General features: G+C 46.9%; 4 protein-coding genes and 1 non-coding gene across 9 annotated transcripts in view; 3 read left to right on the forward strand and 2 right to left on the reverse strand.

Moving 5' to 3' along the window:
• Nucleotides 1-31,186, reverse strand: part of SUZ12 (SUZ12 polycomb repressive complex 2 subunit) — a 56,761-nt gene extending 25,575 nt beyond the window's left edge. The window contains exons 1-10 of one of the 4 annotated variants that reach the window (XM_058675268.1): nt 30,640-31,185; nt 28,418-28,464; nt 28,270-28,334; nt 23,295-23,363; nt 13,874-13,923; nt 10,934-11,019; nt 8,904-9,135; nt 7,770-7,863; nt 4,467-4,572; nt 418-595 (exon numbers count right to left, since the gene is read on the reverse strand). In XM_058675268.1, coding sequence (XP_058531251.1) covers nt 418-595; nt 4,467-4,572; nt 7,770-7,863; nt 8,904-9,135; nt 10,934-11,019; nt 13,874-13,923; nt 23,295-23,363; nt 28,270-28,334; nt 28,418-28,464; nt 30,640-30,925 — 1,213 coding nt within the window. In that variant the 5' untranslated portion in view covers nt 30,926-31,185. Of the gene's footprint in view, nt 1-417; nt 596-4,466; nt 4,573-7,769; nt 7,864-8,903; nt 9,136-10,933; nt 11,020-13,873; nt 13,924-23,294; nt 23,364-28,269; nt 28,335-28,417; nt 28,465-30,639 lie in introns of all 4 variants that reach the window. The other 3 variants (XM_004593888.4, XM_058675269.1, XM_004593889.2) reach the window with 3 other exon arrangements.
• Nucleotides 31,187-32,925: 1,739 nt separating this feature from the next.
• On the reverse strand, nt 32,926-33,552 carry LOC101533521 (peptidyl-prolyl cis-trans isomerase-like 1). The gene has a single exon (XM_036496162.2). It carries the CDS (start codon nt 33,544-33,546, stop codon nt 33,046-33,048), a length of 501 nt encoding a protein of 166 aa, XP_036352055.2. The 5' UTR covers nt 33,547-33,552; the 3' UTR covers nt 32,926-33,045.
• A 30,536-nt stretch (nt 33,553-64,088) lies between these two features.
• Nucleotides 64,089-99,814, forward strand: UTP6 (UTP6 small subunit processome component). The gene is made up of 19 exons (XM_004593890.4): nt 64,089-64,264; nt 66,648-66,732; nt 72,986-73,027; nt 73,252-73,344; nt 73,960-74,007; nt 75,668-75,731; nt 79,558-79,676; nt 81,224-81,304; nt 83,667-83,748; nt 84,426-84,507; nt 86,637-86,821; nt 89,505-89,584; nt 89,945-90,022; nt 93,009-93,188; nt 94,127-94,207; nt 94,395-94,504; nt 96,475-96,541; nt 97,352-97,424; nt 99,133-99,814. Exons 1-19 carry the CDS (start codon nt 64,173-64,175, stop codon nt 99,285-99,287), a joined length of 1,797 nt encoding a protein of 598 aa, XP_004593947.2. The 5' UTR covers nt 64,089-64,172; the 3' UTR covers nt 99,288-99,814.
• On the forward strand, nt 94,514-94,676 carry LOC118759741 (U1 spliceosomal RNA). Its single transcript, XR_004996394.2, has one exon. It is a non-coding gene; the product is annotated as a U1 spliceosomal RNA (small nuclear RNA).
• Nucleotides 99,815-103,389: 3,575 nt separating the features above from the next.
• COPRS (coordinator of PRMT5 and differentiation stimulator) lies at nt 103,390-109,154 on the forward strand. Of its 2 annotated transcripts, none has more exons than XM_058675644.1 (4): nt 103,390-103,539; nt 105,186-105,256; nt 107,740-107,954; nt 108,733-109,154. In XM_058675644.1, exons 1-4 carry the CDS (start codon nt 103,441-103,443, stop codon nt 108,900-108,902), a joined length of 555 nt encoding a protein of 184 aa, XP_058531627.1. In that variant the 5' UTR covers nt 103,390-103,440; the 3' UTR covers nt 108,903-109,154. The 2 variants fall into 2 exon arrangements, with proteins under 2 accessions (XP_058531627.1, XP_058531628.1); XM_058675645.1 differs by lacking the exon at nt 103,390-103,539 and adding an exon at nt 103,696-103,870.
• The last annotated feature ends 32,553 nt before the right edge of the window (nt 109,155-141,707 follow it).

Here is a 141,707-nt window from a genome sequence, read left to right on the forward strand (position 1 = left end):
GCCAGGATTAGAACCGGTGCCCATATGTGATCCTGGTGCATTCAAGGCGAGGACTTTAGCTGCTAGGCTATTTGCAAGGCATTATAATCTAAACTTTTCAAACATAATTTGAAAGGTAGAGAGAGAGGGGATGGAACAGTTGGAGAGTCTTCTACCTTGGGGGTCACTGCCCAAATGACTGCAATCCCAGGCTTATACCAGACATTGAATCCAGCTCTCCCATGTATGTGGCAGTGACCAAAGTACTTATGCTGCCACCGGCTACTATCAACGTTTGACATTAGCCAGGAAGCTGGAATCTGGAAAGACTTGGACTAGAATTCAGTCTTGTATCTGAGGTTTCCTTACCTGCACTGTGACTACCTATGTTGAACATTAGCCCCTGTGATTAATGTATCTCTACAGAGGTTCCCTTACCAATGGCTTGAGCAGTTTTAACTGAACCAGGCTTATTTTCTTGATGCAGACTCTCTGAATTTCTAGTAGCAAGAGGCTTGGCTATAGGCGCTGTAGACTTATCATTGGTCTCTCCTGTCCACCGAAGAGTAAACTGCAACGTAGGTCCCTGAGAAAATGTTTCAAATGGAGGCAGCCTCTAAAAAATAAAAATCATCAAAAGGTGACAAAATTGTAAGCATAAAAAAAACAAAACAAAACACATTCCCTTCACAAGTCAGTATGATCTAAATTAATAGATTTTCCTAAACAATCAGAGAGATGGACAATAAAACAAACGTATGTTGTAGACACTATTTAGCAGGAAAAGACATACAGACTAGCTCAGAGGAAACTGCTTAGCAGGAATAGCTGAACTGTTGCCATGAGGAAATATGGATCCAACCCAGCCAAATGTTCACATGTTTTTTCTTTTTAAAGATCTATTTTATTTTTCCTGGAAAGGCAGATATACAAAGAGGAGAGACAGAGAGGAAGCTCTTCCATTCGATGGTTCACTTCCCATGTGACCACAACGGCTGGTGCTGCTCCAATCTGAAGCCAGGAGCCAGGAACTTCTTTCCGGGTCTACCACAAATGTGCGGGGTCCCAAAGCTTTGGGCCGTCCTCAACTGTTTTCCCAGGCCACAAATAGGGAGCTGGATGGGAAATGGAGTTGCCGGAATTAGAAACGGGATCCTGCAGTGTTCAAGCCAAGGACTTTAGCCACTAGGCCACTGGCACTGGGCCCAAAATGTACACATTTCTTAAGTGAAATAAGAAATCCAAGGTTTCATAGGAAAGCTTCCATTTGTTATGTTGATAAACAATTCACAATATTCTTACAACACAGTTAACAAAACTGTGCTTTCCAAAGCCTTCCAAGTCCTTTTGGTAAACTGACAAGATCCTGCACTTAGTAGTTTTCCTTGATGTTCTGAAGTCTCATTAATACCCTTTTTGTTCCCAGCTAATCTTTAGACATGTACATCAATTTCTCACCCATCTTCAAGGATTTACCTATAAAGCTGATGACTCCAAATTGATCCTTCATCTTTTCCTTATACTTACACCCTAAACTCGAATCTCTACTTGCCCAGTCATCGCTCACCTGATAATAACATTGTCATCTTAAACTAAAATACCTTCAGAAGTAATGTCCCTATCTTTTGATTAAAATAAACTTTCCAGGGACAGAATTTGATGCAGCATTTAAAATAACACATTGGATGCCCATGTTAGAGATATAACTTCTGCTAGATGTTTTTGTTTCTGCCTTCCAAATAAATAAAAACCCAATAATTAAATAAGCTTTCCTTCTTAATACAATTATATTTACTTCTGGTATTACTCTATTAGTGACTCTAAACTTAAATTTTTGAAATTACAATTAATTCCTATAATTGCATTTCTCTTTATATAATCATCAAATCCTTTTTGAAATTTCTGTGATCTCTCCCTTTGAGGATAAGAAAAATGTTAGTAAAGAATCATACTTCCGGGCCTACACAGTGACCTAGCTACTAAAGTCCTAATAAAGTCCTCGCCCTGCACGTGCCAGGATCCCATATGGGTTCATGTCCTGGCTGCTCCACTTCAGATCTAGTTACCTACTAATGTACCTGGTAAGCAGTGGATGAGGCCCAAGTCCATGGGTCCTGTGACCAACATGGGAGCTCTATATGGAATTCTATGCTCCTAACTTAGGACCAGCCTGTGCCAATGTAGCAGCCATTTGTGGAGTGAATGCTCAGATGCAAAATAAATCTATATCCTAAGTACCTTTCAAGAAAATTTTAGGGTCCAGCACAGTGTGCCCTTGCTATGCATATGCCAGGGATCCCACATGGGCTCCCTCCTGCTACTGTCCTGGCTGCTCTACTTCCCATCCAGCTCTCTGCTTGTGGTCTGGGAAAGCAGTCATGGACGACCCAAAGCCTTGGGACCCTGCACCCGCGTGGGAGACCCAGAAAAAGCTCCTGTGTTTTGGTTTTGGACTGGCTCAGGTCTGGCCAGTGCAGCACGTTGGGTAGTGAACCAGGGAACGGAAGACCTTCCTCTCTCTCTTCTCTGTCAATCTGACCTTCCAATAAAAAAAAACCTAAAACAAAACACAAAACAAAAATGTAAATGTGCATGTGTGCAAACTTCCATAAATTTTGAATGAAGTAAAGCTGTAATCATATAACATGGTTTGACATAGCGAGTCTGTCTAGGAACTTATTTTACCAAAAGACTTCCAAAGCAATGTGTATTAACTTACAATAATTTTTGTAAAAACAAATAAATTAAGGGGCCAACACTGTGGCGCCAGCATCCCATCATAGCAGTGGTTCATGTCTCAGCTCCGTCCACTTCAGAACCAGCCTGCACATCTGGGAAGCAGCACAAAGATGGTCCAACTGTTTGGAGCTTGGTCCCCACATGGGAGACCCAGATGAAGGTTTCAGCCTCAGTCTGGCTGTCGCAGCCATTTGGGGAATGAAGCAGCAGGTGGAGGATCTGTCTCTTCCTATCTAACTGTGCCTTTGAAATAAATAAAATCCTAACAAAAATAATAAACGCAGAGATGGCCACAACATTTTAGATAACTGCTTGAGCCATCCTTTTCTAGACTGTTTATCCTGTTCTTACTTCCTTATAAACTCATAATATAATGAGTTCACTATATTAACATTTGGTTTTTTTTCAAATATACCATTTCTATTTTCTACCAGTCATTTTTAAATTTTTAAATTTTCTGATTTGTATCATCCTTACAAGGGCCTATTTTGGTCCAAGTCTATTGAAAGGAGTGCTATTTTTTATGTTTATGTTTACGAACCTTCTGGAACTTATTATGTATAAATTTATCTCCAGTGTTAAAATTTAAAACAAATAAATAAACAAACAAAATAAAACAAACAAAAAAAGCCAGAGTGCTACAATCTGTTCTAACTGTTAACGTCTCCCATACAAAATTAATCACAACCTTTATCATACACTAAATTTGAAAAATACACATTATTTCAGGACTATGCATCAAGAATCAAAGTATATCATTTGTGGTTTATTTTATGTTTACTGTGCGTGCAACCATATGTGGTAAATAAAGATTTTCAGAATACATTTCTAATAATATTCTTTTCAGTTTACGCTTATGATATACACTGAATTTAGAAATGACACTTGTACTTTGAGGCTGCCTATTCAAGAAACACAGGTATATTCATTTATCATGTAGAAAAAATTTTAAATAAGCTTTATTAAACTCTGTATATTTCTTGCAAGTTTATTCTGTCATCTGTCACCTGCTGTTGTATCAATGATTTAATACAGCAGTTAACATTTTTTTGAGCACTTATTGTATGTCAGGTACAGTGCTACCTAAGCTATAAATTTTATTAACTCCTCACTGCACCACTTTCTTTTTTTTTTTTTTTTTAAAGATTTATTCATTTTATTACAGCCAGATATACACAGAGGAGGACAGACAGAGAGCAAGAGCTTCCGTCCGATGATTCACTCCCCAAGTGAGCCGCAACGGGCCGGTGCGCGCCGATCCGAAGCCAGGAGCCAGAAACTTCTTCCGGGTCTCCCACGCGGGTGCAGTGTCCCAATGCATTGGGCCGTCCTCGACTGCTTTCCCAGGCCACAAGCAGGGAGCTGGATGGGAAGTGGAGCTGCCGGGATTAGAACCAGCGCCCATGTGGGATCCCGGGGCTTTCAAGGCGAGGACTTTAGCCGCTAGGCCACGCCGCCGGGCCCACTGCACCACTTTCATCCCTTACCTTGCAGATTAGAAAAACTGAGACACAGACAGGCACTTTGCCAAAGTCATTCAACTAAGACCAGAGATTTGAATCAGGCCATCTGGCTTGAAGAGCAATGCCTTTCCATTAAATACTATATATCATTTTACTTGTATTTTTCAAAGTTCCAAAAATGAAGGACTCTATTTCCAACATGAATTTGTATTTGGGAAGAAAACATGAGTTCAGAAATGGGAGTTCCTAACTACAAGATGCTCACAGTACTTATGCGGTCCATACCTTCCCATCAAGAATAGTCTCCCATGTTGCTCTTTTCTTGCTTATTGGACATTCTTCCATTTCCTGCATGGCTACTTCATATTCCCCATCTAAAAGCTGTAAGCGCCTGTTAGACAAACAGATACACCTTAGAGTAATCTGTGCATTACTGTTTAAGTACGCAATCTACAACTTAAGGTCTATACTAAAAAGCATTTATTAAACGTATACTCAATGAGATTTAAAATATATCTATAATCCAGTCCTGACAAAACCAATTCTAATAAGATACACTTGTAACTATCTAAATATACAATTATTTTATTACAGCAGCTATTCAGACATAATTTCTAAGATTGATTTATTTTTATTGCAGGGTCAGAAATACAGAGAAGAGAAAGAGGAAGATCTTCCATCTGTTGATTCACTCCCCAAGTGACCGCTATGGCCAGTGCTGCACCAATCCAGAGCCAGGAGCCAGGAGCTTCCTCCGGGTCCCCCACACAGGTGCAGGGTCCCAAGGCTTTGTGCTGTCCTTGACTGCTTTTCCAGGACACAGGCAGGGAGCTGGATGTGAAGCAGAGCTGCTGGGATTAGAACCAGTGCCCATATGGGATCCTGGTGTGTTGAAAGTGAGGACTTTAGCTGCTAGGCACTGTGCCAGGCTTGACATAACTTTTAAACAGTCAAGTATCACACACTTAAGGTTTGAAAGACCTCCCAAGTTTTAAATTTTATAAAGCAGGTAAGCAGGCTTTACACTTTGAAAGACAGGATAGCGACAAGTGTAATGCCTGCCTTAGGGAATCACTAAGATGTATACCTGCTATTTTTAATCAATATAAATATTTGAATTAGATTTTTGGTCACATTTGACCACTAAACTAACTGATCATTATAAAGATTTATCTGCTAAGAACAGGATCTTGGGTGCCCTTGGTACATACAGGTGATTGCTTGGGTCTGTGCAATGGGTGTGGAAGATGATGTGAAGGGAACTGTTTCATTGCAGGCAAGGGCCCAGAGGATGTCTCCGCAACCGCCTGAAAGCAGTTCCACCTCCCTTTGCATGGACACCCGACCACCCTGCTGAGAATTCTGTGATCTATTCAGGCATTATTTGCAGCTTCAGAGTTGGTTTTTACTATCAATGTGAGCTTGGAAGTTGAAGGTGATGATAACCTTTTACAATTCATGCTCTGTCTCTGCTAAGCCCTCCTTCGGTGATGCATTTCATCCCTTAACTGATTCAAGATTAAGTTGTAGAATGAGGATTGTAGTAGGAATCTATCACTGACTGATATGCACCATCTATTATGAATTTCTATTGAGAGCTTTAAGGCAAAACAAATTGCAGAATTATCCTTGGAAACACCCACTTGACCATGACATAAAAAGTCTGTGCCAGAAATTGTGACTGCTTCTGCATAAATAAAGGGGATAGCTTTATTGCACTGTCCATTATGATCATGAAATCACAGTGGTCCATTTCTTTCCTCTTTATGCCTACTCCATGCATCCTTCTCGAGTTCAGAACTCGGCTGGAGCTGGACTCTGGCAGGTGATCAATAAATGATTTAAATTATGACATACTACAGTATTGTTATAACATATATGAACAGCTTACGTGTGTGTATATGTAGTTTATGTTTTTCCCTACCTTTAAACTACTGCTATTCTAAACCCAATTTTCCTACCATGCCTCTAATAAACTACATATCAAGAGTTTGGCTTCTCTCTTCAGCCTTAAACAAAGTCTACTACATATTAACAGCTAACATCAGCTGAGTGCATACTATGTGCCAGGCACTATTCTCAAGATCTGACATGGCTTCTTTAATCTTCCTGACAACTAACTTAGGTGTGCATCAACATGGGGGACCCAGAATAAGTTGCGGACTTTGCACCAGCCCTGCTCCAGTTGCTGTGGCCATTTGGGGAGTGAACCAGTAAATGGAAGATATTTTCTCTAGCTCCCCTCCGTAAATCTGTCTTTCAAATATATGTACATTTTTAAAACCACACACACACAAATCACAATGATCAGCCAAATCTAGGAAGTGAATCTATTAGAGACATGAACCATCTATTAGTGAGACATGAACCTTAGCATCAAATAATTTTGAGACTTAAGAATTTTTTGCCTTTTCTGTATGTTGTACTACTTGAATTTAATTACCGGAACAGCCAGGTCTAATTTAAGATTAAAAAAAAAAAAATGCTAGGATGCATACACTGCACACTGAATGCCAAGGTTCAAACCCTGGCTCTGCTTTCAATTCAGGCCTCCTGCTAGGGCACAGCACGGGAAGCAGGAGGGAACACAGCCCAAGGCTGGATGATAGCACCCACACCCACTGCCTCCACCTAAGCCCCACCTTAGCCACTGAAGTCATTTAGAGAACAATCCTCAAAAAGGAAAAGCACTTCAGCATAGTTGCCAAACTATCTTTAAAAAACTTATTTGTTTGAACAAGAGGTTATGTACATTTATGTGGTAACATAATTTATTTTAGAGTTGTCTATTTGACAGCTACCATCAACAACATACTCCTGCGGCTAGTATTACAGCGCAGCAAGTAATGTAGCAAAACACAGCACCAGCCCCAGGCCTGACTGATACACTTCTGATCCAGCTCCCTGCTAGTGTACCTGGGAAAGGCAACCAGTGTAAAATGCCAAGTGCCTGGGCTCCTGCCACACACGGGCGACCGAGATGAAGCTCTTGGCTTCAGTTGGCTCTAGCATGGGCCACTGCAGCGATATCTAGAAACCCAGACAGTGGCTGGAGACTTTCCCTCTAAATTTCAAAAAAATTGAATACATCTTAAAAATATAGTCAATATACTCTATCCATGACACCTGAGGCCTTCCCGAGAGCTGACCACTTCCTCAGCAGTATTTTTTCACACTTGTCAGCCTGATTAGTGAAAAGGTAACATCTTAGTATATTTTATATTCAGACGTGTGATCCTCTTAGTAGTTTAAAAACTATATATACCCCTCCTTTTGGTGAGCTTGTTACTGTAGTCTTATTTTTTCATATTAATGGAATGAGACACTAAAAATCAATTTAAAACAATTTTATCATTTACATTTTTACTTTGGTCAGAGCCACTTTCTAAGATTTTATTATTCATTTTTATTCCAACTGAGTAACTAAATAATTTCTTATCTGTGTTGTTTTTCAGCAATAGAACAATTTTGTATTTGCAAATTTGTTTTGTCATTTGTATAAAAGATTCAAGGCAAGGAAACAGTATCACCATACTATATTCTACTTCAGAATGGAATTAACACAATATTATTGTAGTCTCAGATTACCTGTTTTTATCAAATACTGTCATTTGCGCAACAAACGTCTTTTCCCCATCTTCACGATTTCGTTTTCTTCTGGCTGGAGGTTCTTCATTAACATCTGAGTTTCAACATATCACATAAAACCCACATCATTTGACACATGGTCGCATAACATAAAACAGCTTGTTTATGTTTATCCCAAATGAGGTACACATTACACCAAAGGTACAACATAACATTTACAAGACAACTTTTTACAAGTTTGCATTATTACCATATGTGTACGTCCTTACTTCTGTTAGTCATTGACATCAACCTACAATCTCTGTAAATACTAATGTCTGTTGGGAGTCATCTTTAATGGCAAATTTCTCCTCACTCTCACTCATGCCTTCTTCTCAAGAACTTTAAAGAACTCAAAAGATTCAGTGTTCTTCCACTGAACTTCACATACACTTTTAGAATAATCCTTATCATCTTGCCGCAATTTCACCTCTTCCTCCCTACACCACTAAATGTTTTAATCATCTTTACACCCCAGCACATACATGCTGGTCAAATCATGACCTCAAGAGGAATCCAAAACTGTTGTGAGACCAGAGGGATGGGTAGAGGGAATGCTTATGCCAAGCATAATAAAATTCATGTGTAATTGAAGTGGTGAGAAGATAGGCATTCACTATAGCATTTTTTATTTGAAAAATTTCACTTCATAGTTTCCAGATTGATAACAGCAGCCATTCTAGCTTTGGAAAGGTTAAGATTTTAAAATAACTCAAATACTTTATACACAACTATAAGTATCATGAAAAATATCAAGAATCATTTTCACTGACTGCCTTACTAATGATAAAATCTAGTGAAGTAACTGGAAAAGAAATTTACCAGTTCTATAGCGGTGGTTTGGCCTAGAGGGGATGTTCATATCCTACTTCGGAGTGTGACTTCAAGTACACTACCTAGAATCCCAGGAAGCTTCCTGCTAACGTGCCCCCAGCAAATAGGAGGTGTTGGTTCAAACACTTGCATCCAGAGATCATGTGACAGGCCTGGATGCAGTCCCTGGCTCCACAGTGACAAACACTGAAGCTTTGTTTGTCTGTAACGCTATGTATTTCAAAAATAAATGAAAACAGTCAAAAAAATTTTTTTACTTACCAATATTTTCATTGGTCTCTCCATTTATCATTCCATTAAACTCTCTTCTTCCTGGACGAGTCACTCTAAACAGCAATGAGTAAGACTTCACCATATGGCTGTTACTAGGTTCAAATTCATTACTGGAAACTGCAAGGGACGGGAAATTTCCAGGTTTTGTTTGATTGAGGTCAGGATTCAAAGGCACCTGCTTTTTACCTGTAGGAACTTGCCTTATAGGACAACTCACATCCTGCAAAGGTAAATATTATATACATTCACTTAGAAAAAAGTAAAAGAATCACAATATAGTTTATAATCATACCAACAGGAAACAGGTATAGGTCATGATTATTAAATAACATGTTATACTTTTACTTATTCTGAAAATTGACAAAAAGAAAATACTGAATTATAATCTAATTATATAAATTGAGGATTTCTCCAACAAAATGAAAACAATGCCATAGTATCTCTCGTATTTAGCTGATGCAAATTTTAAAATAGAAGCATGTAACTAAAACCATGATTTACTCATCTGCCCTCATGATTTCCATTATATTACAATGCTGTTTTAACAGTAAGTGATGGAAACCATTAGAAATGAAGAAAGGGTAGCTGTAACAACTCCATGGTAGACATTAGGCAAGGATATATTCATTTAGTTAAGTGTCATTTTACAGAAGAGATATTCATCACTGTTGGTAATATCCTGTCATTGTGTAACAAGCTACATTGAAAAAGTACAGCGGGGGCCTAGCACCATGGTCTAGGGGCTAAAGTGCTCGCCTTGAACCCGCTGGGATCCCAAATGGATGCCAGTTCAACTCCCAGCAGCTCCACTTCCCATCCAGCTCCCTGCTTGTGGCCTGGGAAAGCAGTCAAGGATGGTCCAAACCTTTGGGACCCTGCACCCATGTGGGAGACCTGGAAGAAGTTCCAGGCTCCTGGCTTCGGACTGGCTTAGCTCTGGCTGTTGCAGACACTTGGGGCATCAATTGTCAGATGGAAGATCTTCCTCTCTTTCTCTCCTCCTCTCTATATATCTGACTTTCCAATAAAAATAAATAAATCTTTAAAAAAAAATTCAGAAAAAGCACAGTGGAAAAATTGAAACATGTAGGACACCTAACAAGCATTCTTAGAATACTAGTACTTCTGTAAAATCTGTAATAATGATTTCAAATCAATTTCTACACTGCAAATGTATAAACTGAAAAATTCATCTCATCTACCACTAAAATCCAAAAAACACACAAAAAAACAAAAACAACAAAAAAAAAACCACACTTTTGCCTTTTTTTAAAACACATAGAAAATAGTTAATTTGTACTTATGTTTGTATCTTTTCTAAGTAATTTATCCGGAAGAAGTTTCCTTTCATATCATTTCAAAAAGAATATGGCAGTCAGCTGGGAGGGAGGAATGGCATTTGCCAACATCACATACACTTTGTAATGTAAAGTTACACTGCTGCCTTCCACTGCTGTAGTCCAGCCCCTGTCAGTTATCGAGCAGTTTTCAAGGCTCTCATTACTTTCTTACAATCTTGGGAAAACATCAGCAACAAGAAATCTCTAGCCATCACGAAACCTGTTTCTATGGTGAAGAAATGTAATCATTAAAAAATGTGAGGTAATGTATTACTTATGCAATACTTATCAGCTACTGATTAATAATGCTGACAAGAGGAATTTACTGTCTGAAAGCATAACAAAACCCTAGAACACTTATCTAAAATATTTATCACCTTAAAATTAAGTTACTCAGTTAAGACACTAGCAAAGCAAATATCATCATCTAATGAGGCTAGAAAAATGTAACGAAGTCTGGCAGAACAGGTTAGTTTCCCAACTCACCCATATTATTTGAGACTTTGAAATTTAAAAGCTAGTTTTAAGGGCCAGCACTGTGGCAAACTAGACTAAGCCTTCGCCTGCAGCACCATCAACCCATACAGGCAGTAGCTTGAACCCTGGCTGCCCCACCTGAACATACATGTCCAATTAAGAAAACTAATCCATTTAACCCACCAATATTTTATACATTACCTTTCTTTTTTTGTGGCAAACTTTCACAAGAAGAACTTCCAGAGTAACAGAATTTTGTTCATTTTCTGAGTTCTGTGATGGTTTATCTAAATAGAAAATGAATACCTCATCATTTTACACAGAAATGTGGTCATTTCAAATGATAATCATGTATCATTTTAAGACTAATCAGAAGTTTATATGTTTTTCCCAAAGTTAGTATAAACCTGCAGCAATCTATTCAAAAGCCTTATAAGACAGTACTTAAAAAGGTAAAATGGAATTATTTTGGGACCAAGACAAATGTAATTATCTTCTTATGTACCATGATTTATTTTTTAAGTAAAAAGGCTCAATGAGTTTATACTCAAAAACATTTAATAATGACTTGTTTGAGAGTTTAGTAGGTATACTAAAAAACAAACTGCTATCATATCTGATTTTAGCGCCTGCTGCAATCCCAGCAGCCCCACTTCCCTTCCAGCTCCCTGCCTGTGCCTGAGAAAGCAGTCGAGGACGGCCCAAAGCTTTGGGACCCTGCATCTGCGTGGGAGAACCGGAAGAAGCTCCTGGCTTTGGACTGGCTCAGCTCCAGCCGTTGAGGCAGCTTCGGGAGTGAACCATTTGACAGAAGATCTTCCTCGCTGTCTCTCTTCCTCTCTGTATATCCACCTTTCCAATAAAAATAAATAAATCTTTAAAAAAAAAATCTGGTTTTTAAGGGTCCAGCCTTGGAGTGCAGCGTGCCAAGCCTTCCTGCTTGTGACACCAGGAGCACGTATGAGTGCTGATTGGTATCCCAGCTGCTCAATTTCCAATCCAGCTCCCTGTTAATATGCTGAGGAAAGCAGGAGAGAATGGCCACAGTGCTTGGGCCCCTGTACCCACGAGGGAAGACTCGGACAAAGATCAGGGTTTCTGGCTTCAGACCGGCCCAGCTCTGGTTGTTGGTTTAGTTCTAAAGGCAGTGAACCCACAGATCCAAAATTCTCTGTCTCCCGGGCTGCCTCTGTCACTCTACTCTCAAATAAATAAAAAATAAATCTAATAAAAGTGATTTTAACAAATACAGCTTAAGTTTCTTGGCTCGGGACTGATGCTGTGGTGGTATAGTGGGGAAAGTTACTGCCTCCAAAGCAGACATGCACATAGGTGCTGGGTTCATGTCTTGTCTACTCCACTTTTGATCTGCACTCTCTGCTAACAGAGAAAAGCACTGTAAGACAGCCCTGAAGCCTGGACTCCTGCTACCCAGGCAGGAGACTGGAACGAAGCACCTAGCGTTGGGCCTGGCACAGCGTGGCCTTGTAAACACCTCAGCAGTGAAACAGCAAATGAAACAACTATCTCTTATTTTCACTGTAGCCTTTTCTAAATCAATCAATCTAAAAAGAAAAATTCCAGGGCCCGGCAGCCTGGCCTAGCGGCTAAAGTCCTCGCCTTGAACGCCCCGGGATCCCATATGGGTGCCGGTTCGAATCCCAGTGACTCCACGCTCCACTTCCCGTCCAGCTCCCTGCTTGTGGCCTGGGAAAGCAGTCGAGGCAGGCCCAAAGCCTTGGGACCCTGCACCGGCGTGGGAGACCCAGAAGAAGTTTCTGGCTCCTGGCTTCGGATTGGCGCGCACCGGCCCGTTGCGGCTCACTTGGGGAGTGAATCATCGGACGGAAGATCTTCCTCTCTGTCTCTCCTCCTCTCTGTATATCTGACTTTGTAATGAAAAATAAATAAATCTTAAAAAAAAAAAGAAAAAAAGAAAAATTCCAGGCACAAATTACAAATGACAGCAAGTTCTAGAAAAAACCACGAAGTAATGATCTTTATCTTGCTTCTGCAAGAATCTATTAGAAAAATTAAAAGGGACATCCCAAATGAAATAGTTGCTACTACAAAAATTTAATTTTGGGCCTGGTGGCTAAATCCTCGCCTTTCATGCGTCAGATTCCGTATGGGCACCGGTTTCTGTCCCAGCTGTTCCACTTCCAAACCAGCTCTCTTGTTAATGTGCCTGGAAAAGCAGAAGATGGCCCAAGTACTTTTTGCCCCTGGATCTGGACCTATCCAGCTCCGACCATTGTAGTCATTTTGAGAGTCAACCAGCAGATGAAAGATCTGTCTCTCCCTATAACTGCCTTTCCAATGAATAAATAGATGTTGAAAAAAATAGATTAAAAAACAAACAAAAAACACACTTCACCAAGGGGCTGACCTTGTGATTGAACAGTTTAATTTCTGATTCAGCTTCTTGCATAAAGCACTAGAAAAGCAGTGAGAGATGGCCCCATCACCCATGTAGGAGACTAAGATGGAGTTCCAGACTCATGGCTTCAGCCTGGCCGGGAGGTGGTTTTTCTGGCCAATGCCGGGTACTACAGTAGGATCTCTTCTTTTTTTCCCTCCCCAGCCGATACTCTTGATAACTTGATGAGTTATCAAATTAATATAACCATTTTATTGTTTAAGTTCTTACTGTTACTTAACAACCCCCTAAAGACAACCTGGCATGCATCTAAAAAAAATTTTGGCTTCATTGCATTTTATAATTGATATATACCAAATATATGGACAAGTGGACAGGAATTTTATCTATTTTGAAAACGACCAACTTTTCCCAGTAGGCTTTCAATTTCTACTGAAATAAGGTAAACCATTATGTAATTTTCTTTAATACAAGCTGATCTATCTTGCTGACAACAGCTACGTCAGTTGATGTACTGTTTCTAAGATACGGTTGTGCTCAGCAGATTCCTCACCTATACCAGTTACAAGCCAATTAATCAAAATTTTCATCATTAGTCTTTATATGTTAATTTCAAAAATATTATACTTCCAAAATTTTATTAAAAAAACCCAACATTTTCATTAAGTAAAATCCTATAACTTATTCAGAATTTTTTTTTTAACATTCAGAATGGCACTTTCCTGTTGATGATGTAGAAATACATGCTTTTGAGTACATACCATTTTTGTGGAAGAAACCAGTAAATGTTAGCTGCAAATGAGCTGATAAGCTATATAAAACAAACAAGAAAGTACATTAGTTTAGTACTCTGCAATAAATAATCTAAACTTTAACTCTCACATCAAAGCTCAATTAAATTACAAAAATTTGGCTTACTCTTAACTGTTACACAAGTCTATAAAAATCTATAACTCCATGATTTCCCTGGCAGTATTACATCCCAAATGATTATACACTTAAAACTATAATGAAACTCCCACAACTCAAAAAAAACCCCACAAGAGTACTGAAGAAAAATACAGACCATACCAAATCACAGGCACATGCTTTAGTATGCCAACTATAAAGTAGGTTTCCTCTTCCCACATGCAAAATAAAATTTTGGGAACTGGCAAAATAGCCTAGCACTAAAGTCCTCGCCTTGCAAGCACCAGGATCCGACATGGTTGCCAATTCTAATACCGGTAGCCCCGCTTCCCATCCAGCTCCCTGCTTGTAGCCTGGGAAAGCAGTCAAGGATGGCCCAAAGCCTTGGGACCCTGCACCCACATGGGAGACCAGGAAGAGGCTCTGGTCTCCTGGTTTCAGACTGGCCTAGCGACAGCAGCTGCGGTCCCTTGGGGAGTGAACCAGTACATCTGACTTTCCAATAAAAAAAATAAAATCTTTTAAAAAAATGAAATTTTCATACAAGTATCTGATTCTATATACAAATGTTTGAATATTTTAAAACTACAGAAATTCAATTTTCCTACATGATATAGAACTTTACTATATACTTCATCTAGGAGTAAAATATACAATTACCAGTCTGCCATAAACCTGTAATCTAGTACTTAAACATACTGTTTCCACTTCGAGCCTTAGAAACTATGAAAAGTACGATCTAGTTATTCCTTTGTTCTGAATGATAGCAACAGTTATGGAAAAAATATCAGAATTGGATATAATAAACAAGCAGCAACAACCTTTCAGAACCTTTAGTTGCAAAAGATAACAATAGTATTTGCTATTCAGGAGCCTCTCACTCTTTCAAACCAGTTTCTTTGGTAGGATGTCAACTACATTACAGAGGGCTACAGATGGCAGAGAAAGAGAAACTGGACTGACCCCTTACTCAAGAAATTTACTAGGGAAAATGGGCCTAGCAGTGTGGCCTACTGGCTAAAGTCCTCACCTTGCACTTGCTGGGATCCCCTATAGGCACCGGTTCTAATCTCATGAGCCCCGCTTCCTATCCAGCTCCCTGCTTGTGGCCTGGGAAAGCAGAGGATGGCCCAAAGCCTTGGGACCTTGCACCCACGTGGGAGACCCAGAAGAAGCTCTGGGCTCCTGGCTTCGGATCAGCACAGCTATGGGGAATGAATCAATGGACAAAAGATCTTCCTCTCCGTCTCTCCTCTTCTCTGTATATCTGACTTTCTAATAAAGTTAAATAAATCTTTAAAAAAAAATTTACTACTGAAAATAAAGAGCAGCTAGAGGGCAATGTCAGTTGTCTTTCAACAACTACTGAACGACCTATATATTTGACAGGCATTGAAATGGAGACAGACAGATGGACACAAAGCTCCTATACAGGGTTTACTCCCCCAAATGTGTGCAACAGCAGGAGAAGAGAGACTAAAGCAGGTGTGAAGCCAGGCCAGGTCCCCGAAGGGTGACTGGATCTGACTTCCTAGAGCCATCACTGCTGCCCCCAGGGTCTGTAAAAGCAGCCAGTTTGGCTGAGGAGCCGGATCAAGCTCATATATAATGATGGGGAATGTAGGCATTTCAACCACTAAGTCCAACAACCACCTGTTCCTCTTCTTATATGATAATGATAATTTAGCCATTTTTATCTTCAGAGGAGTAACAACAAAAAGAATAGGTAAGTAAAAACTTGAAATGAACACATATCATAAAAAGGCTGAAGTTATGTATTTCCCCAGGATTTCATGACTTCTAACAGAGAAACAGCAGATGAATGAGATACTTCAAAGACATATTGGATGCCTCTGTTTTCTTAGGGAAGCATCCCATGGAAAGGCAAAGTGGAGCTCAAGGCGAGGGATGGGCACGGTGGCATAGGTAATCAGGCCACTACTTGTGATGCCTACACCTTTCACCCAAGCACTTGGTTTGGAACCCTGCTACAATGTGTTCCCATTCCAGCTTTCTGCTAATGTTCCTGGGAAGCAGATGATGACCCAAGAATCTAGGTTCCTGGAGATATGAATGGGAATTACTGGCTCCTGGCTTCTGGAAGCTTGGAGAATGAGCCAGTTGATGGAAAACAGATCTCTTTCCCATTCAAACAAACCTTTAAGACAGAAAAACTAATATTTTCCTATAAAAACAATTCCATGAATTTCCCCTTATAAAGCAGAATTAGCTAAACTCTACAACATAACTTAGAGGCTAGCATTATGGCACAGCAAGTTAAACCACTATCTGCAAAGCTCGCATCCCATATAAGCATGCGACGAATTTCCAACTGCTCCATTTTTGATCCAAGTTCCCTATTAATGCACCCGGGAAAGTGGAAGATGGCCCATGTCCTGGGGCTTTTACACCTACGTAGGACATGTGGGTAGAGTTCCAGGCTCCAGGCTTCAGTATGGTCCAGCCCTGGACATTGCAGCTATTTCAAGAGTGAAAAAGCAGATCTAAGCTCTGTCTCCCCAGATCCTATCCTGTAACTGTCTTTCAAATAAATCTTAATAAGAGATAAAACATAACTAAAAGAGGAATACTGGGCCCGCCGCGATAGCGTAGTGGTTAAAAGTCCTCGCCCTGAACACGCCAGGATCCCATATGGGCACCAGTTCTAATCCCGGCAACCCCGATTCCATCCAGCTCCCTGCTTGTGGCCTGGGAAAGCAGTCAAGGACAGAACAAAGCCTTGGGACCCTGCATCCCCTTGGGGGACCCAGAGGAAGCTCCAGGCTCCTGGCTTCAGATTGGCTTAGCTCTGGCTGTTACAACCACTTGAGGAGTGAACCATAGGATGGAAGATCTTCCTGTTTCTTCTCTCTGTGTATCTGCCTTTCCAATAAAAATAAATTAATCTATTGGAAAAAAAAAAGGAATACACTGTGATTTCCACATACTAGAACATTACCCATTAGTCACAACCGATCTATCAAATTCTTAGCTCATTTAATTAAACTCTAAGGACAGGAAATTTTTGAATGAGCTCCCAAACAGTAAATGTCCTAATTGCTATCTATAATATGACTTCCATTTCTTATTATCACCATCAAAGCCTTATATAGAAAAACAGAGGCGCCACTGTCCTGGTACAGTAGGCAAAGACACCAAGCACAATGCCAGCAGCCCAGATCAGAGCAGCAGCTCGTTTTCTGCTGCTCTGCCAGTGTGCCTGAAAGGCACAAGATAGCCAGAGTGCTCGAGCCCTGTAACCAGCGAGAGACCCGGATGGATGGAGTTACAGGCTTGCAAGAGAATGGAAGAAGGTATAATGCAAACAAACAGAAAATTCAAGTTTGAATTGTGGTTCGAGTTAACTGTGACTTCAGTATGTACAAAACAAGGACACTGTCTCTCCCAAGATTGAGGCCTGCATAAAATAAGGATCCAGCAAACTACTCTCTCTTTAACCAAGATTCTTACTTCAATCATCTCACACAATCACTTCTTTTGTTCATAAGCATCTACCTACAACATTTTGTCATTGTCATTACTTTCTCTCATACGGGAAAAATATTTTTTTATTTGGAAGGCAGATGGGCACTGGTACCAGAGAACAGTGCCCTGGGCCTCTGCCTGTGGTGCCAGCATCCCATATGGACTCTGATTCGTGTCCCAGCTGCTCCATTTCTGATCAAGCTCCCTGCTAATGACCTGGGAAAGCAGCAGAAAATGGCCACAAGTCTATGGACCTGGAGACCTGGAGGAAACTCTTGGCTTCAGATCTACTCAGCTATGGCCACTGCAGCCACTTGGGCAGTAAATCACTAGATGGAAGACATGTCTATCCTGTCTGAAATTTTGCTTTTCAAATATTTTTTTTTCTTTGCTAAAGGCAGAGTTACAAAGAGGAAGAAACAGAGAGAAACAGATTCATCACCCACTGGTCCACTCTCTCCAATGACTGCAATGGGCCAGGGTTGGGACAGGCTGCAACCAGAAGCCTAGAACTCCATCCAGCCTCTCATGCGGAAGCAGGGATTTAAGCACTTCTACCACATTTCATTGCTTTCCCAGGAACATTAGCAGGGAACTAGACTGGAAGCGGAGGAGCTGGAAGCTAACTGGTGCTCTTTTGGACACACAAACACTCTTGTGGTTAGAACACAAAGTTGAATGAGACAGTATGTGTCTATTCCACATATATGTCACCTTCCAAAAGTACTGTACAAAAAATAAAGAAATTAATAAAAATCCAAGATTATACAAGGAACATTTCAAAGCTTTGCTATTTCATAGATGTTAACAGCTCGACACTCTCAGCGACAACTGACAGGTACATTTATGAGTAGGCAAATGAAATTTACAGGGACAGCATTGTGGTATAGCAGTTTCATCTGCTGCTTCAAAGGCGAACATCCCAAATCATGTCACTTCTACCTGACTATACTGCTTCTGATTCTTCTCCCTGATAAAACACCTAGGAGAGCACAAGATGACAGCTCATAGACTAGGCAGCTGCAGCCCCCACGGGAGGCTCCACCATACGGTAGATTTCCAGCTTACTGACTCAGTCTGGTCCAGCCCCAGATGCTAAAAGCATCTGAAGAGCAAACCAGCGAATCAAAGATCCCCTTCTTTCCTCTGTCACTAGGCCATTCAAATCAATGAAAAAACAGAGAAGAAATGTAGGAGCCAGATTCTGATTTTAAAAAATCTTTGGGGCCCATCACCGTGGCCTAGCAGCTAAAGTCCTCGCCTTGAACGCACATCAGGATCCCATATGGGCACTGGTTCTAATCGCAGCAGCTCCACTTCCCATCCAGCTCCCTGCTTGTGGCCTGGCAAAGCAGTCAAAGACGGCCCAAAGCTTTGGGACCCTGCACCTGTGTGGGAAACCTGGAAGAGCTCCTGGCTTCTGACTGGCACAGCACTGGCCACTGCGGTCACTTGGGGAGTGAATCATCAGACAGAAGATATTTCTGTTTCTCCTCCTCTACATATATATATGACTTTGCAATAAAAATAAATAAATCTTTAAAAAAGTTCTTTGCCATTCAAATAAAAATAATCTTAAAAAACAAACAGGGTAGCAGCATAGTAATTGAAGCTGTTACCCACAGGGTCAACATCCCATATAAACATCAGTTCAAGTGCTGGCTGCTCCACTTGTGAGCCAACTCCCTGAAAATGCACATGGGGGGCCCGGCGGCATAGCCTAGCGGCTAAAGTCCTCGCCTTGAACGCCCCGGGATCCCATATGGGTGCCGGTTCTAACCCCGGCGGCTCCACTTCCCATCCAGCTCCCTGCTTGTGGCCTGGGAAAGCAGTTGAGGACGGCCCAATGCACTGGGACCCTGCACCCGCGTGGGAGACCTGGAAGAGGTTCCTGGTCTCTGGCTTCGGACTGGCGCGCAATGGCCGTTGCGGTCACTTGGGGAGTGAATCATCAGACAGAAGATCTTCCTCTCTGTCTCTCCTCCTCTCTGTATATCCGGCTTTGTAATAAAATAAATAAAATCTTTAAAAAAAAAAAAAAAAAGAAAACGCACATGGGAAAGCAGTATAAGATTGCCAAATACTTGCATCCCCCCCTCCACACACACGGGAGAATAGGAAGAAGCGCCTGGCTTCTGATGGGCTCAGCTCTACCATGCAGCCATCTGGGGAGTGAACCAGTGGATGTATGTAAGATCTTTCTGTCTCTCATTCTCTTTGCAAATTTGCCTTCCCAATAAAAATAAATAAATCTTAAAATATATACATATATGGCAAGTGCTGAAACATTATCAACTCCAATGGAAATCTCCAAAATCATAGCAATTAGTTATATTGGAGATTCAAACTTCATGAATGAGATTCCAATGTCAGAGATGTTACCTTGGATACAGACAGAAGACACACATTCATATATTATATGATTTAAGACTTAAATTTTACAAGCTAGAACAACAAAGAATTTGACAGTAATTTTTAGTTTGCTGCAATCTGTATTGGTGGTTGGGACACTTCTTATACCCATATGTAATAACTTCAGCAGAAAAAGAGGATTACATTTGAGAAATACATATAATAAATATTATATTATGGGTCCTGCGTGTAAAATTCAGTAGTTTCCCTTTGTACTTTACAGACTCTGGATGTAAAAATTTTATCAGGGGAGTCTTCAACATCTTAAATGGACGTAGTTGGACTTTAAAGATCGAAAACATTTTGACAGTTCGTCGAGGCCTGCAGAGGACATACAATATGTGGCAGAGCATGCAGGAAAGAACATATTGGACAACTCTCCTGGCCAAGTTTGGACAACAAATATCTGGGCGAATGGAGACTCTAAGGTGGATTATGTCAGCCAATGGACCTTGGAATGCTTTCCTTGTCCTGGGAGCAATTAAAAATCACCAGCATCTCAGAACTATGGAAACCCACTTCAGCAGTACCCTCAGAACATGCTCCACACTGGAGGCCCTAAGGTAACACTGGGTGGACATCCAACACCCCCAAGTGCTGATGTGGTTAGGCTGCTGCGTGTGACCCTCTCCCCTTATCTAACCCTTTCTCCCAGACACAGGGAGAAGAAAAAGAAAACGGGAAACTGGTCTCATCCACTTTCTCCTATTCCTCAACCCTTCCTTTCCTACTTATTGGCTCACATGGGCATGCCTCCTTCTCAGCAATCATCATCCAAAAAAAAAAAAAAAAACAAAAGTAAAGCACAAACACAAGAGAAATTCAGCAAAATAGTAAGCCCATTAACCAATGTTTTCTCTCAGATTGAATTTACTGACACCCAGCACAAATCACCATCAAGAGATTTTCTAACAACTGTTCATAGTACTCAGGGATAAAAAACATCAAACAGCTATATCTTCCTCTGATTAAAGCAGTAACAAAGAGTTTATCATTTTTTATAGGCTCTGGGGCCGCCACTCAAAACACAGTTCCCTAAGCATTTATCTTTTTCTATTTTTTTTTTACATGCATGGAATTCAACTTAATGAATTTATTGTGAAAAAAGCTGAAAACAAAATTGAAAGCAGCAACTTTTAAAAATTCAAAATTTAAAAAAATTACATAATTTTACGTACTATTTGTATAGACTGGGATTCCCCCTGTAATCCTATGTTTGTTGAGTTCTTTAGTTGAATGTATCAGTTTAGAAGGAAAATAATTATCAGAGAAAAAAACCGTTCAGAGAACTGACCACAACACACTGGTAGGAAAATTTCGGCAATACTTATAAAACACAACATCACAATGAGGCAGTAGCAGGGTTTAGCAGTGAGCAATATAGAAACTTAATATGAAAGATGATCAAAATTATCAAATGTTCTTCCTGGCTCCTTTTCCCTTCTCATTTGAATCCTGAAATTGTGTGCTCGCTTCGGCAGCACATATACTGAATCCTGAAATTGTAAGATGAGAGTACTCAGGAGAAAAGCAAGGAGAGTCAAAACAAGCCCTAACTACAGTCTATACTATCAGTTAAACACAAGATCTTGAGGGTCCCTCTTCAGGGTAGGTGACCACACAAAAATCTGGAAAAGAAATTCATGTGGAAAATAGAGGGGGCCAGCGTGGTGACGCAGCAGGCTAATCCTGGAGCCAATATGCGTCCTGGCAACTTCATTTCCAATCCAGCTCCCAGCTTGTGGAGGAAGCAGTGGCGGATGGCCCAAGCCCTTGGGCCCAACACCCATGTGGGAGACCTTTCAGAAGCTCCTGGCTGTGGATCAGTTCAGCTCTGGCCATTGCAGCCATTTGTGAAGAAAACCAGTAGATGAGAGACCTTCTTTAAATCTCTCCTTCTCTCTGTAAAATCTGACTTTCAAATAAAACTAAGGGGCTTTTTTGGGTAAACTTCTCCAAAAAACACTTTTTTATTGGAAAGACAGATCAGATTCACAGAGGAGGGACAAAGATTTTCCAGCTACTGTTTTGCTCCCCAAGTGGCTGTAACAGCAGGAGCTGAACAGAGCCAATCTACAGCCAGGAACCAGGAAATTCTTCCAGGTCTCCCACATAGCTGCACGGTACCAAGGCTTTGGGCCACACTCTACTGCTTTCCCATGACACAAGCAAGGAGCTGGATGGGAAGTGGAGTAGCTGGGACACAAACCAGTGCCCATATGGGATCCTGGTGCTTGCAAAGTGAGGAATTAGCCATTGAGCCATCACGTCAGGTGTAATAAATAATCTTAAAATAAATAAATAGAATGTGTAAACACCGAACAATATTTTCCATTTTACCTTAGCGAGTACTCCTCTTTAAGTAGCAATAGACCAGATAATGATTTAAGATTTCAACTTCTAGAATTTACTATCATAGTTTACCTGTAAGCCAGGATTTTCTAGACATGTAATATCTATTTTGTAATAGATGTTCATAATATCTATCACTAATATATGAGATGTATTCAATAAGATTATAATAAAAAATGTGACTTTATAATTCAAGTAACAAAATCACCAAATTCAAGATACACTACAAATGACTGTAGAAAATTAAGTCTTTCACCAGTTACTAAATAATGAGAAGATAAATGGAGTAGTCTTTTGCTGATTTAACTCTAAAAGTAATCAATGAATTAATAAACATCACCCAGGTTTCCATTTTTCTCTATAGTACTCAATATTTTGGAAGCACACTGCTAGAGTAAGCAAACATGAGACCAGTCAGAATACTTACAGATGTGTGCTGCCTATCCATGGGCAAAATGTACAATGAGTAGACTGACCAGTGGGTCAATTTCCCATGTGAAAAACATTTTTGAAGTTACCATGTGAAAAACACATTTCAAATATAAAATAAAGTATGACTATTTTGCCTGAGGAATTTAAACGAGCAGAAGAAAAGACGGGGGAAAAATGTGTTTCTATCACATTCAGTCACATGAGATCTAACTCTGAAGCACCTGCATACCACCTGGCAGACTGGGGACACACCACAACCGGGAGTCGCTCCTCAAAGGAACAGCAATACTAGATCAACTGTACAAGTTTCACCTTTAGATTCATAATGTAAGAAACTGGTAAGATAAATGATAATGAACACAACTGGCTTACAAAACACTGAGTCCCCCAACACCGAAAGCATTCAATCAAGGCTTATGTATTTTCTGACAAAGAGGTTATGGTAATTACTAACTTATGTGTGAGTTTGGGCCAGCTAACTTGTAAGGTTTCTTCTAGCTCCTTTTAATAATTCAGTGATCATTGGAAGAGTAATCACTAATTTCTCCTAATCCCTATAAATAACTTAATACAACTGATTCGTTTTCTTACCTATGAGATTCTTGCTCTCCTTTCATTTTCTCTACTTTTGATAACATATCATCAACTTTAAATGTTTTCCTGAAAGAAACAGATAAACAAAACAATCACTTCTCAACTGAGAAAAAACAAATTATATTTGATCATCAGTATAAAAGGCAACATGGACATCTGATTTAGTTTATTTTTGTGAGGTAACTATGGATAGTTAGCCAGGACAATGAGATAGTGCATGTAATAACACAGTAGACAAGCTTTCATTTCCATCTCTATTACTAGCTTTTTCAGAAACCTTACTGTAAGTATGCGCAAAGCAGAGCAATTTCTCCTTACCCATGGCACTTGGTTTATATTTATTTTGACATTAAGTCTTCTACATGTGAAATCTGTGTAAATACTTTATTTCTCTTACTAGATTATAAGCTCCTGAAGGGCAGTGATGCCTCTTCTTCAAGGAAAGCCATATAGTGCTTGGATAGTGCCTTATTCTTGGTAGATAGTTAAGCATCTGTTTAACTGAGCCATACAAATGCAAATTATGTATATTTTGGAATATTCATACTACTGTTAAGCAACCTAACAATGTGTACTACTATCGTTACATAAAATGGACATTCCATAAAAATGCATCTGAACTTCCTAAGACATTCTCAGAGATGACTAGCAAAGCCTAAAAGCTAAATAAGTTATAGTAACGAGTGGTTTTAAAAATCATGAAAATGTTTTGAAGCAAGGGAATACATCTGTTAAATCATAATTAAATTATGCATTCACTTTTTTTTGGGGGGGGGCGGAAAGAGTTGGTGCCCATCCTCTGGTTCATTCCCTAAATCTCCAGCAGCTGGGGGCTCAACCTAGCTCTCCCACATCAAAGGCAGAGACTCATCCAACCACTGGAGCCACCACTAGTGCTTCCCATGGTGTCTGTCAGCAGGAAGCTGGGACCAGGACTAGGAGGCATAACTTGAACAATACAAGATTGGATGTCGGTGTCCCAACAAGTGGCCTAACTGCTAGCCCAAATACTTGGTCCCATGTCAGTTTTTAACTTCACAAGTTTAGAAGGAAAAAGATTTTCTACGAAACAGGTAAGCATAATCTTCCAAAGATTTAAAGACATTTACAGATTGCAAAACAAGTATCACCTTCATTTTTAAGTTGATCTCAATGTCCTAGAGACACAGCCTAAGAATCTACATCTACATATAATTTGTTAACTGGAAATGTTTCTCTGCATATTCACTTACTCTCTTCAGATTGAGGACCTTGAAACCTTAACATATTTCACACAACTTATTACCATAAATTGCTTGAATGCAGACACTACAAATTATCAGTATGCTCACTCACTGTTCAGTAATGGGCATTATACTCAACTTCTATAACAAAACTTATCAGAAGCTAGTGCTGTGCTGTGGTGTGGTGGGTTAAGTCTCTACCTATGGTGTCACCATCCCATATGGGAGTCGGTTTAAGTACCAGCTGTTCCTCTTCTGATGCAGCTCCCTGCAATGTGCCTAGAAAATGAGGGAAGATGGCCCAAGTCCTTAGGAGTCTGAACCCAGGAGGGAGACCAGGAAGAAACTCCAGACTCCCAGTTTTGGACCAGCCCAGCTCTGACCCTTGCAGCCATCTGGGGAGTAAACCAGCAGATGCAAGATTCTCTTTCTCTCTAACTATGCTTTTCAAATAAAAACAAATCTCAAAAGTTATCAGAGAAATATTCATAATACAGTGAAATACCTCCATCAACAAAACAATTTTTAAAAACAAAGCTTCCATCATTGCAATTAGAGTAATCAAAAATTTCAACATTAACACGGCATCCCACAGAGCATAGTAAATATTTTCTGAAAGATGACAACACATTTTCTTTTTTTTTTTTTTTTTTTTAAGATTTATCCATTCTTTTTGGAAAATCAGATTTACAGAGGAGAGACAAAGATCTTTCATCCAGTGCACTCCCCAACTGCCTGCAATGGCCAGAGATGAGCAAATCTAAAGCCAAGAACCAGGAGCCTCCTCCGTGTCTCCCCCGTACGGGTGCAGAGTCCCAAGGCTTTGGGCCATCGTCAACTACTTTCCCAGGCCTGCTGGATGGGAAGTGGAGTAGCCAGGACACTAACCGGTGCCCATAAGGGATCCTGGCACATGCAAGGCAAGAACTTCAGTTGCTAGGTTACTGTGCCAGGCCCAACACATTTTCAATTTCCAGAGATAAATAAGAGAGAAGACGACCCTTTCAGATTTTCACAAAGAACTGTGCGGTATAAATACAGAAAGTTACCATCAAGAAGGCCTTTAAAGTTACTAGAAATTTTTTTTAAGAATGGCATGTTTTATCTTGATGTAAAGATTAAGAGCAGATTCTGCCTGTAGCATGAAAACTAAGACGGAAAGGACCAAAGCTAATTTCTTCCAACATCATGAAGTTATATACAGAAGAGAGCAGGAGTTGAAACAGGGAAGAAATACAGGCAACCACGCTTCCTTAAGAAAAACAAGCCATAGAAGCAACTATACAAAGCAGTTCTTCCCCTAAGATCAGGTATTTCTGACATCTAGAGAAGAAGCGCCACGGAAATGCTTATCAGAAGTTCACCAAAACGAACATATTTCAAAATGCAGGAAAGTTTGCTCAGGAGGGTTCAGAGACAGCTTATATGACACGCAGGAAAAATGATTTACAAAATATGTGCTCCTCACCCATTACTTCCACTGCCGAGGTAATGTTATTCTACAGAATTCTAATATTTCTACTCGTAAAGTACAAGATGAGTTTAACTATCGTTAACAGAGTTAACAATACAACTGAGAGTATGATTTCACAGGAAGTAGCATGTTAATTCCAACAATGGATATTCCGTTTTTTCTATACCTGAGCTAAAAAAATAAATTCGAAAACAATCTCAGCAAAGATCATAATCACAGCTAAATGCTACCTTCTGAAATCACCAAGTATTTCGAGGACATACAGTCACAGAATTAAGATAACCCTACGCAGTTCTATGTGAAAACAGCAGAATTAAGTGTTTATTGGCTAATAAATTGTGTCAAAAATCCCCCGTAGACAATTTTTTTTGTGAACTACAAAAGCTTTCGAAATTCTCTCAACACACCGGTAAATACCACATTCCATAGCAAGACAATCTAGTCAACAAAAATAACAGGAAATAAATTAAAATTTGAAACGTGTACTTTAACCCACCAAACCTCAAACTTCAAACAATTTAATCATTTTTATGTTTAAAGTCTCCAGCATCCTGATTAACAGTTTGATGATCCATACTTAAAAAAAAAAAAAAAAAGAGCCAAGGGACCCGCCTAACCACTGGAGCCACCGTCAGCGCATCCCTTGGTGCCTGTTAGCAGGAAGCTGGGACCAGGACCAGGAGCCTGTTTCTGTAAATCTGTGAGCTAAGAACAGTTTTTATAGATAATTACCAACTAACTGAACAACAGAGAATACTAATTCTGAACCTCAATTATGCAAAACTCTCCACCGCACCCCACAAAAAGGACAGAATTCTGCATTTCCTGCTGATAGGCTTATTATTACAAAATACTGTACTCTGCATTATTGTATTTTGAAATTCATTGATAAAAAATGTGTAACTTTTTCTCTTTTTACAGTAAATGCCCACATAATATCCTTGAAGTTGTGTTCCAGACACAGAGCCTAACTATTTACTATCTAGTCCTTCACAGAAAAAGTTTGCTAACCTCTGCCATAGTTCAAATAATCGTTCCATATCAATTCTGTTACCCAATTATCACCACGTTCCCAGCTTTTAGATGCTTAGCAATCTGTCACCTCTCAAACACAGTGATCTATCTCTAGATTCACAAAGGTGCCAAAAGCAAAATCAAATTCAATCCTTCAAAATACACCTAGACTGAGCTACAAAAGTCTCCTAACATGTTGCTATTAAAACATGAGGTTTTCTTTATCTCTCAAATTTAGTTTTAGAGTCTACTGAAATAGCTTCTTGGTTTTATTAGTCAAAACTGTAACACCAAAATGTTTAACAGAAATTTTCTCCATAGGGCCCGGCGGCGTGGCCTAGAGGCTAAAGTCCTCGCCTTGAAAGCTCCGGGATCCCATATGGGCACCGGTTCTAATCCCGGCAGCTCCACTTCCCATCCAGCTCCCTGCTTGTGGCCTGGGAAAGCAGTTGAGGACGGCCCAATGCATTGGGACTCTGCACTCCCGTGGGAAACCCAGAAAAGGTTCCAGGTTCCCGGCTTCGGATCGGAGCGCATCGGCCCGTTGCGGCTCACTTGGGGAGTGAATCATTGGACGGAAGATCTTCCTCTCTGTCTCTTCTCCTCTCTGTATATCTGACTTTGTAATAAACTGAATAAATCTTTAAAAAATATATATATATATAAAATTTTCTCCATAAACCTGTTCAGTTGGTATGTTCAATACTTACAATCTTGTAAGTAGAATAAGAAATTTGCATTCTATATTACAAAGTTACTGCTAAATGTTACACAGCAAAATTAAACAGACTGTACCTCAAGGCCAGATTACATCTTGTTTTTTAAAAGAACACGCATCCTATTATTATTAAAGGTATTTCCTCTTCAGTAAGACTACCACCAAAGACATAAGATTTTGTGAATCTATCATTATAGAAGCTAATCCTTTATTGTTAGACAAATAACAACTACTCAAAAACTAATTATTAAATTTTATGTATCAAAGGAAGTTCTCCTGAGCCTATGTGTAAATATTGAAATCCTGGACTTCCACCAAACTTGAAAATGAATAGTGGCACAGAGTAAAAAACCAGTATGATTACTTCATTTCATACCAAATCATTCTGAGTAGCAAAAACCTAGTAATAAATTAGGATTTAAAATGACAATATTAAAAACCACTTTATAATCAATTCAACCACTCTTTCACTTAATTAGGCAACAATTTAAACAAAACTTCTTACATAGTTAGAACAGTGTGAGATGATTCAAAAAAACGTACCTTTTGATGTTTGTTCTGGAGTTTCGATGAGACATGTAAGTAAGAGTTCTGTGCAAAAATATTGGCTATAAAAAAAGTGTTAAAATATTAAAATTAAATACAGGTACATAAGAAAAAACATGATCCATAAACTTCACCAACTACTTACCGCTATGAGATTCCGAGTTCGGAGAAATCTATAGATCTGTGTTGGTTCTAGGTAACAAGAAAAAAAATTAAAACATTAACTAAACTTATTACTTAGCTTGTCAAAAAACTGTCAATCCAGTTCATGTTATAACCAATATAAACCTAGCACACATTATCCAGATCCTGTACAAGATATTTACATTAAGGAAGCGAGTATCCACAATAAGTGCAAAAGACATTCACTCTACGGGATACATTCACAAAAGCCACCCACATTTATTTTAAACTTGAGGCTCTTTACAATCTTTTTCTTAAATCCTTTCCAAAGTAGCTATTTTACTGTACATCATTGAAAAGCAAGTTATAACCATTTAATTTAGCTAGTTTAAACCATCTACAGCTCCTCTTTTAAAGAAGTCAAAAAGAGCTAGCTGGATTCAACAAGAGCTACTCACCGACACCAAACATTATGAAAACTCCCTTTTAAATCAGGCACTTAAAAAATGTGTATAGTAACTGGCCAAAACAGAGTAAAGCTGTTTTCCAGACATCCTAATACAGTTAACAGTCAAGAATGAAACAAGTCTAAGATCTAAATTGCAGCTAAAATTCTTCATGAATGCTTCCAATTTTAAATGTTTAGGTATTTTTGCTCAATGTAAAATTACCTCAGATAATTATCTCAATATGTATTCCAAAAATATTCTTTAATGCCTAAAATAAGAATCTGTTAGAATTCATTATAAACGACATAGGTTAAGACCTGTTAGTATCAAGATTCTTTTTAAATAAGGATTACCCTAAAGAACTATGAATACTACACAATAATCACATTAATGCCTTTAAACTCCCCAGAAACTCAGATCAGTAATGAAGAACCAGGTTGTTTCCTGACCAGATCTAGCTCTTAGATAAATGAATGACAGCTGAGTTCTCTGAGGCGGAATCTGAAGGCAAGCAGTTACAGCTCCCTTGGAGGGCTTGTCTGCTCATAACGCTGAGAAGGAACTTTCAAAAATCTCACCTTATCTTCAGTGAGTTTTAGTTTCCAATTAGGCTAAAAAGAGGCGAGGCGTTTTAGAAAGGGTAGAAACAAAATGTTTACTGCCCTCACTGCTCTGCAGTCCTCCACCCTATTCCTCAAAAAAGCCTCTCCAGATTTTTGAAAGTTTATCAAGCAAAATAACACGGATCTCTCTGAAGCAAGTTCAATATTCGTTTCAACAAAAACGAAAATTTCTTATATTAAATTCCAATCAGAATTTCCCGAAGCACTGCCGAGAGAGAACGGAGGAGAGGAATTCAACAACGTGCTACGCCTCTGCTAGCACAGCTGACATCATGCCCTGCACAGACGCCACGGTAAAATCGTAAATAAAGACATTTGGTGGTCGAGCCAAGTTTATTCAACTTTCTGAAGACTACTCAGCTCCATCACCGAAATTCTTCCAGCCTCATACAAAAGCTAAAAGAAAGCCACCAAGAGATACCGTTCACTGAAGCGCCGTTAACATTATTTACAGTCCCTGTTTTTTCATAAGTTCTATTGTTTGTTTTCAGGCACCTTGCTCTCCTATCCCAATATAAATCCAAGTTTTGCCTTCCAAACAGACCTCAGGACCAGAAACTGACGGCAGAAAACGTTCTGGAATTGAGACAGAATTCCAGGGTCGTCGTCCAGCAAACTAAGTTGTTTGTCCACTGTCTCAGTTTAACGTGCCCGGGAAATGGGTGGGTAGCCGCCCAAGCTTTTTAAACGCATCAGAAGGGGCCACGTTAGCGGGCGGGCGGGTGACAATCCCCTTCGCCCCTTCCGCACCCGTCCCTCCGCCGGCTCAACCTCGTCCCCTAGCCCCCAAAAAAACCCACCACAGAAATCCCCGCACTTCCAAGAACGCCAGAAAGAAACCAAGAACTGTCCCAGGGTCCCGACTGCACCCTGCGTTTCGCGGCGACCTCCTGGCCCCCAAAGCCGCCCCTGCGCCGCACCTCCCGGGCGAGCCCCTCGGGGACCCCACGGAGCCACCCCGAAGCCCCTCACTTCCCTCCCCCGAGGCCCCAGACTTGAGGGTCCCAGGAGCCGTGATCCCAGAAGCGGGGACAGCCCCCCACACCATCGCTCCCTCCACTCCCAAACCAAGTGGGCTCCCCTAAGAGAGGCGGGACGGGGAGATGGGGGGGGAGAAGCACCCGAGGGTCCCCACCACCAGGCATCCGCCCCCAAGCCTCGCACACACTCACTCTCAAAGGCCTGGAGGAAAAGCTCGTGGTCAGCCTGGACGTGCTCCATTTTCGGCTTCTTCACCGGTAACACCGCCGCCCCCGCCGCAGCCGCCGCCGCCGCCGCCGAGGAGGAGGAGGAGGCCGAGTAACTGCCGCCGCCTCCGCAGCCCCCGCCGCCGGATTTGCCGCCCGAAGCCGTGGCCGCCGCCGCCGCCGCCGCCGAACCCCCGAAGCTGCCGCCCCCGGACCCCGCGCTGGGCCCCGAGCCGCCCCCTCCCCCACCGCCGTGCTTCTGAGGCGCCATCGCGGTTCCTGCCTCCTCCCCCCGCCAGCTACCCGCCGGGCGGCCCCGGAGAGTAACCGCCTGCGATCTCAACCGCTCGCCCCAGCAGGCTCCGGCGGACCGAGGGGGGAAGGAGGAGAGAGGGGAGGAGAGGGGAAGGGAAGGGAGGAGGAGAGGAGGGAAGGAGGGAGGAAAAAAAAAAAGTGTCTCCTCAGAGCTCCGCTCCGCTTCGGAGGCCGCTCACCCTACCCTGGCCTCGCTCCGCCCACTTCCCCCGCCCGGCGCTCTGATTGGCCGGCGGGAGCGCGCGCCGCCCGGCCGCCCAGCTCGTTGGCCCGCGGATTCCCCCGTCAGTCACGCGGAGGCGCTTCTCGAAGAGGTGCGGCTTGGTTGGCCCGTGCGCGCTGCCGACCGCGGGCCCGGCTGCCTCTTTGAACTGAATTCGCGGGAAAATTAGGGGTCGGAGCGGCCTTCCTGCTGGCCCCGGTGCATTGTGGGGAGAAAGGGACCCAGCGAGCGGCTTAGGGAGCCGTTTCTCGCCTTCCAAGCGTCGTCCAGTCACCGCCCCCAGGAGGGTACGGGACCCCCAAAGAAAGGCGGGCCCCTCGGGAACTGGGGGCCGGGGGAGGGGGGCTTTGCTGAACGAACTAAGACCCGTCACGGAGCTTCAAGTCTCCAACTTCTCGGAAAGCGGCCTGCCTGAGGATGCAGTGTCCAGGGTCTGGGTCACCTAGCTTAGTCGGGGTAGGGATCGTGCCCTCTGTCCCCTCGTGCCCACGTGCCCCGAGCCACCCTTGTCCAAATCCCAGGAGGCACAGCCCCGGGGTGCGGCTGCGATCAGACGTGACTCATCGTCACCAAAGAGAGCGATTTCTGTCAAATGAAACGAGGAAAACTTCCGTGGGTGTTTTCAGGATCGTTCAGCAGGGAGACCATGGCCTCTATACGGGAAAGGATCAAATCTGGGTATTTGATTCCCGCCCCACCACTGTAGGGGTGGTCGGAGGGGTACACTGAGTGCTGTCTCTGAGGTACGAACACGCACAAGAAAAAATAAGACAGCTGCAAAGTACAAGTGTGTGTGTGCACTTTTCTTGAACATCTAAAAGGTTATGGAAAACCATTGTGCGCTCGGAAACGGGATGAGGGATTCGGTGGCGGGCAGATCCTTGGCTGGAAACCTTGCACACTGGGGCCCAGTTCAGTCTTACAGTACAGGTTGGTTTTCTTTTTTTTTGCGATTTCAACCATCAATGGCATTTATTTTTGGAAGTTGCTATGTATTACATAGGTAATAACTTCCTTGCCCCCATTCCTCCCCTCAAAAATCCAAGTTTAAAAAAAAAACACACACACACAATGTATAAAAAAATCTTGTCTAATTTTTCAAAACAAGTTTTATGTTAACAAAAACTTCATCTTCTGTTCCAGACAACTGCTTTTTAAGGAAAATTCTTTTTTGTGCTCACTGCAGGTTCTACTCCTTCTGGGGACACAAATGGTCAATGCTTCTGCTTCCTTTTAATAAATTCACGTCTTGATTATTGCGCATTATCATTCCTCCCTTGACACCTTCTCCAGAAACTTGATTGCTGGATCCATTTTTCACTTGGCAAAAATTCAACGTGCCTCTGTGTGGGATGGCTGAGTGTCAGGCACAGCAGCGTTGATTTCTGGTTTTGAGGGAAAAAACAGAGCGGCATCCCTCCCCTGCAGATGCAGGAGGCAGGCAGGGGGGCGTGCACAGAGGGAAAAAAGCCTCAGACATGACTTGGTTTAGAACTGTGTGGCTGTCAGCTACCGAATGACTGCCGTGTAGGACAGAATGTGAATCTCTTGGGAAGAGAAGCTTAGTCCAGGCACTCAGAAGGGAGTCGGCTTTGTTCTGCTCCAAGTGGGTCGCAGCAGACACAGGAGCAGTGCAGTCACTCCTGACGGGTGGGCGGACACTTTGCCATCAACCCAGGTGCAGGTGAGAAGAGCCCCTTCCCGTGAGAGTGCATGCCCATCCCCATCCCAGGCCTCCCTAACTCCATGGTACTGGAGGCTAAACCAAGGGAGTGTACAGTTAGTTGTCATTCTGTGTCATGCAGCTGGGGCCCTCCCCGAAGACCTGGGGGTGCTTGCCAAGGGCAGTGGGTCTACCCAGAAGGGTATGCCTTAATGATCTTCACATCGTCCACAGGGCGGTCCTGGGAGTTGGTTTCCACCATTCCCACTCGATTCACCATTCCGATACCCTGGCACACTCGGCCAAAAATGGTGTGCTTGCCATCCAGCCACTGGGTGGGAGCGAGCGTCACAAAGAACTGGCTGCCGTTGATGTCTGGCCCAGCATTGGCCATTGCGAGAATGCCAGCCCCAGTGAATTTCAAGTCAGGATGAAGTTCATCTTCAAACTGTTTGCCATAGATGGATGCACCACCTCGACCTGTCCCTGTCGGGTCGCCTCCCTGGATCATGAAGTCTTTGATGATTTGGTGGAATTTGGTGCCGTTGTAGTAGCCTCGACGCGCCAGCTCAGCAAAGTTCTTGCAGGTCTTTGGGGCATGCTTCCAGTACAGCTCCAACACGATGATGCCCATGCTGGTCTCCAAGTAAACGTTGAGTGGCTGCCAGGAGTCCGGGGGAATAGCCGCCATGCTGAAGCTGACGGAATCCAGGTTGGTTTTCAATGCAGTTCATACTCTGAAAGTTTAGGACAAGGTGATCTTTTAGGATGTTGTTCCAATTCAAGCCCTGTGATCTTGTGCTAAAATGAAACCTCATCTTCAGAAATTCCAGTTCGTAGAGATAGAACCATTTCATACCTTTAAGGGCATTTTTGAAATGTCTTACATTTGGTTCTTTGTAGTTGACTTCAAAAGGAAAAAAACTTTACAAATTCAGTTGTACCAGTTGTTTACTTAACTAGTTATGTCAGGAATGGTGAGGTAAACATCTCCGGGGCTGATGTTATCACAGCATTTGCCTCGGAAAGCCAGCTCTGTGATGCACTTTATTGCATTTCAGAAATTAGGTTTAGCTCATTTTAAAGACAACCTATATTTTATATTCAGGCAGAAAGTTCTTTTGTTGTTGTATTCTCTGGGAAACCCCCCCCCTTTTTTTTTTGATTCTCACCCAAGGAGATTTTTTTTTTTTGCAGATTTGTGAGATAAGCCTTCTCTGATTGATGCTGCCCAAGAAAGGCTTGTAGGTTTTCAGTAAACTGAGAATTAAATTGCTCCAGGCAAATCACAGAATATCAAGTTAGAAGACAGAATGCTAATTTATTCATTAGCGTTCTCATTTTTTAAAAATTTACAAAGGCAAAATGACCAGTCATCATTGGAACACAGTTCTGTTTTGGAGGGAGACGGGAGCAGAGGAACTGATACCCTCAAAAGAAAAAACTAAGAGGTTACAGAACTTTGATGAACAGAGGAATGGACTTAACAGAGTTGATATTTCTTTAAAGGCTATTTTCTTTAAGAATGTTTTAGAAACATTCCTGGCTTGGGCATAGACATGGCCATGCTTTTATATACATTATCTAGCCAACATGAGTAAGAACAATTAAAGTTAATCATTGTGACCTCTGGCATGGTATCTTAGTAGCTAAAGTCCTCGCCTTGCACCCATGGGAAAACAGAAGTGAGTGCCGGTTCATATCCCAGCTGCTCTGCTTCCCATCCAGCTCCCTGCCTATAGCCTGGGAAAGCAGTCAAGGACAGCCCAAAACCTTGAGACCCTGCACCTCTGTGAGAGACCTGGAGGAGGCTCCTGGCTCCTTTCTTTGGATCAGGGGTCACTTGGGAAGTGAACCAGCAGAGAGAAGATCTTTCTGTCTCCCTTTCTCTCTGTAAATCTAACTTTTCAATAAAAATAAATAAAATATTAAAAACAAATAAATAAAGCCAACCATCCTGCGAAAGAGGCACACTAACAAAGTCTTACTTCTGGATTCCCTTTATCTGGAATATGCAAAATGTCTTTGCCTTGGGCCCAGCAGCGTGGCCTAGCCGCTAAAGTCCTCACCTTGAAAGCCCCGGGATCCCATATGGGCGCCGGTTCTAATCCCTGCAGCTCCACTTCCCATCCAGCTCCCTGCTTGTGCCCTGGGAAAGCAGTTGAGGACGGCCCAATGCATTGGGACCCTGCATCCACGTGGGAGACCTGGAGGGGGTTCCAGGTTCCCGGCATCGGATTGGCGCGCACCGGCCAATTGTGGCTCACTTGGGGAGTGAAAACATCGGATGGAAGATCTTCCTCTCTGTCTCTCCTCCTCTGTGTATATCCGGCTTTCCAATAAAAAAGAATAAATATTTTTAAAAAATTAAAAAAATAAATAAAATGGGTCTGGTGTCATGGCCTAGCAGCTCAAAGTCCTTGCCCTGAAGGTGCTGTGATCCCATATGGGCACCAGTTCTAATCTCAGCAGCTCCACTTCCCATCCAGCTCTCTGCTGTGGCCTGGGAAAGCAGTCGAGAATGACCCAAAGCCTTGGGACCCTGCACCCATGCGGGAGACGTGGAGGAGGTTCCTGGCTCCCGATCAGCTCAGCACTGGCCGTTGCTGTCACTTGGGGAGTAAATCATTGGGCGGAAGATCTTTGTCTCTTCTCATCTCTATGTATCTGACTTTGCAATAAAAAATAAATTAAAATCTTTAAAAATTTTATTTCAAAAATGAAGAATGGACTCTGAGGTAAAAAAAACAGCAGGAGCTGCCTGATAAAAGAATACCTAAGGCAAAAACCCTAGCTTAAACTTAAAATCTTTATTCATCTCCATTTTCATTGTCTAGGAAAGCGAACCAGGAGAGCCAGGGAACATTTGGAGGCTATAAAGGGGCTTTCATATTGAACCACTGGTGTGTGTGTCTGTGTGTTTATCTCACGTTAACTAGCTATGATAGAATGGAACTGAGCATTAGTTAGAACCCCTGGGACAAGAAACTTGACACTAATAACCACAGGGAGAAGAAAACCACCTGAGACAAAATATATAACTTTGAATTTTCAAAGGCCTCAGGAGACAGCTAGTATGTCCGTGTTTCAAACTGCGAGATAAGTTGCTGTGCTTAAGTTTAAGTAAAAGTGAAGTGAACTAGTATTTATGGGGCAACCTATCTTTGCGACAATCATAAACAGTAATATTAATTCCTGTGTTAATGCCTCTCAAACATGGACTCAGACAACTGAATCTCCAAGATTAAATCACTCTTAGCATTCCACAGTTTGTAAAGGAAAGAGCTGGACTTTTTATGCAGGCACTGGAGACTTAGTATCTCATGCCACGTGTTTTCCTGTACAACAGGCTGTCTTCCTACCAGCTCAGTGTTCTCTGGCAAGGGTGAGGTTATTATAAGGCAGCCTCTGCCTCTGCATTTCAGGCAGGGCTATTCTGTGTTATAGAATTCATTTGAAGATAATAGTTCCACATGCTAAAATAAGAAAAAAAATTTTAAAAAGCTACCCCATTGCATTGTGCTGCCTTCTCAAGTCTGATCATGTGAAACAATGGACTAACATGGTACAAAGAGTGTGCTCTGAGATAGAATCATCTCAAATTTGAGATCATTTTGAGATCAATTTGAGATCAAGAACAAACCTAGGGCTGGCCCAGCACGGTAGCTCCATGGCTAAATCTTCACCTCGGGTACTTGTTTGTGTGCTCTGCTGCTCATCCAGCTCCCTGTTTGTGGACTGGGAAAGCAGTAGAATGTGGTCCAAAGCCTGGGGACTCCACACCTGCATGGGAGATCTGGAAGAAGCTCCTGGTTCCTGGCTTCAGATCAACTCAGTTCCAGACATTGCAAACCACTTGGGGAGTGAACCAGAAGACAGATCTATCTTTTATTCTACCCATAGGACTGATCTGCCTTTTCAATAAAAATAAATAAACCTTACAAAAAATGAACAAGCCTAGCAGTGCACATTCAGCTTAGTGGTTAACACACTCACATACCACATGGCAGTGTAGTTTACATTCCTGATTCTGGGCCAGGGACAATAGCTAGTGACTAAAACGCTTGCCTTACATGTGCCAGCATCCCATATCAATGTTAGTTCCTGTCTTGGCTGCTCACATCCCATCCAGCTCTCTGCTTGTGGCCTGGGAAAGCAGTTGAGGATGGCCCAAAGTCCTGGGACCCTGCACCTGCATAGGAGACCCGGAAGAGGCTCTGGGCTCCTGGCTTCAGACTGGCTCAGCCTAGGCTGTTGCTGCTGCTTGGACGGAAGATCTTTCTGAACCAGTGGACGGAAGATCTTTCTCTATATCTCTCCTATTTGTGAATCTTAGTTTCTGATAAAAAAAAATCCTTAAAAATTTTCTGATTGCATCTTCTAAATTCAGCTTCCTGCTAATTCTTTTTTTTTTAAGACTTATTTATTTTATTACAAAGTCAGATATAGAGAAAGGAGGAGAGACAGAGAGGAAGATCTTCCATCCGATGATTCACTCCCCAAGTGAGCACAACGGTTGGTGCTGTGCTGATCCAGAGCCAGGATCCAGGAACTTCCTCCAGGTCTCCTACATGGTGCAAGATCCCAAAGCAATGGGCCATCCTCGACTGCTTTCCCAGGCTACAGGCAGGGAACTGGATGGGAAGTGGAGCTGCTGGGATTAGAACCGGCGACCATATGGGATCCCAGGGCATTCAAGGCGAGGACTTTAGCCACTAGGCCACGCCGCCAGGCCCTAACTCCAGCTTTCTGCTAAATTCAAGTCCCACAGAGGCAGCAGAATATTATAACTACTTCTAACATGCTATTATTTTCTGGATTTATATCCAAAGTTTATACATTAATCTACACTTAACAAATGTTAATTTGGGGTCACCATGGTCACATAGCAAGCACTCACCCTTCAGCACTAGCATACCAAGTTGTTAAGCATTCTAGCTACTCCACTTCCAATCCAGCTCCCTGCTTATGCACCTGGGAAATGAGCTGAGGATGACCCAAGTCCTTGGGTCTGTTCATCCATCTGGAAGATCCAGAAGAAACTCAGGCACCCAGCTGTGGACCAGCCCAGCTCTGGGTGTTGGGACCATTTCCGGAGTGAACTAGTGGATACAAGATTTTCTCTCCTATGCCCTGTGACATCAGGATCTCATATGGGTGCCGGTTCCTTTCTGGACTGCTCCTCTTCCAATCCAAGTGTCTGCTTATGGGTTGGGAAGGCAGGGTAGGATGGCCTAAGTCCTTGGGACTCTGCACCCACATGGAAGACCTGTGCCTCTCAGCTTTGGTCATTGTGGCCATCTGGGGAGCGACCAAGGGGATGGAAGACTTGTAAAAGGGAGTGCTGGGAAGGTAGCCCTGAAGAACTCACCAAAGGACCCAGTGGCTACTGTGGAAAGAACAATATGGGGTTCCCACGCAGCTGTTGCTAGGATAATTTGTACTCCATGTGCTTGCAAAAATTCTTGACATTATTAAAGCTCTCAACTGTACAACTCAGAATTCTGTAACCTTTTTCTAAGATAGAGGAACTGTCAAGAGAGGGAGTGAGAAGAACAGCAAGACTTTTTGTTTAAGATAAACTGTTTCTGCACAAATAAGCACACAGAGACCAGAAAATTTTTGTTTCATTAAAGGCTTATGGCACTGTATCTACTTTAAAATTTTTGTTTTTCCCTCAGGTTCCACTTTGCAAAAACTTAGCTGCAGTAACATTGCCTTATTATTAATCAATTTTGAATTACAAATTCATGGTGTGATTTTTGAGAGTTATCTCCTATATGTGTTATTTTAAAAAAGATTTATTTTTTATTGGAAAATCAGGTTTTATCAAGAGAAGGAGAGACAGGAAGATTTTCTGTTTGTTTAACTCCGCAATTGGCCACAATGGCTGGAGCTGAGCTGATCTGAAGCCAGGAGCTACATTCAGGTCCCAAGGCTTTGTGCTGTCCTCTACTGCTTTCCCAGGCCACAAGTAGGGAGCTGGATGGGAAGCGGAGCAGCTAAGACACAAGCTGATTCTCTCTCTCTCTCTCTCTCTTTTTTTTTTTTTAAATATTTATTTTATTTTTATTGGAAAGTCAGACATACATAGAGGAGGAGAGACAGAGAGGAAGATCCTCCGTCCTATGATTCACTCCCCAAGTGACCTCAACGGCTGGTGCTGCCCTGATCCGAACCTCCTCCACGTCTCCCATGTGGGTGCAGGGTCCCAAGGCTTTGGGCCATCCTTGACTGCTTTCCCAGGCCACAAGCAGGGAGCTGGATGGGAAGTGGAGCTGCTGGGATTAGAACCGGCACCCATATGGGAGCACCCATATGGGATTGCAGCACGTTCAGGGTGAAGATTTTAGCTGCTAGGCCACGCCACCAGGCCCCAAACAAGCTGATTCTCATATATCATCCCTGCAGTTGCAAGGCTAGTATTTTATCACCAGGTTATTGTGGCAGGACACCTAATATTTTAAAATATAAAATGAAGGTTTGATTTAAACCACTGATTTCTGACCATAACAGAATCCTAGTTGAGTCTACAGTATCTTATTTGTTTGTTTATTACTTATTTATTTGATAGGCAGAGAAACAGGAGAGAGAGAGAGACAGACAGAAAGAGAGAATCTTCCATGATGAGAGAATCTTCTGTGTACAGGTTAACTCTCCGGGGTGGACACATCAGCCTTTCGGAATGCGTATTTATCAGAGTGTCTGAGAAGGAGTCCCACCTACACTCTGACACAGCTTCCTGCTAATGTTTCCCAGAAGGCAGCAAATGACAATCCAAACGTTTGTACCCCTACACCTACCTAGAGGCCAGGAAGAAGTTACTGGCTTCTGCATGGCCCAGACCTATTTGCAGAGTGAAATGATGGATGAAAAATCTCATCTTTTTCTCTTGTTCTTGCACTCACTCTTTCTCTTCTTTTTCCTTCTTCTGTCACTCAAATAAATCCTTTTAAAAAGAATATTACATTATGCAACAAGGTGGAGGAATCCACCATGGTGGGAGGGTTTGGGGAGGGGTGGGGAGAACCCAAGTATCTATGTAACTGTGTCACATAATACAATGTAATTACTGAAGTTAAATAATAAATAATTAAAAAAAAAAAAGAATATTACAATAAAAATTTGGAAATTTAATAAATATCCTAATTTCTTTTGAAAATGTGTGTATTATTTTTATTGAAAAGACAAATCTACAAAGAGGAGAGAGAGAAAAATTCTCCATTTGTTGGCCCACTCCCCAAATGGCTAGAACAGTCCCAGCTGAGCTGATCCAGAGCCAAGAGCCAGGAGCACCCCTGTCCCTAGATCTCGCACAAATGTGCAGTGTCCCATGGCTTTGGGCCATCCTCTGCTGCTCTCCACATCACAAGCAAACAGTCAGATAGGAAGGGGGGCAGCCAGGACATGAACTGGAGCCCACAGGGGATCCTTTTAGGGGAGGATTAGCCAACTGAGCCATTACTCTGGGCCCAATATCCTAATTTCTTAAGGGCCTTGCAACATCAGAATTCTTCCTGCCTTCATATGTCTCTATTCCTGGCTATTTTACATGCTACCCAGTAGTTTAATTTGACATTATGCCATGAACATTTTCTATACATTTTTTAAAAGATTATTTTATTGGAGATGCAGATTTACGGAGAGAAGAAGATAGGGAGAGAAAGATCTTCTATCCACTTGTTCACTTTCCAAGTGACTGCTATAGTTAGATCTGAGCTGATCAGAAGCCAAGAGCCAGGAGCTTCTTCCTGGTCTCCCACGTGGGTTCAGGATCCGAAAGCTTTAGGCCAGCCGCTATTGCTTTCTTACGCCACAAATAGAGCTAGATGGAAAGTGCAGCAGTCAGAACCAAAATTAGCACTCACATTGGATCCCAGCACACGCAAGGTGACAATATGGTCACCGAGCATAGTGCTGGCTGTCTACTTTCTTAATGAGGCCATTATGCCTTCCCTTTCCCCCCTCCTTGATTTCTGTGCGTTTAGCACTTTAACTCACTGGTGATCTGACAGGAAAGGAGGCTCCAGTCTTGCCAGATTGAGTGAATTACCCAAGTTTCCCATGCTTGTCTCCCATATTAGCGACTAACGCTTGGAAATGTGTACAGATCTAGAACTGATTATACATGGGCACTCAACAAATGTTTATTGAACTGATTCAAGAATAAAGAGATGGGGCCCAGCGGCGTGGCCTAGCGGCTAAAGTCCTCGCCTTGAAAGCCCCGGGATCCCATATGGGCGCCGGTTTTAATCCCGGCAGCTCCACTTCCCATCCAGCTCCCTGCTTGTGGCCTGGGAAAGCAGTCAAGGATGGCCCAAGGCTTTGGGACCCTGCACCCGCGTGGGAGACCCGGAAGAGGTTCCTGGTTCCAGGCAGAGGCTCTGGGTGCCTAGCTTTGGATTGGCTCAGCTCTGGCTGTTGAGGCCACTTGGGGAGTGAATCATCGGATGGAAGATCTTCCTCTGTCTCTCCTCCTCTCTGTATATTTGACTTTGTAATGAAAATTAAAAAAAATAAATTTTAAAAAAACAAAACAAAACAAATGAGCACAATAGCCAAAGTGAACTGCTCTCAAGCCAGAAGCCAAGAGTGTTTTCTGGGTCTGCCACGTAAGTGCAGAGTTTCAAGGGCTTGACACCCTACACTGCTTTCTCACCCCATAAAGCAGAGAGCTGGATCTAGAGTAGAAGCGGAGCAGCCAGGAAATGAACAGGGGCCAAAAGGGATGCTGGTGCCACAGGAAGGAGGATTAGCCTACTGTACATCTGTACAGCCCCCCCCATTTAAAAATATTTATTTTTAAAGGCAGATTTACAGAGAGAGGAAGAGACAAACAGAAAGATCTTCTATCTGCTAGTTAGTCCCCAATTGGCTACAATGGTTGGTGCTGAGCTGATCCAAAGCCAGGAACTTCTGGGTCTCCTACAGAAGTGCAGGGTCGGGCCCTGCGGCGTGGCCTAGCGGCCGGTTCTAATCCCGGCCGCTCCACTTCCCATCCAGCTCCCTGCTTGTGGCCTGGGAAAGCAGTCGAGGGACCCTGCACCCATGTGGGAGACCTGGAGGAGGTTCCAGGTTCCCGGCTTCGGATTGGCGCGTACCTGCCATTGTGGCTCACTTGGGGAGTGAAACATCGGACGGAAGATCTTCCTCTCTGTCTCTCCTCCTCTCTGTATATCTGACTTTGTAATAAAATGAATAAATCTTTAAAAAAAAAAAGAGAGAAGAAGTGCAGGGTCCCATGGGAAGTGGAGTAGCTGAGACTGGAATCAGAACCCACATGGGATCCTGGCATGTGCAAGGTGAGGACTTCAGCCACTAGGCTATTATGCCGGGCTCCCCTTTTTATTAAGATTTATTTGTTTTTTACTGGAAAGGCAGAGCAATAGAGAGAAGAAACAGAAAGACAGAGAGAGAGAGAGAGAGATTTCCCATCCACTGATTCATTCCTCAAATTGCCACAATGGCCAGGGTTCAGGCCTGTCACATGCATGCAAAGACCCAAACACTTAACTCATCCTTACTCCTTTCCCAAGCCATTAGCAGAAAGCTGGATGGGAAGTAAAGCAGGCATTGGGAATCCACTCCACCCGATCCCTAATCTCATGGAATACCACATGGATGTCTGGTCTTGCCTTAGAGCGCATGTTGTGGGATTGCCCCCACTCCTGCCATTGTTGACAGCATACTGGGATGCATAAGAACGACAGAACTGGCCTCTGTGACTCAACGGAGAATCCTGAATGCCTCATCCAAAAGAATAGAAATAGCAGCTTGAACAACACTATATTCCAGATTCTCCACCAAGCATCTAGGGGTATGGACACACTGAAACAGACAGCTGGCAAATAGGGGAAGTGACCTCTCAGACCTGGGTAAATGAAGCCAACAGCATCTTGAAAAAATTGAGACTACTCAAGTAACACCCTTAGGACATTCTTCCCCCCATCAGTGTCCCTGGGACGAAATCTGGGAACCATCTTTGTCCCCTGGTGCTGATGTGATCTGGCAGGAAGGAGTAGTGCAGCATCTACCCCTCCCCCCTTTCCCTCCATGGTCAAAGGAGGGAGGGTGGGGTCTTCTACCTCATCCACCTTCCTCCCCATCCCTTCCCATCCCACCCAGAGACTTCTCCTATGTAAAAAAAAATGTTGTTTTTTTTTAATAAATTTAGAAGACCATAGCACACACTGGCATGACCAAGAGCCAGGACAGGGCACAGGTCAGGTTGGGTTGGACCACACACCTGACAGTTCACATAAGGGCTGGGGGTGGGCCAGGTTGCGGTAGGCTGTTGCATCTACCAGTGAGAGCTGAGGTTGGGGGAGGGTCATCTCAATCTGGGCCACATTGCCTGCTGGCACATGCAAGACTGGGGACGGGGAGCGAGCCAGGTAGGAGAATTTCAGGGACTCCCTTACTGGGCTCCTGATTTCACTGGTGAGCTGAGAGCTGGGGCTGGGGGGGTGAGCCAAGAGCTGGGGCTGGGGGGGTGAGCCAAGAGCTGGGGCTGGGGGGTGAGCCAGTCTGGGGCAGGCCACTGGGCTAGGCTGTCACACCTGTAGGTAAGTGCCCACACCGGTGGAAGTCAGGCTGGACTGCAGTATTCCCTGGCAAGTATAAGATCTGGTGCTGGGAGCAGGCCTGGCAGGGAAACTGTGGGCTCTTCTCTGCTAGGCTACAGCTCCTGCTGGTGAACACAAGAGCCAGAGCTGGTGGCAGATCAGTCTCGGCAAGATGGCAGTATCTGTTGGCATACCTGGAGACTAGACCTAGGGACAGGTTGAGCTAAGCTGCAGCACACATGGGTATTCACGAGAATCAGATGGGATGTAGAATAGACCAAGGTAGGCTGCAGCATATACTAGTACACACAAAAGCCAGGGATGGGGGAAGGCCTGCTGAGTTTTTTGTTTGTTTGTTTGGGGGTGCCTTAACTAGGCCGCAGCACCTGCTGGTTTGCAGGCTGGGCTGGGCTAGGTCATAACACCTATCAGATCATGTAAGAAATGCGGCTGGTGGCAGAGCTGACAAGGAAGCTGCATCCACCAGTGTGTGTGTCGGCTGGCACAGGTGACACTACCCCGGGTGCTGCAAACAAGATTCAAGCCTGAGGTCACCTCAGGTGAGGTTTCTTGGGGGACTACTCAACTAGATGGCTGGACTCAAACCCTAGCCACAGGGTAAATTACAATATACGTGGCGTAACGTGTGCATTACATGTGTGCATGTGTCAGGACTGGGCCTCCTCAGTTACTGATGCCTGTGCAGTGGTCAGCATGTCCAGAAGCACACAGGGGACATGACAGCCAGCTCCTCTAGGTCAGCAGAGGATGTCGAATGCCTCGTCAGAGGACAGAAAGCAGAACAGGTTGGACCACTCTCCTGCAACACGTTCCTGAGCCTGTGGATGCACTAAGCTGGACTCAATCAACCTTTAGATTTTGGAAAGATTTTCTCCACCCTGAAGCTGGTTGATTTTCTCGACTCTGGTGCAATGCACCCAATAACGTCTCACAACTATCACAACTATCAAAACTACTCAAGTAATAGCCTTGGAACACTCTTTCCCACGTCGGGAATCTCTAAGGAGTCGTTAAATGACCATTCCTCAGGTGCCCATGTAGTTCGACAGCAAGGAGTGGACACAGGAGAAAAAACAAATTAAAGCATTTGTCTGACCCACATTCCTCCATACTTTCCACCATAATCAGAGACCCACATGGGTGTGTATCCCTCTCAACTATGTAAACTATGTTAAAAATACAATAAAAGTAAGTAAACAAAAGAAAAAAATGTAGGGCCCAGCAGGGTCGCCTGCAATAGCCAGGACCAGGCAAGGCTGACACCAGAATTCCACCTAGGTCTCCTCCATGGGTTGTAGGGTGCCAAACACTTAAACCATCATCCACTACATTTCCTATGCATTAGCAAGTAGTTGGATATGAAGTGGAGTAGGTGGTACTTGAACTGGTGCTCAAGTAACAGGATTTGGGCAACATAAACAGTGGCTTAACACACCACAATTTTTAAAAAGATTTATTTTTATTGGAAAGGCAGATATACAGAGAGAAGGAGAAACAGAGAGGAAGGTCTTCCGTCCAATAATTCACTCCCCAAGTGACTGCAAAGACTGGAGCTGCGCCAGTCCGGAGCCCAGAGCCTCTTCCAGGTCTCCCAAACAGGTGCAGGTGCAGGGTCCTTGAATGCTTTCCCAGGCCACAAGCAGGGAGCTGGATGGAAAGTGGAGCTGCCGGGATTAGAACCAGCACCCATACGGGATCCTGGTGCATTCAAGGTGAGGACTTTAACTGCTACACTATTGTGCCGGGTCCTACCCACCACAATTTTACCCCTGCCCCAAGACTCCATTTTAAGAAGATGGGAAGGAGGGCCCGGCATGGTAGCCTAGTGGCTGAAGTCCTCACCTTGCACGCCTGGGATCCCACATGGGTCCCAGTTCATGTCCCAGTGGCTGCTCACTTCCCATCCAGCTCTCTGTGGCCTGGGAAAGCAGTCGAGAATGGCCCAAAGCCTTGGAACCCTGCACCTGCATGGGAGACCCAGAAGAAGCTCCTGGCTTTGGATCAGCTCAGCTTTGGCAATTGCAGCTGCTTGGGGAATGAATCAGCGGACAGAAGATCTTTCTCTGTGTCTCTACTTCTCTCTGTATATCTGCCTTTCAATAAAAAAAAAACAACCTGAATCGATCTTTTAAAAAAATCAAATCAGAAAAAGTAGAGCAAGTGACACCGGAACCTGTCTCCACACGGGCTTAACCTTCCACTCCACCACACTGGCCCTTCCCTGAGCATTTTCAACCTAGCAGAGATGGAATATCCTCAAAATTCCCAGAAATAATAATAGCAGCATTATACACAAAGGTTTATGTAATGTACAAAAGCAATAATTTCATTAGATATCTCAGTAATCACACTGGCAGCCATAATACAATTCATAATTCTAAGAAAACATTTTAACCAAAAATTGCATACACAGTATATTAGATTTTCATGAGGTACCTGAGATAGTCTAACTTTATAAAGGAAATAAATTTACTCTTTAAAAAAGATTTATTGGGCTCGGCAGTGTGGCCTGGTGGCTAGGGTCCTCGCCTTGATCCCATATGGCCGCTGGTTCTAATCCCAGCAGCTCCACTTCCTCTCTGTCTCTCCTCCTCTCAGTATATCTGACTTTGTAATAAAAATAAAATAAATCTTTAAAAAAAAAATAAAAAAGATTTATTAATTTAAAAGGCAGAGTTATGGAGATAAAGAGAGATCTTCCATGACTCCCCCAATAGTCCCAATGGCTAGGGCTTGTACAGACTGAAGCCAGGAGCCAGGAGCCAGGAGCTTCTTTTGGATCTCCCACATAAGTTGCAGGGGCCCAAATACCTGAGCCATCTTCTGCTGTCTTCCCAGGTACATTAGCAGGAAGCTAGATCTTAAAGGGGGAAGCTGAGACACGAACCAGAGGTGCTGGAATTCCAGGAAGCAGCTCACCCCAGTAAGCCATAATGGCAGCCCTGAAAAAAGTTTATTTTGACTCACACAGTTCTGGGGGCCTATTCATTTCACCTCTGGTGAGGGTGTTCTCATTGGCAGAGTTCCCCATTAGTACAGCGAAGCCTGAAAGCTTGCGTGTGTCTGTGCGACTCCTAACGAAGCCTCTGGGACTTCATCAGGGCTTCTACCCTAATGACCTAACACGATCTCAGCCCTCTGCAAAGCTCCACCTATAAACTTCATAATTGCATTGAGTTTCCACTTTCTTATGAGTTAAGGGGCCCAATTATATTCAAACTATCTCATCTATATAAATGATTATACTAATACTGTATGGAGATCCAATAAAGGTCTAAAAATTTTTTTTTTGCTTCCTTGACACACTTTATTCCCCCCAGAAAGCTCCCGGAGTGTACGGTCTACCAAATGAGGGAGAATAGCAAACATGGAATTGAGAACTCAGAATTCACCCGAAGAAAAAGTAAAGAAAAATTGGGCCCGGCGGTGTGGCCTAGCGGCTAAAGTCCTCGCCTTGAAAGCCCCAGGATCCCATATGGGCGCCGGTTCTAATCCCGGCAGCTCCACTTCCCATCCAGCTCCCTGCTTGTGGCCTGGGAAAGTAGTTGAGGACGGCCCAATGCATTGGGACCCTGCACCCATATGGGAGACCTGGAAGAGGTTCCTGGCTCTCCTGGCTTCGGATTGGCACGCACCGGCCCATTGCGGCTCACTTGGGGAGTGAAACATCGGACGGAAGATCTTCCTCTCTGTCTCTCCTCCTCTGTGTATATCTGGCTGTAATAAAATGAATAAATCTTTAAAAAAAAAAAAAGTAAAGAAAATTTCCAGGGTGAAAAGGAGGCGAAATCCCCAAATGACAGCTGCGCAGTGGCATTCTGGGGTGTGTGTGTGTGTGTGTGCAATCAAGGAGAAGTACATAGAAAGTGTTACAATAAAACAGAAAACTTGAGACAGTTAACCCCAGGGAAAAGTCTATAAAATCTGAGAAAGGACATATTACACAGGCCAGCCAGGAAAACTATTCTCAAACCCATGACAGTATAAATTAAAAATGGATTAAACTCGCAGTTGTGATACGAGTGTGTGGCGGTGGGGATGGGTGATATGGGAACAGGAGGATGTCTCACTCATTGGGAAATGGGTTCCACATCCACAACACTCCCCAGATTCAGAAAATTCTCTTTGGGCGATGGCTAGTCTCTTTGATCAAGGGCATACTAACCGGACTGGGAGGCAGCCGTGAAGAGGCTTGCTGGGGCAGTTTCTTGGGAGCAATGATTTCTTCACCCACGTGGAGGAAGGGGTTGAGGCCTTGGAACCCTGTTGAACGAACCGCGGTTGGAGGTGAGGTTGAAACGCTGGAGTCCGCCAGGGACCAGGGCCGACCTGGGCCTGCCTCCTGTGGGCCGCTCCCGTGCCCTGGGACCGAAGGCAGAAGTGCTGGGCGGCGTCCTCTTTGTGGAGCTGCGGCCCCTGTCGAGGAAGGGTAGGGAATTCCGCGGGGCCACTGCCCGTGGGCAGCGCTGCGTGGACCTCCACCCTCGGCTGTCCGGGCTCGGCTAAGTGAACACGAGCCTGACGCTCCCAGGCCCGGCCCGAGACACCTCAGACGCCCGCGCCCCTACCACTGCGGCCTCGGCCGCTGACCTTGACCCTCGCCTCTGAACTGTGCGACCTGACCCTGACCCCTTTGATCCTTACTTTCGCCGCCACCAGGACCCTAACTGGCAGATTCTGATCCCAGGGGCCTGAGGCGAAGGCCACGAGCCACGCATGGCACCCGGCGGGAAGGAGGGGCGCGCGGCGCGCCAGTGGGGCCCGCGTGGACCGGGAGTAAGCCATGGCCTCTTGGGCACCTCGAGGATGGGGGACCCGCGGCTTAAAACCTGCCAGGGAAACGTGATCCAGGAATGAACTTTAAAGAAACAAAGGGGTGGGCCCGGCAGCGTGGCCTAGCTGCTAAAGTCCTCGCCTTGAAAGCCCCGGGATCCCATATGGGCACCGGTTCTAATCCCGGCAGCTCCACTTCCCATCCAGCTCCCTGCTTGTGGCCTGGGAAAGCAGTTGAGGACGGCCCAAAGCTTTGGGACCCTGCACCCGCGTGGGAGACCTGGAAGAGGTTCCTGGCTCTCCTGGCATCGGATTGGCGCATACCCGCCCGTTGCAGCTCACTTGGGGAGTGAAACATCGGACGGAAGATCTTCCTCTCTGTCTCTCCTCCTCTCTGTATATCCGGCTTTCCAATTATAATAAAATCTAAAAAAAAAAAAAAAGAAACAAAGGGGTGCTAATAGGAGAGTAGCCGGCTTTGGGGTCACTTCGTGTTTGCCTCTGTGCTAAATCACAGAAACCGCTGAAAAAAAATTCATGTAGTTTTGTAGGAAAGTTCTAGTTGGAAGGAGGGAAGAGTTTTTTTTTTTTTAATTTAGATTTTATTAGTTTTTTTTTTTAATCGGTAAGGCAGATATACACAGAAAAGGAGATGTATAAAGATCTTTCTAGGGCAGCCGGGACACAAACTAGCATCCCATAGGGGATCCGGATGGATGCAAGGCAAAGCCACTAGGTTCGCTTGCTTGCTTGCTTGCTTGCTTGCTTGCTTTCTTTCAAAACAACTCTTATAATTCATCATTTGGCTATTAAAACTAGTCAATTACCATTTCTTCAAAAAGAAATGAGAGTGGTCTTTAGTTACTCCAAACCGTAGGTTTTCCCCTTACTAGCTCGTGGTCTTGGTGAAGTAGTTTCACCCTTGGGACTCTTGCTGAGCTCATCTGCTGAGTGACACCAGCCTGCGGCAGAGTTGCCAGAAGGCTTAGTGACAAGGTAGGCAAAGTGCTTTGTTAGGTCTCAAACTAGCTGTTCCATGAACCTTATGAATGCAGTTATTTGTAAATGGAGAAAGGGGTTTGTAGCCAAAAGTGGCCTCTCGCCTACAATACCTGCGTGCTGAAGGGCTGGGGTGGATGTGATCCAATTTGAATGTATGGTTTTGAGCAGGGCAGGGCTGTAAAGGAGAGAGCAATAATAGAGCTGCTTGTGTGAATAACTCGAGGTCTTTTTAAATGTTAATTTGTACCTGGACAGTTCCCAGGTTGTGGAAACTTGGGTGAGACTGGGGGAGAAGAGATGGCAGGATTTCTGAAGGAGACAGGCATTGCTGTATTTCGGACAGTTACGTTATTCATAAATAAGATGGTTTTGAAAAAGCCTTCCCACTTGAAAAATAGATCACTGGTTCCTTAAGGCAGAATCTTCTTTGTTGTTTCAAACCAACCAGACCAATAAAAGAGAAGTGGAGGTATTTAAGACTCTTATTGTAAAATGGCAATCAGGAAAGTTAAGGCAGAGCAAATTTCTTTTAAACATTTATTTATTTGTATCTGAAAGACAGATTACAGAGAGAAGGAGAGAGAGACAGGAAGATCTTCCATCCACTGATTCACTCCCCAAGAGACCACAATGGCCAGAGCTGAGCCTATACAAAGCCGGGAGCCAGGATCTTCTTCCAGGTCTCCCACACGGGTGCAGGGTCCCAAGGCTTTGGGTCATCTTCCAACATTTCCCAGGCCACAAGCAGGGAGCTAGATGGGAAGCAGAGCGACTGGGACCCAAACGAGGCCCACATGGGATCCTGGTATGTGTGAGGCAAGGACTTTAGCTGCTAGGTTATCGTTTCAGGCCAAGGAAAGTAAATTTTCATCTTACGTCTCAACAAACCCTAAAAAGATAATGGAACTGGGCTTTGAACCAGAGGCCAAGTCTGAAGCCTCTTTCATTTATGTCTGCATGCAAATGCTTTCCTTAAACAGGCATAAAAATGGTATGACCTTGTTGTATTACTCAATAATAGAAAATGGTATCAAGTCCCCTTCCTGCTTTACAGAGATAACCAATATAAATGGTTTGGTGGGCAGGCCTCTGGATTTTTTTCTTTATTCTCAGACACACACACACACACACACACACACACACACACACACACACATTTAAAATGGGTTATTAAGGTACCGGTCTGCAACTGTCTTTTTAAAAATTAACAGCAGGGCCCAGCACAGTAGCCTAGTGGCTAAAGTCCTCACCTTGAATGCTCCAATGGGCACCAGTTTGAATCCCGGTGGTCCCGCTTCCCATCCAGCTCCTGCCTTCCGGTCTGGGAAAGCCTTGGGATCCTGCACCCGTGTGCGAGACCTGGAGGAAGTTCCTGGCTCCTGGCTCCTGGCTCCTGGCTCCAGATCGGCACAGCTCCGGCCGTTGCGCTTACTTGGGGAGTGAATCATCAGATGGAAGATCTTCCTCTCTCTCTCGCCTCCTCTCTGTATATATCTGACTTTGCAATAAAAAATAAATAAATCTTTTTAAAAATTAACAATATACAACAGCCCATTTTAGCTTTAAATATATATATGTAAACTTCACTCTCTTTAATAGCTACACAGTATACTATTGTATACACATGCTCTAATTTGTTTAACCACTTTCCAAATGGACAATTACAGAACTTTCTGGTTTTTGCTATTATAAATATTGCTTCAGGGACCATTTTTACACAAATTTGTATACTTTTCTTAATGTTTCTGGTAGAGAACATTAATACATGTCAGATTTGCTGGGTCTTAAGGCATGAATGTTTAAAGTGTTCGCAGATACTGTCTAACTGTATTCAAGATAAAGCTAGCAGTCTTAGCATTGTGTCCCACTGACCCTCAAGTGAAGTAGGGGTTATTTAAAGTAGCTGACTTCCTTTGTGTTCATGGCAGCTGTGTGGACTTGGAAGCAGGGGCTACTGATGGAAAAAGAGAAAAGAGCAGGGCTGCGACTCGAGTCTCCGAAAACCCTTCCTGTAAATGCATTGTGTTTACCTAAGCCCCATGCGTTTTAACTGAAACTTCGGAGAACATTAGGTTTGTGACTCCTTTGTGGTTCATACATTCTCTACAATTAAAACATATGGCATTTGAATTTATTCTATCTATCTATCTATATCTATATAGATATAGATCTATATATGTTTATATATATATTTATATTTATTTATATATATAGATATATATAAATATATATAGATATAGATATATATAGATATAGATATTTATATATAAATCTATATATAGATATAGATAGATAGATAGATAGAGATATTTATTTTACTTAAAAGGCAGATTTACAGAGAGAGAAAGAGAGATTTCCCCATGTAGCTACTACAGCCAGAGTTGGGCTGGTCCGAACCTGGGAACCAGGAGCTTCTTCCAGGTCTCCCTCATGGGTGCTAGGACCTCAGGATGGTGCTTGGGCCATCCTCTGCTGTCTTCCCAGCACAAGCAGGGAGCTGGATCAGAAGAGAAACAGGTCCCGGTGCGGTGGCTTAGCAGCTAAAGTCTTCATCTTGAATGCATCAGGGTCCATATGGTCACCAGTTCTAATTCCAGCAGCCCCGCTTTCCATTCAACTCCCTCCTTGTGGCCTGGAAAAGCAGTCTGAGAGCCTTGGAACCCTGCACTCGTGTGGGAGACCTGGAAGAAGTTCCTGGCTCCTGGCTTCGGATCGGCGCAGCATTGGCCATTGCAGTCACTTGGGGAGTGAATCATCAGGCAGAAGATCTTCCTCTCTGTCTCTCCTTCTCTTTGTATATCTGACTTTGCGATAAAAATTTTAGAAAATCTTAAAAAAAAAAAAAATCTTAAAAAAAAAAAAGATTTAAAGATTATTTAAAAAAACAAGAAGAGAAGCAGCCAAGACTGGAACTAGTGCCACAAGGGCTGCTGGGGTCCATAGGGACGATGCCATTAATTTTTCTTTTTCTTTTTTTTTTTTTTTTTCCCAGGAGCTAGGAACTTCCTCCAGGTCTTGCACACGCGGGTGCAGGGTCCCAAAGCATTGGGCCGTCCCTCAACTGCTTTCCCAGGCCACAAGCAGGGAGCTGGAAGGGAAGCGGAGTTGCTGGGATTAGAACCGGCGCCCATATGAGATCCTGGTGCTTTCAAGGCGAGGACTTTGGCCACTAGGCCACGCCGCCGGGCCCAATTTTTCTTTTTTTTTTATGATTTATTTATTTTTATTTGAAAGGCAGATTCATAAAAGGAGACAGAGAGATCTTCCATCTACCAGTTTACTCCCCAAATGGCAACAGTGGCTGGGGATGAGTCAATTCAAAGCCAGGAACTTGTTTAGGCTCTCCCACTTGGGTGCAGGATCTCAAGGACTTTAGCTACACTCTGCTGCTTTCCCTGGTCACAAGTAGGAAGCTGGATAGGAAATGGAGTAGTTGGGACAGGAACCAGTGCCCGTATGGCTGCCAGTGCTTGCAAGCAGTGTCTTTAACCCATGCCTCTACAATGCTAGCCTGGTATCTGAGTCTCTAACACTGCATTTCTATTGAAAATATTATGTAAAATTGATAGTTAAAAATGGCTAAATAGTAATCAGTGGCTGAGTTTACTTTTTTTTTTTACAGCAGGGGACCCTCAGGCAGTAATTCTATCTTGCTTTGAAGTATGTCCTCAAAGAGAAGCCACAGGATGCTGGAGACAACATTCCTCTCTTCTGATGATAAATGTTCAAAGCTCTGGCAGTGAACTGCCCTAGGCCTTGGAGAACATCTCAAAGGTATCATTTGGCCGGAAATATGAAAGTGAAATATCCTTGCTGTGCTATTCATGGCATCATTGGTGTAAACTAAGAATGGTCTTTTAGTTAGGGCTTGAGGATTGTAAAGAACAGAGGTACCCTTGAAGGCACCTCACACCATTTGGCATGTTTACACATTGACACAGAGAGGTAAGGAGGGGCACAGAACTTTGAGAGAATTGGATGTGGGCATGTGGCTTAGGCACTGCTTGGGATGGCTGCGACTCGTCAGGAATGTTGGTCTGCACTTCAGCTCTGCTGTCAGTGGCAGCTTCCTGATAATGTCGGTTTTCAGACTGTGTCCACGTGGGGAGATCTGCACTGACTTCCTGAGTCCTGGCTTGGTCCGGCTCTGGCCTAACTGGTCCTGGAATTTAAGGAATCAGGGACTGCTGCCAGCCTCTCTCTCCTTTCCACATCTCTGTGTCTCTCTGCCTTACAACAACAACCACAACAAAGTGAGAATTCAGAGAGGATTGCATTCAAAATAGCTCAGAAGGAGACCTCAAGGACCATAGTACTTAGAGAAAACTCAGGGTCCCTGAATTCCATTAGTAAAAACTCCCTGTTCTGAGCAGCTACAAAGTCCTGCCTCCCTCTTTTCCATGTGTCTCTTTTCCAGACCTTGCCCTTTCTACTAACTGGTAGTTGCTACTTTGTTATCATTTTACCTTATCAAGCTCTTCAAGCTCCTATCTTTAAGTCACAGATTTTCTTTGGTTTTTAAGTCATACATCCTCATGCTATAATTCTTATTTCTTAATTTACAGCCCCTAAATGGGAGTTATATTAGTTCATTTTTTTTTTTTTAAAGTTTACTTTTAGTTGGAAAGGCAGAGTTACAGAGTGAGAAAGAGAGATCTTCCATCCACTGGTTCAGTCCTGCAAAGGGCCACAGCAGCCGGAACTGGGCCAGTCAGAACCCAGCAACCTGGAGCTTCTTTGGGGTCTCCCATGTGAGTGAAGGGGGTGAAGCACTTGAGCCATCCTCTGCTGCTTTCCCAGGCACTTTAGCAGGGAGCTGGCTCTGAAATGGAGCAGCCAGGTCTTGAACCGTCATCCATATGGGATGCTGGTACTGTAAATGGATGCTTACCTCACTATGCCACAGCACCAGCCCAGTCAATTCATTTTTCCATCCCAAGATCCTTTTATCTAGCAGAATTTGTTGCCCTTGAGACAAGAGCTTACTTTTGGCCTGATAAGCAGTGGCAAATTCCCATGGCAAGTAGTAGATATTGTTGTAGGGTTTTTGAACCCCGAATACTGCAGCAACCTCAAATTCTTGTCTCGCAGGAAAGAAGAATTTTCAGGCGGACACAGTTTAGTTTTAAAGTAAGATTTACTAGAAAAGCTAAGAAAGGAGACTCCCGTCCTAGTGACGGGAGGGGGGTTCTGAGATAGAAAAGGACCCTTATCCCCTGCCATAGTGGCAGGAGGAAAAGCTAGAGAGAAAAAACCCGTATCAATGGTGGGGAAAGTATCTTTTAAAGGTTCCCCTCAAAGATGTTTCTCCATAAACAAAGAAAATCCCTGGTTTCCATGGTACCTGGCCTTGGAACAAAAGGCCAGAAAGGTGGCACTGGCCAACTTCCTTGGTCCCTTTCTAATGATAAAGAGGCCAGTCTGAAGCCTTCCCCCTTGGCAATGGCTGGAGACAGAATTGGGTGGAGGCTTCAGGTGGGGAATAGATATGTTAATGTCACCCTTGTCTCCTGGGAAGATATGGGAGAGAAGTGTTCTGGTGAATCCAAGACATGGTGGGGAAAATACCCTTTTATATTTGAGGAAAATGACTTGGGAACCCAGAAAACCCTAACTGCCTACCACCCAGTCTAACTCCTCTCACAATATGACATGGGTAGTCCAGTTTGTTTAGGAAGGATTTTGAGCATATTAGACATTGCTTTTTAATTTATTTGAAAGGCCATGGGATGACAAGGTGAGAGAGAAGGAGAGAGAAAGCGTTTCCACCTGCTGATTCACTCCCTACATTCCTGCAACTGCTGAAGCTTGGGCAGATTCAAGCCAGGAGCAAGGAGCTGCTTCTGGGTCTCCTCCCTGGGCAGCAGGAACCTGAGCACCTGACTGCCATCTGCTGCCTCCCAGCACCAGAAGCAGAGGTAGCATTCCAGCCTAGGCACTTGATAGGGGATGTTGGTATTCCAAGCTGCAGCTTAGTCCACTGTACCATAACACCTCGCTCTAAACATTGTGATTGAGACTTACAATAGGTAGTATGAATGCCACAGCATCATTTTCTTCAGAGAATTTTTTCAAGATTTATTTTTTGAAAGGCAGATTTACAAAAAGAAGGAAAGGGAGAAAGGGAGAGAGATTTTCCCATTGTTGATTCATTCCAAATGGCCACAATGGCCAGAGCTGAGCCAATTCAAAGCCAGGAACCAGGAGCTTCTTCTGGGTCTTCCATGTGGATGACGGGAACCAAGGACTTGAGAACCGGAGCGAAAGTGCAGCAGCCAGGACAAGAACTAGTGCCCATGTGGGAGGCCAGCACTGTAGAGGCTTAGCATACAGCATATTCCATGGTACCAGTCCCCAGAGAATGTTTAGAGTAAGTACCTAATATTTCCCAATGCTAGGTTCTGGGGAATTCAAAGATAAATAAGAGGCTGTTGCCATGGCTAAACAGGCTAATCTTCCATCTTTAAGTACCAACATCCCATATGGGTGCCAGTTTGTGTCCCAGCAGCTCCACTTCCCATCCAGCTCCCTGCTTGTGGCCTGGGAAAGCAGTCGAGGACGGCCCAATGCATTGGGACACTGCACCTGCTTGGGAGACCTGGAAGAGGCCTCTGGTTTCGGATTGGTTCAGCTCCATCTGTTGTGGCTGCTTAGGGAGTGAACCATCAGATGGAAGATCTTCCTCTCTGTCTCTTCTCCCCTCTGTATATCTGCCTTTCCAATAAAAATAAATAAGAGTTTAAAAAAATAAAATAAAATACAAACCAATTAGTGCAACTATACATATTCAACAAGTATGTAAGGAACATTTTATGTGTGTCTAGCTCCAAAGACTACACAGCAATCTTTTTTTTTTTTTTTAAAGATTTATTCATTTTATTACAGCCAGATATACACAGAGGAGGAGAGACAGAGAAGAAGATCTTCCCTCCGATGATTCACTCCCCAAGTGAGCCGCAACGGGCCGGTGCGCGCCGATCCAAAGCCGGGAACCTGGAACTCTTCTGAGTCTCCCACGCAGGTGCAGTGTCCCAATGCATTGGGCCGTCCTCGACTGCTTTCCCAGGCCACAAGCAGGGAGCTGGATGGGAAGTGGAGCTGCTGGCATTAGAAGCGGTGCCCATATGGGATCCCGGGGCTTTCAAGGCGAGGACTTTAGCTGCTAGGCCACGCCGCCGGGCCCGATCTTTTCTTTTTTAATATATATCTATATATTTTTTTTCTTTTTTTATTTTTTAAAGATTTATTTATTTTTATTACAAAGTCAGATATATAGAGAGGAGGAGAGACAGAGAGGAAGATCTTTTGTCCGATGATTCACTCCCCAAGTGAGTGCAACGGCCGGTGCTGCGCTGATCCGAAGCTGGAAACCAGGAACCTCTTCCAGGTCTCCCATGGGTGCAGGGTCCCAAAGCTTTGGGCCGTTCTCAACTGCTTTCCCAGGCCACAGGCAGGGAGCTGGATGGGAAGTGGAGCTTCTGGGACTAGAACCGGTGCCCATATCGGACTAGAACCTGCTACTTTATCTGCTAGGCCATGCTGCAGGGCCCTACACAGCAATCTTTATTAGCTGTAAAAGGACATTGTGATTCATACTAGGACAGGATTACAATTGATAGGATACCATTTGAATGAGAACATTTGGGATATACAAAACAAAGAGGGTTCCAAACAAGGGTGTGGAAACAATTGATGGGCTTATGGGAACTACTTAAACTCAGTATCCCCTCCCTTATCCAAAGTGACCCTCAGTGTATAAAAGCCACTAATAAACTTCAGCTATCTCACCAAGATGGTAGTCCACATGCATTATTTCAGGCTCCATGTATCAAGTCCATCGTTGCAGGACAGTGAACAATCAGCGCCGCAAATAATGGTTGGGCTTTAGTGTGTATGTGAAGTGAGACAAGTCACAATCACACAACAGTAGATTACACAGTGATCAGTCTTATGGAGAAAAAAATGCAGAATAAGAATTGTCAAGAGAAGGGGCTATAATTTCAGCTTATTTGTAAAATTTATTTATGAAGGGGCCCCGGTTCTGTGGCCTGGCAGGTAAAGTCCTCACCTTGAGTACACTGGGATTCCTTATGGGTTCTGGTTCTAATCCTGGCAGCCCAGCTTCCCATCCAGCTCCCTGCTTGTAGCCTGGGAAAGCAGTTGTCGAGGACGGCCCAAGGCCTTGTGACCCTGCACCCGTGTGGGAGACCACAGGAAGAAACTCCTGGCTCCTGGCTTTGGATTGACTCAGCTCCAGCCATTGTGTCTGCTTGGGGAGTGAACCATAGAACAGAAGATTTTCCTCTTTGTCTCTCCTCCTCTCTATATATCAAACTTTGCAATGAAAATCAAACGCAATTTTTTTTTTTAATTTATGAGAGTCTGGCACAATGGCTCAACTGACTAATCCTTTTCCCTCCAAGTGCCAGGATCCCATATGGGTGCCAGTTTGTATCTTGGCTGCTCTGCTTCCCATCCAGCTCCCTGCCTGTGGCCTGGGAAGGCAGCAGAGGACAGCCCAAAGCCTTGGGACCCTCCATCTGTGTGGGAGACCTGGAAGAGGCTCCTGGGTCCTGGCTTTATGGATTAGCTCAGCTCTGGCCATTGTGGCTACTTGGGGAGTGAACCAGCAGACAGATCTGTCTTTCCTTCTCCCTCTAAATTTGCCTTTCCAATAAAATTGTACTTGTATATATTTTTAAATTATGAGGCAGAAAGAGTTAGAAAGAGAGGAGACAAAGAGAACTTGTATCTGTTCATGTCTCAGATGTCCACACCACAGAGCAGGGGCCCAAAACTGAGGGCTGGGAAGTCAGTGCAGGTTTCATATGTGGATAGCAGGAAACCACTAGTTCAGCCATGACTGCCATTTCTGGGATCTGCATTAGCATCAAGGAATAGTCCAAAGTGGTACCGGCATGGTTGCCTAGTGGCTAAAGACCTTGCCTTGCATATGCTGAGATCCCATATGGAGACCAGTTTGTGTCCCGGTTGCTCTACTTCCCATCCAGCTCCCTGCTTATGGCCTGGGAAAGCAGTTGAGGAAAACCCCAAACCTCCCATCTGTGTGGGAGACCCAGGAGAAGCTTCTGGCTCCTGGCTTTGTATTGGTTTAGCTCTGGCCGATGTGGCCACTTGGGAAGTGAAGCAGTGGAGAGATCTTCCTTTCTGTCTCTCCTTCACTCTATAAATCTGCCTTTCCAATAAAAATTAAATAGATTTTGGCTTAATGCAATAGCCTAGTGGCTAAATACAATAAAATATGAATCTAAACAAAATAAGAAAAATACTTTTGAAATTTCATTTGTTTTAAAAGATTTATTACTGTTTATCAGAAAGGCAGATTTATAGAGATTCTGTCTCATTTTGAGTCTAAGCCTGAAGTGCCAGGTCTAATTGGAAGGCAGAGTGAGAAACAGATAACAAATTGTTCTTGTCATTTATAAATTACAAATGGAGCAGGGGTAATGATAGCATTTAAAGGAATGGAGACTACCTCGCAAGAAGTTTTTTTCAATGGTAAGACTCAGGCATGATCTTTGTCTTTGATTTTAGAATTTCAGTTTAAGAAGAATCAGAAAGTTATGTTAGGAGCGGGGTTTCTGTCAGGATTGAGGCAAACTGAAAACAGGTTGATGTAACTCATCAGCTAAGGCTTTGATGACTCGTATTCACACACACACAATTGCCAGCCCCCCTCCTGGAAGCTAATCATTTCAGAACATGTTTTTTCAAGATGTCAGTTTGTTTTAATAGTGGGTTGTTATATCCAACTTACCAGATCCTTGGTTTTCTTTTTTTTTTCCCTTGAGTTTGCAAAAAAGCAGTTAACTTAAGCCATAAGAAAAGAAAAAACAACACAAAAGTGCTTCTCACCAATTAAAAAAAACTTTTTCATTAACATGAGTTTTAAACTAAAATAACCTCAAAAAATTTTTCAAGATTTCATTAGATTGAAAGCACTTTGAAAAGCTGAATCTATTAGAAGCTCATGTTGTCATTCTGTGTTCCTTGCAGTTAAAGACCATGTCATTATTTCCATTATACTTACCTCCTAATTTTCAGAGCTTATTAGCCTGGCTGTAAAAACTTGCTCCAGTTGAAATTTGGCAAGCTGACAGGGCTGCGTGCCAGAAGTAATTTACTATCCAATGCGGTTTGCAAAGTAAAAGAAGCTATAAATAATAGAAAAAGAAATGAAAAGTTACTGGTTCCAATGTGCATGGAATGTCACCTCAAACTTTACCGCTTCTGTAGCTGGGAACGTGAGCTGACATGAAAGGGTTGGGAAGGAGAGACGGCTTGCGTTCGCAGGGGAGTGATGGCGCTGGTGTGCTCTGGCATCAAAGCCCAACCTGTGTCTATCAGGATGGCCCGTCTTTGAAGTGGGCCCGGGCTCTCTGTGTGAGAGAAGCTTGCAGGGGACACAGCACCAGGCTGAGGGGTGGGGAGAGGGGAGGGGAGACGGGATTCCAGGTACTCTCATTATCACTGAACCGATTTATAAAAGTGACAGGAAAAAGGAAAAGATGCGCATTTGCTTCTCTGTTGTTCTTAACTACTGAACTGTCTGTGAAGTTAACAGTTTAGAAGCGTGGATGTGATGATTCTAAGGAAGAGTTCAAGTTCACTTTGAAGTTCACGTGGAAGTGCTTTGAAGGCAAGGAGAGAAGTTGTAACTCTGCTTGCAAACATCTGCTTAGTCCATCTGTCAGGCTCCTTCAGCGGGATTGCTTCAGGACCCCAAGCGCGACCTCTTTTTCTATTTTCCAGATTGGCTGGTAAACACCGCCACGGGGGCCAAATAGTTCTCTAAGCCGCGGACCTTCAGGATGCTTCTTTCCCATAGATCTCCTCAGACAATCTGAGAAGAATTGGAATTTATCTTCAAACTCTTAAGTCTCTTGCATAAATCTTGTAAGCATATTTTAAGTGACTAGTATATAGTGGGCGGGCTCACAGAGCTCGAGTGAGTTCTTTCCAGAGTGGAAGAAGACTCTGATCATAAGCATTTCAGTATTTCTGACCTGGGGCCAGGGATGTGGCACAGCAGGTAAAACCACGGCTTAGGGTGTGTGCTTCGCATTTTTGAGCGCTGGTGAATCCCAGCCCCTCTGCTTGCTCACCCAGCTCACCACTGACATATTTGTGAGACAGCAGGTGGCGGTGCAAGTACTGGTCCTTGCCACTCTGTGGGGGAGACCCAGATGGAGTTCCTGGAAGCTGGTCTCAGCCTGGCCCAGCACCTGCTCCGGTAGCCATTTGGGGAGCGAACCAGTAGACAGAAACATTCTTCTGTCTCCGTCTTTGCTGCTTTGCCATTGAAATAAATCAAGAAATATATACAAAAAAGGTTTCTGACTCTGTCACATTCCTGAAGATAATAAGCGAAGCTTTTGAGAAAGCCCGTAGTTAATTATTTTAAAGTGTCAACCTTCCCTCTTCCCCAGCTCATCAGAAGACTGGTAATGCAATGGAGTGATCTCTCCCTCCACGCAGACACAGAATGGAAGACAGAAACATTTCCCTCTCCCCTACCCTTCTCCTCCCGACCCACTCCACCCCCGAACTTGTTCCTTGTGGATCTGTGATCTCCTCACCATTATTATTATTATTTTTAGGTTGTTTATCTATTTTTAGGTGAAAGGCAGATTTACAGGTAGAAGGAAGACAGAGAGATCTTCCACCCACTGGTTCACTCCCCAAATGGCCTAAATAGCCAGAGCTAAGCTGGTGTGAAGCCAGGCGCCAGAAGCTTCTTCTGGGTCTGGAATGTGGAGTGGCAAGCACTTGGACCATCGTTTGTTGCTTTCCCACATCCATTAGCAGGAAGTTGGCTTGGAAGTAGAGCAGTTGGGTCTTGAATTGGTGCGTATAGGGGATAGCAGCACCGCAGGCAGAGGTTTAATGTACTACCCCATGGTCCCTCTTCTCACCTTTTAAATAAAGTGAAGGAAAAAAGAAGTGTCAACTTCCGTAGAGTGCCCAAGTCTTAAGGCTGCTCTCGGTGACACCGGACTGTCGCTCTGTCACTGAACTCCAGTATGGAGCCTCTCAGACCTGAGAAGGCTCCCCCGTGTGGCCAGTACTGGTCAGTACCGGTCAGTATTGACTTCATCACCTGAAGTCGGCCGGGCATTTACAGCCTAAAGTCCCAGGCTCCAGTGTGCGCTGGCTGTTCTCCAGCCACCAAAAGGGGCACTGCTGGGGACCTGGAGCCCGCGTGGCACGGTGCAGGTCGAGTTTGTTTTCCTGCCCCCCTCCCCGCCATAGAATTACTGAGTCTCTTCCAGAGCTCCCTGGTGGGTTGATGTTGGCATATTTAGGGGGCGTGGCAGAGTAGGTGGATGAGGGACGGAGAGTAGTGGCCGAGGTTGCCCAGCACCAAGTAAAGCCCCGGTTGGTGAGACTTTGGTGACGGGGTGAAGTGTACAGCAGGCACCCTTGACACCTCTGTCCAAACGGAAACGCAATTCTCAAAACCAGGAGAAGCACATGTGGAGTTTTCTTTTTTTTAAGATTTATTTATTTTGATTGCAAAGTCATATATATATATATATATATATATATATATATATATATATATAGAGAGAGAGAGAGAGAGAGAGAGAGAGAGAGAGAGAGAGAGAGGAGGAGAGACAGAAACATCTTCCTTCTGATGATTCAATCTCCAAGTGACCGCAACGGCTGGTGCTGTGCTGATCCAAAGCCAGGAGCTCTCCCAGGTCTCCCATGCGGGTGCGGGGTCCCAAGGCTTTGTGCCATCCTCGACTGCTTTCCCAGGCCACAAGCAGGGAGCTGGATGGGAAGTGGAGCTGCGGGGATTAGAACCAGTGCCCATATGGGATCGCAGCATATTCAAGGTGAGGACTTTAGCTGCTAGGCCACGGTGCTGGGCCTTACAGGTTTATTTTGCAAAAGTATTTGACAGAGTGACATTGACAGAGATCTGTCCGTTGCTGGTTCACTCCCCAGATGGATGTAAATGGATTTTGCATCTCCAAGAGCTCTCTCTCTCTCTTTTGTATTTATCTACTTGAAAGAGAATGAAAGGGGAGAGAGATTGATGATTGTGCATCTGTTGGTTCCCTCCCCAAATAACTGCAAGGGTTTGGGCTGGACCAGGGCAAAGCCAGGAGCCCAGGAACTCCAGCCTGGTCTCCCAGGTGCGCGACAGGGGTCCTCAAGTACTTGGACCATATTCTGATGCCCTCCCAAGTGCATTAGCAGGGAGCTGGATAGGAAGCAGAGCAACTGGAATTCGAACCAGTGCTCTGACATGGGATGTGGGAGTTATAAACTATCCCTGAACCTGCTATGCCACAACATCAGAGGCTGTAGTTAAAAACAAAAACCATAGTTAATATGTCAAGGTTTGTTTCAGATTTGCCTTCGAATGAAAGCTTACACTGTCAGAACTTGTTGACTTTCTTATATCTAAAGAAACATCACAAATGCCTTTTACACATGCATTTATTTGTTTAGTAATTATTACATGCTAGGCATTGCAGCAAGCACCCAGTGAGCAAACAGCAGAATATTCTGCCCAGAGACAGCTCATATCTTCTTGCGGCCCCATTCCTCCTGTTAACACACAGGAGAGCCTACCACTTCAAAAACATCCCATCCTGGCTTCACGGCTGTGATTTCCGTCCACTTCCAAATCATGAAGTCTTGGCCCCTGTGTGTTTCTGTTCTAAGGCCAGCAGAGTTAAAATGCGAAAGGAAAAAAGAGGAAGGGACCAGAGGGGTGGGATTGCTCAGCCTATTCCACTTTCCCAAGTCCTGCAGAGGACTCAGGTGCGAATGAGAACATTCAAGGAAACAGGTCGAGCAAGAACGCCTTTGTGTCATCTTCCAGAACGTAAAAAGCGCTAAGCCACGTAGTTATTTTAGGCTTAATAATTGCACCATCAGCGTCGCTTCCAAGCCGGATTATCTGAAGATTGTCTCGGAAAGGTTGAGACGCTGGGGCATCCACGGTTTAATGAGAAGTCTGTTCAACCCGTTAAGTCTCCAAACTTTGCAATATCCAAGTTCCCCACCAATGCCCCTTCCCTTCCCACACCCACACGCCCAGGCCGCGTGTGTTCAAAGATCTCACCCTCAGAGCTAGAAGAATTATTTCAATAATACGTGTTTCTCTGCATTTGAAAATCAACCACGCATTGAGCAATTCTAATTGGCACGTGAACACCCGGCGTTGCCACAATGGTCGGCTAAATCTAAGCGTCTTTGGAGCGTCTTAGCGTCGCCACGTTTTTTCACTGCTCTCGGAAATGCTGAGAGGCTCCAATCAAATATGTCTTCCTCCATCTGCCTTTGTTTTTTGGTGTTGCGAAGCGAGAACGCGGTTAGGACGGCAAGACAAAAACCACGTCCCTCAGAAAAACGCATTGCCCAACCTTCTCAGGTAACCGCTCCGGAGCGGGCGGAGCGCATCAGGCCCCGCCCCCAGGGCGGTCACGCCCACGCCGGCCAGCCCGCCCCGCCCAGGGTGGCCACGCCCAGCCAAACCCGCCCCGGCCCAGACAGGCCCCGCCCAATCCCTCGGGCCCCCGCCCATCCAGGCCCGCCCCGCCCCATCCAGGCCCTGCCCAGTCCCTCCGGTCCCGCCCATCCAGGCCCGCCCCGCCCCAGAAGGCCCCGCCCAGTCCCTCCGGTCACGCCCATCCAGCCCCGCCCTTAGACAGCCCCGCCCAGTCCCTCCGGTCCCGCCCATCCAGGCCCGCCCCGCCCCAGACAGGCACCGCCCCTCCAGTCCCGCACCCCCCACCCCAAAGTCCTGGCTGCAATCCCACAGGCAGCCACAAGGAGACGACAGCGGCCGCAAAACCCAAGAGGTCCTCCCCGGTGGCCGAGGGGCGGAAGCGGAAGAGGCGGGAGCTCGGCAGCACGTCGCGTCACACGTGCGCCAGGGGGCCCGGATCCCGCGCGTGGCGGAAGTGGAGGCGTCATGGCGGAGATCATCCAGGAGCGCATAGAAGACCGCATTCCCGAGTTGGAACAGCTGGAGCGAGTTGGGCTGTTCAGTCATGCAGAAATTAAGTGAGAGAGACTCATGGGCAGGCCGAGGGGAGGTCCAGGGGCGGGCTCAGGGGCGCCGGGCTCGGGGCTGTGCAGTGCTGACCCCCGGCTGGCGGGAGGACGAGTGTCCAGGCCGGGCTCGGGGCTGTGCTCGGTGCTGACCCCCAGCTGGCGGGGAGGACGAGTGTGCAGGTTCGGGCTTGGGGCAGGCGGGCTGCACGTGCCCTGGGGGTCCTGCCGGCGCAGAGCGGCCGCGTTCAGCTTCTCCCGTTACCAGGGCGCCCTTGGCATCGGTTAGTTGCCTAACTCGTCTCATATACATATGTACATACACATGTATATGTATGTTTTGTGTGACCTTGCTGTGGGACGACAGTAGGTGTGAGTGTGGTGCTGTGAGCACGAGCCTCAAAAATTGGCTCCTAAGGAAACAGCAGAGCAGCTTGAATGTTTAGGAGATGTCCTGTAGATGTCATGGCTAAAGATGATGGATTTGCAGCGTTTCCGTTAAATGCCTTTTTTGTTTTTAAAGAGAGGCTTATTATTTGAGAGAGCCATGGAGGAAGGAGCAGAGATACGGATCTTCCTTTGCTGTGGTACTCTCCAGATGTCTGCAGCAGGCTAAGGGTGGGCAGCATTCCCTGCTGACCTGGGGGAGTGGCAGGGGCCCCAGTGCTTGAGCTGTCAGCTGCTGCCTGCCCTGGCGCACAGGGACAGCAAGCTGGATGGGAGTTCCAGCCCTGGCCGTGGCCCTCGGGCATGGGAAGCTGGCTTCCCAAGCAGCGGGTTACCTGTGCCACGCCCCCTCCCCTGACATTAGAATTTCTTTTTCTTATTTAAAGAGTTTTAAAATTGAAAACAGATTTATAGAGAGGAGCGACAGAAAGCTCTTTTATCCATTGGTTCACCCCCAAAATATCTGCAACAGGTAGGGCTGAACCATTCAGAAACCAGGAGCCAGGAGCTTCTTCCGGGTCTGCCACGCAGGTGCAGGGTCCCAAGGCTTTGGGCCGTCCTCGACTGCTTTCCCAGGCCACAGGCAGGGATGGGGAGTGGAACAGTCAGGAGTTAAACTGGTGTCCATGTAGGATACCAGCCCCTTGTATATGACTAAAACTCAATTCACATGGATTTGAAAGAAATAGAAGCTTTAATGTCATGTATAAATGTATTTAACATGTACTTAGCATGTATAAATGCTAAGTGCTTAATAGTTAGTTGTGGTTAGGCATGCCAGTGATCTTGCTAATTGATTAAGGTGATCATCCTGAAAGTTTTAGAAGACCTTCTGATGCCCTGAAGTGGGGGCCAGGGCTGTGCCTCAGTTCAGCTTCTGCTTACGAGCCAGCATCCTGTACTGGAGTGCCAGTTCGGCTCCTAGCTGACCTGCTTCCGACCTAGCTCCCTGGGAACACACCAGGGAAGGTCCAAGAAGGTACACAGGTGTGTGGACATTAGCCACTGACCTGGAGACTAGGGTGCGGCTGCTGCCCCAGGCCTCGGGCAGCCCGGCACTGGCTGCTGTAGCCATTTGGAGGAGTGAGCTAGAAGATTGAAGGTCTCTTTGTCTCTTTCTCTGTAACTGCTTTTCAGGTGAATAAGTAAATCTTTAAGAATCTGCTGAAGTTATCATGTGACAGAATACCTGCTTCTGAAATAAACTGTGTGTGTAAAGAAGATTTTATTTATCTATTGAAAGGGAGAGTTACAGAGAAAAGGAGAAGTAGAAAGTGAATGAGAGAGGGCCTGGTGTGGTAGCCTAATGGCTAAGGTCCTTACCTGGCGTGCACCAGTTTGTGTCCTGGCAGCTCCACTTTCCATTGAGCTCCCTGCTTGTGGCCTGGGAAAGCAGTCGAGGAAGGCCCAAAGCCTTGGGACCCTGCACCCGAGTGGGAGACCTGGAAGAAGCTCCTGGCTCCTGGCTTCAGATTGGTTCAGCTTGGGGAATGAACCAGTGGATAGAAGATCTTTCTGTCTGACCTTCTCTCTGTAGATCTGACTTTGCAATAAAAATAAAAAAGAGCGAGAGATTTTCCATCTACTGATTCACTCTCCAAAGGGCTACAATGGCCAAGCGAGGCCAAGTCGGAGCCAGGGCTGGGAGCCTCATCTGGTCTCCCCTGTGGGCGGCAGAGCACCAAGCACGTGCGCCTTCTGCTGCTGCTGTCCCAGGTGCGCTAGTGGAGCGTAGCACAAGCGGAGCAGCTGGGACTTGAACTGGTGCCCACATGGAATGCCACACATCAGATGGCACTGGTGCAGGTTGTGGCTTATCCCGCCATGCCACAGTGAAGCCCAGATGACCGTATCCAGGCATTATGTGTATGGTAACTCTTGTGCATACACACAAAAAGCTTTTTTCACGACTGCTCCAGTGTTAAAGCGTTTATGACTGTCTCCCCAGGGCAATCATCAAGAAAGCATCTGACCTAGAATATAAAATACAGAGAAGAACCCTTTTTAAGGAAGACTTCATTAATTATGTTCAAGTAAGTCAAGTTCCTGACTTTTCACTTTAAAAAATGATATTGTGTGGAGAAAATCTATCGAGGGGGTAGGAGTATGGGGGGGAATCCCAGCCTAATGAAATTGTGCCACATATATCAAAATTCAAAATAAAAATATATTGGGCCCGGCGGCATGGCCTAGCGGCTAGAGTCCTCGCCTTGAAAGCCCCGGGATCCCATATGGGCGCCGGTTCTAATCCCGGCAGCTCCACTTCCCATCCAGCTCCCTGCTTGTGGCCTGGGAAAGCAGTTGAGGACGGCCCAGTGCATTGGGACACTGCACCTGCGTGGGAGACCCGGAAGAGGTTCCCGGTTCCCGGCTTCGGATCGGTATAGCACCGGCCCGTTGCGGCTCACTTGGGGAGTGAATCATCGGACGGAAGATCTTCCTCTCTGTCTCTCCTCTGTGTATATCTGGCTGTAATAAAATGAATAAATCTTTAAAAAAAAAATAAATAAAAATATATTTTAAAAACTGTTATTTTAGATTAAAATCAGTAATATTTACATCACTTTGTGCAGAATTCCAGTGTTATTGATCGGACTTTTTTTTTTTGTTAAAGATTTATTTATTTTTATTACAAAGTCAGATATACAGAAAGGAGGAAAGACAGAGAGGAAGATCTTCCATCTGATGATTCACTTCCCAAGTGAGCGCAATGGCCAGTGCTGTGCCGATCCAAAGCCGGGAACCTGGAACTTCCTCCAGGTCTCCAACATGGGTGCAGGATCCCAAGGCTTTGGGCAATCCTCGACTGCTTTCCCAGGCCATAGGCAGGGAGCTGGATGGGAAGTGGAACTGCCGGGATTAGAACCGGCGCCCAAATGGGATCCCGGCGCGTTCAAGGCAAGGACTTTTAGCCACTAGGCCACGCTGCCGGGCCCGATCAGACAGTTTTGAAGCAGCCTAAAACAACATTGGGAATTGCTTTGCCTGTTAAGGCTTTAGGACTTGTAAAACTAGGCAGGTTTTTTTCCTTTCATTCCTTTTTTTTTTTTAAATTCTTATTTGATAGGGAAAATTGTAGAGAAGAGAGACAGAGAGATTGTCCATCTGCTGGTTCACTCCCCAGTAGCCACACTGGCTGGATCTGGGCTGGTCTGAAGCCAGGAGCCAGGCCTGGGTCTCTTACATGGGTGCAGGGGCCCAAACACTTGGTCAGCCTTCCCTGCTTTCCCAGGCTGCTGGCAGGGGGCTGGGTCAGAAGTGGAGTAGCCAGGCACAGGCTGATGGGATGGCAGGGCCTTAGGCAGAGGCTTAGATTCCTATTTCACATCTTTGTCTTTTTTTAATTATTATTAAATTCTTTTATTTTGGTAATCTTTACATAGTTGATTAGGGCACAGAGGGTCAAGGGCCATAGGAAAGTGGATAAGACCATTGTTTCCACATTAATAATATTGTATTTTTCTGTATCTGGGGAAAGGGAGGAAATAAAGGGAAAAGCCCCACCCAGCCTCCCACCCATCCCAGGTGTCCAGTGTGGGGCATGCGCCAAGGGTCCTGTTCATGCAGTTTTGATAGCTCAACAGTTCTGAATTGCTGCCAATCTTGCCACTTCAAGCGCGATGAAATCTATTCAGGATCCACTGGCTGACATCGTCTATAGTCTCTTCATGGTTAGGGCCCTGAGATCAGTAGTTCAGTTGGAGGGATCCCCAAAGAAACTTCATCTGAGATGATCCCAGACCTGATTCTTGTATCTGCTTGCCAGTACAGGGTCCAGAACAGTCCATTGCCCCAATCAGCTAATGCACATGCTGGTGGTTGGCAGTTACTGGTCAGTTCTGTTTCCAGCCCTGTCTTCCACATGAACCAATGGGTGTTGCAGTCCAGCCTGATCCTGCCCACTTCATATTCTGCCCTCACGCAAACCAGTGGGAGCTGCAGCCTAGTGGGGTGACTCCCAGTACCCCTACCAGGCCTGCCCCCTACCCTCATTCCCATGCTTGCCAGTATAATCTGCAGATTTGTTCAGTCTGTCCCACATCCCATTTAGCTCTCATACATGTCAATGGCCACTGAAGCCTAGTTCAACCCAACCTGCCTACTATCCAGCCCACACACATGCTGGCAGGTGCTGTTCTGTAGCCACCCCTGCCCCAATCCTGGTTTTCATGCTCTCCAGTGGGAGCGGTAACCCAAGAGGGAGGTGCACACTATTTGTCTCCTAGGCCATTCCTGCTCCCGGATTATGCACTCTCCAGGTGGTTCTGCAGTTTAACCTGACAGAATTAGCCCCCAGTGCCAGCCTGTGCCAGCTGATGCTGCAGCAAAGCCCAACCAACCCTCACCCACTCAGATTTATGCTTGCACCAGTAGAAACAGTCAGCCCAGCCTGGTTTTTCCTTGATCTAGCTCACATGAGGACCACAGGTGTTATAGCCCTGCCTGGTGTGGTTTGCCCCCATCCCAGCTCACACTCTCAGGTGGGAGTGGTTGTCCAGCAGGGGAGCCCTCCACATTCCCCCTACTGGCTTTGCCCCAGCCCTCTCTGGTTCTCCTGTGTGCTACTTGGGTGCTACGGCCAAGTCTGGTACGGCCCACCTTACCTTGGCATTTGCCAGTGAGTGTTATAGCCCAGCCCGGCCTGGCCCGTCCTGTCCTGGCTTTGCCTCCAATTCCAGCTGATACTGGTGAGGGCTACTGCCTAGCCCAGCCCAGCTGGCATCCAATCCCAGCCGTAATGTGCACTGGTATGTGTTGTCCAAACCTGGCGCGACCCACACTCTGTTCTGGTGCTCAGATTCGGCAGCAGGTGATATGAGCTGGTTCAGCCTGGTCTGTCCCCAAACCTATGGCAAATGTATGCCGGTGGGTACCTCTCTCTGGTCTCGTCTGGGTTGCTGCCTATTGTGGTTTTTGCTCTCACCTGCAGGGACTGTGTCCTGACAGAGGAATTTCCCAAGTTCCCTCATCAGAACTTTTCCCATTGCCAGATCTTGTGCATACCAGTGGGTGCATGCGCCGGCCCTACCTAATCCATCTCCTGTCCTGGCAGTAACAGTGGCCTTTCCTGACTGGCCTTCAACCCATTCCGGTTCTTACTGTTGGATATTTTAGCCCAGCCAAGGCTTGTCTATACCCAGACAAAGCTCACACATGGCTCAGTAGGGGCAGAGACCTAGCCTAGTCCATTCTACATCTACCCAGGTTCTCCTGAGCACCAGATGGTGCTGGATTCTAGCCCGACTTGGTGTGTCCAGTCCCAGTCCACACTTGTGTCAAGGGACACTACAACCATGTCCAGACCAGAACGCAGCCCCCTACACTCACCAGTGGGAACCCCAACCCAGTTAGGGTGTCTTCTTAGCTCCCCATTCAGGCCTGTTCCCAGCCATAGATCACGTGCATGCCAGTGGTTGGTCTGACCCAACTTGGCATAGCCCCTCACCTGTCTTGGCCTTTGCCTTTGATGCTGTGTCCTAGTATCCCTGGCTCATGTAGACCAGTTGGTTTAAGAGCCTATCTCGGCATGACCTATGCTCCATCCTGATTTCTGTTCTTCCTTTTGAGTTAAGGTTTGCTTGGACCACCCCATTCCAGTTGCAGCCTGGCCCACCCCACATCCTGTTTTAGGATGCACATTTGGGTGCTGCTGCCTTGACCTGCCCAGTCTGTAAGTGATGGCAGGTTCCATGGTCACACCTAGCTCAGCCCATCACCACCCCAGCTCACGGCTAACCAGCAGAACTTGTATTTCCTCAGGATTGTGCCCACACTTCCCCCACAGAGTCTATCCCCTGACCTGGTTCTCTCGCGTTCTGGTTAGTGTCCTGACTGCCAAGTGCGACCCATCCTCTGTTCCACCACTCAGTCAGGTACTGGTACCTAGCCCTGCCAGAAATGCCACCAGCCATAGCCTTCGTGTGGACTGGTCTCTGGCAGTCAGAGATGCTCTACACTAACAGCCCATCTCAGGATTCCCATGTGCCTTGGTGAATCAGTCTGACCCAAATAAAAGTTCTGAAATCCCCCCTCCAAACCCTCAGATCTCAGTCCCCATGCTTGCAAGCAAGTTCCGTGACCCCATCGCTAGGAATCACACAGAATTTATCCCTCACCTACACTCACACTAGCCTTATCCCTGGGTGTCTCTAGGCAGCAATTACATACCCTAAAACCCTAGAGCTCCTTGTCTTTTTGTGGGTTTGTTAGATCATAGGCTACTGAAGGCACAAAGTGTGTAAACTTTTTTCTTAAAGGTTTATTTCAGGGCTCAGGGAATGATCTACTGGCTCATTCCCCAAGTGACTGCATTTGCTGGAGCTGAGCTAATCAGAAGCCAGGATCCTGGAGCTTCTTCTGGGTCTCCCACATGGGTGCAGGGTCCCAAGGATTTGGGACATCCTTGACTGCTTTGTGGAATCAGAAAGGCAAAGAGATGGAATTATGTTATCCGCTGGTTGAGTCCCCAAGTGCCGTCAGCAGCAACAGCTGTGTGAGGCTGAAGGCATCAGTCAGAACCTTGCTCTGGGCCTCTCGTGCGGGTGGCAGGGATCCAATTTGCCTCCCAGGATGTGGGCGTCCCACGTGGTGGTTTAGTTCACTGTACCACAGAGTCCACTTTGGGTAGTAGGACATTTGTACATGAAATCTGCAGCGGTTAACATGAATGAAGTGGAATTCAGTGTGTCTGCAAGGATGTATCTAATCATTTTCTTCCGGATAAGTTAGGAATGGTGGGTAAGGATGATACCTCTTTGTAGCCTGAAAGTGAACGAGATAGCAGTGATTGTAGGGTCTATCTCTGGAGAGAAGAAAGAGTGAAATCAAAGTGCCAGCCTGTTGAGTTTTATTTTTAAAAAAAGATTTGTGGCAAATTTAGTGAAATGTAGGCCTTCTGTGTAGTAGAGGTCAATAAATTCTGGCTATTCCAGGTCATATCCAATGACAGCAAATTGTCTTCTCTTTTCTATTCCTGATTCTACTTGATAAGATGTGTTTATTTTTATTTGAAAGGCTGATATTACAGAGACAGGAGAGATAGGTTTACTCCTCAAATGGCTGTAATAGCCGGAGCTGAGCTGACTTGAAGCTGGGAGCCCAGGAGCTGCTTGCAGGGCTCACATGCGGATACAGGGTCGCAAGATCTTGGGCAATTTTCTGCTGCTTTCCCAGGCCACAGGGGGCAACTGGACCAGAAGTGGAGCATTTGGTGCATGACTCAGCACTGATAGGGGATGTGGCGCCACAGGGGTGGCAGGTTAGCATGCTGTGCCACCAGTTGTTAGCTAGCCCTGTTTACTTGCTAATTTTAGCTAAATCTGGGATAAGCATTGTGGTACAGTGGGTTAAATCAGTCTGTGAAGGCAGCATCCCATAGTGGCACTAGTCTAAGTCCTGTCTACTCCACTTCCAGCCCACCTCCCGGCTGGTACACTTGGGAAAGCAGCAGAGGATAGCCCAAGTCCTTGGGACCCTGCACCCATGTGCCCAGCCTGAGCTTTTGTGGCCATTTGGGAAGTGAACCAGTGGACGGAAGGTAACTGCCTGTCAGGTAAATAAGTAAATTTCCTCTTTTTAATTTCAGGATTTATTTATTTTCATTGGAAAATCAGATCTCCAGGGAGAAGGAGAAAAAGGGAAAGATATTTTGTTCACTGATTCACTCATGGCTAGAGCTGAGCCAATCCGAAGCCGGGAGCCAGGAGCTTCTTCTGGGTCTCCCAAGCGAGTGCTGCGTTCCAATGCTTTGGGTGTTCTAGATTGCTTTCCCAGGCCACAAATGGAGCAGGATGGGAAGTGGGATAGCTGGGACATGAACCGGAGCCCATATGGGATCCCTGGTATGCAAGGCAAGGACTTTAACCATTAAGTTACCACATTGGGCCCAATGTTTCTTTTTTTTTTTTTTTTTTTTATTGGAAAGTCAGATTTACAGAGAGGAAGATCTTCTATCTGCTGGTTCACTTCCCAGGTGGCTGTAACGGCCAGAGCTGAGCCTATCCAAAGCCAGGAGCCAGGAGCTTCTTCCGGGTCTCCCACGTGGGCGCAGGGTCCCAAGGTTTTGGGCCGTCCTTGACTGCTTTCCCAGGCCACAAGCAGGGAGCTGGATGGGAAGCGGGGCAGCTGGGGCGTGAACTAGTGCGCATGGAATCCCAGCACACGCAAGGCTACCGCATACCAGGCTACAACACCAGGTCCCCAAATAAATAAATTTCTAAAGAAGTTAACTGAATTTGTTTTTTGTGTTTAAAAGACTGTAATTTTTAAAATGTTTTTCTTCCATAGTATGAAATTAATCTATTGGAGCTGATCCAGAGAAGAAGAACAGTAAGTGGATGATTTTCCAGACGGTGGGAAAAAGTAGAGTAAGCCTCATAGCCATGTAACTAGAACTTGTGTCTGGGAGACAGTTACTGTTGATAAACTCTCGTGCTGTGTTCCTAACGGGATATTTATAGTTATTTTCTTTCCTTTTTGTACTGTGAAATGGTCAGGTGGGAATGCTGCTTTGGACAAATGTGATCAAACCAAGACTTTTATGTCCCCTTTAGCGCATAAAGTACTCATTTAAGAGGGATGAGATTGAAAATTCTATTGTGCACCGGGTACAAGGAGTCTTCCGACGGGCTTCAGCGAAGTGGAAGGTATGAGCTGACAGCACCCTCACCTCGGGGCTGTGCCTTGTTCTCCACTGTCCTGGGTGTCTGGATGCTTCAGTGATAGTACCAGTGCTTGAAACATTTTTTGAACCATTTAATAAAGTCAATCTCATTGTCTTATGGTTATTTTGTAAAGGTAGTGTTGGAAATAGCATCTCCAATTTATTTAGGGTTAAAGCTTGTCCTGGAGATGTTTGGATTTGTCTGCAAGTGACAAACATTGAAAACTTGGAGGTGAAAGATAAAGGGTGGCAATACCTCAGTAACTTGATTTTACTCAGTTTCCCTTTGGGACCGGACATGCTGGGAAACTCTGGTGTACCTCTGGGAATCGCAGTGCTTGTGTGGCTCATCTGGTGGAGACCATTCAGGAGCTGTCCTGAGCATAGTAGATAGATGACACATGTTGGAGTATGGGTGGGTGTTGGGCAGACATTGAGTTGCCGTTTGGCCTCAGTAAGGAAGAGCCTAAAAGGCTGGGGGATGTGGTTACACATTGGTCTTTAAAATCTGCCTGTTAGTAACAAAATTAGTTAATTCAGAAGTACCTTAGATGTCAACATCAAATTCAAGCAACTAACTACATTGCTTTTCTTGCAGGATGATGTTCAACTTTGGCTGTCCTATGTGGTTTTTTGTAAGAAATGGGTGAGTAAAGCTGTATCTTCCCCCACTTCTGTACTTTCTACTTATTTGACTTTTAAGCTTTATGCTTCTTTACTGCTTCTGTTTTTACCAGTGGTGTAGCATTGATGAATGGACAAAGAACTCAGGACAGTTCAGACACTGCTTGCAACACTTGATTTCATATTGTGTAGTGCTGGGTTCAAATCTTGCTTTTTTTCTTATTTTAAAGATTTATTTTATTTTTTTATTGCAAAGTCAGATATACAGAAAGGAGAAGAGATAGAGAGGAAGATCTTCTCTCTGTTGATTTACTCCCCAAGTGACTGCAACGGCCGGAGCTGAGTTGATCTGAAGTCAAGAGTCTGGAGCTTCATCTTGGTCTCCCACACAGGTGCAGGGTCCCAAGGCCTTGGGTTGTCCTTGGCTGCTTTCTCTGGCCAAAGCATGGATCTGGATGGGAAATGGAGCCAGCAGCTGGGATACAACCCGCGTCCATTTGGGATCTTGGGTGTGTAAAGTTAGGATTTAGCCGTTGAGCCATTGTTGTGAGCCTGGCTCTGTTTTTGGTTCTGTTTCTCTTGCTTACGCACACCCTGGGAGGCAGCAGGTGATGGGTTGAGTACTTGGGCACACAGTAGAATTCCCAGCTCCCAGCGTAGGTCTGGCTCAGTCTGGACTGTTGTATTTGGGGAGTGAACCTTCAGTTGGAAGATTTTGTGTCTTTCTGTGTTTCAAATAGATAAATGTAAATTTTTAAAAAGTTAAGGAAAAGACCCTGAAATGGGACCATTATTGTGGCGTGACAGGTAAACCACTCTGGGGTCCTGTATGGATGCCAGTTTCTGTCCCACTAATCACTATTGATCTCGTTCCTTGCTAATGTCCTGAGAAAAGCAGCAGAAGATGACCCAAGTGCTTGAGCCCCTGCTGCTCACGTGGGAGACTCAAAGGTGCTCCTGGCTTTGGCCTAGGTCTTTTCGGTACATTGTTGCCACTTTGGAAGTGAACTGGTAGATAGATAATCTCTTTTTGTTTTGTTCTGGGTTTGTAATATACAAGTAAATAAATCTCTGTTTGTTTAAGGATTTATTTTTATTGCAAAGTCAGATATACATAGAGGAGAGACGGGAAGATTTTCTGTCCGATGAATCACTCCCCAAGTGACCATAATGACCAGAGCTGAGCCGATCCGAAGCCAGGAGCCAGGAATCTCTTCCAGGTCTCCCATGTGGGTGCAAGGTCCCAAGGCTTTGGGCCTTCCTGGACTGCTTTCCCAGGCCACAAGCAGGGAGCTGGATGGGAAGTGGGGCTGCTGGGATTAGAACCGGTGCCCATATGGGATTCCTGGGTGTTGAAGGCGAGGACTTCAGCCACTAGGCCTCCTCGCCGGGCTCAAGTAAATAAATCTTTAAAATGGACAAACCGAAGAAGGCTGAATTTCAGCCTAATATTTGTATTAATAACTATAAAATTAGTTTGTAAGTAATTGGGAAGATTTCATTTTTATGTATACTTATTCAGTATCTTAAAATTTTTGTGTGTTTTTTTTTAGATTGCTAGAATATTTTGGGATTTAGATAGTAGAAAAATAAATATTGGTGAAAAAAAGTTGTGAGGGTGCGCTTGGGACATTAACCTCCACGACTTCCCTGTTCAGAAAGCAGATGTGTCTCTTCTACAGGCGACCAAGGAGCAGCTGAGCAAAGTGTTCTCTGCCATGTTGGCCATTCATTCAAACAAGCCAGGTATGCTCCAAGTCTTGACATTCTTTGTTTTATTTAGAGTTTACAGTTGATCTGTTTTGATCCCCCCCCCCTTTTTTTTTTTGGCTTGAAGACGCTGCTAGAAATCCTTGTGGACCTCCCTGAGACAGTTGACCTCAGCGGTGTTTGTTCTGAGCAGCTGTCAGTATTCATCTTTGCTAACCCTATGCTCCTCACTACGCCATGTACTGTATCTGTGGACAAGAACGACTGTGGCTTTTTGACCAACTGCAAATGTTAGTCTTCAGTCCTTTTGAGGTATATTATTTGAAGGCAATCCAATCAGGTTATTATAGGGGCTGACACTCATGTAGCAAGTTCAACTGCAGCATGTGATGCTGGCACCCAATGGGAGTGCTGGTTTGGGGCACGGCTACTCCATTTGTTACTCAAGTGCTTGTTAATGTGCCCTGTTAAGCAATAAAGGACAGCCTAAGTGCTGGGGCCCTAGCATCCCCAGGGAGGCCCAGATGAGTTCCAGGCTCCTGGTTTCAGCCTGGCCCAGTCCTGGCCTTTGTGGCCATTTGGAGATCTCTGTCTCTGTTTCTCCCTCTCTTAACTTTCAACTTAAACAACATCTTAAGAAAGCTTTATTACTGGGGAATTTTTTTATTTAAAAAAATGTTTTATTTGAAAGGCAGAGTTACAGAAAGAACTAGAGAGAGAGAGAGAGTTGGTTCAGTCCCCCAATGACTACAATTACAGGGATAGGCCAGGGTGGAGTCAGGAGCCCAGAGCTTCTCCTGGGTTTTCATATGGGTATAGGCGCCCAAGCATTTGTGCCACATCTTCCATTGCTTTCCCAGGTGCATTAATAGGGAGCTGTAATTTGAGCTGATGCCCATGTAGGATGCCACCCTGCAGGAAATGGCTTAATGTGCTGCCTCACAGGTGTGTTTCTTTAGTACAGTGCTTCAAGCAGCTTGGAGGCCAGTCTGTGGAACTCCAGCTGGTAGTTCAGGTGTGCAGAGACGAGATCACATCACAACTCCTGCTTAGAAGCCCTGGGGCTGGCATCACAGGGCAGTCCATTGAACATGCAGGTTAAGCATGTTCAATCCCTTGATTGCTACTTTCGCTGCTGCTGGTATCCCATATGATTGCTGATTCAAGTTCAGGCCACTCTGCTTACTACCAGTTCCCTGTTAATATACCTGGGAAAGCAGTGGAAGATGGCACAGTGCTTAGGCCCCCACTACTCCTGTTAAGACCCAGTTGGAATTTTACGCTCTTGGCTTTTGATTGGTTCAACCCTAGCTGTTGTTTCCATTTGGGAAGTGCTCCTGTGGATTGGATGGAAGTTTACTGTCTGATTTTCTGTCTTGATCACTCTGCCTTTCAAATAAATAAATAAATATTAAAAATAAAGGCGAAGTTTTGGCTCCATGTCAGAAAGTCACGTGCTCCATACCAGCACAGCAGTGGCTTGCCTTCATTCAGGATCCTACTAGTCTGGGCGTGGTTATCACTCTTTTTGTTTTTCAAGACTATTCCTGCTTGTTAAGATAGTTGAACTTGGGTTTCTAGGAAAATAACAACAATATTAACTCACTATTAATTTCTTTTCTTCTTTTTTTTTTAAGAATTATTTTTATTAGATGGAAAGAGAGAGAAAGATTTTCATCCTCTTGTTCACTCCCCAAAAGGCCACAGTGGCCAGAGCTGAACCAATCCAAAACTGGGAGTCAGGATCCTCTTCCAGTTCTCTCACACTCACGTGGGTGTAGGGTCTAAGGAGTTGGGCCATCCTCTGCTGCTTTCCCAGGGCACTAGCAGGGGAACTGGATGGGAAGTGGAGCAACTGGAACATGAACAGGCATCCATTGGATGCCAGTGCTTGAAGGTGGAAGATCATCCCGTTGAGCCACAGTTTTGACTCCTAATTTCCAATTTTGAAGAAATTTGCAATTTAAAAAAAATTTGTGAACTATTCTAAATGAGAGAAGAACAAAGAGTGGTATTATTTAACTGATTCTAAGGTATGAGTGTTTTTAACATCTTTAAAATGTGGCTTTACTGTGTTACTATCCCATATTGGACTACCAGATTGAGTTGGGTTGCTCTGCTTCCCATCCAGCTTCCTGCTGCTGTTCTTGGGAAGGTAGCTGGAAGATGGCCCAGAAATTTTGGTCACTTTTAGCAATGAGAAAGACACAGCTGGAATTTCAGTGTCCTGTTTTCTTTTTTACCCAGTCCTGTCCAACTTGGCTATTTGTGGAGTTAACCAATGGATGGAAGATCTTTTTCTCTGGGTCCTCTCTCTGTTTCTCTCTCTCTCTCTCTCTCTCTCTTTTTAATATTTAAAATATTGCACATCACATTGATGTTGATAACATGCAGTAGCATGGACTGTGTCTTAAGTCGTATTAGTATTTACCTGTTTCCTTTAGAATATTATTACTATTTTTCAAAATTTATCTTCATTGGAAAGGCAGATGTACTGATTCACTACAGTGGACCGCAGTGGATGGGGCTATTTTGATCCAAAGCCAGGAGCCGGGAGCCGCCTCTGGATCTCCCGTGCTTGTGCAGGGTCCTAAGTTTTTGGGCCATTCTCCACTGTTTTCCATATACAGGGAGCTGGATGAGAAGTGGAACAGCTGGGACATGAACTGGTGCCCACATGAAATCCCAGCGCCTGTGAGGTAGAGGATTAGCTAATCAAGCCATGGCGTTAGGTCCAGAATAATATGATTTTTTCTTTTCTTTTATTTCTTTTTTTTTTTTGAATATTCATTTATTTTTATTGCAAAGTCAGATATACCGAGAGGAGGAGAGACAGAGGGGAAGATCTGTCCGATGATTCACTCCCCAAGTGAGCCGCAATGGCCCGTGCTGTGCCAATCCAAAGCCAGGAACCTGGAGCCTCTTCCGGGTCTCCCGTGCGGGTGCAGGGTCCCAAGGCTTTGGGCCGTCCTCAACTGCTTTCCCAGGCCACAAGCAGGGAACTGGATGGGAAGTGGAGCTGCCGGGATTAGAACTGGCGCCCATATGGGATCCCGGGGCTTTCAAGGCGAGGACCTTAGCCGCTAGGCCACACTGCCGGGCTCAAGAATAATATTATTTTTTCAAGATTTATTTTATTTATTTGAAAAAGTGGCAGAGACAAAGAGACTTACATATACTGGTTTACTTTCCAGGTGTCCACAGTAGTCAAGACTGGGCCAGGCCAAAGCCAAGAGTCAGTAATTCCATCCATGACTCCTATGTGGTTGGCTTGGGCCCAGTCATTTGGGCCATTTTTCTGACGCTTCTTAGGCATTTTAGGGAGCGTACTGGATAGGAAGTTGAGCACAGATATGAGATGCTTGTATTGCAAGAGCTTTTACTGCGTCACCACATTGGTCACAGAAAATTCTAATTTTGTTTATTTTAAAGATTTGCTTGAAAGGCCACATTGCAGATAGAGAGGGACAGATTTTCCATTTGTTAGTTCCCGCTGCAGGTGGCCAGCAGCCTGGGAGTAGGCCAGACCCAGTGACGCTGAGGCCCACGTCCTCGCGTTGTCCTTTGCTACTTTCCCAGGGAGCTGAATTGAAAGTGGAGCAGCCAGATTCTGATCTGCTTTCTACATGCTCTGCTGTTGTCACAGGCAGCAGCTTCTACCACTGTGCCACGACACTGGCCCCAGAATGTTGTAATACTAGATAAAGCAATGCAAGTGAGCCATTAGAAAGTCTTTTCCTCCTTACCTTTTCAGTAAGATTATCTTGAAAGTTCTTTTGCGTATTTGAGATTGCAACATTGTCTTTTCTTGCTTGCATTGTTTAATTTATTGATATGGAGTCTGATGTTTTTTCATTTCTAGCTTTGTGGATTATGGCAGCTAAATGGGAAATGGAAGACCGTTTATCTTCAGAAAGTGCGAGACAGTTGTTTCTTCGGGCTTTGCGCTTTCATCCTGAGTGCCCAAAGCTTTATCAAGAAGTAAGTGTGTGCATACCTGCTGAAGGAGTGATGCTTCACTGGAGTTCTCTGCAGATACGTGTGTGTGTTTTAGGAGTTACTTATTTTTATCAGAAAGGCAGAATCACAGAGAGAAGGAGAGACAGAAAGATATGGGCCATCCTCCCCCACAGCTGCGTGGATGAACTGTGGAGCAGCTGGGACACGAGCGGATGCCTGTGTGGGATCCTGGCACCTTCAAGGCGAGGATTTAGCCACTGAGGCATCTTTCAGGGCCTCAGTGTGCATTCTTTTTTAATTTAGGAAGCAGAGGCAGAGAGAGAGAGAGAGGACGGACAAGCGTCTGTCTTGTTAATCACTTTGAATACCTATAATGGCCAGCACAGAAGCCAGAGTTCCATCCAGGTTTTCACATGTGGGTGGCAGGAACCCAATTACTTGAGTCATTACCACTGTCCCTCAGGATCTGTATTACCAAGGAACTAGAGTCAGCAAGTAGAGCTGAGAATTGAACCGGAACTCTGTGATGGAGGGGGTGTGGGAATTTTAACTGCTAAGCTGAACTATTGCTCAGTAAGTTTAGGAACACTTTATGGGTCAGTGTTGTGGCACAACATGTTAAGCTGTTACTTGAATACCTGTATTAAAGTTCCAGTTTGAGTCTGAGTTGCCCTGCTTCCAGTCCAGCTCCCTAATGATGTGTTTGGGCAGGTAGTGGAATACGACTCAAGTCCTTGGATTGTGTCACCCACATGGAGTCCTGGATAGTCTTGGCTCCTGACTTTGGCCCAGGTCTGGTTGCTGTAGTCTTGGAAAGTGCACCAGCAGATGAAAGATATGTCTTTTGGTGTTTGGTTATGTTTGGCTCTCAAATCTTAAAGACCTCAGATTATGCAGGCTAAGTTGGGATGGGAGGGTGAGGAGAAGCATCTTTTGTTGGCACTTTGCAGCATCTAGGTTAATGAGGAGTTGGAATCCTTACCTGCCTTGTCATGCTCCTACTCAGTGAAGTGATGTGTTTGAGGTAGGCGGAGTTTATAAAGGGAAGAGGGTGGTTTCAGCTTACAGTTCTGAAGGGCCTCTGTCCTGTGCTGGCAGCCTGCTGGCTCAGCTTTTGGTGGTGGAGTCACAAGGTGGCAGGGGACAGGGAGTGTAGATCCCTGAGTATGTTCACGTCCGTTCTGAACTCACTGGAGTTCAGTCCTGGGATTTTTCCGTTATGGCCTGACCTGATGCAACATTATTATTTCCAAAGGCTTCACTTCTAAACACCGTAGTGTAATTGTTTCCACTGGAACTCAGTATCATTCACGGAAGACCTTAGGGATTAAAGTCAAATGCTCATTGATAGCAGAGGTGCTAGAGATTCCTCACCCAACCTTTGTTGATACTTTTGACATTCGCTTATAAAATCCTTCAATCTTAGGTGGCTAGCTTGTCTATTCTTTAGCTTGATGACTGGCATTGTAACATGTTCTGCCTTTGCGATAAAGATAAATAAATCTTTTTTGAGGGAAAAAAGGGAAAAGAAAGACACCAAGGATGTTCACGTTGTTTTCCCTCTGCAGTACTTCAGGATGGAGTTGATGCATGCCGAGAAACTGAGGAAGGAAAAGCAAGAACTTGAAAAAGCAGATATGGATGACCTGGTAAGATCCAATGGAATTGTCAGTTACCCACATTGCGTAATCTTTCAAGCCTGTGTAGGAGTAAGAGAATCTTTGAAATTTATTTCCAGCTTTATTTCATATTTTGAAATTTTAAGATGTGTCTACAGTTGGTTTACTTTAGTGGATTTAGGAATAACAGTGACGTTTTGTGCTTTATAAGTAAGTAGGTATTTGCTGGGTGCCAGCATTGTGGCATAGTCATTTAAGCTACCACCTGCAATGCCAGCATCCCATGTGGGTGCTGATTCAAGTCCTGGCTGCCCCACTTCAAATCCAGCTTTGTGCTAACAAGCCTGAGAAAGCACTGGAAGATGGTTCCAGCATTTCGACCCCTACACCCACCTGCGAGACTAGGATGGAATGCCCAATCCTGGATGTTCCAGCCATGTGGGGAATGAACCAGTGGGTGTAAGATCTTCTCCTTTCTGTCTTTCCCACTCTAACTCTGCCTTTCAAATGAATAGATAAAATCTTATTTGGGCTACCTAAAGTGGTCCTCAGTTGTTACTGAAGGATGCTATTCTTTAATGTTGTATACTTTTGTTACATGTTCAAAGAGCTTCAGAAAAGTTGTGAAAAGTATAGTTCTTGGCTTACTTCCTTTTCTTTTTATATAATCATTTACTTGACAATCATTTTTTCAAAAGGTATTAGAAAGGGTTAGAGAGGGCCTGTTGGCGTGGACTAGTGGCTGAAAGTCCTCGCCTTGAACGCGCCGGGATCCCATATGGGCGCTGGTTCTAATCCCCGCAGCTCCACTTCCCATCCAGCTCCCTGCTTGTGGCCTGGGAAAGCAGTTGAGGACGGCCCAAAGCCTTGGGACCCTGCACCCCTGTGGGAGACCCGGAGGAGGTTCCTGGCTCCTGGCTTTGGATCGGCCGTTGCGGTCACTTGGGGAGTGAATCATCGGACGGAAGATCTTTCTCTCTATCTCTCTCCTCTCTGTATATCTGACTTTGTAATAAAAATAAATAAATCTTTAAAATAAGAAAAAAAGAAAGGATTAGAGAGAGTGAGAGATTGTTATCTTCCATCCTCTGATTTTTTTTTTTTCCAAGTGACCTCTATGGCCAGGGTTGAGCCATAGTCAGCAGTTTCTGTGTCTCCCATGTGAGTGCAGAGGCTCAAGCAATTGAGTCATCTCTATTTCATATCCCAGGCCATTGACAGGGATTTGAATGGGAACTGGGACAGTCCTGACATGGACTGGCATCCATATTGGGTGCTGGCATCACAGGGGGCAGCTTTACCCATAATACCACAGTGTTGGCCCCCAGAATAATTTCCTTTAAAAGGTTTCATTAAACTATTTCTTTATTTGTTTAAAAGGCAGAATTAGAGAGAGAATCGGGGAAGGTCTCGGGGTGGAGAGACAGAGACACAGAAACATCTTTCAGTTGTTTTCACTCTCCCAGTGTTCCTAATGATTGTGGCTGGGCCAGGTCAAAACTAGGAGTCCAAAATTCTATAAAGGTCTCCCACATGAATGGCAGAGGCTTGAGGACTTAGAACGTCTTCTGTTTCCAAGTACATTGGCAAGGAGCTGGACTTGAAGTTCAGTGCATGGAGTTGAACTGGCCTTAATGTAGGACGCTGGCACTGTGAGTGGCAGCCTGCATGTCCGCACCACTACTCCAGCCCCATGGCAGAATAATTTTAAGGAAAGGTTAAGAACATTAGGCTTGAATTTCGTTGTCTGCTTGTCATTGTGATTTCCAACTCAGTACATTTTATTCCAAATAGAATTCTTTTAAAAATTATTTAGTTTGCTTATTTCAAAGAGTTGCTGCGAGAGAGAGAGAAAGAGATAGATCTTCCATCTGCTGGTTCACTCCTCAAATGGCTGTAACAGTCAGTGCTAGGCCAGGCCGAAGCTAGGAGCTGGGAATTTCTTCTGAGTCTCCCACGTGGGTCACAGGAGCCAAACACTGGGCCATCCTCCACTGCTTTCCCAGGAGCATTAGCAGGGAACTGGGTCCTAAATGGAGCAGCGGGACGTGATTGAGTGTTTGTGTGGCATGCCAGCCGCTGTAGATAGTGGATTTACTTGCTGTGTCACAACATTGGCCCCAGTCCAAGTAAAGTCTCGCACAGAAGGTTGAACAAGCTGTAACACTTCATCTGGTCTAGATGGAGTGAGCTAAAGGCATATAATCTTGCCAGTACTCTGGCATTTTGATCGACCGAAGCAGGAAGGTTAGTGCTTTTATCCATATCTACATGTGAGCAAGTTGGCCCAGCGACAGGGTTATGGCACAGGTTGTGTAGAAGTGTTAATTTTCATCCTTGTGTTTTCTCTGCTCAGTAGTGCTGCAGTTACGTTTTGTGTAATTCTTTTTAGAGACATTTTGATTATCCTCAAGAAATACTTACAGGAGAATTGGCACGGATCATCTACAAAAATTCTGTTAGCGTAATTAAAGGTAGGTGTCCTTTAGGCATTTACTTGAGGTATGAAAACGAAACCTTGTTTATAATGATAAGAGCTGTCACTAATTTAGAACCTCCCAGTAGGATGTGTATGAAAACAAATGTAGACAAAGTTTTCTGTTTCTTTCAGAAAAGGCCATTTCTACTAGTTCGTAACTGGACATTTCAGCAAGTTTTCCTTGAGTACTTAATTTATATTGTTACCCAGAATAATATATAATTTATTTCATTTCCTTTGAGAATAAATATCAAAAGTATTTACAAACACTTAAATATGCAGTTGCTGGGTCTGGCATGGTGGCCTAGTGGCTAAAAGTCGTTGGCTTGAATGCACCAGTTTCCCATATGAACACCGGTTCTAACCCTGGCTGTCTGACTTCCCTCCACCTCCCTGCATGTTGCCTGGGAAAGTAGTCGAGGATGGCCCAAAGCCTTGGGACTCTGCACCTGTGTGGGAGACCTGGAGGAAGTTCCTGGTTCCTGCCTTTTGAATCGGTGCAGCACCAGCTGTTGTGGTCACTTGGGGAGTGAATCATCAGACGGAAGATCTTCCTCTCTGCCTCTCCTGCTCTTTGTATATCTGACTTTGCAATAAAAATAAATAAATCCTTAAAATAAATAAATATATATATATATAATAATATAATCATATAATTGTTTTGTGTTCTAGGTGCAGAGTTCCACGTGTCGTTGCTTTCAATTGCACAGCTGTTTGACTTTGCCAAAGATCTACAGAAAGAGATTTATAACGAGTATGTATAACGCTGGAAAGGTGGCGGTATTTTTGATTTGTGAGAAGGTGCTTTTTTTTCTTTTTTAAGGTATTTAATAGAAAGGCAGATATGCAGAAAGAACAAGATACAGAGAGAAAGGTCCTTCATCCGCTGGTTCACTCCCCATGTGGCCAAATAACAGGCGCTATGCTGTTCCGAAGCCAGGAGCCAGGTGCATTCTCTGGGTCTCCCACGTGGGCTCAAGGTTCCAAGGCTTTGGGCCATCCTTCATTGCTTTCCCAAGATGGTAACGGGGAGCTGAATGGAAAGTGGAGCGGCTAGGATATGAACTGGTGCCCATATAGGATCCTGGTGGATAAAAGGCAAGGATTTAGAGCTGGATGGGAAGTGGAGCTGCTGGGATTAGAACTGGCGCCCATATGGGACCCTGCTGCATTTAGGGCGAGGCCTTTAGCTGGTAGGCCACGCCGGCGGGCCCCAGCTTCTCTCACTTGTGTAGGAGATAAAGTGCACCTAGGTCATTTTGAATATCTTGAGGGATTTGGTTATATTTTTTCCCCTCTGTCCTTGTTACAGCAAATTGAGTGAATAGGCTTATCTGGGGCTCATTGAGGGTTCTATTGTCGTGTGAACTGCTGACATGATTTTGAGAGCTGGCTTGAAAGTTCTTCTTATTATTTTTTTAATTTATTCATTAATACATTGTATTATGTGACACAGTTTCATAGGTATTGGGATTCTCCCCATCCCTCCCCAAACCCTGCCTCTCATGGTGGATTCCTCCACCTTGTTGCATAAGCACAGCTCAAGTTCAGTTGGGATTCCCTCATTGCAAGCATATACCAAACATAGAGTCCAGCATCCTATTGTCCAGTCAAGTTCAACGGCTTCTTAGGGAGGCCCTCTCTGGTCTGAAGGCAGAGCCAGCAGAGTATCATCCCGAAAGTTAACATTAATGAATGTTGCCTGAAACTTTCTGGGACTCATTAATGGTGTGACAACTTGGTTCTGTTGACCAGATTTAGTTGATTAATTTCTTTTTTTTTTTTTTTTAAGATTTATTCATTTTATTACAGACAGATATACAGAGAGGAGGAGAGACAGAGAGGAAGATCTTCCGTCCGATGATTCACTCCCCAAGTGAGCCGCAACGGGTCGATGCACGCCGATCCGATGCCGGGAACCTGGAACCTCTTCCGGGTCTCCCACGTGGGTGCAGTGTCCCAATGCATTGGGCCGTCCTCAACTGCTTTCCCAGGCCACAAGCAGGGAGCTGGATGGGAAGTGGAGCTGCCGGGACTAGAACCGGCGCCCATATGGGATCCCGGGGCTTCCAAGGCGAGGACTTTAGCCGCTAGGCCACGCCGCCGGGCCCAGTTGATTAATTTTTTAAAATTACTTGTTGGAGAGACAGAGTGAGCCGTCATCTGCTAGTTCACTCCTGAATTGCTTGCATCGACTGGGACTGGCTCAGGCAGGAACCAGAAGCTTGGAACTGAATTCCAGGTTTTTCACAGGGGAGGCAGGAAGCTAATCAGTGGCTGCCTCTTAAAGAGTTCGTCAGTACAAAGCTGAATTGGGGGCCCGGCAGCGTGGCCTAGAGGTTAAAGTCCTCGCCTTGAATGCACCGGGATCCCATATGGGCGCCAGTTCTAATCCCAGCAGCTCCACTTCCCATCCAGCTCCCTGCTTGTGGCCTGGGAAAGCAGTCAAGGACGGCCCAATGCATTGGGATCCTGCACACATGTGGGAGACCCGGAAGAAATTCCTGGCTCCTGGCTTCGGATCGGCACAGCACCAGCCATTGTGGCTCACTTGGGGAGTGAATCATCGGATCTTCCTCTCTGTCTCTCCTCCTCTCTGTATATCTGACTTTGCAATAAAAATAAATAAATCTTAAAAAAAAAAAAGAAGCTGAATTGGGAGTGGCGCCTGGACCTGAACCTGAAAATTGGCATATGGGATGCAGGCTTTTCAGTTTGCGTCTTAAACTGCTAGGCCAAACCTCCGTCTCCACTGACTATATTTATGTGGAACAGCATATTGGGAAATGCAGTTTTTATGAGGGTGTCCTGTGTGGGACTCTCTCCTGATATGATATTGCAATTTCTGTCTCTTCTCATAGATGCCAATAAACTATTTTTCAGCCTTCAGACACTGCATACAGATGACCCACTGACTTGGGATTATGTAGCGCGACGGGAATTAGAGATTGAGTCAAAGCCAGGAGAAGAACAGCCTACAGCGAAGTCGGCCAGAGCTGCAGAGATGGGCCAGAGGGAAGACAGGTGCAGTGCAGTCTACGAGGAGGCTGTGAAGACACTGCCTACAGGTGAGCTGTGACCGTGGTGTGTGGCAGAAGAATAGCCCATGAGCATGACCCGAAGCTTCCCTTGGCGTTTCCAAGATCTGTTAGGAATCTTCGTGTAGTGCAGCTGCTTTGTGTGTGCCTGCATTGTGTGCCTTGTTCTTCCTGTGATAGTAAATGGTGGCGCTTTGGGGACCTCCCTCAGTAATAACCGTATTTATTTGGGAAAAAACGGTTATGCAGAAGACTGTTTTTTATTATTTTTGAAAGATTTAATTGAAAGACTGACAGTAAGGGAAAGACAGAGATTGTCTGTCTACCTCTTTGCTCGCTGAGTGGCCAAGCTGCTTAGGATGGGCCAGGCTGGCATCAGAAGCCTTCAGCTCCCACCTTGGACTGCTGCATTGCATTGTGGGGCCCAGGTACTGGAATCATCATCTACTGCCTTCCAGGTACATTAGTGGGAACCAGAACAGGAGTGTCCAAGCTCTGACATGGTGGCAGTTTAAACTACTGTGCTGCAACACTGGCTTTTATTACTTGTTAACTGTCTTCTTTTTTTTTTAATGATGTTTACGTAGTTGATCAGAGTGGGAGAGGGTTAGGGCAAAGTGGATGAAACCATTGTTTCTACATTTTCTTTTTCTTCCTCCTGTGTCTGGGGGAAGGGAGGAGATAAGGGAGGAGGCCATACCCAGCCTCTTACCCACCTCAGTGCCTGGGGATGGGAAATGGCCATCTGTATCTCCTCTCTGTCTATCTGCCTTTCCAATAAAAAAATCTTAAAACAAAACAAAATAAAACTTGGCTTATCCTCCACTGTTTTCCCAAGCCATAAGCCGGGAGCTGGATCAGAAGCGGAGCAGCTGCGCCATAAACCAGCTCCCACATGGGAAGCCTGCGTGCAAGATGGAGGGTTATTCTTTTGAGCTACAGTGCTGGCCCCTGTTAAACTATCTTTTTGATAGAAATTTCATTTTGAGGGGCCAGTGAGAGCTGTGGTGTTTGTTAAGCCTTTGGCTGTGTGTGTCGTATGTGGGTACTGGTTCAAGTTCTGGCTGCTACAGTCCCATCCAGCTTCCTGCTAATATGTCTGGGAAAATGGAAAAAGATGACCCAGGTACTTGGGCCCCTGAACCCAAGTGGGAGACTTCGAGGAAGCTCCTGGCTCTTGGCTTTGGACCAGCCAGTTCTGGCCATGTCAGCCATTTGGAGAGTGAAGCAACTAATTAAAGATTTCTTTCTGGGGCCCGGCGGCGTGGTCTAGCGGCTAAAGTCCTCGCCTTGAAAGCCCCGGGATCCCATATGGGCGCCGGTTCTAATCCCGGCAGCTCCACTTCCCATCCAGCTCCCTGCTTGTGGCCTGGGAAAGCAGTTGAGGACGGCCCAATGCATTGGGACACTGCACCTGCGTGGGAGACCTGGAAGAGGTTCCAGGTTCCCGGCATCGGATCGGCGCGCACCGGCCCGTTGCGGCTCACTTGGGGAGTGAATCATCGGACGGAAGATCTTCCTCTCTGTCTCTCCTCCTCTCTGTATATCTGGCTGTAATAAAATGAATAAATCTTAAAAAAAAAAAAAAAAGATTTCTTTCTTTCTCTCTGCAAATCTGCCTTTCAAATAGAAGTAAATACATCTTAAAAAAAGAAATTTAATTTTTTAAAATTGCAAATAGTGGAAAATAAAACCCACAGGATATAAAGCCCGAATAAAGCTTTTGATTTTTATATTTATCTTTTGATAATTTTGCCCGTAATGTTTGAAGTGTTTCCATGTGATCAGAGTGAAATTTCTGTTTGACTTGTTAACTCCTTCGTAGAAGTTTTCTTTCTGAAGAGAATGCTGTGACCCGCAGGATGTGATGTAGATGCTGTACAATTGAGACGGACCTGAGATAAAGCTCACAAAAGCAGGCGATTGGAGAGAAGCCCCTTCTGTGAGGACCGGGTGGACCTAGATGGCTGGCTGCCTCATTCTTTCATTGTTCTGGTTGGACAGTCAAATGATAGGACATGATGTGGCACTTGCTTTTTTTTTTTTTTTCTAAAGATTTAATTATTTTTCATTACAAAGTCAGATATACAGAGAGGAGGAGAGACAGAGAGGAAGATCTTCTGTCTGATGATTCACTCCCCAAGTGAGCCGCAATGGCCGGTGCTATACCGATCCGAAGCGGGGAACCCGGAACCTCTTCCAGGTCTCCCACTTGGGTGCAGGATCCCAATGCATTGGGCCGTCCTCGACTGCTTTCCCAGGCCACAAGCAGGGAGCTGGATGGGAAGTGGAGCTGCCGGGATTAGAACCGGCGTCCATATGGGATCCTGGGTGCATTCAAGACGAGGACTTTAGCCGCTAGGCCACGCCACCGGGCCTGTGGCACATGCTTTGCTTTATCGCCAGCCATTTCTTGGTGATCAGTGAGCAGCAGCGTAGCCCAAGTACAGAAGTCAGCATGTGACTGTCTCGGTCACACACTTCTGCGGCCTTGGACTGTTGCCCAACTGTGGACCCTCACCTGTGCGCCTCCATCCACAGAGTTTGATCTCTGTCTGTGGCACCAACAGTCTGAATTCAAGATTCCAGACACAGTCTGCTCTGCTCTGCTTTATCAAATCATAATTCTAATTTTTTACGAACTGCCTGTGGCAGAAAAGCTGTACAGTGATTATTGTATTATTCTGATCACGGTGAACCCTCACTTTTCCAGAGGCCATGTGGAAGTGTTATATCAACTTTTGCTTGGAAAGATTTTCCAAGAAGACAAGCAGTGTGTTTCTCCGAGAGAAGGTAGGACTTAAGTTACATGGTTATAGTGACTTACTAGCAAGTGATTGTCTTCTGAAGCAGGGCAGAAGTACAGCTCTCTGGAGGTCTGGGGCAGTTTCTGCAAGTGTACTCTCCTATTTACTGCTTAGCCACTCTGTCCTTTGGTGCCTGTCATTTTGAAGGTCTCGGTTTGATTCCTGCTTGTAGGGTCTCCAGGCCTCTAGACAGAAGGAGCTGTCTGCTCATTAGATTGTATCTATGTCTGACTTGTGACAGCACCTGTGAAAGTAGCTCAGTCGCCTCCTGATTTCTCAGAAATACACAAAAATGCTTTTGTTTGTGTTGGAGGTCAGTGGCACTGAAGGGTTTTTCTGATTGCAGAGGCTGGAAAGAACCATGGCTGCATTCAGGACGGCACATGGACTCAAGCTGCTGTCAGAATCCCAGTACAAGCAGTGGGTAAGGATGTGGGGACATGGTCAGTGCTGGGGACAGGTGCTGTGTTTTAGCTGCTTTGTGTTAGTGCGCCTGTTGTGTTAAGTGTGTGTTCTTCCTGTGGTGAGGCCCATTCAGGAGATTGGTGTGTAGAGGGTGTTTACGTTTGACTGTCAGTACTCAGTGCATGTCTAATGTGACTTCTGTACTAGTAAAGGGAAGAATATTATTACTGTTACTCTAAGCTTTGTTTTATTTATTTGAGAAAGAGAGGGAGAAATAGAAGGGTTTGCCATCCAAATAGAAGGGTTCACTCTGCAAATGGCCACATGGCACACAGCAGCAAGGATTTCTTCCAGGTCTCCCACATGGGTGCAGAGGTCGGCTTCCTCTGCTTTCCGTGGCACGTTTTTGGGGAGCTAAATTGGAAGTGGAGCAGGAGCTAGTGCAGTGGGTTAGCAGGTAAAGCCTCTGCTGGTGTCGTTATCCCATATAGGTGCCTGCTTGAGTCCCGGCTGTACCCTTTCGAAACCAGCTCTCTACAAATGGCCTGGGAAAGCATTGGAGGATGGCCAAAGTGCTTTGGGACTCTGCATCCGTGTGGGAGACCTGGAGGAAGCTCCTGGCTCCTGGCCTTGGCTTGCTGCAGCCATGGCTGATGTGGCTATTTGGGGAGTGAGCCAGTAGATGGAAGATCTTGCTGTTTCTCTAAGAATGCTTTTCAAATAAATAAGATAAATCTTAAAAAAGAAATAAAAAATGAAGTAACAATAATGATTTTTTTTTTTTTTTTTTTTTTAGATTTATTTTATTTTTATTACAAAGTCAGATATACTGAGAGGAGGAGAGATAGAGAGGAAGTGGAGCTGCCGGGATTAGAACCAGCAGCCATATGGGATCAAGGCGAGGACCTTAGCCACTAGGCCACGCTGCCAAGCCCAACAATAATGATTTTTGCTCTTGTTAACTTCCAGTGTTGTTGAGGGAATACATGTGAATATATTGATTCATTTAAATGCCCTCATAGAGGAACGGAGGATAGGAACCTGTGTGTGTATTTATTTAAAGGTTTATTTATTTGAAAGGTGGAGGGACAAATAGAGGTGGAGACAGATCTTCCATCTGCTGGTGCATTCCGCAGATCCCTGGAGCAGCTAGGCTAGGCCAGAAGAAAGCCAGAGGCCAGGACTCCATCCAGGTCTCCCGGTTGGCAGACAGGGATTGAGGCACGTAGGCTGTCGGCTTCTGCTTTCACATGTCAGCAGTAGACTGGACTGGAATGGTGGAGTAGCTGGTTCTTAAACCAAAAGTATCCTGATGTGGGATGTAGGCATCCTGTAAAGCAGCTTAGCTTGTTTTGCTATAACATCCACCTTTTATTTGTTGAGTATGTTTTATTTTCTCCAGCCTCTTGACTCAAATAATTTTCACATAATTACAGTTATTGTCTTTTTATTTTGCATTCCATTTTGCATTGTCCTTGTTTTGCATTAATACTCCATCATTTTTATGCATGCCCACATCATACACATACTATACTGAAGTAGCTATTATATTATTATGTCAAGAGTATGAGATACCTTGGTCCTATTGTGGTCTAGCTGGGAAAATCACAGTCTTGGATAGTCTTGTCTGTTTTCCTCAGAGCTGGCGAGTTTGTTACTCCTGTAGGTTAAGATCAGTGCGTGTTGCCTGGAAGTCCGGCTCTCCTGACAGTGTCATGGTCTGCCATTCAGATGTGTACCCATTTCAAGCATCCTAAGCTCATCTGTGAAACTGCTTTTCCTCATCCTGTCACCTCAGCACCTATTTGCTCACTTGGCTTTCAGTTTGAGTCCGTCAGGATGCTGTTAAACCAGCTTCAGCACTGCGCTGAGTCTGTATCCATACTTTCTCCATGTTATTCTTCACAGACTGGTCTTTTAAAATTGTCAGATGGCACTGTTGTGTCCCACTGACCTTTGGATAAAGCTGCTCACATGCTGTAACTGGCCCCAGGTGGATTTCCCGTATCACCTTCCAGGTCTTCAGCATCCTCTCTGTAGCCATTCTGAACTTGAATTGCTTTCTGCATCCGAGATGTCTTTAATCTTCTGCTTCTGACCCCTGCTTGTTGAGAGAAATGTCTGCTTTCCTGGTGGGGAAGGGTATCTCTCCTTGCCTTGGCAGGTCCCGTTCCTCCTTGATCTTAGCTGAAATGCTTCCTTTATGGGAGTTCTTTCTCGTCACTAATTTTTTTTTTTAAAGATTTATTTATTTTATTACAAAGTCAGTTATACAGAGAGGAGGAGAGACAGAGAGGAAGATCTTCCGTCCGATGATTCACTCCTCAAGTGAGCGCAACGGCCGGTGCTGTGCCGATCCGAAGCCAGGAGCCAGGAACCTCCTCCAGGTCTCCCACGCGGGTGCAGGGTCCCAAGGCTTTGGGCCATCCTCAACTGCTTTCCCAGGCCACAAGCAGGGAGCTGGAGGGAAGTGGAGCTGCTGGGATAAGAACCAGCGCCCATATGGGATCCTGGTGCATTCAAGGCAAGGACTTTTAGCCGCTAAGCCATGCTGCTGGGCCTGTGTGGAATTTTTTTTAAAAAGATTTATTTATTTTTATTGGAAAGTCAGATTTACAGAGAGAAGAGACAGAATGATCTTCATTCGTTGGCTCATACCGGTCTCTCACATGGGTGGCAGGGGCTCCAGCACTTGGGCCATCCTTTGCTGCTTTCCCCAGACACTTACCAGGGAGCTGGATGGGAAATAGACTAGCCAGGGCTCAACCCAGCATTCTAATGGACATTGTGGCTTATTGTGTCGTGCCACAGTGCTGGTGCCCCTTGCCTGGTTTTAATAGGCCCTGTGCATGAGAACAGGGATTCTGGATTGTTCACTGAGGAAAAGGTTTAGTGGAAATGTTGAAATGATTCTCTTAGATTTGTAGATGGCTTATGTTTGTTCCCATTGATGTAATAGTTTAGAGTTTAGCAGTTAATTTTTGCTAATCCTTTGTCTTACCTAGATTGAGTTGTTGCTGCACCGTAAGTTGTTCAGGGAAGCATTGGAAGTAGCAGTAGCCGGGACGGAATTGTTGAAGGACTCTGTGACCATGTGGCAGATGAGGCTACAGGTGCTGATCAACTCAGAGAGCCCTGCTGTGGCCGAGCTTGTTGAAGAAGCCTTTCTGCATCTGAAACCCCAGGTCAGTGAGTGTGGTCTTTGTGGCTATTCTCTGTGGGTCACCAGGAAGCTCCTCCAGGTCTTCCACACGGGTGTGGGGCCCCATGGCCTTGGGCTATCCTCCCATGCTGTCCCAGACCATAAGCAGGGAGCTTGATTTTAAGTGGAATAGCCAGCTCTGTCTCCTGATCTCTGTCTGCTGGTTAATTCCGCACATGGCCAGATGACCACAACAGCCGGGACTGGGTGGGTGGAGCTGAAGCCAGAAGCCTGAAGTTCCATCTGGGTCTCTCCATGGGTGACAGGGTCCCAAGCACTTGAACCATTTTCAGCTGTTTCCCAGGTGTATTAGGAAGGAGCTGGATCAGAAGTGGAGCATTGAGGACTTGAATTGCTATTCATATGGGATGCCAACTTTGTGTTGGCCCAATTTACTGTGCCACGATACCAACCCCTGAAGTTTGCAAGGCTAAGCCTTAAAACTTGCAGGGAATATTTTAGTAGGAAAGACATTGTCCAGAACATGAAGTGGGAAGAAAAATCTCGTCTCCTGCTTCCCCTGTGTGTTATACCTGAGTAACAGATGTCTCAGCTGAGATTAGTTCTTCCTTCTGCTGTGGGTCATGGGGGAGACCCGAGCTGCTTCGCTGTGGTCTCTTGGTTGCTGAGTTAGAACAAAGCTGGTCGGTGATAATTCCAGGCAGGAGTGCCCGGCGGCAGGGAGCTGCCTTTAGTAGGAGGGTGCTGCGGTGGTGGCCAAGTCTCAGAGGGCAGCTATGCTCTGGCAGGCCATTCCTGCAGCACAGTGGACATTCTTTCATGGTGTGGGTAGACTGGGAGTGAGTCAGTATTTTACAGGTTGATTTATCTTAGAGGAACTTTTGAGAGAGGGCTTGGTTTTCAGACTTTAGCATTAAGCTTTTCTTTCTTTATGTTAAAATTTTTTCTTTTTGTGACCAGGCCTGTGTCCCGTTGTGGATATCTTGGGCAGAGTGGAGTGAAGGTGCCAAAAGCCAAGAGGACACTGAAGCTGTCTTTAAGGTACTGGCTTTGTCAGGTTCCCTGGCTAGTGGTGCAGGGAGTGCGTAAAGAGGTTCATTGGCTGTCTGACTTTCGGGTTGTATTAATGACATGTATTCCTGCAACCCGTTGAGTGGCCTGCGGTGGTTTGTCCTAATAGCTGTAGATTTCCTCACATACTTGATTTCTTTTTTGTTTTGAATTGTAGAAAGCTGTCTCAGCTGTCATGGGTCCTGACTCAGTATCTCTGAAGGAAAAGTACCTAGATTGGGCTTATCGAAGTGGCGGCTACAAGAAGGCCAGAGCTGTGTTTAAAAGGTAATCATAATACTTAGCTGGCAGGGGAGATGTCGTGATCAGGCAGGTGGTTTTCCCAGGTGAGGCTCACCCATTGCACTTGGGAGGGGCTGACCCCTGTGAATTCCCCAAATGTGGGAAACTCGACTGCATAATTTGTGGTAGTGGCGGACTGTGTTCGCACTCTCCCCTGAAAAAAAAAAAAAGGTAATCATAGGTGTTCATGGCTGCTGCCAGTGTATCCAACCCACATTCAGCTCCTAGTCCCCAGATTTTAGGGTCAAAAATTGTATTTTTTTTTTAAGATTTTTTTTTTTTAAAGATTTATTTATTTTCATTACAAAGTCGGATATACAGAGAGGGGAGACAGAGAGGAAGATCTTCCGTCCGATGATTCACTCCCCAAGTAAGCCGCAACGACTGGTGCTGCACCGATCCGAAGCCGGGAACCAGGAACCTCTTCCGGGTCTCCCACTTGGGTGCAGGGTTCCAAAGATTTGGGCCGTCCTCGACTGCTTTCCCAGGCCACGAGCAGGGAGCTGGATGGGAAGCGGGGTTGCTGAGATAAGAACTGGCACCCGAATGGTAGCCCGCATGTTCAAGGCGAGGTATTGCCACTAAGCTATTGCACTGGGTTCAGGGGTCACAGATTGTATCTGAGCAAAGAATCCCTGGGAGGTTTTTCAGAAAGTAGTGCTTTTCCTTTCTCTTTTCTTGAACAGCAACAGCAGTTCATAGCCATTGATAGGTGGGGCGGGACATTCACAACTCATTGTAATCCTATCATTAAGATGAAAACCATTGTTGATATGTCATTTTAATTAAAATATTTATTTGAAGGGTAGTGTGTGTCTGAAAGAGGGAGGTATCTTCCAACTACCGCTTGATTCCTGAGATGACTGTGGCTAGAGTTGGGCCAGATGGGAGCCGGTCGCCAGGAGCTTCATCCAGGTCTCACATGTGGGGCCAGGGACCAGAGCACTTGGGCCATCTGCTGCTGCTTTCCTGTGCACATTAGCATAAAGCTGGATTGAACGGGAGCAGCTGGATTTGAATTGGTACTCATATGGGATAACAACATTGCAGGCAACAGTTTAATGCTGGCCCCCAAATTTATTTTTTATGTAATTGAACTTATACTATAATTGCAAGTTTATATACCATTTTTATTGAAAAGTAGACTGGTCTTTCCCATCTTTAGTAAAGCTTCTTCATACACATATATTAAAAACAACTGTACGATTTGTATTACGTATGTATTTTAGTATTTTACTTAAAATTTAGGCAGATGTAGAGGGAGCCAGAGAGAATGAGCTGGTATTTGAGCTAGGAATTCAGTCCAGGTCTTCAAGGCCAGGAGCCCAGAGACTTAAATTTTCACTGTTGCCACCTGAGGTCTTTGTTAGTAAGAAGTTAAAGTTAGGAGCTGGAACTGGACACCAAACCTGTTACTGTGGTGTGGAAAGTTGGTATTTTTGTCTAGCATCTTAGCACGAGGTCAGATAGCTGCCCTGCTCTGGTATGTTGCCTTAGGGATGTGCCTTGGATAATCTGGCTTTGTGAACATTTCTGCACATTGCTACTGTTGGGAATTAGGTTTGTGATTGGAAATGTTCATATTAAAAATTGATTTAGTAGAATAAGGTGCTAAACACAGAATTACTGTCCTCCGCCAAACGTCTTAAAGAAGTGATCCGTGAGTGAGATGGGAAGGAGGAAGAGAGTGTTGTTATGTTCTTACAATTGTATCTGGCTCCTGGCTTGCCTGGCCCAGCCCCTGCTGTTTCAGCTGTTTGGGGAGTGACTCAGCGTGTAGCAAATTTCTATTTATCTGTAATTCTTTTCAAAAAAAAAAAAAATGAATAAGTCTTTTTCAGGAAAAGTGCTTGTTGAGGCATGGGAGAGACTGGCACAGTACATAGTATTGAATCACATACTGTTGAGTGTGGGGTTTTCTGTCATTGTAGATGATCATAACTGCCCTTTCTCAGTTTACAGGAAAGCCGTCCGTTTTCAGTTGATTTTTTCAGGAAAATGATCCAGTTTGAAAAGGAGCAAGTGAGTGTTGTGTATTAAGCATTTATTTTCTGTGGAAATGGAGTACTGGTTATTTATCTACGGCAACATTTTATTACTGAGAAGGCTTTCGTAAAACTAGGCATTTCTGGTCCCTTGGTTACAGAGTTGGAATAGGAATGGGGGTGGAAGAGGTGCAGGCACGGACCTGGAGACTGGAGCACTCCAGTGTCCTTGGTTCGCAGCAGCCCTGCCTGCCAGGCTGTGAGGTGCTGCTGCTTGGCTTCTTGGCAGGCACTCCGTGTGATGTGTGGTGACTGGGAAAACCACAGGATGCTAGGAGGCTTTATCCCTGTTGTATGGATGAAGAAATGCCCAAGGTCAGAGGATTCTCCAAGCTTGCCTGGGACTCAGAAGAAGCCTGTTATCACAGAGTAGAACCTTCTCCCTCATTTATTTGTTCATTTCTAAAAATTAATTTGTTTTAATAATGCATTTTATTTTTTATGATGTTTACGTAGTCGAGAGGGATGCATGGCCATGCCTCATTTATTTGTGAATCTGACTCCTACTTGTTCCTTGAGGCTTTTAGATACTGTCCTGCTCATGTTCTCCCACTGAGAATTCATGAGATTTTTTCTTCGTGTTATCAGAACAAAGCGTTTTTATGTTTGACATTTATAATCGATGCGTATTTGGCTTTATTCTGAATAAGTTGAGAGCCAGGCTGTGTTCATCTTTGGTTTTCCCTGTCAAATACCTAATTGATACTAGCTGATGAAATATGGTTGAAATGAATTTCTGACATTATAAATTGGTTTTTGAGCAAGATTGTCTGATGATTTTTGTTAGGAATCCTGCAAGATGGCAAATTTAAGAGAGTTTTATGAGAGAGCTTTGAGAGAGTTTGGATCTACAGATTCTGGTAAGTAAACTTGGGACACACATGAATGCATTTGCGGCATGGTTAACACAGGATGTTTTTGCTAAACTTTCTCCTGCTTCCATTCTTGCATTTTGCATAAATACATACATACCAAAGTTTGGCTTAAATTTCAGGGTCACAGGCCCAGGGTCCATGAGTATTATATTAATAATTCTGGATTATAGAAAAACTATTTTTTTTTTAAAGATTTATTTTATTTTTATTACAAAGTCAGATATACTGAGAGAAGGAGAGACAGAGAGGAAGTGGAGCAGCCGGGATTAGAACCAGCGGCCATATGGGATCAAGGCGAGGACCTTAGCCACTAGGCCACGCTGCCGAGCCCTAGAAAAACTATTTTTAAGGAAAGAATTAATAACATAGATCAGAACAAAAAGGAGCAGGAGTTAAGCCTGAGGTAAATTTGGGATGCTAGTTGGCATTTGCCCTCATTGGATGTTGATGGGTTGCCCTCATGTATAGAACTTTCACTGCATGCTTTGGGGGATGGGTGTGCAGCCTGGGACTTTTATTTATGAAAAACCAAATGCCTGCCTGGATGGTCCTTAAGTGAATGTTGAAAAATACATTAGCTTCCACTGACTTTTCAGGAGACCTTTCCTGGCCAAATGAATTAGAAAGTGTCATTTTTTGCTATCTTCGAAAATTTTAATAAGCACAGCAATAAGATTATGATGAATTCTTTGAGGTTGATTTCACCTTGAAAGAAAACTCAGCAAAATTCTCCATGTAAAAATTTAGGGTTTTCTTTTCTTTTCTTTTTTTTTTTTTTTAAGATTTTATTTATTTTTATTGCAAAGTCAAATATACAGAGAGGAGAAGAGAGAGGAAGATCTTCCGTCTGATGATTCACTCCCCAAGTGAGCTCAATGGCCGGTGCTGTGCTGATCCGAAGCCAGGAGCCAGGAACAACTTCTGGGTCTCCCACGTGGGTGCAGGGTCCCAAGGCTTTGGGCTGTCCTCCACTGCTTTCCCAGGCCACAAGCAGGGAGCTGGAAGGGAAGTGGAGCTGCGGGGATTAGAACCGGCGCCCATATGGGATCCTGGCACATGCAAGACGAGGACTTTGAGCCACTAGGCTACTGTGCCAGGCCCAGAATTTAGGATTTTTAAGTTCATTGAGTGATATAGGATGTTAGCATTGCTGTGAGGGTTTTCTTTCTAAAAAGCAAACCTTCTGGGCCTGGCACAATGCAATGGCTCAATGGAAATTCCCTGCCTTGCATGTGCTGAGATCCCATGTGCGCGCTGATTCATGTCCCACTGCTCCACTTCCCATCCAGCTCCCTGCCTGTGGCCTGGGAGAACAGTAGTGCGCGGCCCTAAGCCCTGGGACCCTGCACCCACATTGGAGTCCCCATAGAAGTTCCTGGCTTTGGATTGATTCAGCTCTGGCTGTCGTGGCCACTTGGGGAGGGAACTATCAGACGGAAGATCTTTGTCTCTTCTGTCTAAATCTGACTTTCCAATAAAAAAAATTAAATATTTATAAAAAAAATAAAACAATAAGCAAGCCTTTGCTGGGTCGTGTATAAGGAAGTTTCAGGAGAATTGCTGTTTGATATAATTCAAAGACGATAATGGCAAGAAGGGAACTTTGTTAGAAATCATGTGCTGTTCTTAAGTAACTTTTAAGTCTTGAAAGCTGTCTATATATACAATAATTTTTTCTTTTCATTTGTTTAAGATCTTTGGATGGATTACATCAAGGAGGAATTGAAGCACCCTCTTGGCAGACCTGAGAACTGTGGACAGATCTATTGGCGAGCCATGAAAATGTTGCAGGGGGAGCCTGCAGAGTTGTTTGTAGCTAAACACGCCATGCACCAGGCTGGCCATTAGTGATGATGTCACAGCCAGTTTTGTGATGTCATACTGGGGACTCCTTGGGCAGACTGCATTGTGAATCTATGTGTAACATGTTCACAGTGGCAGACAGGATGTCTGACTGATCTTGAGACATGCTCTCAGTTTTTATATGTATTTGTTTTTGATTCCAGAAAAGAGAACTGCTGGTTTCATGATTATTTGTTGAAACCAGACCCACCAGAGGTTTTAAATGTTTTCTCTTTTGTAAGTAAATCTTGTGACTGAGTTTCATTTATTACCTCAGGTCGAGCATATGCATCTCCAGTGTAGACCTAGGAACCGGTTAAAATGGAGCAGAAAGTATCGTTCTGTCTTACTTTAAAAGTCTAACATGGTTTGAGTTTGTTCTAGAAAATATGGATGGAAAAGGACAGTTAAAATCAGTAATTTGGTCAGAATGATATATATGCTCTTGCATCATTTTCTCAGTAAATAAATAGTTGTGTCCTTAAGTCAGTATAGAAGGGAGGGTTTGCGGGATGGGGGCTGGAAAAGGGTTGTCCTTAAGAGCGCGGTGAAGCAGCAGAAAAAAAGGTATTTGGGAAGGGGCTGTCCAGGAATGTCTTCCCTCCCTGGGACTGGGGAATAGGCAAGTATTTGCATTGAGAAGGCCCAGCTGCAGAACCTGTACAGGAGCAGGGTGGAGGGTGGCAGGGCTGGGAGGATGGCATGGTGCAGGGCTTTCTGGGAGCAAGGGGGTTGTTGGAGTTAGTATCCTTTTCTTGTGATGATGTCATCAAGAAAATTTCAGTGAAGTTTTATTTCATATTATGTTTCACTTAATACTATGTTAGACTCCTAGGTAATTAGCAGGCTTTGAATATGTTTAATGGGTTCATAACACTGTATTATAAAAATGAGCCAGAATTTATCTTTACTAATTCTCTCGTCACTTTTTATGAGGATTTTTGTCTTTGCAAGCCTGGTTATTTCCTTAGGAGAGTGACGTCTGCTAGGAATGTCTGGATTGGAGGATCTGACTTTCAGAGTTCGGTGTTAGGTGTTGCCAGCACGCTCCTTTCAGGCAGGGTGTGAGTAAAGTGCCCACACCCTTATCCCAGGGGTGGACAGTACAAAACATTTTGTCATCTTACCATTTTCATCGTTGAAAATGTCATTTTTTAAAAGATTTATTTATTTATTTTTATTACAAAGTTAGATATGCAGAGAGGAGGAGAGACAGAGAGGAAGATCTTCCGTCCGATGATTCACTCCCCAAGTGACCACAACGGCTGGTGCCGGTCCAAAGCCAGGAGCCAGAAACCTCCTCCAGGTCTCCCACACAGGGGCAGGGTCCCAAGGCTTTGGGCCGTCCTCGACTGCTTTCCCAGGCCACAAGCAGGGAGCTGGATGGGAAGTGGAGCTGCCGGGATTAGAACTGGCACCCATATGAGATCCTGGCGCATTCAAGGCGAGGACCTCAGCTGCTAGGCCACCACGCTGGGGCCCTATATGTCATTGTTTATAGTATGGATCAAATCAATGTGCTTTTTGTGTGTCTTTTCGCATTCATAGACTTTTTAATTTTTTTCTTTCTAATTTATAAGATTTTATATATTAAAAATATTTTGCTTGCTTTTGGTTTGTTGTAAATAGTAGCTTCAAGTTGTGTGTGTGTGGTTGGTTTCTCTCAATTTTCAATATTTTTGAAAGCCCATCTTGCAGAGGACAAACCTCATTGTCCTCCCAAGCACTTAATTTTTTCAGTATTTGCCTTTTTTTATTCTGATTCTTCTGAGATTTGTTTTTAAATATTTATTTTTATTGGGAAGAAGTTTACAGAAAAAGAGACTGAGAGAAAGATCTATCCACTGGTTCACTCCTTCAGTGCCCAGAGCTGAGCTGATCCGCAGCCAGGAGCTTCTTCCTGGTCTCCCAGGCAGGTGCATGGTCGCAAGTCTTTGGGGGCATCCTGGGCTGTTTTCCCAGGCCACAGGCAGGGAGCTGGATGGGAAGTGGGGCAGCCAACACATGACCCAGCACCCATTTGGGATCCTGTGGTTGGAGGTGCAGGGTTAGCCATGAACCATCATGCTTGAGGACACTCTGCTGATTTATGAGGTTTCCTTTATTACCTTAAATTGTTGGGATATTAGAGACTTTTTTTGAAAGGCAGAATTACAGAGATCTTCCATTTGTTGATTCGCTTCTCAAATGGCCACAGCAGTCAAAGTTATGCCATTCAGAAGCCAGGAGGTTCTTACAGAGGTATAAGCATTTGGTCCATCATGCACTTCTCTCCCGGGAGCATCATCAGGGAGCTGGATCTAAAGTGCATCTGGTGGGTCTCCTACTGGCACCCAAACGGGATGCCGGTGTCACAGAGGGTGGCTGACGTGCCCTGCCATGGTGCTGGTGCCAGTAGCAGTCTTAAGGGATTTTTGACTTTTACATTCTAAGTGTTTGCATGTCACTTAATATATGTTTATTGAAAAAAAAAAAATTACAGAGGGAGAGATTGAGCTTCTTTCCCCCTGGGTCACGTTCCAGATGGCCACGACAGCCAGAGCTTGGCCAGACTGAAGCCAGTTTTATCTCTTGTTCCCATGTGGCGGCAGGTGCACAAGCACTTGGTCCGTCTCCCACTGCTTTTTCAGGCACATCAGGAAACTGTAGCATGCTGGCATCACATATGGCAGCTTTACGTGCTGTGCCACTGTGCTAGCACCATGTCATTTGTTTTAGAATAAAAGGCACCTATTTTCCTGTTAAGTCGTGAGAAGCAAACAATCCAGACGCGCATTATTACATTAGCGGGAGCTGTGTTACAAATGGGTACAGAAGAAAGAGGATGGTGGTAGGTTGCCTACAGCAGGGCTGTACAGCTGGATCCTCCAGGGTTACCACATCCTTGTACCTGGTTCTCACTGTTAAAATATGTCAGGGAAGTATACCCAGCCTAGGTCATTTACATGGCATTGTCACAGCAAACTTTACATTTATTAAGATTAAATCAGCTCATTCACATTGGCCCCATTTCAATTGCACGGCGTGGATTATAAAGCTGCTTTTTTTGTCATTGCAGTGGGAGACTTGGGCAATGCTAAATGGAGGCCGGTCAGACTTGGGGAATCTTCCTCATGGGGCAGCAGAACTGAGCCCATCCCTGGGGTCAGCTTTGTGGCCGAGTGGGTTACACCGCGGATCGGACACCCACCTCTCACATGGGAGTGTCTGCCCTGGGAGGCAGCAGGTGGTGGCGCCAGTCCTTGGGTCCTTGCCACCCGAGGCGAAGACCTTGATGGCTGGCGTCCTGGCTCCTGCCCTGGCTGCCGTTGGCATCTGGGAATATGGAAGGTTTTCTTTCTCCTCTCCCTTGCCTCTCCAGCCCCTTTCCTCCCGTCATCACTGCCTTTCAAATAAGTTACCGAGGAGAACACCCATTTGGAGGAGGTTTATGGCCCAAACGTTGACTGTTATGTCAGCTTTTTGCGGCACTGTGGTGTCCTGAGAGGTTTCCTGGAGAGCAAGGAATTGCATCCTGGCTTTTTTGACCCTTAATGTTAGCACAGGATCATAACTCCTGGAGCTGGTGGGCCGCGGAGAAGGCAGTGAAGGCCGTCTGTCCAGTCAGGTGATGCCAGGCTCAGGTCCTTAGAGGCAAAAGGGGGCGCAGGGAAAGATCACATCTCTAGCTGGTAGAAGGATTAGATCCCGGGTCTGAGTGTACCAGCAGCTCGAGCTGGGGCGTCACTGGCTGCTGGGTTGCCAGAGTCCAATGCCACCCTGAATGAATTCCAGAAAAAGGGGTGGGACGTGGCCAGAGCCTCAGCTGCATTCAAAGTTTTGAAGGCTGGGCTTCTAGACGCTGGCAGGGTCCTCGGGTCCTCACATTCTAACGGGAGATGGGGTCTTGGAGCTGAGCGCAAAGCAGCGCTCAGCCAGATCGTCTCGCGGGCACCTAGCAGCGTTACTCCTCCTTGGCCCGGTTCCACGCCGGCGAGGCAGGGGGCAGTGTGGTGGCCGCGCTCCGCCCCCGGCGTCCTCGTGACCCGGTGTCCCGCCTCCGCGGCCGGGAGCACCCCGGCTGATTGGCCCCTCCGCGGCGTATCCTCGGGCTGGCACCCAGACTGGCGCATCACGTGGCCGCGCCGCATCCAGCGCGCCGTGCCCCGGGCCACTCGGCATGGACCCTCAGGCCGCCGGGGCCCGCGCGCCGGGCTCCCCGGAGCTGCATCGGGGCCCGCCGTTGTCGAGCGCGCAGGAGGCGCCCTGCAGCCGGGAGGTGAGCGCCGCCGCCACCTGCAGCCCGTCCCTCGGGCCCCGAGCCCCGGTGCGGGAAGTTGCGGAGCTCATGGGGCGGTACCGCTCGCGGGGCGCGAAGCTCCGACTGCGCCTCGCGGGGCGCGTCTCGAGCGCGGAGCACCGTTTGGGCTCGCGCGCTGGAGCTAGAAACGGCCGGCCGAGGGGCTGCGGGGCGGGGAAGCCGGAGGGCGTGGGTGGGCGCGGCGGACTGACCTAGGCTGTGTCGGGCGCAGCTGCGTGCTTGTTAAATGGGAGGTGATGCTGGGGACGGAGAACTAGGCTCCGCTGCTGGGGGCCTGGGCCGGGGCCAGGTGAGGGGCTGTGAGGAGAGGGGCTTCGCCTTCAGGGCCTCTGGCTATTGGGGGCGAATGCTGGATGATGTCACATGTGCTGTCTTATTAACCGAAACCCGGAGGCCGGGTTTCAGGTGTGCGGCCAGCTCCTCGTCGGGCTGCTTGGAAGAGATGTGGAAGCTCCTGGTTTAGGGCGGGCTGTCTGTGCTTGGGTGGGTGAATGAGGTGCGCGGACCTGAAGGATGAGTCTTAAGCAGAGATGAGGGCCCCGTGGCGGTGCTTGTAGGCTGGAGGTAATTCAGGGTGGGCAGGCAGGATTGTGCCTTGGCTCTCGCAGGTGAGAAGCTGGCGGTGCCTGGAAAGGCTGGAGGAATGTGGGGCAAATCATTAAATGGCTTGGAGCTCGGGCAGCATAGTGGGGGGGAGGTGTGAACGTCATGGCTACTTTTGTGCTGGCCGGTGGAGGGTTGCAGGAGCCCCTGAGCAGGCGGGTGCTTAACCCTGTGAGCCTGGCCTGGACGGGGCGGAGTGTGTGGGCACAACCTTGAACAGCAGTTACCACAGCAGGTGGAATCAAACCATTGCACCTGGGCAAGGCTGGGTAGAATGCTGATTGCAGTAGAGTCCAAGTGCAGTTGATACATAGAGGAAGAGAAGGGGCACCTCAGTTCAAGTTGCTGTGCAGTTCTGGGCACGAGTCTCTTGGATGTGGTGGAAGGGAGGTGGGAACGACTGTCTTCCAGTCCTCAGGGGGTGATCAAAGCCATGTGGCTGAGGTCCCTTGCAGGGGAAGTAAAGCAGCTTGGGTCCCCCCAGGTGCAGTTCGGGGGGCGGGGGGGAGAGAGAGAGAGAGAGAGAGAGAGAGAGAGAGACAGACAGACACTATGTAACTGAGCAGGTGAAATGGCCTTTGGAGGCAGCAGAGGCGGGGAAACAGCTGCCAGGCCTCTGCAGAGTTGACATTCCAACCCTGGAGGAGGAGATGCTGCTGCCCCTGGTGTTGAAGAGCCCCAGGGCTCCCGAGCTGTGAGAAGAGAGCCCCGTGATGACACTGCCCCTCGCAGGTGTCTGCCACAGCTGTCACCTGGATCCCTGGCCTGCTGCAGGAAGGCGCTGTGGTGGCACAAGGGTGCTGAAGCCATGCCTGAAGGGTTAACAAGGTCCTCCTCCTGGTCTTGCAGGGGGAGGCAGGAGTGCAGGTTGAAGGATCCCAGCCCTGCGTGGCGAAGGAGGGTGGGGCAGGGTGGCCTGGGGGCCGAGAGGTGGTGGCTTCGTATGAGGCTAGCCGACCTCCAATGTCCGAGGTCCTGCTGATGGTTTCTTCTTCCGACAGGTTGCCTTCGCCATGGCTGACCACTGTGGTCAGGAGAGAGAGGCTGAGACGACGGCTGAACGACTAGGCAAGTAGACAGCAGAGACTGGGTGGGTACTGGGATCCCCCAGGATGCTCCTTTTTGTTAAAAAATTTATTTTGTTTGAAAGGCAGAGTAACAGAGAGAGGCCTTGCATTTGCTGGTTGACTGCCCGAGTGGCCTCAATGGCAAGCACTGAGCCAGACCGTAGCCAGGAGCCTCTTCAGGGTCTCCCGCATATGTGCAGGGTTCCAGGTCCTCGGGCCATGTTCTGCTTTCCCAGGTGCATTAGAGTTCTGGAAGTAGAGCAGTTTGGATTCAGATCAGTACCCATAGGGGCTGTTGACCCTGTAGGCTGTGGCTTAACTCGTAATACCATAGCACCAGCTCCTTTTTCTTTCTTACCAGTCTTTTGCTGCTGAGTTCCTTGACTTGTTCCTAAAGTCCAGTGTTTGTTTGTCTTTTTTTTAAAATTTTAATTTATTCATTTTTATTGGAAAACTGGATATACAGAGAGGAGGAGAGACAGAGAGGAAGATCTTACATCCGATGATTCACTCCCCAAGTGAGCCGCAACGGCTGGTGCGCGCCAATCTGAAGCCGGGAACCAGGAACCTCTTCCGGGTCTCCCACGTAGGTGCAGGGTCCCAAAGCATTGGGCTGTCCTTCACTGCTTTCCCAAGCCACAAGCAGGGAGCTGGATGGGAAGTGGAGCTGCCAGGATTAGAACCGGAGCCCATATGGGATCCTGGGGCGTTCAAGGTGAGGACTTTAGCCGCTAGGCCACGCCTTCGGGCCCTTGTTTGTCTTTTAAGATTTATTTATTGGAAAGTCAGATTTACAGAGAGAAGTAGAGACAGAAAGGAAGATCTTCCATCTGCTGGTTCACTCCCCAGTGGCTGCAATGGCCAGAGCTGAGCTGATCCGAAGCCAGGAGCCAGGAGATTCTTCCGGGTATCCCACATGGGTGCAGGATTCCAAGACTTTGGGCTATTCTCGACTGCTTTCCCAGGCTATAGGCAGGGAGCTGAACAGGAAGCAGGACCGCTGGGATTAGAACAGCACCCAAATGGATCCCGGCGTGTTCAAGGCGAGGACTTTGGCACTAGGCTACTGCATTGGGCCCTAGGGCCAGCATTTTGACGGTGCTTTCATTTCAGAGCCCTGGGCAAGCTGCCTTACGAGTAATGGTGAATTTGGCTTACATGGAAATTCATCCATCAACTGAGAAATAGCTCAGAATTGTGACAGGTCAGGGCTTGGGTACCAGACAGAACTCGTTAATTCAAGCCTGGGATCAGGCCTTTAAAAGGACACGATACCTGTGTCCTAGGGTGGTTCTCGGGCCTGGGCAGCGGGTCTAGAACCCTGCTGTGTGTGCGTGTGCTGGCCCCGGTGCTTTGGAAATTTCAGTTGTGAGGAAGTGCAGCAGGGCATTCGGCGTTGAGCCTCTCAAGGAATGCTGGCAGGTGGCAGAGGGCTAGGCTGGCACTGCCTTGTTGCCATGGCAGCAGGCTCTGCTGAAGCATGCTGGTCTGGATCAAACTGATGCTAGCACGGACAGTCCCGGGAGCGGGAACCTCCCGAGCAACCCCATGTCCCAGGTGGTGTCTCAGCATCCCTATCTCCAGTTTACAGATGTGGAACCTGAGACGGAGCAGTTAGTACAAAAGCAGGCTTTACAGAGTTGGCCCATGGCACCGCTGTGCTGTTCGTTCCAGGTCGTATTCCTTACCCCAGAAGGAAACCCTGTGCCCACAAAGCAGTCGGTCTTTTCTCTCCACTTCCTGGGCTGCTGCTCAGCACGGAGCCGCCTCCTGTCTCTGAGTTGCCTTTAAATGGAATCCTGCCCTCGTTGTCTTTTGCGTCTGGGTTCTTTCACCCGGCACGGTGTTTTCTCGGCCCATCTGATTTGCTGTGCGTATTCACACTGTGTTCCCGTGTGTGGCTGAGTGTCCCGTGGATGTCCTTTGGTGGCCGTTGTGTCAGGTCCACATTGTGAGGGCTGTGTGAATGGTGTTGCTTCGGCATGCATGCTTTGGTTGGAATCCCTGTTCTCGCTTCCTTCAGAGTGCATTTGCTGGGTTATATGGTTATTCTGTGTTTGAGTTATTGAGGAACAAGTTAAGGACATTTGGGCTTAGTTTACATGTTTTAGTAATTGGTACAACTGGGATTTTTTTGTTTTTTAATTTTATTTCAAAGGCGGAGCTGGAGAGATCTCCTCAAAATGGCTACAGTGGTCAGAACTGGGTGGGCTGTAGCCAGCAGTTTGCTTGTGGTCTTCCCTGTGGGTGCAAGGGCCAGGCCAGGCACTTGGTGTTAATCCCCTGGCAGTATGGTATGGCATCGCAAGGCCTCACCATTCTGGGCCTTGGGTTAGACGGAACACGGAAGAGGAGCGGTGAGCCCTACTGAGCAAAGTAGATGGGGATAGCAAGGGAACGCCCGCTCGGGCAGTCAGCCGGGAGCTGCCCTGTCTGGTTGGTCAGGTTGCTTCGCTACCTTCTTCTGCCTTCTGTTGCTTTTAGCCAGCGGAGCCCAGAACGTCACTCACAACATTGCTGCCCACGGCGAGGACACGCATTCTGAAGAGGAAGGCTTTGCTGGGGACGAGGAGGAGTCTGACGGGGAGCCGAGCACCTGGGAGGTGCCAGAAGGAATGCGCTGTTGGCGTATGGAGCAACCCACCGAGCTGTTTAATGAGGACTGGGACCTGGAGTTGAAAGCCGAACAAGGGAATCCATATGGTAGGTTTCTGGGGTCCTGCAGGAGGGCCTCTCAGCCCCTCCTCACTGACAGCCCCCAAAAGATGGACAGTCGGGAAGAGGGGTAGTATTGGTGTGCCTAGCCTGACGCCTGACACAACTGAGGAATCTCTGTGACAGCTTCTCTTGTATGTTGGGGGGCAGGGGGTATGCTAGGTTTGCGTCTGAGTGCATGAAATATCTCTTTGCTTGAATGTGGAAAAAGCGTCACTCTCTTCAGAAACCTTTGCTTGGCCTGAGCTGCTGCGGATGCAAGCACTGGGTGGGCTACTTCTGTCTCCCCTTGTCTGGGTAGCACAGGAGGGACATGTTGACAGAGCCTGGGGAAGGGAGGACTGCGTGTGCTGGTGTGCAGGAGTGCGCGTGTGCTCACATGCCGGGGTGTGTGTGTGTGTGTGAGGAAGAGGGTGAGCGCTCCCGTTCATTGGATCCATTGGTTCTCCTTGTCAGGGCTGAGGCTGAGAGCCTGGGAGTTTGGTCCAGGTCTCCCATGTGGGTGGCACCTTACAGGGTGTACCTCAGCAGGAAGCTGGAATGGAGCCAGAACTGGGTCTCACACTCAGCCCGTCTGCTGGGAGACTGGACCTGGAAGCTGGTGTGTGCACTGCTAGGGTCCGTGGGCTGCCCCTCTGCCCGCACTGCTAGGGTCCGTGGGCTGCCCCTCTGCCCGCACTGCTAGGGTCCGTGGGCTGCCCCTCTGCCCGCCTGTGCCCCCTTTGTTTTGCTTCCTGTCTCCTCCCATCAGTGTCGTCCTCTGCAGATGCTGATGACATCCAGGGGAGCATCTCTCAGGAGGTCAAGCCCTGGGTGTGCTGTGTACCACGCGGAGACATGATCTACGACCCCAGCTGGCACCACCCACCACCGCTCATCCCCCATTACTCCAAGATGGTCTTCGAGACAGGACAGTTTGACGATGCCGAAGACTGACCCTGGAGCCGCCTCTGAGGTGAGGAGCCAGGTCCGAGACGACTCTGCCAGTGGGCTCTGCGTCTCGGCTGCACAGACTGGTGGGAAATAAGTTACCCCATCCCTCCTATCCCTTCTACCGGTTCTGTTGTTGTTGTTGCTGCTGCTGCTGTTTTTTTTTAACAAACTCCTTGGAATATGGGAGCATTTGTGTTCGTGCCAGGAGGAGCTGTGTTCTTGTGTGTTTATAAATAAAAGTAGGAAAAAGATGAATATACACCCTGTCTCCATTTTTGTACGCCTTTTCGCTGAGATTCCTGGGAGCCAGGCCTTGCTACCTCATTGCATTTTGAAGGTTGAAGTCCCAGCAGAAGGATCGGTGTGGCTTCTGCAGCTCTGGCTCCGTGGACCCAGGGTTGGGCTCCTGGGGGCTTGGCAACTTCGTGGCTCTCTGTACCGGCTGATGGGAACACCGGACGTTTGCTTAGGAAACAAGGGCTTCCTGTAGGCCGGAAAAGTAAATGGGAAATTAGCGAAGGCAGCTGATGTGTAACCCTTAATCGACACGTAACTCCATTTTTTTCATTTGACCCTCAGGAATATATATGAAGTCACTTTTATTTTTGCATGTATCTCAGATTTCTTTGCTGTATTTATTTATTTATCTATTTTGAAGATTTATTTTGATTTTATTAGACACACAGAGAGAATGATCATCTGTCCAATGGTTCAATCTAGGAACGCCTGCGGCAGTCTGTGATCCCGTTTTGGGGGCCTGGGCCTCCTTACTGGACTAACACACAGCTTGCTGCCTGTCTCCCTCCTTACCCAAGCTGAATCAAGCAAAGTCTTTGGATCTGAAATGGGAGTAGCCTCTTTGTTCTTTATTATTATTATTTTTTAATTTTAAAAAAAGATTTATATTGGAAAGGCAGATTGACACAGATAAGGCAAGGCAGAGAGAAAGATCTTCCATCTGCTGGTTCACTCGCCATTCACTCACATGGTGCAACTGCCAGAGCTGAGCCAATCTGAAGTCAGGAGCCAGGAGCTTCCTCCAGGTCTCCCACACAGATGCAGGGTCCCAAGGCTTTGGGCCATCCTTGACTGCTTTCCCAGGCCACAAGCAGGGAGCTGGAAGGGAAGTGGACACATGAACTGGCACCCATATGGGATTCAGGTGCAAGTAAGGCAAGGATTTAGCCAGTAGGCTGCCACCCTGGGCCGGTTGGATTTTTTTTTTTTAAAGGGTGTCACAAGGTGTGTGAACAGAGCAGAGCCTCCAGAGGGAAGGCTGCAGAAAGTGTTCCCTCCCCCTGTCCTCACCCAGGGGGCAAACCCTGTGTCCCCATACTCCTCCTGCTCTCCTCCTCCGTCAGTGTCACAGCTGATGAGGCCCAGGCTGTGCCTGGCAGGAAGAGGTGAACTTGAGAAATGCAGCTAAGAAATACAGGCTGACAGAGTGGCTGGAATGTAATGGCTGTATGGTCAGGAGGCTGTGCTGGCCAGCGTGGGAACTGCGGTCAGGAGGCTGTGCTGGCCGGCGTGGGAGCTGCGGTCGGGAGGCTGTGCTGGCCGGCGTGGGAGTTGTTGTCGGGAGGCTGTGCTGGCCGGCGTGGGAGCTGTGGTCAGGAGGCCAGAGTCGCCTTGATGTGGGAGCTGAGACAGGTCATGTAGAATGCATCCAGGCCTGAGCCGCTGGGCAGGGAATCCACAGGCGTGGGTTGCTGTACTGCACGCAGAGCTGTGGGTCTAGGCTCTGGTCTTGGGGACGCTGCCCCTTGAGTTTCCTTCTAGTTACTCCAGCAAAGTGGACAGGAAGGAGATGTGGTTTCCTGGAGCACAGAGGTAGAGAAGTTTTCTCTTTTTTTAAAATAAAGATTTATTTTCTTTATCTGAAATGCATAGTTCATGAAGAGAGATCTTCCATCCACTGGTTCACTCCCTGAACAGTTGCAAAGGCTGAAGCTAAGCTGATCTGAAGCCAGGAACCGGGAGCTTCCTCTGGGTCTCCTATGCAGATGCAGGGGCCCAAGGACTAGGGCCGTCCTCCTGTGCTTTTCCAGGCTATTAGCAAGGAGACGCCAGGACGTGGATCTGGCACCCACATGGCATGCTGTCACTGTAAGTGGCAGCTTTACCTGTTACACGACAGTGCTAGCAGCAGCAGTTTGCTGAGTGTTGAAGAATGATGTTTGGAGTGGTTTTTATGGCTGAAAGTTGGGTTGTATCAGTACAACAAGAAAAGAGGAAGGTGACTTGTCAGCTGACTGGATGTACATGTCATTGCTGGAATTCTCATTGGTTTCAGAGTAGAGAAAGATATGGACAACATCAGATAATTATCACTGATGACGTGGAAAAGGAAAGAGTAGTGAGAAGGAAAAAAATACTGGTGATATGTGGACTGTCAAATTACTTAAGATTATATATAAAACAATTGGGCCCAGCATGGTGGCCTAGCAGCTGAGGTCCTCGCCTTGAATGCGCCAGGATCCCATATGGACGCCGGTTCTAATCCTGGCAGCTCCACTTCCCATCTAGCTCCCTGCTTGTGGCCGGGGAAAGCAGTGGAGGATGGTCTAAAGGCTTGGGTTCCTGCACCCTCGTGGGAGACCTGGAGGAGGTTCCTGGCTCCTTGCTCGGGACCGGCACAGCACTGGCTGTTGTGGTCACTTGGGGAGTGAATCATCGGAGAAGAGGAAAGACAGAGAGAAAGATCTTCCATCTGATGATTCACTCCCCAAGTGACCAAAGACTTGGGACCTGCACCCATGAGGGAGACCTGGAAGAAGCTCTTGGCTCCTAGCTTCAGCTTGGCTCAGCTCCAACTGTTGCGTCCACTTGGGGAGTGAACCAGCAGACAGAAGATCTTTCTCTTTGTCGCTCATTCTCTCTGTAAATTTGCCTTTCAAATTAAAAAAAAAAAATCTTTAAAGAAAAAAATCACAGATTTGGGGATCATTGAAGGTCTGGATGGTGTTACATCACTGAGGGAGGTTGGGGTGGCTGGGCGAAGTGGGGAGAAGGAAGAGGGCCAGGGCCAGAACCATGGTGAGCGATGGCGAGTTCAGGTGACAGGTGGATCACAAAGGAAGGCTAGGCTGGCCGAGCAGGAGGAGGGCCAGGTCTGCTCAGGAGGGGGGGTTTGGAGGAAAACGGGAGGCATCCTTGGATGTGGGAGTTAGACACATTCACTCGCATGGTGCAGCGGCTCGGAGCGTGTGGTCCTTGAGCTGCTGCTGCCTCTGGTGTTCGTGCCCTGCCTGCGGACCTGGCGGGGAGGAAGGACACTGGGTAGCAAATGCAGAGACGTGCAGCATTGAGTGCACCATGGGGGAGAGACACACATTCTGATGTTTTTTTTTTTTGAAGGCAAGTCCTTCGCCAAGAGCAGAGCAAAGCCATGGCTGATCCCAGTCGCATTTCTGGGTGATAGGAGTGCAGGTAAGTGAGCGCTGGGCAGGTGTGTCCTGGGGGAGGCTGGTTCTTGCATTCACTCTGGCTCTCTCTGCCTCAGTGATGGCCTGTGGGTCACCCAGAACACCCGGGAGAACACCCAGGAATGCATCCCAGCTTTTCTAGAAAGGGATGTGCTTATTTTCTGGTTGGGAGGCATGGGGGTGGGGTAACGGGGTGTTGGAGCAACAGAATGTACATGTCGGAGGGAAAAAGATTCTCTCCAGGCCCAGTGATTTCAAAAGCCCCAGAGAGCTGGAGGAGGGGGAGAGGCCTGCGGGTGCTGAGGGTAGACAGAACAGGAGCCCTGCTACCTTCAGTGCCCTGCGGAGAGTGAGACCCTCCAGGTGAGACAGATGTTGGGGACTGTGGGCAGTCGGGAGTGTCTGGGAACCCAAGGGACCCAGAGGGAAGTGGGGCAGGGAAGCCCTCAGAAGGCAGACATGGAGTGACGTCATGCTGGCCTTCTAACTGTTTCGTTGCATGGTGCCCTGTCTCAGCTCTGAGGAAGAGAACCCCAAAACACCTGCTTGGAAGGCCTGGGGTCACACACCAGGATGGGTACAGAAAGGAACAGTGTTGAAGCCCCAAGGGGCAACGGATGCAGAGGGACTGAAGCCAGGCCGTGAGCAGGTTCCTCCCAGCCCGGGGGCATCGTGTGCACGGTGAACGTGTTGACTGTTCAGTCTCCGTCTGTCTAGATGAGATATGGTTTGTTTCTTGGCAAGGCAGAGCCATCTAGAAAGACCAAGCGCATCCATCCTCTGGTTTACTTCCCAAGTGACTGTAATAGCTGGGGCTCCATTCTAGGGCTTTTCCCTGAGCAGAAGTCTCCAGACCTGGGCATCTTGAAAGGCAATTGCCCCGAGTAGCAGGAGCCACGTGCCTGGCCGTCTCGCCAGGAACATCAGCAGAGTTGGACTGGAAGCTGAGCAGCTGGGTCTTGAAGTAGGGCCAATGTCGCAGCTTACCCACCACTGCATCACAGCTCCCTGCTTCCTGTTGGTAATGAGACAGAACAAGCGACCATGCCTCTGGTCATTGCATCTATCATCTGTCATGTGGTGTGTGTTTCACAGCTCCCTCTTGTTTCTGTTTAGGACTTCTTTTCCTTTGGGGCCTCCTGGAGGCATGTCCCCCCCCCCCCACCCTTACCCCTTCCTGCCCACCTTCCCTCTTTTGTTGAGAGCACAGGTCCCGGAGCAATCAACAAGGCCCTGCTGTGCCGAGGAAACCTGAGATTGTTCTGTGGGAGGCAGCCGCCCCAGCTGAGCAAACCCCGGGTGCTAAAGCAGAGGCCCGCAGCTTCCGGAGTCTGCAGGCAGGGCCCGGGCGTGAGCCCACGGGATGGTGGGAGATGTTGGAGGGTGTAGCAGGAAGGAAAGAGGCAGGGCTGGCCCTGACTTTGTTGACTTGGCAAGTCTGGCTGCAAAGCCGAGGCTGTTGGAAAAAGCGGCCTCCGCGTTTCCAGCAGTTTCTGTGGTGCCGACTGCAGCCGAGTGCTCCCGTGTGCAGCTGGGTTCCAGGATATCAGTGTTTGGTGATGGCCTGGGGGAGGAAGCTATGGCTGTCTCGTCTTAAAGAAATTTGAATTGCAGAGTTATGGAGAGGGGGAGAGAGATCTGATTCATTGGTTCACTCCCCAGATGGCCACAGTGGCTGAAGCTGGGACTAAGAAGTCTGTGGAGATGAGAGCCCAAGCCTCTGGGCCGTCCTCTGCTGCTTTCCCGGGCGGATGAACAGGGAGCTGGATTGGAGGTGCGGTAGCTAGGAGTCGAACTGGTGCTCACATGGGATGTTGGTGTCACAGGTGGCGGCCTAGTCCACTCTGCCACGATGCAGGCCCCAGCCACAGCTTTTAAAGCTGTTCCATCTCCCAGAGCTTTCTGACCTTTCCCTTTGAGTCCGAGAACTTTCCCCCGAGGAGGTATGTAGCAGGGTGCAGTTTATTCTCTTTTTTTTTCCTCATGTTTTTCCCCAGGGGGGTGGTTTTGATTTAAAAAAGCAATTTTCTCTGACAGCTTTTCCTTAGCTATCGAGCAAACGTGGCAGATAGAGCCTTGTGTTTGGCAACACCAGGCAGACACTTGAGTTTCTCCTGGCTGCCGCCTGTGGCTTTACTCCATTCTTCCAGCAGGTGGCAGTAAAGACCCATTGACGCTGTCATGCCGGGCGTTCTGCTTGGCAAACCCACTGTGAACTCAGGATACGCTCTGGATTTTATGGGAAAATTTCTGCAAAAAAAAAAAAAAAAAGGTGACTGTGAAATCCACAGCAAGGGTCCTCAGTTAGCTCTCAGCCCCTGCCTGACAGGCAGGAAGTGTGTTGATGAGAGGGTCCTTGAGAAACGGGCAAGAGGCAGGTGAGGGTGTGTGGCTGGCAGTGTCCCACCTGTGGCCACTGCAGCGTGGCTTCCAGGTCCAGGACGTGGGGCCTGATCCAGGCCGCCCGACTCCACGCCTCCCACCGATGTGGGAAAGGGTGAGACGGAGCCTAATCTGAGATGAATTTTGTTTCTGATGGAGCTGGGGAATCTGCGGTAGGTTTGGCCTCACTTGGTTAATTGAGGGATGCAGAGCCCGAGGGGGCGGTCAAGGGGTTCCGAGGGGAGAGGCATCTGTAGCACCCGCCATAGGGGAGCTGGGACCCTGGGAGCAGGGCTGGGGCTGGGGGATCAGGAGGATGCCAGCGGCCCTGAGCTGACTCCTGCATGAGGTTTCCGCCAGGCTCATGGTAAGATGTTATCCATGCAGGGGCTCTGTGTTGTTAGGGGAGCTGGGAGTGCAGTCTGATAAGCATAGGAGCTGTTTTTTTTTTTTTTTTTTTTAAGATTTATTTATTTTTATTGGAAAGTCAGATATACAGAGGAGAAGAGATGGAGAGGAAGATCTTCCATCCACTGATTAACTCCCCAAGTGACCACAATAGCCAATGCTGATCCAATCCAAAGCCAGGAGCCTCTTTCGGGTCTCCCACGTGGGTGCAGGGTCCCAAAGCTTTGGATTGTCCTCTACTACTTTCCCAGGCCAGAAGCAGGGAGCTAGATGGCAAGCAGGGCTGCCGGGATCAGAACCGGCGCCCATATGGGATCCCGGGGCGTTCAAGGCGAGGACTTTAGCCACTAGACCACTGTGCCGGGCCCTGCTTACTGGTTTTTTAAGCAGGAGAGCAGGCGCTGACATGCCCTTTTTTTTTTTTTTTTTTTTTTTTTTTTAGGATTTCTCTGGTTCCCCAGGGGAGGGTAGAGGTAGGGAGCTGACGCAGCAGGGGTTGGAGGAGGGTTGAGAAGAGGGTCAGCTAAAGTAGGGTGAGAGCCGTGGATCCGGGAGGAGCCGGGGATGAGGTGGGGGTCTGGTGTTGGGCGAGTGGGTGGGCAGAGTGGTCCTTCACGTGTTGGTGGTCTGTGTCCTTCACTGATATTTCAGGAGGATGGTGCCCCAGGCTGTAGATGCACAGGCTGGTCGGTCGTGCCTCCTGGATGCCACCTCCTTTCCACATTCTCTGTGAGAGCAGGTGCCCAGGGCACGGTGCCTTTCTTGTGCAGATAGCTGGAGCAGACGCTCTGGCTGCCTCCCGCATGGCCGTGCCCCTTCTCTGGGTGACCATTCCTCTCCTGTGAGGGTTTGGCTTGGGGGAGATCTAGCCCCACCCCTGAGCACAGGGGCAGGGAATGGGGTCCAGGCCTACGTGACCCTTGTGGCTGTGTGTCTTGTCGTCTGCATTCATCCCCTAAGCCTGCCAAAGCAAGTGGCCACAAACTTGGTACCTTACGGTAGTAAAAGTGGGTCCTGGGTCTGTCCTGGAGAGAAGAGGGCTTAAGCTGGAAGTTGGCAGGGCTGCACCTGCTCCAGAGGCTCCCAAGGACAGACAGTCTGTTCCTGGTCTCTGCTGTCCCCTCAGCCTCTGCTCTGCCTGGACTCGGGGCTGCCTGTAGCAGCTTCTGTCTCATGTTCACAAGGCTCGCCCCTCCGTATCTGCTTTCTCTTGGTTTGTATTTAAACATGTATTTCAAAGTTAGAGACAGGGAGAGAAATCTTTCTATCTTCTGGTTCACTCCGCCGGTACCCACAAAAGCGAGGGCTAGGCCCTGAACTCCATCCAGGTGTCCCCCATGGGTGGCCGGGATACAACCGCTTGAGCCCTCCCCTGCTGCCTCCCAGGGTGTGCATCAGCAGGGAACTGGACTGCAAGCAGAGCTGAGGCTTGAAGCCAGACCCCACCACAATTCCCTCACCCCCAGGCAGTGTGTGAACTGCTGTACCACCTGCCCGCTCTCTTTGTCACTGGGAGCAGGTCATCCAGGAGGACTGCATTTTAAAAAAAGATTTATTTATTTTTATTACAAAGTCAGATATATGGAGAGCTGGAGATATAGGAAGATCTTCCATCTGATGATTCATTCCCCAAGTGAGCACAACAGCCGGTGCTGCGCCGATCTGAAGCCGGGAACCAGAAACCTCTTCCAGGTCTCCCACACAGGTGCAGGGTCCCAAATCTTTGGGCCATCCTTGACTGCTTTCCCAGGCCACAAGCAGGGAGCTGGATGGAAAGTGGGGCTTCATATATGAGATACGCGTGGGTATGGACGAGCCGTGGCTGGGCTGAAACTCTCAACAGCAGGAACCAGAATGGATTGAAGAGCGGAGCTGGCCGAAGGACCTGCTGGAATGCGTGAAGCCCGACACCATGAAGGAGTCGGAAGGAGGAACCTGAACAGTTCCTCTGACAGGACACTGACTCTACAAATAAACGCAAGAAGCATGGAGGAAAATAACCCAGAAGAGGCTTTGGAATGTGACCCACTGGAATACACTTGGCTCGGGTTGGGGCAGACCAGGCTGAGTCGGTTCACGTCATCCACTGGCAAGCCCAAGTGCTGAAACTGTGTGGGGGCCTGGCCGGGTTTGGTTGCGATTAAAAAAAAAAAAAAAACAGTACAAAACACAAAATGCCAAGGTGAAATGGCCTGTGCTAGCAGGGAATGCAACACCCGACCAGCACTCCTCCCACTGGTTTAGGTGAGGGACGAGAGTGTGATGGGCAGAGCCGGGGAGAGATGCGAGACTCATCGGTTCCAATAGAGGTCGGGGCTCAGAAGAGAACCAACCCAGGGGTTAAAACCATCAGCTGATCGGAGTGATGGACAGTGGCGGGCACTGTGCTTACTAGTAGTACATGTAGGAGCCTGGACTGGGAATGCCTCAAAGTTTTTTTTAGGGGGATTCCCCTGAACAAAATGGAGGAATCAAAGCATTAATCAAAAAAAGATGGAAAATGGAGTAGATGAATCAACCACCTCAGCTTTATGCTTGCAGCGGAAAACTGGACAAGGGGAAACCCTAAGACGGACTATGTCAATCAGTGGACTCTGCACCAGCCTCATCATACCTGGACTGTTGCTGATGATATGTTGGAGCTTCTAATTGATCGAGGTGACGCTCTGCTGGCTCTGCCTACAAACCTGAGAGGGCCTCCCTAAGAGGCCGTTGAACTTGAACTGGACAAGTGGGATGCTGGACTCTGCATGGTGTAAACTTTTAATTAGGGAATCTCAACGGAACTTGAGCTGTGGTTATGCATCAAGGTGAAGGAATTCATGATGGGGGAAGGGTTTGGGGTGAAGGGGGGGGAATCCCAGTACCTATGAAATTGTGTCATGTAATGCAATGTAATTAATGAATAAATGAATATTAAAGAAAAAAAAAAAAAAAAGAAAGTGGGGCTTCTGGGATTAGAACCGGCGCCCTTATGGGATCCCGGGGCATTAGTGGTGAGGACTTCAGCCGCTAGGCCACAGTGACCAGGAGGACTGCATTTCAAGATCCTTAATTGTATCCATGAGAGATCTGCTCCAAATCAGGTCACAGTTGCAGGGCTTCCGGAGGCTGAGAGAGAACACACCTCGGACCTCGGGGATACTGGCCAAGTCTCAGCCAAGCCGTCCTGCTCTTGGACCCCCAATGGGGGTCGGACCACCCTAGTCCTGCTGTCTTCCCCCTGGCGGCTGCCTGTACCCAGGGGGAGTCCTGCTCCGGGCAGCTGGACGGAGAGGGCAGTGGCCGCTGCTCTTCTTGCTCTGGCCCGGTTGTCCACACCCTGCCTGACCTTGGGTGAGCCACAGCTTGGCTGGCCTTGACCTTGAATGTAAATGGGCTCTTGTCCATGCGAAAGTCTCTTCCCCACGGAGGCCACTGTGGCTTCATATTCCAAGAAAGACGTAATGGGACTGGCCATGGGCCAGGCAGTGGAGCGGCAGAGGGATTTTCCCGCGAGGGCAAGCCCTGCGCTTGGAGCTCTCCCTGCTGGGAGGATAGAGGCTGAGGAACAAGTGTCTTGAAGTCCTGGCTGTGGTGAGGCATAATGACAAGGTGGGCCAGCCTGGGTCGTCCAGTCCCAGCATCCTTGAAAGCCTCACATTCATAATGTCCAAGGGATTGGTTGAAGGCAAAAGTGCCGTTTGACGTGGCGGGAGGGTGGACTTGAGGCCCTGGGTAACTGGGGGTGGCCGAACCAGGGTTCCATTCTAGCTCCCGCCACGGGACTGAGAGCTGACTCTGTCTTCCTCAAGGGTGAAGTTGCTCAGCAGTAAACTGGAGAGGGTAACCAGTGAGAGGGCAGCTTGCACAGACTGACCTCTGCTCTGCCCACCCACTGCTTGGCACCCCTGTCATCCTGCTTCCTGCTAGGGGAAAGAGTGGGTCACCCTGAGATGTCCCCACACTGTTACCTCTCTCTTCCACAGCACCTGTCTCCCTCTCGTACTAGATGTTTCTCATGCATACAAAAAAACCTGTTACTTCAAGCACCTTAAGTCAGCTCTTAGGCCCTTGACCTCCTTCAGTCACTGCCCACCTTGGCAGCTCTGCTCTGCAGCAGAATTCCCTTACACAGCTGCCCGTACCCCAGACTTGTGTTGTGGCACTGCATGCTAAGCCTCATACTTGTATTTTTGCGATGAGACCTCCCAATCCAAACTGTAATCCCAGCGGCCTCCACTTCCCATCCAGCTCCCTGCTTGTGGCCTGGGAAAGCAGTTGAGGATGGCTCAGAACTTTGGGACCCTGCACCCATGTGGGAAACCCAGAAGAAGCTCCTGGCTCCTGGTTCCGGATCAACTCAGCTCTGGCCATTCTGGCCACTTGAGGAATGAACCAGCAGATGGAAGATCTTTTTGTCCTCTCTGTAAATCTGCCTTAACAATTAATAAAAAATGCAGACCTATGATTCGGTGACTATACCTTCACAGGACCATGTAGCCGTCATGATCACTTGGTCCTAGGACACGTCCGTTAGTGCCTAGGGAAAGCCCATGCCCACTGGCAGCCAATCATCCCCTGCTCTCCCGGCCCTGGCGGTGGCCCATATGTTTTTTTCTTTTTTATCTCGAGGGACTTGATGACAGTGGGTGTTATACAGAGGCCGCATCGCACAGCATGTGGCCTTCTGGGCCTGGCTTGCTTTTTTTTTTTTTTTTTTTTTTTGACAATCTTTACATAGTTAATCAGGGTAAAAAGGTTCGAGGGCTATAGGGAAGTGGTTAAGACTATTATTTCCATATTGTTTCCTTCTTGTATCTGAGGTAAAGGGGGATATTGAGGAAGAAGCCCCACCCAGTTTCCCACCCACCCCAAGTCCTGGATGTGGGGCATGCTCTGAAATACTTGTTCAAGTGGTTTTGATAGTTCAACAGTTATGAATCACGGCCAATTTTGCCACTCCCAGCTCGGTGAGGTCGTTGGAAGAATCCACTGATTGACATAGTCCATCATAGAGTCTCCATTTGTCCAGTATTTCACTACCAACATATAGCTGAGGTGGTTGGTTCACTTGTTCTGTCTTCTGTTTTTTTCTTGGTTAGGGTTCTGAGTCCGGCATTTCGGTTGGGGAGATCCCCAAAGAGACTTTGTCTGAGGTGTTCCCAGACCAGATTCTTGTATATACTAGTAAGCACAGGGCCTGGCACAGTCCATTGCCCTGATCAACTGGTGGTTGCAATTGCTGGGTTGGTTCTGTTTTCAGTCCCGACTTCCACTGGAACCAATGGGTGTTACAGTCCAGCTTGGTTCTGCCCAGCACATGCTCAGCCCTCACATAAACCAGTGGGAGCTGCAGCCTACAATAACCCCCACCAGGCCCGCCCTCTACCCTGGTTTGCCAGTATGTGTGGCAGACTAGTCCAGTCTGTCCCACATCCCATTTGACTCTCATACATGTCGATGGGTATTGAAGCTTAGTTCCATCTAACCAGCTCAACTATCCAGCCCTCACGGATGTTGTTGAGTGCCTCCCTGTCTAGCCACCCAGCCCCTGTCCTAGTTTTCGTGCCCTCCTGTGGGAGTGGTAACCCAAGAAGGAGGAGCTCACTATTTCCCTCCCAGGCCTCTCTCATTCCCGGATTATGCACTGTCCAGGTAAATCTGTGGTTTGACTTGACAGATTAGCCCCCAGTGCCAGCCTCTGCCAGCTGATGCTGTAGCTAAGCACAAACAACCCTCACGCACTCTAATTTTGTTTGCACCAGTAGGAATAATCAGCCCAGCCTGGCTTTTCCCTGATGTAGTCCACATGAGGTGCACAGGTATTGTAGCCCTGCCTGGTCTGATCTGCCCCCATCCCAGCTTACGCTCTCCAATGGGAGTAGCTGTCCAGCAAGGGAACACCCCCACCCCCGTATTCCCCTTGCCGGCTCTGCCCTCTCCCTTCCTGGTTCTCACGCGTGCTGGTTGGGCGCTGCAGTCACATCTGGTACAGGCAACCTTACCTTGGCATTCCGTATTGTGTACTGGTTTTTGTTGTGACCATACCTGGCCCGACCCACACTCTGTTCTGGTGTTCGGATTTGCTAGTGGATGACGTGAACTGATTCAGCCTGGTCTGCCCCCGACCCATGCCAAATGTATGCCAGTGGGAAACTTCCCATGGCCTGTTCTGGGCTGTTGCCTATCATGCTTCTTGTGCTTACCTGCAGGGTCTGTGTCCTGCCAGAGGAGTTGCCCAGGCTCTTCCGTCAGAACCCCTCCCATTGCCAGATTTTGCGCATACCAGGGGGTCCATGAGCCAGCCCTACTCAGTTCACCTCCTGTCCTAGCAGGAACAGTGGCTTTTCCTGACTGGCCTTCAACCCAAGCTGGTTCTTGCTGTTGGATGTTTCAGCCCAGCCAAGGCTCATCCATACCCACATACGGCTCACACATAGCTCAGTAGGGTTTGAGACCTAGCCTAGTCCATCCCACATCTACCCTGGTCCTCCAGGACACCAGACGGTGTTGGAGGCTGTCCCGGCTTGGTGCGTCCAGTCCCAGTCCACACTTGTGCCAAGGGAGACTACAACCGTATCCTGACCAGAACGCAGCCCCCATTCCAGCCCACGCACCCCTTGGGCCTGGCTTCTTGTGCTTAGTCCATTACGGTTTGTCTCCTTCTCTCTTTCTTGTGAAGAACTTCCTATTTTGTGCTGTTGCCTTTTGTTGATTTGTGTGCTCCCTCCGACCAGTCCCCCTAGCAGACGTGTGGGGAGGCCTGCAGGAACAAGCAGGTGCAAGGCTTAGCCTGAGCCCTCCCCTTCCCGTGTTGTCTGTTTCTGAACCTTAAATCCTGTGATTAAATTTGGTTTTGATCTGACGTTACCAACATCATGGTCCTTGTAATACAAGCTTCGCTCATAAGGGCTCTGCCCTTTTTTTTTGCCGCTGAGTGGCGTGCTCGTGTGGGGGCGGCACCTTTTATCCAAGCTGTTGAGGGGCAGCTTCCAAGGTGGGTGGCTAAGAAGGATGCTGCTGCGAGCGCCCCCCCCGCCCCACTTTGCGTCTTCCAGTGAACACTCATGCAGGTTGCTAGCAGATTCACACTTAGATATTGGAGCCACTGGGCCATGGAGTATGTCCCGCTTCAGTAGGGACTGCAAAGGATTTTCAAGGCTTGAAACCCATTTGCATTCTCACCAAGGGGTTATGGAAGTTCTGCTTGCTTTTCATCTTGGCCAACAAATAGTGTTTCAGCCTCTCATGCTTTTCTGGCATGTAACGGATTAGCCTGTGTCAAGGCCTCAGCCAGGGCTTGTGTTGTGCCAAGCCTGCCTCTGCCTGTGCTGCTGGGTTCTTGTTGCATTGACCACCGAGTGACTTCTGGCAGATGTGCGTGCCTTCCTAGACACACCTGCCTCGTTTTCCTTCTGTGCTGTGGGCTGCCCTTGGTTGGCTGCTCCAGCCGTCCCCCTGACCTCTCTCCTCTCCTACCTCTGAGCAGTCCTCAGCCTCTGCTCTCTCGGCCTTCTGGTGAGCCCGTCCAGCTCCAGGCGCCAGAGTAAAGGGTGCCCCTAGGCCGATACCACCCACACCAATATCTGGTTCTCTCCCAAGTTCTATACATCTGATGGCCAGCTTGCCATTTCCCCTGGAAGGCCTCAAACTCAGCCATGTCCAAGACTGGCTGTGTTCTCCTCCAAACCATGTTCTGATCTCAGGCAGCGGTAGCTCCGTCCTCCACTCACGCAAGTCAGAAGGAGTCCTCTTGGCCCTCCCTTGGTCTTACCCCTTACCCAGCAGTGGGCACCTCATTGGTTCTGCCCTCCAACACATGGCTGCAGTCCATGCTGGAGCCGCTGTCATTCCTGGCCGGGGTTACAGGTCTCAGTTTGGGAGCCAGGGTGAGCCTGTGACCATCGAGCTTAGATCGTCTTCATCTTGTGCTCCGACTCCTCCACCAGGGCCAGCCAGGCTTTTGCACAGCCTGGTCTCCAGGTGGATAGTTGGTGGGGGGGACAGTCCCGTTTCCACTGGGGCAAGCCAGGCCTTTGCACAGCCTGCCTTGTCTCCAGGTGGTTACAGGACTCAATTTCGGACTCCTTGGCTGCTCCCATGCCCTTAGACCTGCAGCTATTCCTGGAATCACTTTACCTTAGAGCCTGTGTGTTGGTGATGGCTGTTGCCTCACTGGAATGCTCTTAACCCTAGCTGTAGTACAGCCAACTCCCCTGCAAGCCTTGCGCAACTGGCCTAGAATCTGTCAAATTTAAACAAGACTGGCTGGGTAGCTTACTCAGAAGGGTGTATCTCTCATTTTAAAAAATGTGTGTTGCATTCCAAGAAGTTTACCTTGTTCTTCTTAAAGGTTCTTTGTTGTTGTTGTTGTTGTTAAGAAAAGTTTTGTTTATTAATTTGAAAGACAGAGTTACGGAGAGAGAATCTTCTGCTGATCCACAACCTAGATGGCTATATCAGCTGGGGCCAAGCCATGCCAAAGCTGGGGGCTAGGAACCTTAGATCTTCCATTGGTGGAGCAGGGTTCCAAGTACTAAGGCCATTCTCCACTGTTTTTCCTAGGCCATTCGTGGGGTGCCGTATCATAAATGCAGCAGCTGGGATAGGAGCCAGTGCCCACATAGGATGCCAGTGTGGCAGGTGGCAGGTGGCAGGCAGCTTTATTAGCTATGCTTCAGCACCAGTCCCCCAGAGCCAGGTCTTGAACCCAGGCATCCTGATGTGGGGCATGGGGATGTGGGATATGGGCATCATAACCCCAGACCCAATGACTGTTCCAGGAACTGTTCTTGGAGTGGGTATTGTGGTCCATGCTGAGCATTAAGCCACTGCTTGGGAAGCCCCTCCCCCATATCAGGGTGCTGGTTCAAATCCTGGCTGCTTGGCTTCTGACCCAACTCATTGGCCATGCAAGTGGGAATGCCATGACAATGAGCCCAATTGCTTGGGGCCCTGCTACCTATGCAGGAGACCCAGCCCCAGAATCCTTGGCTTCTGATTTCAACCTGACCCAGCCTCAACTCCTGTGGCCCTCTAAGGGAGTAACCCAGTGGATGGAAGATCACACTCTCTCTTTTTCTGCCTTCCAAATAACTGATTAGGTAAACCTTTAAAAAAAAAAAAAAGATTTTCCTCAGGTGTGTCATGGGCAACTTTCTTTGGTTTTGTGGGGGCTGCCCTCGTGTTGAGCTTCTTGGGAGGGTCCCGCCTTCACTGAGTTGGTTGAGTTGGGCTTTCTCTCCTCCTCCAAGCTGCCTGCCAGTCTTTCTGTGCTGAAGCTCTGGCTTTCTGGCCTTTGGGCTCCTTCTCCTTTCTCCCAGGGAGTGCCTCCCCTCTGGGCTCTGCATTGGCTCTGCCTTGCTGTCTTTTTAGCCTGCAGCTATTCTAACCCTCTGGCAGCAACTTTGGTACCTCTAAAGGGTTAAATATACTTCACCCAGCATTTTTTAATATTCTCTGCTAGAAGCAGTCGAGAGCATTCATTCTGCTCTGAAGTCAGAAAGAAAAAAAAATCTATGAACTCCCTGCTTGAGGGAGGTAGCACCGCTCAGGCTGATCCCAGCTCCACATCTGATTGGCTGCAGCTTGAGACCAGGCCCTCTGCGCCTCTGTGCCTTGAACAGTTCCTTGTGCTCATCTTCCCTGGAAAGACAGAGGCAGAGGGATTTCCCCAAATGCCTGCCGCAGCTGAGGCTGGACCGGGATAGAGCCAGGACGGGGGCAGTTGCATCCCTGTGTTCCACGGAGCAACAGGAACTTAACTACTTCATCCTTCACCTGCTGCCTCCTAGGGTGTGCAGGAGCAGGGACCCTAACCCAGGTGCTGTGACACGGGACATGCTAAGCTGTGTCCTAACTACTGCCCCAAGTACCCTCTCCTGGCCCTCTCTTTCCTACTAGCAGTGAGGGCTGAGGGGAGAGTACAATCTGGAAGATCGTTGATCCCAGGATGAAGCTTACTATTTTTAATTCAGAGTCAGGGAGAGGGAGGTGTATCACTTATTCACTCCCAAGATTCCTGCAGTGGCTAGGCTGGGCCAGGGCCAGGAGCCTGGAGTCAGAACTCAGTCCAGGTTTTTCTGCGTTCGACCCATCACCTGTTGTTGTCTCTTGGGGTGTGCGTTAGCAGGAGGCTGGAGTGGGGAGAGCTGTCTAGGACGTGTACCCAAGTCCCTGATATGGGATGGAGACAGCTCAGGCAGCACCTCCCGTTCAGCACCCGTCTTGGAGTGAGTGATCCCATCGAGCATGGGGGCATTGTTGTATCACTGCCACCCGTCCCTGGAACCTGCTGCGTCTCTCAAAGGGAAGCTCCGTGTGAAGCACGAACTCCCTGTGTCTCGCTCACCCCTAGTCCTTCCCACACTGTCTCCTGCTTTCTGGATCCAGGCCGTTGACTTTTCTAGGTACTTCGTATCAGTGAGCTCTTGTTTAGTACTTGTCCTTCGGTGCCTTTTTCTTGTTTTTGATGACCCTGCCAGCTTTAAGGAGAGCCAGTCAGGTGTCTTACAGAATCTCCCACACTGCTGATCTGTTTTTTGGCATGTGTTTGTTGCTGTGTGCCAAAGAAGGCACTAGGAATTGAGGACTCAGAGGCGAAGCTGAGGTCCTTAGTTTGCTCCCGATGCAGTTGAGGACATTGAGTCCCTGAGCATTTTAATTCCTCGGCTGAGGCCATGCAGCCGGTGAGTACAAAGGTGGGAGGAAGCTCAGTCTCTGACATCAGCCCTGGACACTCTCCTCAGAACTCTTTATAAAAAAATTCATTTTGTTTATTTGAGAGGTGAAGAAAAGAAAAGGCTCTTCCATCCACTGGTTTACTCCCCAAATATCTGTAGCAGTCAGCAGTCAGGACCTTGCCAGGCCAAAACCAGGTGCCCTCTGAATCTCTTACATGAGCAGCGGGGTCTCTGCTGCCTCCCAGGTGAACATGCAGGAAGCTGGATCAGAAGCAGGGGCAGGACTGGATCCTAGCCACAGGACATGGGCTTCCCACGAGGTGCCGTAATATTTGCTGTGGTGCAGCCCACGCTGCTTGAACTCCGTGTGTCTGGGCCACTTCCTATGGGCCGTTGGAGGTCTGTGGGGCCTGGGCAGAGCCAGGCAGGTCACCAGGGGCTGGCCCACCTCTAGGTAACCAGCAGCCACTGCTGCCCCACTCACTTACCTACACACACAAACCCATATAGTATGTGGTGGGGGGCTTGAAGAAGAATAATCACAATAAATTCCTATCTACCCTGCACCTAACTTAACAGAGGCAGTTTTTCCAACGCTTCCTGAACCACCGGGGTGATCCCCTCACATCCTAGCCCTTCCCTGCAGCCCAGGACGCTTTGTGCTTCTCTTGGTTTTCTTTGTAATTTTACCCCATAAGCATATATCCTGGATTTTAGAATGTTGGCTAGTCTGGGGTGCCTTTTGACTTCTAGTCAATGGAGTGGCTATGTGTTTATGTGGAGGGGTGCGCATGGTGGCTCAGTGGGTTCAGCTGCCTTTTGGGAGGTCTGCATACCATATCAGAGTGCCAGGGACCAAGGCCAGCCTCTCTCTCCAAGCTGGCTTCCTGCTAATATGCCTGGAAGGTGGTAAACGGTGGTCCAAGGGCTTGGGTTCCAGCCACCTGCTTGGGAGGCCTGGAAGGAGTTTCAGCCTGGCCCCAGCTTTTGTGGGAATATGGGGAAGTAGACCAGTGGATGAAAGGTTGCTCTCTCTCTTTCACTCTGCCTTTCAAATAAATATATGAATAAATAAGTAAGAAATGTAAAAGAATCCATGGGAAATGAAATTAAAGTGTGTATATCTTGCTGCATTTATTGTTGTAAAAATCTAAATGCATACATAGTTTCTTTCAAATATGAATTTTCCATGAACTCATTGAAGACATCTTGCACTGTGATTTGATGTTTTTATATTTCTAGGATTCTGCAGGTAGAACCTATGTGTGCGTGTGTGTGTGCACACATGTGTTTTAAACTTATTTTATTTGTTTGAAAGTAAGAGTTAACTGAGAGAGTACTTCTCTCTGCTGGTTCACTCCCCAAGTGGCCACAATGACCAGGGCTGGGCCAGTCCAAAGCCAAGAGCCAGAAAGTTCTTCCAGGTTTCCCACATGGGTGCAGGGGATCAAATCTTGGGTCATCTGCTGCTGTTTTCCCAGGTACATTGTTAGTAGGGAGCTGAATGGCAAGTGGAGGACCTGGGACTCAAACCAGTGTCTGCATGGGATGCAGGTAGCAGCTTTACCTGCTACGCCCTAGCGCTGGCTCTTGTGTTTTCACTGCTGTAGGGTGTTGTATGGGAGTGTGGGATGTTGGTGGTTTTTGCTGTAATGAGCAGTGCTGCTAGCACCATCGCCTTGGGAGAGGGGCTGCAGGTGGTTTAAAGGCTGGACTGAGCAGATCCCAGCTTTGGTGCGTGTTGGGTGGAGCCATCTGACTCCAGCAGCATGAATGGGGCTCCTAGCACCACGTCTTCCTCCAGCCCCCCACCTTGGCCTGAGGATCTCTGGTTTGCGTGCCCTGAGGCTGACCTGCTGCTTCCTGCCTCCCCTGGGAGCCTGAGCCAGAGTCACAGCTGTGGTTCTGGCCCTGGATCCTGGGTCCAGTGCAGCCAAGGAGGTGAGCTCTGCTCTTTCCCGCCAAGCTTGGTGACATCTTCACCCAGGGAGAGGCTGCTGTAGCCATTCTCCATCCGCGCTCCCTGACTCTTTGAGCACCAGGAATCCCTAAGGGAGCTTTGATGACTTCTCTTGAGCCCAGGCTCTGCTCACCTCAGGGCAGCCCTGAAACCCTCCTATGGATCTGTTTGTTTCTCAGTGGTGGCAGCATCAAGAACAGCACCCTGAGCTCCACCGGGCTTAGGGTTTTGAGTTCCCATGGTCCGGGTAACCACAGTGGTGTAGTGGCTACGCACACAGACCAGCCTGGCTTGGAATCTCTCTTACCAGCTTGGGTGTCCCGAGCCCATGACTTGCCCTCCCTTACCTGCTGTTTCCTCATTCATAAACTGGAGCTGCAACTTAAATGGACATGTTATTACATGAGAACGTGTGTGTGCCATCTCAGTCCCCGTCCTGGTGTGTGCCGGACACCAGGGAATGATCGGGGTCGCTGCAATGCAGCAAGGCTGGATTTGCAGGTGGAAGTGACGTGTGTTTCAGGGCCGATGCTGTGGTGTCCTTGAGTCGGTTGGAGCCTCAGTTTACCCCCTCTGCAGAACGGTGTTATCACTGAACTACAGAGCTTGTAGAGGGCGCGAAGCCATTGCTTGGCCAATAGCGGTGTTTGCTTTTGTGAGAAACAAAGAACAGCCAGCACTGGCTGGGAGCCAGGAACTTCATCAGAGTCTCCCAGGTGGGTGCAGGGGCCCAAATGACCCACGGTCGTTGGGCCATCCTCTGCTGCTTCCCAGCACATTCGCAGGGAGCTAGAATGGGAATGGGGCAGCCAGGTATGAACTGACACTGATAGGGGATGCTGACCTGCTAAGTGGCAGGTTCATCTACTGCACCACGTCACTCATCTCTACTCATGATTTAAATACAAATGGTGCAGGACATGTAATGAGCAGTCCTGGCCTACAGTCATCCCCCAAGGTGTGCTGTCATCATTCCTATGTGTATCCAGAGATAGCCCGTGTACAGGCAGACAGAATGAGCTTGGCTGCACAGTTGGTGCAGTCCATCACCTGCCTTCGCACTCTGCCATCTTGTCTTTGTAATCTGTCTTGAAAATGATCCCACACGAGTGCGTCTGATTTGAACAGCTGGAACTATACACCATAGAGCTGTACCATGGCGTATTAGCTCGTCCCCTCCTGATTTCGGTTATCGTTTTAGTAGATACTGAGGTAGGCAACCATCTTCCCCTGAATGCATGTGTGGGGGTAATATCTGTAGGACGTTATCTTTTTTTTTTTTAATTTTTGACAATCTTTACATAGTTAATTAGGGCACAAAGGGTCAAGGGCTACAGTAAAGTGGGTAAGACTATCATTTCCACACATGTTTTTTTTCCTGTGTCAGGGGTAAAGGGAGAAGCCCCACCCAGTGTCCCACCCATCCCAGGTCCCCAATGTGGGGCATGCCCCGAGGGTCTTGCTCAAGTGGTTTTGATAGTTCAGCAGTTATGAATTGCTGCCAATTTCGCCATTCCAAGACGAAGAAATCACTGCAGAATCCACTGGTTGACATAGGCCATCTTAGAGTCTTCGTTTGCCTTGTTTTTCACTGCCAGCATATGGCTGGGGTAGTTGATTGATTTGTTCTGTCCTCTGTCTTTTCATGACTAGGGATCTGAGTCCGGCGGTTCGATTGAGGGGATCCCTAAGGAAACTTTGTCTGAGGTGAGCCTAGACCAGGTTCTTGTGTGTACTTGTAAGGATGTAATCTTTGAAAGGCAAGGATGGAGGGAGAGACCAAAAAAAAAAAAAGGAAATCTTCCAGGGAGTGATGTCATGGCACAGGGGGTTAAACTGCCACCTGTAGCAGCAGCAGCACCCTATGAGAGTGTAGGTTCGAGTCCTGGCTGCTCTGCTTCCAGGCCAGTTCCCTGTGCCTTGGAAGACTGCAGAGGATAGCCCAGGTGCTTGGACTGCCTGCCGTCTGCGGGGGAGACCCAGATGGAGTTCCTGGTTTGTGGCTTCAGCCTGGCCCAGCACTGGTCATTGTGGCCATTTGAGTAGTAAACCAATGGATGGAAGATCTTTTTCTCTCTTTAACTCTGCCCTACGAGTAAATAAATATATAAATAAAATAAATTTAAAAAGATATATAAACTGGCTTAAGACATACAGACCTCTCCCATCTGCTAGTTTTCACTGTTTTCCTATGTGCATTAGCAGGGAGCTGGTTTGGAAGAAGAGCCCCCCGAGGGAATGCCAGCACTGCAGGTGACGGCTCAACATGCTGTGTTGCAGTACGAGCCCGTTTCCCCGTACCGTTGCCATCAGAGCGCTGGCAATATTTTCAATCTTTGATAGCATTGAAAGGTAAAGATCATATTCTGATTTTGTTCCTCTCCAAGTTCCTGTTATAAAATGGGATGTTCTGTAGTCCCTTTTGTTTCCCATGAGCTTACTAAGCATCATGTTTAGTTGCTGTGAAGCATCCCATGGAAAGGACTTGTCGCACTGTTTCTAACCATCCTTGTGGGTTGCTTTATGGTTTTTCACTGTTAGCCAAACTACCACAGAGAACTTCTTTTTCTTTTTTTTTTTTTGCATAAATCTTCAGCATTTGCGTTTTTTTCCTTAGAGTAGATTCTTAAAAATGAGGTGGGCGGGTCAGCGGGCCCTGCTGTTTGAAGGCAGAGACCAGTCTGCTTTTGAGAGACTCGGGTGGCCTCACAGCCCCGCCAACTGTATGAGTATGCTCTGTTCTCTCCCCAGGGGCAGCAGCGACGTGCCCTGCTGAAACACTTTCCCAGGGTGTGGCCTCTGTGGATGTGTCATGCGCTCTAAGCCCGCTTGTGTTAAGCTACCCTGAAAGCATTTTTGTATGGCTGACCAGATCCTTCCTGTCACACCGAGAGTTCTGCCTTGACAGTGTCACTGTCTCCCTTTCTTTGTCAAACCTCACGGCCAGGTGTACATGAATCATTACAGAAGAGAAGCATTACCGTCATGCCGGGGACTGTCCTGCTGCTCCTCTCCTGGACCGTGCCCTGGAGTACATCACTCACAGCCGTGGAGGTGGCAGGTAGGGCGGCACAGGGGTCAACGCTGTACCTGGGGGAGGGTGCCATCAGAGAGGGGGCCCTGGTGGGAAGGGTCCTGTGTGCTGGGCTGCGTCTGGACAGGTGTCACCTGCAGGAACGGACCTTTGCGTGCCCGATGTCACCTTCCTCTTGGGCACTGGGGACTTCTCTGTGTTTTGTGACCTGCATCGTATAGTCTAGCTCTGTTGTATACAGCCCCTTCCCACTTGGTCGTGGTGACCGGCTACCTGAGCCTAGAATGATCAGTGGCACCTTCCTGGGATTTGTGCTGTGAATGCCAGTGCCTATGAATTGTTCCGGGAAGCTTGGGAACCAGCATGATGTTGGCTTCAGGTTGGTGGTGGTTCTCTTTTCCCCAGGGAACACAGCGCAAAGGACAGGTACCCAGAGCTGGGGTGGGAGAGCTGGAAAGAGGTGGTCTTCGTACTAGCCATTTGGGCATTGGTCCAAGTGGCATTTATTTCTACACTCACTGTGGTGAAGTTCAGATGTGCCTGGAGAGGCCAGAGAGCTGAGATCTGAGAGAAGGACGCAGAGTGCTAGCAGAGGGAGCCGAGGGCCGGTGTTAGAAGACAGGATCAGGTGTGGGATTCAGGCACCTGAGCTAGGCAGCCTGAGGCCAGGTGAGGTCTGGGTGTTGGGACTGGAGAAACCTGTTCCATGGCTGCAGTGGAAGTACTGAGGCAGCAGGGATTGCCAGGAGAATGACAGTGGACGGATGGCCAGGCCTCAATGAATGGCTGGTTGTGTTAGTTGGCTTAGGCTACCAATACCCCAATATTGTTAGATTTACTCACTGTATGTTTTTAGCACAATTATCTTTCTTTTTTTAAAAAAATTACCTTTTATATTTTTTTGCTGATTGTAGAAGTTCATTGACTTTTTATATTGATTCTTTTATTCAGCAACTTTCCAGACTCTCTTATTAAAACTAACAGTTTATCATAGGTGCTTGTTGTCTTACGATGTTGATAGTATCTACACGTAAGGAATGTTCTAGTTCTTTCACCTTCCCCTTACACCTTGGTTTCTCCTCTCTGGCCAGTGCAGTGCTGCACGCCGTGCCCTAAGCTGGCACCCGTTCCTTTGGGCTCAGAGGGGAGGCTCCCAGCGCCCCCTTTCCCTGGGGATTCTTACTGTCCGTTTGCCTTGGGAGATTCTACTTCTGTTCCTAAGGGTTTATTTTTTTCCATTGATCATAAATGGATAGAAATTTTATTGCAAATCTTTTTACTGAAATAACATGATTTTTTTTTTTTAATCTGTTAAAATGGTGAATTACATTAATTAGTTTTCTAACATGAAAGCCATCTTACATTCCTAAGATAAATCCAGCATGGTCAGAATCCTTTCCTACATTGCAGGAATTAATTTGCTAAGCTTTTTTTTTTTTTTAAAGATTCACTTAGTTATTTGAAAGGCAGAGCAACAGGGAGACAGGAGACCCAGAAAGTGAGCTCTTCTATCTGGTGGTTTACTTCCCAGTTGCCTATCAGGAATGAGCTATGCTAAAGCCAGGAGCCTGGAACTCTTACCTCCCATTGTGGCGAAAGGGACCCAAGTGCGTGGCCAATAGCTGCTGCCTTCCCAGCTGCACTAACCGGGAGCTGGATCAGAAGTGGAGGAACTGGGACTAGAACTGGCACTTGGAAATGGGATGTGGGTGTCAGAATTGGCAGCTTAACGCACTACGCCACAGCATCTGCCTTTGTTTTTCATAATTAAATTTTAATGTATATGTCTATTTGAGAAACACACACACACACACACACACACACACACACACAGATATTTCTCACTTTCCAAATGCCTGCAACAGCTAGGTGTTGGGCCAAGCTGAACGCAGGAGCTAGGGAGCAGGCCAGGCCTCCAGTGCAGGTGGCCGGGATTCAGCTACCTGAGCGGTTGTCACTGGTGCCTACCGGGGTGAGCCTTAGCAGGAAGCTGGAGAGTTTTGATACTAATTTTATGCTAGCCTCATAAAATGAATTAAGAAGTGTTTCTTCCTTTCCTGATAGAGTTTGTATAATGTTGGAGTTATTTGTTCCTATAATTATTGTCAAAAAATTACTAATAAAATCATCTAGGCCAGGTGTTTTCATTGTTGGAAGATTTTAAATCCATTCATTTTCTCTAATGATCATAGGACTATTTGGATTTTTAACTTCTTAGCTTATGTTCCTAGGAATTTGTGTTTTCCTAGTTTCTTTTTTTTAATTTTTTTTAAAAGATTTATTTTTATTTTCATTACAAAGTCAGTTATACAGAGAGGAGGAGAGACAGAGAGGAAGCTCCTCTGCCCGATGTTTCACTCCCCAAGTGAGCCGCAACAGGCCGGTGCTGCGCCGATCCGAAGCCGGGAACCAGGAACCTCTTCCAGGTCTCCCACGCGGGTGCAGGGTCCCAAAGCTTTGGGCCATCCTCGACTGCTTTCCCAAGCCACAAGCAGGGAGCCGGATGGGAAGTGGAGCTGCCGGGATTAGAACCGGCGCCCATATGGGATCCCAGGGCACGTCCAAGGCGAGGACTTGAGTCACTAGGCCACGCCTCTGGGCCCTCTTTTTTTTTAATTTTGCTTCTTTTTAAATTATTATTATCATTTTATGATACAGTACCATAGGCCCCGAGATTTCCCTTACCTCCTCCCCAAGTCCCTCCCTGCTCACTGAGTTCCCCTATATTATTACTGTAGTATAGTTCTTCATAAACAATCATATGACCATCATTGTGGGCATGGACAATGGCAGAGAGTCCAGCATCCTATTGTCAAGATATAGTAAACAGTTTCATTGGGAGTCCATCTTTCGTATGGAAGATGCATACTGCATTGTATCCTCACATCTGGATATGATAGTCTCCATTATACAGTTACTATACATCCCCTAAAATGGAAAGCCACAATACAAAATCAACAGGTTCTTAAATTTATTGGCATAAAGCTGCTTACAATACCTTCTCTCATTTTAACCTATGTGACATCTGCACCCCTGTGTCATTCTCATGCCTTAATGATTTCTGTTTTTGTCTTGATCAGAGGTTTGCTAGTATCATGAGACTTTGGCTTTATTGACCCTTTTTACATGTGTTTGTTTTCTGTGTCAGTATTCTGTGCTTTGATTTTTAATTTTTTTCCTTCTGACTTTCTGGATTATTCTACTGATTTTCTCTCTTTTTAAAACTCATATCATAGAAACATACAGGTATAGGCTGGAGCGAAAGGAGCCCTCTGCAGTGTGGTGGCTGTGAAGGGTGCCCCAGCCAGGCCACACGCAATGCTTGGGACTTGGCCCAAGGGCACCATAGCCACACCGTCAGGGAGTCCTAGGCATTCTTAGGACCGAGACATTTCTTCCCTCAGGGTAGGTACATCATGAGGGAATCTTAGGAACTGGATTAAGCCCCTGACTCCACTCTGCCGCCACCATCTTGCGGCATGAAGTCTGGGCAGTGTTTGGCTGAAGGGGCTGGGGCGAAAGAAGCCCTCTGCGAAGTGGCGGCTGCAAAGGGTGCCTGAGCCAGGTCGGACCCAGTGCTTGGAACTCGGCCCAAGGACACCGTCGCCACACAGTGAGCAAATCCTAGTCTGTTGGGCAGCCAGTGGGTCCATCAGTGCCAGGCTCTGCCTGCTGGCCACCTGGTGGCAGGCTGTAGGTTTTTTTTTTTTTTTTTTTTTTGAGTGTAGGTGAAGAATGAATCCTGTGTGACTCCCAGTGATGGGGTCACAGAAACTGCTGGCAAGTTGGGAACTGAGACCTGGTGGTTTGGAGGGAAAAGTCCATGAGATCTACTTGGACCAGACTAATTCACCAGCCCACAAGGGAATCCTGAGATGGGCTGTTAGCGTAGAACATCACTGACTGCCACATACCAGTTCACACAAAAGCTATGGCTGGGGCCTGTCTGGCAGGGCTAGGTACCAGTACCTGACTGAGTGGTGGAACAGGGGATGGGTTGCACTTGGCAGAGTCAGGACACTAACCAGAATGCGAGAGAACCAGGTCCAGGGGTAGATTCTCTGGGGGATGTATGGGCCCATCCCTGTGGAAATACATGTCCTGCTAGTTAGTTCAAGAGTTGGGGTGTTGATGGGCTGAGCTAGATGTGACCATGGAACCTGCCGTCACTCACAGGTAAAGGAACTGGCAACAGTCTGGGCAGGTCAAGGCAGCAGCACCCAAATGTACATCCTAAAACAGGATGTGGGGTGGGCCAGGCTGCAACTGGAATGGGGTGGACCCAGCAGGGCCAAGCAAACCTTAACTCAAGAGGAAGAACAGAAATCAGGATGGAGCACAGGTAATGCTGAGATAGGCTCTTTTTTTTTTTTTTAAATAAATTGTATGTTTTTTTTTTTAAGATTTTATTTAGTTTATTACAAAGTCAGATATACAGAGAGGAGGAGAGACAGAGAGGAAGAGCTTCCGTCCAATGATTCACTCCCCAAGTGAGCCGCAACAGCCGGTGCGCGCCAATCCGAAGCCGGGAACCAGGAACCTCCTCTGGGTCTCCCACGCGGGTGCAGTGTCCCAATGCACTGGGCCGTCCTCGACTGCCTTCCCAGGCCACAGGCAGGGAGCTGGATGGGAAGTGGAGCTGCCGGGATTAGAACCGGCGCCCATATGGGATCCCGGGGTGCTCAAAGCGAGGACTTTAGCCGCTACGCAACGCCGCCGAGCCCGCGAGATAGGCTCTTAAACCAACTGGTCTACATGAGCCAGGGATACTAGGACACAGCATCAAAGGCAAAGATCAAGACAGGTGAGGGGCTATGCCAAGTTGGGTCAGACCAACCACTGGCATGCACGTGATCTATGGTTGGGAACAGGCCTGAATGGGGAGCTAAGAAGACACCCTAACTGGGTTGGGGTTCCCACTGGTGAATGCGGTGGCTAGAGTGGGGACTGCGTTCTGGTCCGGATATGGCTGCAGATCCCTTGGCACAAGTGTGGAATGGGACTGGACACACCAGGCCAGGCTAGACTCTAGCACCATTTGGTGCTCAGGAGAACCTGGGCAGACGTAGGATGGACTAGGCTAGGTCTCTGCTCCTACTGAGCCATGGGTGAGCCTTGTCTGGTTATGGACGAGCCTTGGCTGGGCTAAAATATCCAACAGTAAGAACCGGAATGGGTTGAAGGCCAGTCAGGAAAGGCCACTGTTACTGCCAGGACAGGAGGTGGATTAGGTAGGGCCGGCCCATGCACCCGCTGCTATGCACAAGATCTGGCAATGGGAGAGGCTCTGATGTGGGCAGCTTGGTCAACTCCTGTCAGGACACAGTTCCTGCAGGTGAGCGCAAGAATCATGATAGGGAACAGCCCAGACCAGGCCAGGAAAAGGTACCCACTGGCATACATTTGGCACAGGTTGGGGGCGGGCCAGGCTGAACCAGCTCATATCACCCGCTGGCGAATCTGAGCACCAGAACAGAGTGTGGGTCATGCCAGGTTTGGACATAATACATACCAGTGCACATTATGGCTGGGATTGGATGCCTGCTGGGCTGGGCTAGGTTGTAATCTTTACCAGTGTCAGCTGGAATTGGGAGTGGGCCGGGCCGGGCTACAACACTCATAGGCAAAAGCCAAGGTAAGGTGGGCCATACTACACTGTGCTGCAGCACCCAACCAGAGAGGGGGAAAAACCAGTAGGGGGAATGTGGAGGGCTCCTCTGCTGAACAGCCACTCCCACCTGAGAGCATGAGTTAGGATGGGGGCAGACCAGACCTGTGGTCCTCATGTGAGCTAGATCAAGGAAAAACCAGGCTGGGCTGACTGTTTCTACTGGTGCAAGCATAAATCTGAGTGGGTAAGGGTTGGTTGGGTTTTGCTGCAGCATCAGCTGGCACAGGCTGGCACTGGGGGCTAATCTGTCAGGTTAAACTGCAGAACCACCTGGAGAGTGCATAATCAGGGAATGAGCCTAGGAGACAAATAGTGGGCTCCTCCCTCTTGGGTACCACTCCCACTGGAGAGCATGAAAACCAGGATTGGGGCAGGGGTGGCTACAGAACAGCACCTGCCAGCATGTGTGTGGGCTGGATAGTAGGCAGGTTGGGTTGAACTAGGCTTCAGTGGCCACTGACATGTATGAGAGCTAAATGGGATGTGGGACAGACTGAACAAATCTGCGGATCATATGGCAAGCGTGGGAATGAGGGTAGGGGGCAGGCCTGGTAGGGGTTACTGGAAGTCACCCCACTAGGCTGCAGCTCCCACTGGTTTGCGTGAGGGCAGAATATGAAGTGGGCAGGATCGGGCTGGACTGTAACACCCATTGGTTCATGTGGAAGACAGGGCTGGAAACAGAACTGACCAGTAACTGCCAACCACCAGCATGTGCATAAGCTGATTGGGGCAATGGACTGTTCTGGACCCTGTACTGGCAAGCAGATACAAGAATCAGGTCTGGGATCACCTCAGATGAAGTTTCTTTGGGGATCCCTCCAATTGAATTGCTGATCTCAGAACCCCAACCATGAAGAAACTATGTCAGCCAGTGGATTCTGAATAGATTTCATCGCACTTGAAGTGGCAAGATTGGCAGCAATTCAGAACTGTTGAGCTATCAAAACTGCTTGAGCAGTGCCCTTGGAGCATGCCCCACATTAGGGACCTGGGATGGGTGGGAGGCTGGGTGGGGCTTCTTCTTTTATCTCTTCCCTTAAACCAGATACAGAAAAAAATAATATTAATGTGGAAACAATGGTCTTACCCACTTTCTTATGGCCCTTGATCATTTGTGCCCTAATCGAGTATGTAAAGATTGTCAAAATAAAAAAAATAGAAACAAATAAGCAAACAAAAAAGAAACATATAGGTATGTAGATTTCTGAGGATGGGCAGCATATTGGTTCTGAGCTGCCTGATCTGCTGCAGCTTCTTGCTAGTGCATCATAGGAGGTGGTGGGCGATGGCTCAATTGTTTAGGGACCTGCTGACCCTCAGGGAGGTCTGAAGGGAGCTCTGGGCTGCATCCTGGCTCCACCTTTGCTGTGTTGGACTTTTGGGCAATGAACCAGTGGATGGAAGATCTCTGTGTCTCTGCCTGTGTCTTTCAAGCAGAGGTAGACATTTTTTTTTTAAAGTACATGTGGTTAACTATAAATTTTAAAACATAGTTTCATTATTACAAAATTCTAAATAGTTTCTAATTTACACTGATTTATTACTTACAACCTTTTAGAATATGCTTCTTAATTTCCAGACGATTTTTTTTTTTGGTTTGTAGTAGACTTCAAATATAATTGTATTATGATGAAAGAAGATGATCTATAGGATGCCAGTCCTTTGAGGTGTGTCAAAAAAGAAATGTTTAAATTTCTGTAATGGCCCATGTTTTATTTTTTATTAAAAATTTCATATACTTGAAAGGTTGGGGCAAAGAGAGACAGGACTCCATTCACTTGTTCACTTCCCAAGTGTCTGTGATGGCCAAGACTGAGACCCAACGCTGAGTGCCAGGTACCCAGTCCTGGTGTTGAGCCAATACTGCTGCTTTTCAGGGCTTCACCAGCAGAAAGCTGGAAGAGGGAGCCAGAATTGGCTAGTGAGCTGTGGGACTCCAAAATGGGACCATGGATATGTTAACCAGTAGAAAAAAAAAAAAAACCTGCTCTTAAAAAAAAGATTTATTTTTATTGGAAAGTCAGGTCTACAGAGAGAGAAGAAACAGAAAGATCCTCCATCCACTAGTTTACTCCCCAATGGGCCGCAATGGGTGAAGCTCAGCTGATCCAAAGCCCAGGAGTTTCCTCCTGGTCCCCTACGTGGGTGCAGGGTCCCAAGGCTTTGGACCATCCTTGACTGCTTTCCTAGGCCACAAGCAGGGAGCTGGATGGGAAGCAGAGCAGCCAGGATATGAACCAGTGCCCAAATGGGATTCCAGCGCACACAAGGTGATGACTTTGAGGATCGGTGAGCCTCTTCCCACATCTGCTTGCCCTCTGTAGCGCTTCCTTAGTGAAGTCACGGTTAGTGCTCTGGGGCAGCTGTTAGTCCTTTTTTGGGTTAAGTTTGCCGCAATAAGCCAAAATACCAGACGCAGGGAGGTACCCAGGAGGTCCTTTACTCCTGTAGGGTAGGGATGGGAGCGAAGGTGGAGGAAGGGAGAGGCGCGGAGTGAGAGAAACTGGGAGGAAGAGAAAAGACATAGGGCCACACGAGGCCCCTTTTAAGCGCTCCAGATCCGTGAGGGATTGGTCGGTGAGGGCTGTGGGCGGGCGTCAAGGGATTGGTGGCTAAGATTGTCTGAGCCGCAGGGGATTGGTAGGTGGGTGGAGATTAGGGAGAGGGTCCTGAAGGGATTGGTGGGTGGGATTGTCAGGTACGCATCACGTTACAGCGTATTGGTGGAGGTGGGGCAGTCCTATAAGGTTACAGTGGATTGGTGGGCAACCACAATGGCTTGACATTTGCTTGCTACGGGAAAGGGAAGCAGGAAGAACCTGCGTCCAAAATGGTGGGGTCTTATCATTCTCCGGATCGATATTTGAGCCATTCCTCACAGTCACTGTTCACATCCTCTGCCGATTTGCTAACTCTACTGTTTGTCTTACTACAGAGTTCTCAGAGTTTGTTATTGACTCTGGACATGAGAACTTAGTGTAACACGCTTTTGGGAATATTTTTTCCCCATCTTGCCTCTGCTGCGGTCCTATGGCTAGTTCTCAGGGATGACGTGGCGGGTGGAAGCGCTGACATTGGAGGGTCGCTCAGGTCAACTTTTAGGAAAGAAGCTTGTCTGGATTTTGGCCACTTTTCCCTTGGCTGTGGAGAGACCCCAGGGAGAATATTGCAGAGGATGGTTCAAGTGCTTGGCTTCTTGCCACCCATGTGGGTGAGCTCGATGGAGCTCTTGGCTCCTGGTGTTGGTCTGCCCTGGTCTTGGCTGTAGTGAGCATCTGGGGAATGAATCCAAGATCTCGCTTTGTCTGTTTTTCTGCCTTTCAAAGAAAAGAGAAAGACTTTGACATTGAGCTGCCAGGCAATCTCTGGGATCGTCCCCAGCAGCATTTGAGCCAAAGTTTGTCTCTCTGAGTAGCTCCCAAGCCCTTGCCTGCCCACACTGCTGCCCTGGATCAGGGCTGTGTGAGCTGTAGCCATGCTCAAGACGTTGACTTCTGCTGCCTTTCTGGTGAATTCTCTTGCTGCTTTCTTCCTGGGCTCAGGAATTCTGAGAGCAGACATTTGCTTCCTTCTGCCGGGCTCTCCTTGAGGCTCAGGGCCACCCTGTATACTCATGACCCCTCCCTGCCTCATAATCTCCCCCGACCAGCCGCCCATAGGCTTCATTCAGGAGCCCAGGGATCTGGCCTCACTGACTTCTCAGTCAGGACAGAAGATGGTGACTGCGCTGTGGGATTGGGAAAGAAGGCCAGCGCCCTATCTGGAAGGATCCTGGGGGTGTCTCCTGCAGCAGATGCTGGGTCCAGCCTGTGTGACTCGACTCACATTGGCCTCCTCCTGACTTTGTGTCTGCAGCTTGGACAAACTGCTATTCAGCCTGGATAACTCAGCTTTCAGTGATTCGTTTCCTGGGCTCAGGGGATATGTTGCAGGTAACAGAAATGTATGAGCCTAAGGTATTACATTAATGAAGAAATATAAATCTAGAACAGGTGGCCGTAGCAGGCGAAGGGAGGTCAGACTCTTGTGCAGGTCATGCTGCAGAGCTGGGAAGGTGAAGGAGGACTGATCCTGTCAGAGTCCTGCCTGTGACTTCTGGGCCCCAGTGTCCTGCTTGGAGGCTCTGGGCAGGCCATCACTCTGGACCCTCCCAGACATGCCTGCATTCCTGTGTTCCTGCCTCTATGCCTTCCCGTCTCTTGGGAGGCCTTTCTGAGCTGTGTCTGGACAAATACTCAAGTGCCCCTTTTATGTCGAACATCTCCTTGAAGCATTCCCTGAGAAGTCACCGGAAATGATGGCTTCATTTTGGGACACATCCAATTTCTGCTTATCTGGTATCCACCCCTCTCCTGCTTTGGCCATGAATGGTGGTCGTTGCTGTCCACCTCTCAGCCTGTGACTGCCTTCTGGGAACAAGGCGGTGCCTGCTGCCTATCCCTCAGGACCCAGCTCAGTATCTGGCCCCACTGCCCACAGTGTCACTGCTATTACTGGCCTCTATCCTAGCAATTCTTACTCTTTCTTTCTGTGTGTGACTTTCTGCCCAGGTATATCCTGAGGCTCCAGTGAGCACACAGCACATCCGACCTGCTGGGATTAGAGCCATGAACCCACCCAGTGCCAGTCCTCCAGCAGAGCCGGGATGAGAAAGACCAGCAGGTGCATGTTCCAGCATGGTGACGGAGCAGAGGGCAGAGGTCAGTTGTGCTCTTCAACAGTTAGCTCAGAGAAGGACCTCGAAGAGAGGTAAACCATGGGCCTAGGGGCTCTCAGAGAAGACCTGCACGTGGTCTCTGTGGTGAGACCACCCAGCCCATGCCACTAGAGAAGGCAGGGGACTTGTGCCTCATCAACCTCCCATCTAGGTCAGAGCAATGCTTGCTGGGGAGCAGGTGGACAGAAAAGGTTTGTTGACTGACCAAGTGACCAACAGAATGAATGAACTCTTTCTAAAATCTAGATTTATTTTTATTGATTTATTTTATTTGAAAGGCAGAATGAGAGACAGAAGGAGAGGTAGAGAGACTTTGTTCTTCAATCTGCTGGTTTACTCCTCATGAAGCAAGCACCAGGACGGGACCAAGCCAAAGCCAGGAGCTTCTTCTTGGTCTCCCTGATGGGTGACAGTGGCCCAAATACTTAGGCCATCTTCCACTGCTTTTCCAGACACATTAGCAGAAACAGCTGGGAATTGAGCTGGTGCCCACGTGGGCTGCTGGTGTCACAGAACCTGTTACTTCACACCCTGGCCCTGGATG

Source organism: Ochotona princeps, chromosome 17 (assembly GCF_030435755.1).
Source record: "Ochotona princeps isolate mOchPri1 chromosome 17, mOchPri1.hap1, whole genome shotgun sequence".
Lineage (NCBI taxonomy): Eukaryota > Metazoa > Chordata > Mammalia > Lagomorpha > Ochotonidae > Ochotona > Ochotona princeps.

What these genes read in the sequence shown, in the direction of transcription:
- UTP6 (XM_004593890.4), top strand. Translation starts at nt 64,173, where the DNA reads ATGGCGGAGATCATCCAGGAGCGCATAGAAGACCGCATTCCCGAGTTG. An exon ending in TTCTGTTAGCGTAATTAAAG is followed by an intron (nt 83,749 to 84,425) that starts GTAGGTGTCCTT and finishes TTTGTGTTCTAG; the next exon opens with GTGCAGAGTTCCACGTGTCG. An exon ending in TCCAGTTTGAAAAGGAGCAA is followed by an intron (nt 96,542 to 97,351) that starts GTGAGTGTTGTG and finishes GATTTTTGTTAG; the next exon opens with GAATCCTGCAAGATGGCAAA.
- COPRS (XM_058675644.1), top strand. Translation starts at nt 103,441, where the DNA reads ATGGACCCTCAGGCCGCCGGGGCCCGCGCGCCGGGCTCCCCGGAGCTG. An exon ending in ACGGCTGAACGACTAGGCAA is followed by an intron (nt 105,257 to 107,739) that starts GTAGACAGCAGA and finishes GCTTTTAGCCAG; the next exon opens with CGGAGCCCAGAACGTCACTC. An exon ending in CGAACAAGGGAATCCATATG is followed by an intron (nt 107,955 to 108,732) that starts GTAGGTTTCTGG and finishes CGTCCTCTGCAG; the next exon opens with ATGCTGATGACATCCAGGGG.
- LOC101533521 (XM_036496162.2), bottom strand. Translation starts at nt 33,546, where the DNA reads ATGGCGGCTATTCCCCCGGACTCCTGGCAGCCACTCAACGTTTACTTG.